Source organism: Condylostylus longicornis, unplaced genomic scaffold (assembly GCF_029603195.1).
Source record: "Condylostylus longicornis isolate FDR11 unplaced genomic scaffold, ASM2960319v2 ptg000239l, whole genome shotgun sequence".
NCBI classification, from domain to species: Eukaryota; Metazoa; Arthropoda; class Insecta; order Diptera; family Dolichopodidae; genus Condylostylus; species Condylostylus longicornis.
In genome coordinates, this window is record NW_026578206.1 from 237806 (window position 1) to 366851 (window position 129046).

At 31.6% G+C, this 129046-nt stretch overlaps 3 protein-coding genes across 3 annotated transcripts; all 3 read left to right on the forward strand.

Annotated features, from left to right (window-relative positions):
* Positions 1-80580: 80580 nt before the first annotated feature.
* LOC129616540 (uncharacterized) lies at positions 80581-81713 on the forward strand. The gene is made up of 2 exons (XM_055532195.1): positions 80581-80715; positions 81063-81713. The coding sequence occupies exon 2, from the start codon at positions 81066-81068 to the stop codon at positions 81642-81644; it is 579 nt and encodes a 192-aa protein (XP_055388170.1). The 5' UTR covers positions 80581-80715; positions 81063-81065; the 3' UTR covers positions 81645-81713.
* Positions 81714-83425: 1712 nt separating this feature from the next.
* On the forward strand, positions 83426-86084 carry LOC129616538 (uncharacterized protein K02A2.6-like). The gene is made up of 5 exons (XM_055532193.1): positions 83426-83591; positions 83725-84480; positions 84655-84789; positions 85941-85952; positions 86020-86084. Exons 1-5 carry the CDS (start codon positions 83426-83428, stop codon positions 86082-86084), a joined length of 1134 nt encoding a protein of 377 aa, XP_055388168.1.
* Positions 86085-92201: 6117 nt separating this feature from the next.
* On the forward strand, positions 92202-117877 carry LOC129616539 (uncharacterized). The gene is made up of 3 exons (XM_055532194.1): positions 92202-92225; positions 96348-97874; positions 117800-117877. The coding sequence occupies exons 2-3, from the start codon at positions 96441-96443 to the stop codon at positions 117875-117877; spliced, it is 1512 nt and encodes a 503-aa protein (XP_055388169.1). The 5' UTR covers positions 92202-92225; positions 96348-96440.
* The last annotated feature ends 11169 nt before the right edge of the window (positions 117878-129046 follow it).

Below are 129046 nucleotides of genomic sequence, written 5' to 3' on the forward strand. Positions count from 1 at the left end.
ATTCATGTCCCACCTAATGTGAATGTTTACCCTAGTTCCTGTAGAATTTTAATATAATCATCCTTTTTCAAGTGAGAAGGTATTCCCCTAGCTTTGGGTTTCGTTTTTTTGTTTTTATTTCAATTGACATTAGTTGGCATTTCATCTTTTCTATGCTATTTTGGAAATTGTAGTTTAAGTTATCTTTTATTATTGTACCACTACCACTCTTTGATGGATTATTTGGATTTCAACTTAGGTGAGTATTACATTTTTTTTACTTTCAGGTACATTTGAACTGTCAGGTGAGTTTCCGAAAGTCAACAAATATCTATGCTGTGTGTTATCAGAAATACTTCAATTTCATATCTTTTGTTTTTTTTTTTACCGTTGGCGTTCCAGATGACGATTCTTAATGTCCAGATGACATTTTCCTTTTTGGGCCCTTGTTCTCGAGTTATGGGGCCTCAAAGTTGGAACATCCAAAAACCGGCTTATTTTCACATTTTTATTTATAACTCGGGGAATGTGACAGGTAAATCCAATCTTGTACACTCGTTTTAAAGCTAATGAAATACTCATTCTAAAGGTTTACCAGCGGTTGCAAATACTTTTTTAGTTTCAGAGATATTCAAGTTCAAAGTCAAAATTTGTTAAAAAATTTTTTTTTAAATTTTCGTTTAACCGTCATTTACTCATAATTCCTCGTTATCAACCTATCATTTTTTTACAGGAAGACGAGCCCTATATTCTGACCTTTATTTTGATATGACATAATGTGGGAAAATTTTTAGAAATAACATGTCTATCAGGCGAAAACTGAGGCCAAAACCTTAGAAAATTAACTAAAACAACGTATTTTTCAAACAAAAACAAATTTTTTTAATCTTTATTACGCAGTATTATGCATTATTAACTTGTACTTTTTCTTTTCCAAAACGAAAGACATTTGCATTACCTTTTTTTCTCCACAAAATATTTCCAAAAGTTTCAGGAATATCGTGTCTACGAGGATCAAATTTATAAAAAACAACAAAAGCGAGATTTTTCACGATAAATTAGTTATAATTCAAGAAACGTTCACCCTTTAACCTTCTTTGTGTTTTATTATTATTCAAAAAATGTAATTAGTGATCTTCACCTGTAGGTAATATAGAAAATTTTAATTTTCTTGTTACTTACAAGAGTGTTTTTTATTAGGAAAGCCAAATTAAAGTGATCAAAATTAACTAAAATGCTATTTATACAAATTTTTCTATTTCATATCCTTAATAATAGTTTAAATAATATGAATCAAAATTAAAAGTACTTTTTTTAGGTGAAGTTCATTAGTGTTTTAAATCTTGATGAAACAGAAATTTTCCAATTTTTTTGATACTTAAGTTGATTTAAATAAAAGCGAAAAGTGGTTGGAGCAATAGGGTCCAATGTAGTTATGATAAAAAGTATTTAATTTTTTTTTCTGATTAAGAATACTAAAATACTTACTAACTCTACTTTCATGTGAATAAGAATATTAAAAGTACCAATTAAAAGTATTAGTAAAAGTATTATTATAAGGATATATGGATATAAAAAAAAAGAAGTTTACTTACAAAAAAACGTTCTTGTAAATAATATGAAAATTAAAATTTTCCACATTAACTATACCTGAAGATCAACAATTGGATTTTTAGAATATGTAATATCAAAATACGCAGATGATCAGAGGGTGAACATTACTTGGATTATAACTAATTTATCGATTATAACTAATTTTTTTATAAATTTGATCCTCGTAGACACGATATTCCTGAAACTTTTGGAAATATTTTGTGGAGAAAAAAAGGTAATGCAAATGTCTTTCGTTTTGGAAAAGAAAAAGTACAAGTTAATAATGCATAATACTGCGTAATAAAGATTAAAAAAATTTGTTTTTGTTTGAAAAATACGTTGTTTTAGTTAATTTTCTAAGGTTTTGGCCTCAGTTTTCGCCTGATAGACATGTTATTTCTAAAATTTTTCCTACATTATGTCATATCAAAATGAAGGTCAGAATATAGGGCTCGTCTTCCTGTAAAAAAAATGATAGGTTGATAACGAGGAATTATGAGTAAATGACGGTTAAACGAAAATTTAAAAAAAAATTTTTTAACAAATTTTGACTTTGAACTTGAATATCTCTGAAACTAAAAAAGTATTTGCAACCGCTGGTAAACCTTTAGAATGAGTATTTCATTAGCTTTAAAACGAGTGTACAAGATTGGATATACCTGTCACATTTCCCGAGTTATAAATAAAAATGTGAAAATAAGCCGGTTTTTGGATGTTCCAACTTTGAGGCCCCATAACTCGAGAACAAGGGCCCAAAAAGGAAAATGTCACTAGGTGTTTTTTGTTCGTCTGCATGTATTCTATCACCCTGCTTCGGGAATACCATTGAGTCCCGGACACCCGTATATTTCTTTTAATCATTTTTATATTGAAGTCTCGTTGTACCAGTTAGGTACTCGATGTTATCTAGTCTATGTGTTAGATTGCTGATGAACTTATAAATACTGTTTAGAACTTCATTAAAATCATTTTCTTTTGTGTTTTTATATTTGTTTTACTGCCTGTGCATATGTTAGCTCTTTAATGACTTTTTAACTTATGTTATTGCTGTGGTTGAGTGAAGTTTCACCCCCTGTACTCGTATACACTTTTATGTTCTTTTGCACGTTTCGTCTCTTTTGCAGATCTGTCGTTATTATACATTTTCTGTAGTTTGCTGGATGTGCCTTATTATAGTTAGCGTATTTCGCAGGCATATCTTCGCTTTAAGTTGTACTGTGTAGTGCATACCTGCACATTAAAAACAGCTTGGTTCCCTATTACAATGCTTATGTGTGTCCTTGTCTTTGGCATCTTTTTTGTTTAGTAAATCTGAAAAATCCACACTCTTCTGAGGCTGGTCTCGCGGATTCTCACGAACTTATTGCATCAAACTACTACTACCGACCCTTTTAAAAGAACACCTCGGGTCATACGAACACCACCATGTGGTAAATGCAAAGAAAACATGTCCAAAGGCGACAAACAGAAAAATACCAATATGGGTGTATTTAATGAAATAATAGATCAAAAAACTGATAACTGCCACTTATATATAAGAATAAGTGAGTTAGAAGCGCTTTGTAAAGAATTAAAAAATGAAATCCAGTATCTCAGAGACGAAAATAATAACCTAAAATTGGAATCAAGCAATGTAAATGCATTAAAAGAAAAAAATACGAAAAAAGTTGCGACAAACAAAGTGGAATACTGCACAGACGAGGCGGATCTGGCTTGGGGGCCGATTGGGTTCTCAAGAGAAAAAGGCTAAGAGCAGATATATCACCTGAGGACAAATTGAGCAAAATAGAAAAAACCTGTGCAGATAAATGCACTACAAGAAAAAATCAAACACTACAAGAAAGATCAAACCTCTCCTGTTATGTTCAGCAATGTGGAGGAGTATCAAAAAATAAAGATGATGCTCAAAGAAGCCAAAATAAACTTTAGGGTCAACATGATGAATAATAATCAACTTAAAAACAATGTTGATCAAGAACAAGATTACAGAGAATTAACAAAAAAAAAATAAATGAATCCAAAGTAGAGTGGCATACCTCAAATAAAATGACAAGACCCATCAAGGTGATGGTTAGAGATATTAAAAATGAGGTAAAAGAGAGGGTTTAAAGCTACTGAAGTTAGAAAGCAGAATAAAGAAAACAAGATCACTATGATCGGACTTACGTTTTTTTTTTAATCTTTGAAAATTCGGATGTCATAAATAAAATTTACAAAATTAAAGTACTTCAGCATATGAAGGTTCAAATTGAGTCACTAAGCAGAAATAATTTAGTCCCTGAGTGCATAAGGTGTCAGAGACATAGGCGCACACAGAGGTTTTGCCAGCGTCTAGCTCAATGTGTCAAGTATTTTGGTCCTCATTTAACGATAAGTTTTAGTAAGCGAAAAATCAAAGCTCCAAAGTGTGCAAATCGCTCTGAAGCACATCCTGCGAATTACAGGGGTTGTAGACGCAAAGGAATTACAAAAAAGGAAAAGTAACCTTACAAAACATAAACAAATAAAAATAATACCAAAAAATACTCCCAAAATTCCAAAAGCCCCAAAAACAACTACATTACAGTACAGAGAATACAATATACCAAAAAACGAAGAGATTTACCACCTCAAAAGCCTACTGATAGCCTACTAAAAACTATGAACGACATCTCTTTGAGATTGAACAGATTAGAAGACAAGCATGAAAATGTTTATGTATGTACGCCAAAAAGAATAAAAAATAATGGATGAAGATAAAATAAGAGTTGCGACGTGGAAGGCAAAGGGCGTTCTTAATAAATAATTAGAAATATTCCTAAGTACCCAAAATATTGATGTATGTTTAGTAACAGAAAAACATTTAAAACAGGAAACATATATAAAAATAAATGTTTACATAAAATATAAAGTGGCGCACCCTAATGATGAATCAAAAGATGGTTGCGCTATTTTGATAAGGAATAATATAAAACATAATGAAATAAGTATAATAGAAAGAGACGATACCCAATTTGTTGCTGTATGAATGGAGTCTTATAAAAAAAATTTCGATGTTGGTGTACTCTACTGTCCTCCGGAACGTATTATAAAGAGTGGTTCATTCAAAGATCGCCTTAAACTCCTTAAAGAAATGTTTATTCTGCTAGATGACTATAATGCTAAACATATTAATTGGGGTTCTAGATTAACCTCAACAAGAGGTAGAGAGCTAAAACAAGCTATTAAAGAGATTGGTTGTTACTACCAATCCACTGGTAGACCAACATATTGGGCAAGTGATAGAAATAAAATTCCAGATCTGCTAGACTTCTTTATTGTCAAGAGAATCTCGTCAAATTTCATTAGTTTAGAAGATAACTATGATTTGGATTCGGATCATTCTGCAGTTATATTAAATTTAACTGAGACAGCTACTAAGAAACAAAATAAGCCCATGTTGATTAATAAATCCACTGACTGGACTAGTTTTAAAGAAGAGATAGAGGAAAAACTAAACTTAAGAATTAAATTACGAATCATTACGAATCCAAGTTGATTTGAATTCTGAAGTAAATAATTTTAACAAAATCATACAAATTTTTAGGTCAAATAACATGCACTCAAACATAAATATTGCAATGGGAAATGTGAGAGCAGAGAACGTTATCGATCCATTTGCACAAAGGAAAATAGTGGAAGAAATGAAAAGTTTAAAGTCAAGTAAAGCACTGGGTTATAATTTGATTACCTCTGAGATATTGAAGCAATTACAAAAAAAGGGTATAACAATGTTGACTTTTTTAATGAATTCTACATTAAAGTATTATAAAATATGTGCCTAATGCTTGGGAGGTGGCAGAAGTTATAATGATACCAAAACCTGGTAAAGCTTTAAATGAGACCTAGTCTTATAGACCAATTTCTCTGCTACCAATTTTATCGAAACTTTTTGAAAAGTTATTACTAAAAAGAATGGGACCCACAATTGAGGAGAGGTCATTAATTCCGAACCACCAACTTGGGTATAGAGCAGGACATTCTAATACTGATCCAATTCATAGAATTACAAATATTATTGAGGAAAACCAAATTGTAACAATTTTCACGTGTCACACGCTTTTGACAAGGTTTGGCACGAAGGATTAATATACAAGTTAGAAAAAATATTACCAAAGCAATATGTAGATATTCTCTCTTCTTATTTAAGCGACAGATTATTTAGAGTCAAACAGGAGGAGAACTATTCCACACTTAGAGAAATAAGAGCAGGTGTGCCTCTTTTAGAAATAAGAGCAGGAAGTATTTTGGGGCCAATACCGTATCAACTCTTTACAAGAGATGTTCCTTAAACAGAAAACACAATTGTGGCTAAATATGCTTACATAACTAACTATGAGTTGCCAGGGAATGTTATGTTGGTAGCATTCATGCTTTCCTCCTTTCTTCGATAAAAAAAATCTCATTTGTTCGTCTTTGGCTTCCATTTCGTTTACTATAGGTACGTTGCTGTTTTTTTTTGTGATTATGCTTGTTGTAATTTTTTTTGTGATTGCTCTTGTTGCATTTGATGTTGTTCCTGCGCCATAATGAGTTTTTTCTGTTTTGGTGGAAGGTTGCGTTTCTTGTCATCAAACTTTTATTTTTTTTTCTACCAAAACTTCTTTTTGTTTTTTGGAAAAAATTTTCACTATAATTCCCGCAAAGTTTTTTATTTATTTAGTAATGTAAAAAAAAATTTATATATATTTTTTTTAGTCGGTTCGTTCATTGGATTGTATTATTATTTTTGTATTTTATTTTTACAATCCTACAATTTCTGAGCCACAAATGTACTTTCGATTTATTATTTAAAAAAAAAAAACACTTTTTAAAATTTAAACAATAGACAATTTTGGTTTTATTAAAATTTGATTCAAGTAAAACAACCTTTATTGATAAACCGTAAACTATGACTGAATTTACAATTAAGTACTTATAACTAAGTTTTATTATTTTAATGTAAAATTCCTGACACCGACAAAACGTGTCTACATTTGGATTGCACCGTTTTGTTGATATTAAACATAAAATTTTGTAATTGGAGTGTCAGCATTTATTTTATAATTTTATGAGAACCGTTATTGTATGAAAACGGTATTATAAGTAAATTACGCGCATTCACAAAAAAAGAAGGATCCACTCCCTGATATTTTTGATATGTCAAGGAGCAGGCCTTGGTATTTTGCTATTTTTTTGTCAAGATCAATATGCATACGCATTTTGTTTTTTATAAATTGTTTTATTTCTATGTCATTATCTAATACAACTGTTGTATTTATTGTACTAGGTAATTTACTGTATTTACTGTATGGCTTATTTTATATTTATAGAATGATTATTATATATTCTACTTATGGCTTCTTGCTATAAGCAAGAAAACCATTTGATGCTTTTATTTAAAAATTACAACAATTAATTTATTCGTGTTCTTTATTATTGTTATTATTATTTAAATTATTATTTAATGTAATTTATTAAGTAATAATACTTAATGTAATTACTTAAGGTAATAATTATTATTGTTACGTTTTTTAAATTTATTTTATATAATTGATTTCAACACTTATAATTATTTTTTTTAATTTAATTTATGAACACTTTTAAATTTAACTTCAACTTAGCTGCACTGGGACTACTTTCATAATAGAAAAATATGTATAGAATTTCAAATCATTTATTAATGTTACACAGAGGGAAAAATTAATTTTACAGTAAATTTATTTTTCGAGATTAAGTAAATTATTAATGTTAAATAATTAAGTGAATCATTATGTAGTTAATTTAAATATATATTATTAGGCCAAGTTTCAGAGCTTATGTCAATATTTAAGAAAATGTATAAAAGTATTTCCAATAATTTAAAAATTCAGTCAGGGGTGGAGAACCGTTTGTGAGAAAAATCTCAACACATTAGAGAGTGGTTCGTATAAGGTGGCAAATAACTGCAGTGATTATTCTTTGAACAATTTCCAGAAAAAGTTTTATATTAACAAGAACGATACTCAAAACTTTAAACTTATATCTATGGCGCTCATACATTCGAATGATTTTATCTAACTCTTATGAAAGAAAAAATAACATAATAATATAATAATAAATTTTATTTTTAATAAAACAAAAATAAACAGATTTTTACATCTTTTAGTTTAATTTTATTTTATTTCGCTATGTATATTTATGTTAGACCAAAGATTTTAAAAACAAAGATATACCAACAACATAAATTTCTGCTTAAAAAATCAATTCGGGGGTAGCAAACATTGGCAGAACATAAGTCAACGAATTAGAAATACTAAAGAAAGGGGCATCTTGAAAAAACAATGAAGTCAAATTTTTTCCAGTCTCTTTCTAGAAGTTGTCTCTTTCTTTGCTCCGAGCATTGTCAAAGTCGTAACAGGAGCGTATTTATGTTATTTTCTTATCTGGCCTCTATATTATTTCAATTTAAATATCTGTGAAAAAAAATTAAATTTAAACAAAGCTCATTATTTTTTTTTTCTTTGAATAAATTTATTTAATGAATTATACAATTGTAAATTTTGGTAAAATATTTGAAATGCAAACTTCTTTATTACATTCACTTCTTTTCATACAAAAAAAAACGATCATTTAAAATATGTGTTTGTATGCTACATTCTTTGAAACACAAACTCATTTTGCTTAAAAAAAAATCCGATCCTGGTAAAATAGTCTCATCCGGAATAATTTTAATTTAAAACAAAACAAAAACAAATGTTTTCTTTCTAAGATTAAAAGTCAATCTTAGGAAGAAAGATTAATCAAACCACTCTTGGATAAATATTTTTTTTAATTATTGAAATGAATAATATTTACATGTATATGTTGTAATAAAACTATTTGTTTTTACAAATGGGAATGACAATTTTCCTTAAACCTAATAACCTTTTTCTTTTCCAACAGATTTTTTTTTCACATAAAATAGTATTCTTTTTTTAACACTTATTAAATATTTTATAATTTTTTATTCACAAACTGCACTAATTTTATAAACAATATAACAAAATTTTCTTTGTTTACTTTTTATATGCGACGCGTAATTTCTGAGAAAAAAAAAATAATAATATTTGGCATTTGATGTTAATTTTGGGTTGACAATTCTGGGAGTAAAGAAGGAGACTTATAAGAAGTTTTTGGCTTCACTATATTTTTTTTCAAGGCACAATTTTTTAGGGAGATAGAAACAAAGATGTTCCTTTCTTTAGATTTCTAATTCGTTGACATAAGTATATTTTTAATCTTTAGTGTTTATTTTGTTATTCGCACTCTTTTTCTTTTTTAAACAATTTGCTCCTGTTTGTTTGTTTTTTTTCATTTTATTTTGGTATGTGTGTATGTATTAAAGTTTTCACATGTTTAGCACACGTAGAAGATATACATTATATTCACGCTAACTTTATAACTAAAATCTTAGTTATAAAGTTAGCGTCAAAAGTCAAAAAGCTTCAGGCAACATTGGTTATGATTTTAATGTATTTTTCTTATATTGATATTGTTTTTTAACGTAATATTTTAAGATTTTATCTTCAGTTGCTGACAGTTAAATATGAAAAAAAATAAAGTTTTTAAATCAAAAAACGAAAACTCAAATAAAAAATTTCTGTTTAATATATTAATGTTAATATTTAATATTTAATATATTAATATGTTACTTTATATAAATTAAAGAAAAAGTTTAAGCGTATTAAATAATAAAAAAAAAGAAATAAAAAGTAAGTAAATAAATAAATTTTAAAAAAGATTTGGCATTTCAATATATTAGAATTATTTTTGACATGACAAAAATAATAAAGACTGCAACCTAGAAAATTTCGCCAAAGAATCTGAAAAATCTGACAACATGTTAAAAAAATGGCATAAATTTTCAAAAAAAAAAAAACAGATTTTGTATTTAATTTAAGCACATTTTTATTGCTATGTAGCTTGGGCTTATCAAAAGCTATTTTTATTCGAGTTTCATTTTCAGAAAAACAAACAATAAACAAACACTAGAATTCCGTTTATTTGGTTGAAAAATTCTTTCTAAGTAATCAGCAAATAGTTTAGCTTTATCGCTATTGCTTTTTGTCCATGATACATCTATTTTTTCCAGTGGGGGATTACCTAGAACTGTTCGTTGCTTTCTTCTATGTATTATTAAATTAATTATAGTTTTAGGATAATTACTAGATACAAGTTTGAATTCAGAAAATCTTGTATTTTTCCGGTTGGCTTTCTGCATCAATTTAATAATCCCTTCATTTCGGAATCTAGTTGATCTCTAGAATGCAGTCTATTAAGATTTCATGTTTGAAACCTGTCCAATCTGTCTATTTCCTGTACTCTGCTGTAAGTATTACAGCAGCATTCAAATTAAAATTAAAAAAATTCCAAATTAAAAGAATTTGCCGAAAGCCTTTTTGATAAAAAAAGGGTATTAAGATTCGGGGCTTTTTTGGAATCAGCAGACCTATAAGTTGTACTGCCAGTAGAATAATAGGAAAATCCCAACTTCTGAATAGCTTTACTTAGTTTCAAACGTCTAGCTGAGGTCAATCTAGAGCCCTAATTTGCATGTTTGGTGTTATGGTCAACCCTCAATATAAATTTATTTTCCTCGCGTATAGGAGATTCTTAAAAATATCCATTTTTATGTTACATCTTGGTTGACAATATACTGAACCAACATTTGAGTTCTGCTTGATAGATTTAATTTTCATCATAAAAAGTTGAAACAGCGATATTTTTTGCTCTGAAAATGTCCATCAATTCGTGTTTTCTACTTAAAACGTCTTCTCCGAGGAGTTGTGGATAGAGATATCGACTAGGCTGCCTGATGGATGTGAGGTTTTCCAGGCAGAGATTTTGGCGGTGCTCAGGGCGGTGGAATTGGCGGTGGGGGAATGCGAGTTGGCAATTTCTGTGGATAGTAGATCGGCGATTGAGGTCCTCGCGTACTATTCATCTGGGTTTGCTTTGGTGGGACGATCCAGATGGCACTTGGGACCGGGGTCTTGTGGGCGGAGGCTCACACGTGTAGGGCGACCAAAATAATGTGGCCTATCAGGCACAAAAGGAGGACGAGGATGCTATAGAATTATGGTAGGGCTGATCTCAGCAAACTGATGGGGGTCCTGACGGAGCATTGCCTTTTGGGAAAAACGGGCAGCAGGCTCGGGGTCGCTACGACGGAACTATGTCGTGAATATTGAAATGTGGCGGAGGTGCAGGATGTAGAGCATGTCCTCTGTGCCTGTCCGTTTTTGATGAGGAAGAGAAGACGTGTCTTGGGGGCTTATTTTTATGATGGCCTGGGGGATCTATCCGGGTTGTCTCTTGTGCGGCTTTTGGGCTTTGCCAGGGAGGTTGGCTGGTTTGGATAGGGCGGATTGCATGGGGGTTGTTAGGTGTTGGTTTTTGGGGGTTGCTGATGGGCCTTTTCTGTGGGCATAGTGCATGGGCTTCGCGTGGGAGTACAGGTGGAGCTCCCCTCTCTTACCACTACTACTACTATCTCATTTGATGCAAAAGCATTAATCGTTCTTGGGTTGTTTTATGAAATTCCAGGATCCATTTAGACCGATTTGTTCTCGGCCTCCGTTTTTGTAGTTCGTTATCCATCAAACAACCTCAGTAACTAGCAGGATTTCATTGCCGTTTATACACCTGGCTTGAAAAATTTTTTTTGTTACATTTCGTAGTCATACGATTACCAGCAAATTTAACACATTTAGTACATCTGTGGCAAAATATTTATGTCGAATAAGGCTTCAGGATTAGATCTCATTCCTGCTGAAAATTGAAAGAATGGCTGGGAAAAGGTGTTGACATTTTTGAAGAAAATGATAAATGCAGCAGTGAATCTGAGGTATGTTCCTAGTGCTTGAAAGGTAGCGGAAGTTATTACGCTAGGAGAACCGGAGAAACCCTTGAATGAGGCAAAGCCATATAGACCGATTTTGTTGCTACCAATGATATCAAAACTTTTTGAAAAATTGTTATTAACAAGACTGATACTGATAATAGAAAATAAAAATTTCATTCCAAACCATCAGTTTGGTTTTAGAACAAAGCATGCAACAATTAACCAAGTGCAATAACAAATATTGTGGAAAAGGCGTTATAAGAAAGGTAAATATGTTTTCGAATCAAACAGAACGGAGAGTATTCGACGCTTAGAGAAATTGCCCCTATATTATACTTGCAGGATTTCATTGCCGTTTACACACCTGGCCTGAATGATGTAGCTAATTTGTAGGAGATATACTCGTTCTCTAGCTACAGCCTATTGAAGAAAAAAGCATGCAACATAGAGTAAACACCGGAATATTATTTTACAAGCTATTGATTATTCTTTATTGTCAGTCTTACAATAAAGTGCCATAGTTGTTCAGATAAAGCTCATCAAATTCAAAATTTTTGTTTTTTTTTTTAATTTTTTTTTTTTAAACTCATATATAATTGACATATATAACATTTTCCTCTATCTCATAGTATTGCCAGTAAATTGTATTAAATTTATCTAGAAATCATGGGATATATGCATATTTCATACACTAAAGAATCATTCCTGACAAAATATTACCTTATGTGAAATACCCTGTATAACCAAATGATAAAGCCTATTTGGACGTATGGCTTGCAGCAACAAGGTTATGCAAACTCACATCAAACAAATACAACTTTCCAGGGCAAGGTCTTTCGTTATATAGTGGGTGCCATCTGGTACGTGCACAATTTTGACGTTCAAAGGGATCTGGTTGTTCCCCAAGTGAGAAATACAAGAAATTGTTCCTTGAAACATAAGGTGCGTTTGAAACGGCATTTGAATGTCGATGCCTGTCGAAAATTAAGGGAGAGAGTGTAGGCAAAAAGACTAAAGCGAACGAGACCTCTTGACATATCCTAAAATGCAGTGGGAGCACTTTTGTACTTCCCTTCACGGAATGTAGACACAAAAACATAAAAGAGCAAAACTAATGGCTAGTCAATTTGACTAGTTTTGAGGGTTCATGACAATCATTTAGCGTTTTCAGTAGGGTTAAAGTCACTCACAATTTACAGGTCTAATGATAATTTGGTTTCGCCCATTTCGAAGTTAGATGATTTTTAATACCTGCATTAAAAAAACAAAAGAAAAATTTTTTCCAGAAATGCTCTTTCCCGGATTATTTCGGTGACAATTACCATAATTGGCACTGAGCCGTATAGAGTTTGGGTTTCCAGAGAGATTGAGGCATTAAAATCTGAGGTATAGGAAATCGAAAGTTTCATCTAAGGAACTTGGATTAAAGCTAATAAATTTTTCGCCAATGGTGGCAAGTTTTCAAGAAAATATTTAAACGCTGTTCTTTGGTTGAGCCATTTGATTTGCCGTAGCTTGACTCGACAACATATACACATTGTTTAGTTTACAGAGAAGAGCAGTTATTCTATTTTAAAAATTCTCTATTGTAGAATATCAAAATTTTATTTCGTCAGTTATATCAACTCTAGGGCACTTACCCATTATAGTAACACATTACATAGTTTTCAATTAATATATCCTATGTTTCTATGAAGCCTTGTCAAAAAGGACTTTTTTTAACTTCCTATACAATTCTGTCTTAGATATGTCCCAAAACAACGCTCTGTAAATCCACTTATAGTTCAAGTCCCATGGGCTTTAAGGTGTCCATTCGCACAATAAAATCCGATAACCGTATTTATCAACCTCGAAAGATGTTACCTATACCTCTGTTCTTTTTCTATTTTGTGTAATATTATAGAAAATAAATTTAAATAAATAAATTATTCTATTTTATTATAAATGAGTATTTAACTTAATATAATTAACGTATGATAAATAATAATTCATCACAATGATATTATGATTCTTCTAATTATGATATATAATTCTTCCTTGGAAATAAATGGAAGCAAATTTAATCTGGACGGTAAGCAACTGAATTTTAAAGCAATTGAAATAAATTTAACTTTGTTCATTTAAGTTTCGAGTTTAATTTTGTGTAATTTTCTGATTTATTTGAAATTTTTACGTCTTTACTTTTCTTACGAGGTTTATTTTTACTACGAACGTAATTAACAATTACCCTTTTATGAATATTCGTAATAAGACTTTAGTAATTCGGAAAAGAGGATATGAAGTTCGTAATTTTTCGAATTTCGGAGCTACGAACGAAATTCATGATAGGGCTGAATAAAAATGTTAGGAAACTTGTGTTAGCTCTTTAAGTTCCTGAAAAAAGTTATATAGACTTTTTATACAAAAGGAATACATATATGCAAAAATTTTTATGAATTATGAAGCATATTAATTGAGTTAATATAGCATACCTATGAAAAATATATAAATGTGATTATATTTAAAAACTAATTAATATCAAATTGCGCAATTTTGTTGTTGTTGTAGTATGGCGTTCATTGAAATCTTCAAAAAATGAACAGAGCCAGAAAGGCGTATTTTTCAAATTTGGGAAAATTTACATTCTCGCATGTTTTTAAGTACATTTAACACTTTTCACTGGCACAACTATGAAAGACAGAGGAAAATGTTATATGACTTAACTTTTAGATCTCATTATGGCGTATCGAAACAAAAAAACAAATAATAACTTAAAATTCGAGAAATCTAGATTTTTTTAAAATAAATTAAAAGAAAAAAAAATTAAAATTCTGACTTTGACGAGCTTTATCAAGAAAACTGTGGCACAGAACAAATAACCTGGCAAACTATTGCTCGTGAAATAAAAAATAACGGGCAATCAATTGCCTGAAGCATAACATAACAAGCCCCCGATGGTTGCTCTATGTCTCCAGGTTGTAAAGCTATAATAATTTATTTATATGCAGGAAAAATCTGGTACCTTTCTTTTTAACATGCTGTAGCCCGAAAACGAGTATAAATGTCATTTTAATATAAAAACTTTTAGGTTTTGGTCAACTTTTTTTTTTTACAGAAAACTCAAAATAAATATAAGCAAAAATCATAATTTTTTTTAAAGAAAAAAATATAACTTTAAAAAAGAAAAAAACAAGGTTTCAGAAGTGTCATTTTGCTATAAATGCATTCCCAGTTTTAACATGTGCATTTACAAAAAGAGAAGAATGCAACCTTCCCGTAATGCCAAATTTCATTTTTCGGATATTTCAAAGGTCTGCCAGATGACCAATATTTCTTACCCAAAATGCCAAAATTTTTTAATTTTTCCAGTTTTTTCACGTAGGAAAAACCTGGCAAACCACTCTAAATTTCTTGTTTTGTGAATTATTATTACTCAAATGGTAATACAGTATTTCAAAAATCAATATATAAAAAAATTTATTTTAAGCAAATTAACACCTAGGTTGCTCTGAAGCTAGATAAAAAATATATTTTGAACCCCGATCAACGATCAACGAATTAGAAACACTAAACAATGAAGCCAAATTTTTTCTAGTTGTCTCTTTCTTTGCTCCGATTATTGTCAAAGTCGTAACAGGAGCGTATTTATTTTATTATTTTGTTATCTGGCCTCCATTAAAAAATATGGATAATTTGTAAGAAGGATAAATTAAAATCTTTTTTTAAAGTAAGAACTAAAAAATATTTCAAAATATTTTTTCATTTTAAATATTTGTAAAAAAAGTCAAATTTAAACTAAACTCATTATTTTTTTTTTCTTTGAATAAATTTATTCTATGAATTATAAAATTATTAATCTTGGTAAAATATTTGAAATGCAAACTTGTTTATTAATAATTCCAATCCTTTTCTTTTCATTTCATTACTTCCAGAAAAACTGTAATATAAAAAAAAGATTAAATTAAAATGTAAAAAAAATCCTGTCCTGGTGAAATTATGTCATACGAAGTAATTTTAATTTAAAACAAAACAAAAACAGATGTTTTCTTTGCAAAATTAAAAACTTAATAAAATTAAACTTAATAGTCATATGAATTGATCAAAGCACAGTTGAAAAATATTTATTTATCTAGAAATCATGGCAAATATGCATATTTCATACATTAATGAATGATCCCTGACAAAATATTTCCTTATGTGAAATACCCCGTATAACCAAATGATAAAGCTTACTTGAACGTATGGCTTGCAGCAATGATGCAAAAAACACACATCAACCAAATACAAAATTTCCAAAACAAGTTCTTCGCATATAGCGGGTGCCCTCTGGTACGTGCGCAATTGTGACATTGAAAAGGATCTGGTTGTTCCCCAAGTGAGAAATATAAGGAATTGTGCCATGAAACATAGAGTGCGGCGTTTGAATGTCGAGGCCTGTCGAATTTTAAGGGAAACAGTATCGGAAAAAAGACTGAAGCGAACAAGACCTCTTGATATATCCTAAAATGCAGTGACAGCACTTTTATACCATCCTTCACGGAATGTAGACACAAAAACATACAAGAGCAAAACTTGTCAATTTGACTAGTTTTACGGGTTTATGACCATCGTTTTAGCGTTTTAAGTTCGGTTAAAGCCCCTAACAATTGTCAGGTCTGATGATAATTTGGGTTTGCCTTTTTTGAAGTTAGATGATTTTTAACGCCTGCATTAAAAAAGAAAAACAAAACAAAAATTTGTTCCAGAAATGCTCTTTCCCGGAATTTTTCGGCAATTACATTAATTGGCATTTAAATCTGAGGTATAGGAAATCGAAAGTTTCATCTAAGGAACTTGGATTAAAGCTAATAAATTTTTCGCCAATGGTGGCAAGTTTTGAAGAAAATAATCAAACGCTATTCTTTGGTTTAGCCATTTAATCTGCTGCAGCAGATTTAGTTTAAAGACAAGAGCAGTTATTCTATTTTAAAAATTTTTAATTGCAGAATAACAATATTTAATTTCCTCGGTTATATCAACAGTAGTGCACTCACCATAGTTTTCAATTAATGTATCCCTAAATTGTCCTCATGCTTCTTTGAAGCCTTGTATAGAAGAACTTTTTTTAACTTGCGTGATATATTTTTTTGTGATATATTTCCTGCACCATAAAATATTTTTCAACACTTAGTTATTAAAATTAAAGTTTGAGAAAGTGGCTAAAATTCTGTAAAAAAAAATTTCAAAGTTTCGAAAGATTTCGAACGAAATTACCTGCTTAGAAAAACTGCAAAATTGAAAAGGTTTGTTCGAATGATTGGTCTTCCCAAAGTACACAAAATACATAATCGAGTAAGGTATTTATTTTAAGCCCTTTACTAGACCTTTCAGAAACTGCTTGTTTGAAGCTCCTATCTTTTTCGGAACGGAAGTTATATTCAAAAAAGCTTAGATAATTAGAAATTTCGTGAAAATTCGTTAAAATCCCTGTATCCCGAAAATCCTTGAGATTTGGCACCTACTCCGGAACAAAAGTTTTACCCATTTTCAACCCTCTAACCAATGGTATATGTTGTTGTATACCTTTCCGAATCACCCTATATAAGTTTATTTCCACCATGGCACGGTTGGATCAACTTTTGGGATATATCAGACCTCGGGAGCTGCACTTTTAAGCGGGCCCTTTTTAAATTTTTGAGCATTTTGAAGAAAATATTCAACCAATTAGCTTGAAGTTTCATATATAAGCATAGCTCGACCGTCCGCGAAACCTCCTAAATTTTGGAAGAAATCAGGTGTCAGCAACTGGACGTTTACTACGGGTCGAATATATATTTTTGCGTATATAAAGAGAAATAATCAACCGATTTCATTGAAATTTAATATTTGAAGTCCTGGTATTAAAGCAATGAATATATAAATTTTTTGGAAAGATCAGGGCTCGAAAAGTGATCTGCGGGCTGATTTTACATTTTTCACCATATCTACGGAACGAATTGATAGAATTTCTTGAAATTTGAGTTCTGGTGTAGCGAAAAACTGTAAAATGCTAAATTTTAATACATCCATATGTACCTACATATATTTGAATAAAATTATTATTTTGTTTTTGCCTAAACCTTTTCTTTATTTGAAAAATTACATTCATATGTACATACATATATTTGAATACAATTATTATTTTATTTTAATCTAAACCTTTTCTTTATTTAAAAAATTTATTTCTATATGTTCATCCGCAGTTTTTAGAAAATAGGTATATACATTCATAATTATGTATATTTGTGCTTAAAATTTTATTTCTAATTTTTTGAATAAAGAAATTTTAAAATGTTCAATTCTAATACATTCATGTACATACATATATTTGAATAAAAATATTATTTTATTCATGCCTAAACCTTTTCTTTATTTGAAAATTTTATTTCTGTATGTTACCCCTAATTTAATAATTCTGTGTTTCTATATGCCAAACCACAGTTTTGAATATTAGTCAATTCATATAGAAAGCTTAAAAAAAATTAGTTAGGAAGCTTTAAAAAAAATATACATACATATTTATGTACTTAACTATTGTTTTTTGGAAATTTTCTTTAAATTTTTATAATAATATTTATCTGTTATATATTAAAAAAAAATAAAACAAAAATTTAAACAAAATAAAAAAATTTTTTTTTAAAATAATCCCAAAAAGAAAAATACGACAACATCCAGGCAAGCATTGATCCAATAACCTTCTGGCTGTCAGACTACCACGTTACTTCGTATTTCGTATAACTCTTAAAAAACCATCCTATTTTACATTATATATATAGCTACTTCTCAGGTGCCAAAAAGTACGGGTACTTCTAGAAGGGCTAGAGACATGGGACAAAAGGCATTAGATAGGGTTTCGCCTCTAGGGTCCCAGAAAAAGCAAGAATTCCAACCGCCCTCGCCCTCAACCCCTCCCAAGATGCTTTGTAACTGTTTTTTAACAAAATGGTACTACGTCCTGTATAAAATGTACTACTTTTAGTGGTATAAATATTGTATGTAAATTTATATTTGGAAGTGTGAGTTATAACAAAAAGTGATCCCTTTCTTAAGAAAATTGTAATGGTGTAATAAAATTTACATTGTTTTATAATAAGTATGTACATACGCATTTAGTTAGGTATTATTTTTGCGATTTGTTGCACTATGTATTAGAAAGCAAAACATAAGTTTACATTAAACTTCTTGACAATATATTTTTAGGGCAAAATTTTATAAGAAAATGTTACTCTATTGCATTAAACTTTCTACAAGTAGGGTCTTTTCAAAAAAACATTTCTAAAGGGAACTCGCTGATATTGATTTATAAGGGTGAAGCTTTTTTAATTTCATTTAAAAAAAAATCTGATGTGGTCAGCACATAACCGACCGCATTGTGTATTGTCTAGTTAAACGAAAGTGTTACAGAATATTATAAAAATGTCTGTTAAATACTCCTTTCCAATTTTTAGGACATTAGTAAGCTTATAGTTAACATACTTAGAAAAATGTAAATTTGGCTCTTAGTAGGGTTTCGCTTTGTGCTACCCGAATTCCCTGAAATGCTCGCCAGTTAGTTTCGGTAACAACCAGAACTAAAATATCAAATTTCAAGAAATTCCATCAATTTGTTCTGTGGATATGGTGAAAAATGTAAAATCGGCCCGCAAATCAGTTTTCGAGCCCTGATCTTTCCAAAAAAGTTATATGTTCATTGCTTTAATATGAGGAATTCATATATTAAATTTCAATGAAATCGGTTGATTATTTCTCTTTATATACACAAAAATATATATTTGGCCCGTAGTAAACGTCTAGTTGCCGATGTCTGATTTCTTCCAAAACATACGAATTTTTGCGGACGGTCGAGCTGAGCTTATATATAAAATTTCAAGTAAATCGGTTGAATATTTTCTTCAAAATGTTCAAAAATGTAAAACAGGCCCGCTAAAAAGTGCAGTTCCCTAGGCCTGATATATACCAAAAGTTGATCGATCCGTGCCATGGTGGAAACAAACTTACATATAAAATTTCATCAAAATCGGTTCCGCCGAACTTGAGATACACGCGTGCACACACAGACCGACAGACGGACAGACCGACAGTCCGACAGACCGACAGACCGACAGGTTGCTAAAAATAGTTTATTTACACTTCCGTACTATGGAGAAGTACGTTCCCACCGAAAACTTGATATGCAAAATTTGTTGTCATCAATATCCTACCTATTGTTTACACAATATGGTCGGTAAAAATAAAATTATCAATAAAAATAAATTCATCTGTTTTTGCATAAAAATCGTCTGCCCTATATACGTTAGTTTTGGTGTTAACTTATTCTACAGTCACGCGTTTTATTCGCATGTATTACATACGTGCATGAATTTAAGTAGCGAATTATTTTATGAGTATACGGTAATTTATCGCTTAAAGTGGTTATTGTAAAACGTATTTTACGATTTTATGCGGCATTACACAAACCGAGGTTCTAAATTAAATTACTCAAAAGGTATTTGATCTCAAAGGAACTTATTATTTACTATTCAAAATTTTTTTGTGTAGTCTGGTGTAGGACAAATAAAACAATGTTCTTTTAACTTTTCAGCAACTCTTCAATTTAATTTTAAATCTTGATCAGGGCTAAAATAATATTTTATATGATAATAATGCTTTTACAATATGTCATACATTTCTTATATGTATACTTACATTAAGTTATTGAACAAATTTTAATTTGATTTTAACATAATTTAATAACTCAATAGCGCACATAAATGAATTTAATAAAATTTTTAAAAATCGTCAGTTAATCTTTTTTAATAAATAACATATAAATAAATAAATAAAATAAATAAACACAAATTGTAAATGGAACAAAAAACTAGACTCTTACAAAACTTAAACTATAATGAAAATAAAAATATTACAAATCAGCTGTTTATTGTTTTCATCTATTGTTTGCTCTATTGGGGTTACCGCTTGATTTAATTTTTTGAAATTTCATAATTACAGATTTATAAAATGAATTTAAATTTTTTGAATCTGTTTTGTAATTTATGTTGTTTTTGTTTAATTCTATGTGTATCATTTTATTTATATTCCTCTTATACCAATTTTTCTCCTTGTCTACTATTTGTGTTTCATTGAAATCAAAAGTGTGATCATGGTTAAAATGATGTTGCGCTAATGCTGTTTTATCTGTTTTATTAATGTTTTGTATTTTACAATCATATTTATGTTGATTTAGTCTGTTTTTAAGATATTGTTCTGTTTGTCCTACATAGCACGCTTCACACTCTTGGCAATTTATTTTATATATTAAGTGTGATTGAGTCATTTTGTCCTCTTTATCTTTAAGTTTTGTGTAAAGTTTGCGTACTACGTTTTTGTTATAGAAAATGAATTTGTTATTTTGCATATATGGTTTAAAGAAATTTTTGATTCTATATTTTCAGGAATATGTTGAACTATTTAAGGAATATGATGAACTTTTAAAAATTTGGTGTTGTGTGAATTCGGGGAGAATATTTCTTGTATGTTGTTTTTATTGTCCCTGTTTTTGTATTCCCTAATTATTTGATGTATGAAAAATTTTGGGTAATTATTGTTTTTTAATATTTCTTTCATTTTTAGCACTTTTCCAAAAAATTTTTGAAAAAAAGTGCTTATTAGTTTCACTCTCTCCGTCCGTCCGTCCGTCAGTCCGTCCGTCTGTCCGAACGTCTGGGGACACTTTTTTTGTTTACAAAACTTCAACACCCTTGGAGATAGAAAGCTGAAATTTAATATGTACATAGATCTTTACTAGAAACTTATTTCCGTAGAACAAAATTTTTACCTATCTCTCGTTATCTAAAGTCCGTTTTTTCCAGATTTTTGATATTGATTTTTCTAGACCCCAACCTGTAGAAGGTTGAAATTTTAGAGGCTTTTAGACACTAATAAATGCTTCATTTCGTTAGAAGAAATTTTTTTCCATGTTCACCCCCTGAAATTTGTAAAATTTGAATTTTTGACACCTTACATTTCCCAAACCGCAAGATTTTTAAAATTTTTATAAGCGCATAAAGCTAACGGTAAATTGACCTGACCATTGGTGCAGTGGTTATGGCTCCGGCCCTTTAACCGAAGGTTCTCTATCCCGGTCAGGTCACTATAAAAATTATATTCAATATTATATAACTTAATATGCAATACTAATAAATATTACATCAGTAATTTTCAAATATTCATAATATTCGATACTAAAGACAAAGAAAAATAAACAGTAAATATTAATAAACTGAAATATTTAATATAAATAAAAACTACGGTAGACTAATCACCTACCTAGCTAACTCTCTATGACTATAGAAACTAAGGCATGATAGATATCATGCACTAGCCCTATACTCCTCCTAGGTGTGAAGAAGGAAAAAAAAAATTCCAAGACATTAAAAAATATAATTATTTTTCTTAACTCACACAATTAAACCTTAAAATCGAGCATTATGTTAGCCCCTCTTTATATTAATTTTCGCTTTAAGTAAAAGACTGCATCGTTCATCCTAAATATATGCAATCCTAGAAATAGTTTTGTTTATGAATGAAAATAATTACCGACCGTATTGTGTGAACAATAGGTAGGTTATGTGATGGCAACAAATTTTGCATATCGAGTTTTCGGTGGGAATGCAATTCTCCATAGTAGGGAAGTGTAAGTAAACTATTTTTAGCAACATGTCGATCCGTCGGTCTGCCGGTCTGTCGGTTTGTCGGTCTGTCAGTCTGTCGATCTGTCGGTCTGTCGGTCTGTGTGTGCACGCGTGTATCTCAAGTTCTGCTGATCCGATTTCGATGAAATTTTATATGTAAGTTTATTTCCACCATGGCACGGATTGATCAACTTTTGGGATATATCAGCCCTCGGGAACTGCAATTTTTAGCGGGCCTGTTTTACATTTTTGAACATTCTGAAGAAAATATTCAACCGCTTTACTTGAAATTTCATATATAAGCTTTTCACGACCGTCCGCAAAAATTGCTAACTTTTGAAAGAAATCAGGCATCAGCAACTGGACGTTTACTACGGGCCAAATATACATTTTTGTGTATATAAAGAGAAATAATCAACCGATTTCATTAAAATTTAATATTTGAATTCCTCGTATTAAAACAATGAACAAATAAATTTTCTGGAAAGATCAGGGCTCGAAAACTGATCTGAGGGCCGAATTTACATTTCTAACCATATCTACGGAACGAATTAAAGGAATTCCTTGAAATTTGATATTTGAGTTTTGGTTGTTACCCAAACTAACTGGCGAGCATTTCTGGGAATTCGGGTAGCACAAAGCGAAACTCTACTAAGAGCCAAGAGCTCTACTGCGTCTACCTTGTCTTTCGGTATTGCCATTAATAGATCATCTACATATATTTTCATTATAGGGATTTTGAATTTTAATTTTTTAACGGTTGCAATTATTAAGTAATTCACTATGAAATTAGCAAATGAAGGGCTAACTGGATTGCCCATCGCTGCTCCATCTAGCTGTTGATAAACTTTATTTGTATCCGGTTTGTAATTTATGTCGTTTTTGTTTCATTCTATGTGTATCATTGCACTTATATTCCTCTTATACCAATTTTTCATTGTCTACTGACAATGAAAACAATATACAAGAAACATTCTCCCCGAATTCACACAACACCAAATTTTTAAAATTTCAACATATTCCTGAAATAGCATACAGAATCAAAAATGTCTTTAAACCATATATGCAAAATAACAAATTCAGTTTCTATAACAAAAACGTAGTACGTAAACTTTACACAAAACTTAAGAAGACAAAATGACTCAATCACACTTAATATATAAAACAAATTGCCAAGAGTGTGTAGAGTGTTATGTAGGACAAACAAAACAATATCTTAAAAACAGACTAAAACAACATAAATATGATTGTAAAATACAAAACATTAATAAAACAGATAAAACAGCACTAGCGCAACATCATTTTAATCATGATCACACTTTTGATTTCAATGAAACACAAGTAGTAGACAAGGAGAAAAATTGGTATAAGAGGAATATAAATAAAATGATACACATAGAATTAAGCAAAAACAACATAAATTACAAAACAGATACAAAACATTTAAATTCATTTTATAAATCTGTAATTATGAAATTTCAAGAAATTAAATCAAGCGGTAACCCCAATAGAGCAAACAATAGATGAAAACAATAAACAGCTGATTTGTAATATTTTTATTTTCATTATAGTTTAAGTTTTGTAAGAGTCTAGTTTTTTGTTCCATTTACAATTTGTGTTTATTTATTTTATTTATTTATTTAGTTATATGTTATTTATTAAAAAAAAATATGTTATTTATTAAAAATTAACTGATGATTTTTAAAAATTTTATTAAATTTATTTATGAGAGCTATTGAGTTATTAAATTATGTTAAAATCAAATTAAAATTTGTTCAATAACTTAATGTAAATATACATATAAGAAATGTATGACATATTGCAAACGCATTATTATCATACAAAATATTTTTTTAGCCCTGATGAAGATTTAAAATTAAATCGAAACGTTGGTGAAAAGTTAAAAGAACATTGTTTTATTTGTCCTACATCAGACTACACAAAAAAATTTTAAATACTAAAAATAAAGAACGCTACAATTAGAAATTGAATACGAAATTATTATTTGTTTAATTATGTATTTTTTGGTAATTATTTTTCCGAATTTTTCTTATTTTAAGTTTTATCTTATTATTCATTAGGAAAAAAAACATATCTATATGTATATTACGGCTGTGTTTTTGGAGAAATAAAGTAAACTTAAAATATCTCAGCCACTGAATGGAACCCAATTTCAAAACTACAGGCATAATACTGGCAAGGCTTGCAATGCAAGTGCACACGACAAATTTAAGCATTAATATTCTGACGCCACAAAACATCTGATGTCTGATAAAAGCTGACATTTATTTACGTTAAGATTAATTCGATTATGCGAACCAAAAATATGTGAGATCATTATATTTTCAAATATTATTTATTTCCTGGTTTGTGTTTCTAATATGTTAATAACGTAAAACGTATAATTTATTTCTTGGTTTGTGTTTCTAATTATAAAAAGTATAAAAGAAAAACGTGCTTTTGTTATACAAAAATTTTTTCAGAAAATCTTAAAATAGAGCTATTTCGGGGCTAAAAAGTTCCAATGTCAGATTTTTCTGGGACCCTAGAGGCAAAACTCTACCTAATGCCTTTTGTCCCATGTCTCTAGCCCTTCTAGAAGTACCCATACTTTTTACCACCTGAGAAGTAGCTATATATATATAACTAGTCGTGTATGCTTGCATTGCAAGCCTTGCAAGAATTATGCCTGTAGTTTTGAAATTGTGTTCCATTCTGTGGCTGAGATATTTTAAGTTTACTTTATATCTTCAAAAACACACCCGTAGTATACATATAGATATGTTTTTTCCTAACAAATAATAAGATAAAACTTAAAATAAGAAAAGTTCTGAAAAATAATTACCCAGAAATACATAATTAAACAAATAATTAATTCCTTTGAGATCTTATACCTTTTGAGTAATTTATTTTAGAACCTCGCTTTGAGTTATGTCGCATAAAATCGTAAAATACGTTTTACAATAAGCACTTTAAGCGATAAATTGCTGTATACGCATAAAATAATTCGCTACTAAAATGCATGCATGTATGTATTTGGAGTTTATAATACATGCGAATAAAACGTGTGACTGCAGAATGAGTTAACACCAATGCTAACGTATATAGGGTAGTGCGTATAGAATGCGATTTCTATGCAAAAAGTCCCAGGTTCGAACCCTGAAAAATGCGATTTGCCAGATGAACTTTTTTTCATTGATAATTTTACTTTTTTTAAATGAAATTAAAAAAGCTTCTCCCTTACAAATAAATATCAGCGAGTTTCCGTTCTAAATATTTTTTTGAAAATACCCTATTTGTAAAAAGTTAAATGCAATACAATAACATTTTCTTATAAAATTTTGCCCAAAAAATATATTGTCAAGAAGTTTAATGTACACTTATGTTTTGCTTATTAATACATTTTGCAACAGATCGCGAAAAGGATACATAACTAAATGCGTACGTACATACTTATTATAAAACAATATAGATTTTATTAATACGTTACAATTTTCTTAAGAAAGTGATCACTTTTTGTTATAACTCACACTTCCAAATATGAATTTACGTACAATATTTATACCACCAAAAATAAATAAAAAATTACCCCTACATGATGCAGTACCATTTTGTAAAAAACGGTAACAAAGCATCTTGGGTGGGCGTGAAGGGGGAGGGCGGGTGGAATTCTTGCTTTTTCTGGACTCTAGAGGCAAAACCTTATCTAAATCCTTTTGTCCCATGTCTCTAGCCCTTCTAGAAGTACATGTACTTTTTGGTAAAATTTTAATTCAAAAATTGCGAAATCGTCAACATAGCAATTTTCGGTAGGAACTACCTTAAAATTTAGTTCACATAAAAATTCGTTGACGGTCACATTGCAGCTATAGCAATTTTACTGATATTACAAGTAGAGTGATCGTAAATAAAAATTAACATTTTATAAAAATTTATTCATTATTATTTGATAATTAGAAGCGAGAACCAATAAAATTTATTCGTTGTGAAATTATATTAAAAGATTGTTTTTTTTTACTAAATATCTAAAATAAAGTAATTTTTCCTAAAAAAATTATAAAAGAAGTGAAAATAAAAGACAGAACCCTGGTGGACGCCACAGAACTTTAATTGGCGCCCGAGCAGGGACCACCTAGGTTATGAGAAGTGTGAGTGAATAACACTGTGAAAAAAAAAATAAAAAACTTGTAAAACAATTTTGAAAAAAATAATAGATAATAAAGAAATTTTGAGATAAATGAAAAATGTTTAAGGAAATTTTATTTAAAACAAATTTTATTATTTAACAAAAAATTTTTGGAAAAAATCTAAAGTTTTTTCTTGAGAAGTATTGAAATAAATAACAAAAATTTTTAGAAGAGAATCTTAAGTTTAAAGATAAATTCAAAGAAGAAAATTAAAGAAGTTTTTTTTAACAAATTGAAATAATTAATAAACAAATTTTTTGATTAAAATTAATTTAAGAACAGTGAATACAATAACGATTTTTTTTAATAACAGTGTTAGAGGAATTCCCTTCTGCACAACGTGCAACAAGTAGGCGAAAGCTGAATTTGCTAAAACAATAGAGAGGAAAAAGGTGCCCCGAAGTATTCTAAAACTAGACAAAACGGAGTTGCTGCACGGAGTAGGCGAAGAATACTGTAAAAGACTACCAATACTTGAAGTTCACTTGAGTCTGGGTGAGCGGTATTTAGAACCTGCCCTTGCAAAGTGTTAGTAAACAGCGGCCCACTCGTTTTAACAAAAGACTGCAGGTGGAACCTAATATGATGGCGCTCCAACTGGTTTTTGTCATGTAAGTCATTCATTTTTCCATTATTAACAGCTACTTACTTGAAAAAGAAAAAAAGGAAATTATAAATTAAATAAAATAAAAAATTTTTTTGAAAAAAATATATTATAAAAGAATACAGAGTTAACGTCAATGGGTACCCTCAAATAAGAGGAGAAAAGCAGACCTGTATTTTAAAATATTTTGAAAAAAATTCAAAATTTTGAAAAATACTCATAAAGAGAAAAGTTTTGTTGCAAGAATTTTATAGTGTATCCTATTTTCGTCAACAAGTATCCCCATCAGTAGGGAGAAAAGAGAAAAAATAATTTAATAATAATTTTTGAATCACGTGAAATTGAAGATTTAAAATTAAACCAATCGCTGACCAGCCGCAGAAAATAGTAGAAATAACAATAGAAATAACAGTAGAATATAAAATTTTGATAACTAATACGATCTATCCTATTAATCGTAGTATAGAAATTTAGTTCTTAATCTAAGTAGTAATAGAATTTTACTATCTATCCTGTTAAGTTTAATATAGAAAATTTATTGCCTAATCTAAATAGTAATATTATCTTACGATTTATTTTATTAATCATAGTGCAGAAAATTTAGTGCTTAATCAAAAGAGTAATAGTAGAAAATTGATGTTAAAATTACTTAACTAACAAAAATTTATTAAATTTACTAATACAATTAATCCGAATTATATATATGTATATAGCTACTTCTCAGGTGGTAAAAAGTACGGGTACTTCTAGAAGGGCTAGAGACATGGGACAAAAGGCATTAGGTTGAGTTTTGCCTCTAGGGTCCCAAAAAAATCTGACATTGGAACTTTTTAGCCCCGAAATAGCTCTATTTTAAGATTTTCTGAAAAAATTTTTGTATAACAAAAGCACGTTTTTCTTATATACTTTTTATAATTAGAAACACAAACCAAGAAATAAATGATACATTTTACGTTTTACGTTATTAACATATTAGAAACACAAACCGGGAAATAATTAATATTTGAAAATATAATGATCTCACATATTTTTGGTTCGCATAATCGAATTAATCTTAACGTAAATAAATGTCAGCTTTTATCAGACATCAGATGTTTTGTAGCATCTGAATATCAATATTTCATTTGTTGTTGTTTTGAACATTACGTTTCGTCAGCAAGCTTTAAAAAAATATACATACAGAATATATGTACGTATGTAGTTAGAATTTTATTATTATTGTTCCAAACGAAAAACTGTAAAATGCTAAATTTTAATACATTCATATGTACATACATATATTTGAATAAAATTATTATTTTGTTTTTGCCTAAACCTTTTCTTTATTTGAAAAACTACATTCATATGTACATACATATATTTGAATACAATTATTATTTTATTTTAATCTAAACCTTTTCTTTATTTCAGAAACTTATTTCTATATGTTCACCCGCAGTTTTAAAAAAATAGGTCCACATTCATAATTATGTACGTTTTTGCTTAAAATTTTATTTCAAATTTTTTGAACAAAAAATTTTAAAATGTTCAATTCTAATACATTAATGTTTATACATATATTTGAATAAAAATATTATTTTATTTATGCCTAAACCTTTTCTTTATTTGAAAAATTTATTTCTTATGTTTCCCCCATGATTTAATAATTATGTGTTTCTATATGCCAAACCACAAATTTGAATATTATTCAATTCATATAGAAAGCTTAAAAAAATTAGTTAGGAAGCTTTAAAAAAATATATACATACATATTTATGTACTTAACTATTGTAACAATTTTTTTTTGGAAATTTTCTTTAAATTTTTATAATAATATTCATCTGTTATATATTAAAAAAAAATAAAACAAAAAATTTAAACAAAATAAAAAAAATTTTTAAAACAATCCAAAAAAAGAAAAATATGACACCATCCAGGCAAGCATTGATCCAATAACCTTCTGACTATCAGACTACCACGCTACCCACTAGGCTACGCAGTACCTTGAATTTCCCTTTATAATTCTATATTTTATTCATATTTCGTATAACTCTTCAAAAACCATCCTATTTTACATTATATATATATAGCTACTTCTCAGGTGGTAAAAAGTACGGGTACTTCTAGAAGGGCTAGAGACATGAGACAAAAGGCATTAAGTAGAGTTTTGCCTCTAGGGTCCCAGAAAAATCTGACATTGGAACTTTTTAGCCCCGAAATAGCTCTATTTTAAGATTTTCTGAAAAAATTTTTGTATAACAAAAGCACGTTTTTTTTTTATACTTTTTATAATTAGAAACACAAACCAAGAAATAAATGATACGTTTTACGTTTTACGTTATTAACATATTAGAAACACAAACCAGGAAATAAATAATATTTGAAAATATAATGATCTCACATATTTTTGGTTCGCATAATCGAATTAATCTTAACGTAAATAAATGTCAGCTTTTATCAGACATCAGATGTTTTGTGGCATCTGAATATCAATATTTCATTTGTTGTTGTTTTGAACATTACGTTTCGTCAGCAAGCTTTAAAAAAATATACATACAGAATATATGTACGTATGTAGTTAGAATTTTATTATTATTGTTCCAAACGAAAAACTGTAAAATGCTAAATTTTAATACATTCATATGTACATACATATATTTGAATAAAATTATTATTTTGTTTTTGCCTAAACCTTTTCTTTATTTGAAAAACTACATTCATATGTAGAAAAACACAAAATATAAACAAAATAAAAAAAAATTTTTAAAATAATCCAAAAAAAGAAAAATATGACACCATCCAGGCAAGCATTGATCCAATAACCTTCTGGCTATCAGACTACCGCGCTACCCACTAGGCTACGCAGTACCTTGAATTTCCCTTTATAATTCTATATTTTATTTATATTTCGTATAACTCTCCAAAAACCATCCTATTTTACATTATATATATATAGCTACTTCTCAGGTGGTAAAAAGTACCTGTACATCTAGAAGGGCTAGAGTCATGGGACAAAAGGCATTAGATAGAGTTTTGCTTCCAGGGTCCCAGAAAAAGCAAGAACCCCCCCCCCTTCAGCCCCTCCCAAGATGTTCTGTAACCGTTTTTAACAAAATGGTGCTACATCCTGTAGGGGTAATTTTTTACTTACTTTTGGAAGTATTAATATTGTATATAAATTCATTTTTGGAAGTGTGAGTTATAACAAAAAGTGAAAACTTTCTTAAGAAAATTGTAATGTTTTAATAAAATCTACATTGTTTTATAATAAGTAAGTACATATGCATTTAGTTATGCATTCTTTTCGCGATCTGTTGCAATATGTATTAGAACGCAAAACATAAGTTTACATTAAGCTCCTTGACAATATATTTTTAGGGTAAAATTTTATAAGAAAATGTTATTCTATTGCATTAAACTTTTAACAAGTAGGGTATATTCAAAAAAAATATTTAGAACGGAAACTCGCTGATATTGATTTGGTAAGGGTGAATGTTTTTTAATTTCATTTTAAAAAAGTTAAAATTATCAATAAAAAAAGTTCATCTGGCAAATCGCATTTTTCAGGGTTCGAACCTGAGACTTTTAATACCATGTATTAAAAACTAAAAATACATACGTGCATGAATTGTAGTAGCAAGTTAATTCATGCGTAAACAATAATTTATGGCTTAAAGTGTTTATTGTATAAGGTATTTTACGATTTTATGCGACATAACTCAAAGTGAAGTTTTAAAATAAATTACTCAAAAGGTATTAGATTTCAAAGGAACTAATTATTTGTTTAATTACGTATTTTTGGGTAATTATTTTTCAGAACTTTTTTATTTTAAGTTTCAAGTTTTATCTTATTATTTATCAGGAAAAAACATATCTATATGTATATTACGGGTGTGTTTTTGAAGAAATAAAGTAAACTTAAAATATCTCAGCCACAGAATGGAACACAATTTCAAAACTACAGGCATAATACTTGCAAGGCTTGCAATGCAAGCACGCACGACTAGTTTACTAATAGAACTAATAAAATTGATAACAGTTAGAAGCAGAAAAATGAGAGGAAAATCGTCCAAATTTGTAGTTGCGTAGATTTTGAACAAAAATATAAAATCTATAATTTATTACTGAATACAATATTCCCGATGCTTTGTAAAAATTAAAACTCATAGTAAGAATTAATTATATTGTAAAAGAATTATAAAAATATATGGAAATTTAAAATATTTTCTGTTGCATCGGACGAAAATTATAAAAGAATTTGATTTTGATTATAAAATAAATTTAACCCAATTCCATACAACATTTTTACATTTTATAAAAAAAATTAATTTTAAATTAAATAATAAATAAAATTATCAATAATTAAATGAGTAATTGTATTTGAAATAAGTGAAACAATTAAATAAAATTTTCAAATAAGTGAAACAATTATATAAAAGGGGAGAAAACAGAGCAGTTATTTTTAATTTTTTTTAATTAATATTTCATATTTAAATATTTACTATTTTATAGGAAAATAAAAAATTTTTGTTTTCTTTGAATTATTTTAAATATTTTGAATAAATTACAAAATTACAAAATCCTTAAACTCATTCTTATTTTTGTATCAGATAATTTTGTCAATATAATAAAAAATTTAATTAGCAATTTACAGAATCATTTGTAACTTTGAATAAATAATATTGAAAAACAATAAGCAAAAACTCTTACCTTTACACAGAAAATTATTACGACAATGGCTTAAAGTGTTTTAAACTGAAAATAGTTATTATATTAGAGTTATAATCCTTCTTTGAATTTCTAAACACCAATTTGCCGTTGAGTCTTTGATTATTTTATCTTTAATATTTAACACCTTTGGCCATCTTCTAACATAAAAATATCGAAATCTCTTCTATATTCCCTTGAAAATATCTAATATTGAATCAAGTCCGCCTTCAACTCCATTTGTAATGACATACACTCCTGAAAATTTAGCCTCAGAATTAAGCCGCATCATGTAGAATTTGGTAAAGAGCCCCAAATTGTGTACCAAAATGAACCGGAACATGTACTCGATGGGCAAGGCGTAAATATCTCTGAATTTATTAGAGGACTAATAAAACATGAAGCACGAAGAATTTACAGAGAAGAGTGTAATAATATTCTAGATGAAAAATTATAAGAGAAGGACGATTTCCTAATTGGTTTTAACAAAGAAAGAGGATTAGAGGAGTGAACACGACCCTAGACATAGTAAAGAGTTTGACGACCTTCTCTAGTGACGAAGGGGAGTACGGCTCGTGGAAAAAGCTTGCAGAAAGGATTTTAGCGATTTATGATCAAATGAGAGGGTCTGTCAAGTATTATGGGATTCTTACTGCTATCAGAAGCAAAATAATAGGGAACGCTCACAAGGCACTAGAGGCATATGATACCCCAGTAAATTGGCGGAAAATGGTTGAATGTTTAAATCTACACTATTCCAACAATAGGGATATTAGAACACTGGAGAATCAACTTACAGGTTTGAGCCATGGAACTAGTTCCATACAGAAATTCTACATGCTAGTATATCAACACCTTACGCTTATTCTCAAAAAGCTTGGCTGCAGGGATGTATCGCAGGAGGAATCACAGGATCTGTCCCAAGTACTTCAATTAAGTTTAAAGTTAGATAATATGACGAGCAGCAATAATAATTCAAAGCATCATAAAAATAACGAATTGACTCAGGAATGAATCTCTAATAATACGCATCTGCATAAAAATAGTTCAAACTTTCGCAAAAACAATTTTACACAACAAAGTCCGGCCAGACCACATTTAGATAATCGGCATAGCAACTTAAGGAACATTTTCAGTCACATAAAACAATTTGGATATAATAACTATCGACCAAATCAATATAGAAATAATTTTAGATACGACCAGCGGGAGAATTATCTTTTCTCTAAGTCCTGGAGACATCAAAGACCTCATGCACAATTATTCACAATTACAACAAAATACGATTAATCCATTTCAACTACAACTCAAAAACGAACCCGCCGGTTCTACACAATTTAGAACTCATCAAAATTCTCATGATCACCAAAACAGAAACTTTAGCGGTAACAGACCAGAGAGTTAACTACATTCAACCTTCTGGGAGCAGAGATCGAGAACAAATTCCTACCGGAAAATCTTGATAAATAAAATATCAAGCGGGAAATGTTGAGACTATAAAATTTCTTATATATGCTGGTTCAAACAAAAATTACGTACATCCAAATTTAATAAAAAATTCAATCCCAAATGACGAAATTTTCGAAGCGAGCTCAATAGGGGGTAGCACGAGAGTCACATACTGCAACAACACTGCAACAACATAAAACCCGTCATCTAATGCATCGTATACTTGATCAAGAGTTGCCGCTATTTTCTAAAAATCCATATTGATTTTTATCAAAACCAATGGTTTGCGTTATGAAATTGCGGATTCTATCATTTATTGGTTTTTCATATATTTTCGATATCGAGTTTAGTATTGAGATTGGTCTATTGCCGCATTCTTCCTTTGAATTTATGAATTGGAACAATAAACGCTTTTTCTTAGAAGTTCTGGGAATTGTTCTTCTGAGAAGCAGTTATTTATCATTTTTGAAAATGGTTCTTTAATGATATCTACCAATTCCTGGAGATCTTTTACAGTTATAATATTATCTAATCCCGGGGTTGCATTTTTGTTCAAGTTCATAATAATTTGATGAATTTCTTTTTCTGTAACTGGAGTAATAAACAGCGTTCTGTTGTTGTGTACTTTTTCTGAGATGCTATTTCTTACTCCAACCCTCGAAATTTTTGCTACTATATTTTCACCTATATCATTAAAGTATTTATTTATACAATCAGCTGTGTCATTTTCATTACTTGTTTTTTCACCATTTTCTCTGATGACGTAAGCAAAACTTTCAGTTTTTTCATCTTCACTAGTTTTGATTGTCTTATTTATAACTTCCCACATTTTTCTAGAATCATTTCCAGCCTTTTCAAAATTGTTTAAAATGCACTTATTTTTAGCTTCCTTTACTATCATTGAAACTTTTTTTTTATATTTAATATTTCACACTTGAACTTTTCACACAGCGTCGGTGTTACCCAGTTATTATTTCTTGTTCTAATATTTATTACTTTTGTGCAAACTTCTTTCGATTCTTGAATGATATTAATTAACGTACCAATTTCCATTACATTTATATTTTCAATTTTATTTTTAACCAAGTCATATAATTGAGCGTAATCAGTTTTACTTACTGCATAATTTCTCATAGGTTTTTTTTTAACATTAATTCTTTTTACAGAAACTATGGCTAATTGGTGATCCGATAGACAATTGTTTTCTATTGAATAATCAATATCAAATTTATCACTAACGTTAGTAATTATGTGGTCAATTAGAGTGTTTGATTGAGTTCCAATTCGTGTACTTTGAGCTTTATTAACTATGTAATACCCTGAAGTAGCAATCATATCTTCGTATTTTATTTATGAATTCGTATTATAAAATAAATTTAAATTAGTATCAGCAAAAAAAATGTGATCTGATTTATTTTTGAGTTTATCTTCTAAATATTCAATAAACAAGTTGCTGTCCTCAGATGGGGCCTTGTAAAATGTACCAATTTTTATTTTAGGCTATGAATTTATAATTTCGACAACCGTAAAGTTATTTTCACAATTTCACTGAACTGGATATGATTTCTAATAAAAATTGCAGTACCTCCCCCTCTTTTTTCAGTTCTACAATTGTAAACTGCTTTAAAATTAGGAATATTATACGTGAAAATTTCGTTGTCATATATCCATACTTCATTAAGCACAACAATACCAATGTCGCCCAACTCTGTAACCAATTCTTCTAACTCTAAGATTTTATTTCTAATGCTACATATATTTAAATATAAAACTTTAATGTTACCTATTTGAAGTATGTATATTATCTGAACAAATCATGATTCTTCTTGGGAAATTCCAATATTTTCGTGGTACTTATAGTATATCGCATGCAGTTCTAGATAAGTTGTTGGTAAATCCTCTTGGTCGATAAGAACTTTTATATTTGTTTTCGTCATACCATCATAGCAAACGTCATTATTATTGTAGAAGTAGGATAAAAATAATCTTACATTTTTGTATATTCTATGGTCTCTAAATCTTGATAGAACGTAGACATCATCCCCATTCTTTTAACGTCTTTAATTCTTTTAACTTCTTTAATTCTTTTAACGTCTTTAACCGCTATTTTATTATTTATCTGTTCATTTTTTACACTATCTACATTATTTTCATTAACATCATTTATCTTTTCGTTTATATTAGCATTATTGTCAACATCACAACTATTATTATTTTCCTTAAGATTTTTTATATCTTTATTTTCTATATCATTGCTTTCAACTTTTTAATATCTGTATTATCCTTATGTCTATAACTACAATTAGCAATAACCTTATTATTATTACCAAAAGCCATTTTTTCTTTATATATTTTAGTACTGATTTTAACCCTTTCAGAATACTTTAATTGCTAATAACCAATTTTTTGTTTTTTTTCATTTAATTTTTTTTGATACACTGGACATATTCTATCAAAAGTGTTATGATTTACATCTAGCCCTAATTTGAACTTTTCATTCGCTATAATACAGTTAATGCATTTATTAATGACTTCCTTTTTACTTTGTGTACTCTTATGTTTTTGATGACACTTAAGGCATTTTTCATCACTTTTACATTCCATAGACTTGTAGTTGAAACCCTTGCATTTGTAACATCTCTGTACATTAAGAGCGTCGAACACCTTACATCTCTCCTAACCCATACATAATTTTTCAGCTGCCAGTATTTTCGGAAAAGTTTCTGTATCTATCTCTATTATAGAGTTTTGCATAGTCCTATTATATTTTTTGATCGTACGTAATTGTACCAACTTCAGTTTGCTCGTTTCCATGAAACCATTTTGTTTTTTGAGCCTGTCAATCACTTCCTCTGCACTGAATTTATTGTTCATGTGTACAATTTGAAATCAAGGGTTGATCTCTTTCGGAATTGTTATATCATAACTTTCTTTCATTTGTTTTTCCCATACACTTTTGATATGTTCCCGGTTTTCTTTCGAGTCCATTTCAATTAATATAATTCCATTGTTTCTACTTTCCACATTTTTTATTTTCAAATTTTTTGGATCTACCTTAGTATTTAGATAATTTTTTGCTTGTTCACTTTTTTGCTTTCTTTTTGTTTTCACAATAATCGGTATTTTCATTACAGGAACTACATTTTTTTTCCATTGCTTTTTTTTAACACATCGGAATATGATATTGATTGACCTGTATTTGAATCATTTTTTTCAACAATATTTTTTAAATTAGTGCATTTCCATTTTAAAAGAATTTATAATGTCATATTTTTTTTCTATTTCCTTTTCTTGTTCGGTTTTTAGTTTACTTAGTCTTTCCATGTACCTGTCTTCAATTGCTTTATGCAACAATATAATTTCATTTTCATTGTTTTTTATAGCATTTTAAAATTCATTCTTGTACTCCTTTAAGTGATTAGTGTATTTATGCACAGCACTGTCAACTTTTTGGAGAACCATGTCTACATTATAAATGTATAAAATTCATCACACATAAATCTTAGCTTTCTATTACCTTCCGAGCTGAAAATACTGCTTGAGTATTTATCCAATCCGGCACATTTTAATAATGTGTGGTATATCTTACCACAAACTCCATCACAGAGAATACCGCTCTCTCCGCTTATTTTACCCTTACAGGTTTTGCAATCAGACGGCATCCCTATAGTTGACCGTTCTACCTATGAGGTTTTTTACGTAACTTACATTTTTAGTTTTAATATAATTTTGTAATTTATTTTCCGCACATAAAAAATTATTTTGAGTATTGACAAAAAATTATGGATCTTATGCACTAAGTTATTTAGAAATAAAGAGGCGTGGAATATTTACGCGTTATACAGATCAAATTAAATGCGCTATGTTGAATTTATACAGCAGATAAGGAACTATTTATAAAATGATGTAATTTTTGCGAAAATTTTTGTATAGTTGGTGATTTTGTATAGCTATAAGATGAAGAGTGCAGCGAACAGGCAATTGGATCAGCTTTTAATTGACTTTAATTTAAGTCAAAGTTAAAGATCATACCAAAATAACTACAACTAGTGCTACCACAATTGATTTTGTTTTATGTGACAGTTTCTCCAAGATTGAGGCTAAGGTGAATGAAAATTCAATTCTGTCTGACCATGAGCAAAAACTTGCGATAACTTTTACGATTAAAATAAAGCAGAATGGTTTAACCATGAATTAAAATTTATGAAGGTGAACAAAGTTAACTTGCAGAATCGTTACGCCATGTTAAGAATGAGGAAAATTGAGAACAATTTCTTTGACTGGAAGATTTAATAAAAAGAATGAAAAAGAAGAATGACTTAAATATATTAAATAAATTATTGACGAGGCCATTTTTTCTTAATATTTCAAAGAAACTGTGGTAATTCTTATGCAAAAATATAGGAACGCAAGAAATGCTGAGCATTCGCTTGCGGTTAATATGTTGCCACTTTTGGAAAAGATTATAGAAAAGGTAGTCTGCACTCACTTCGAGAAATTTTTGGAAAATAAGAAAATTCGATGTGATGAACAATCCGATTTTGAAAATCACATTCTACTGAATTTTCGATGAATTGGGTCTTGAATGAGTGGAAAAAAGAAAAAGATTTTCTCTCAAACAGAGTGCAGAAATTGAAACTGAAAACATCATATTCCGAAAAGAAAAATGTTAAGTTTGGGGTCAAACAAGGATTTAATTCAGATCCTTATCTACCTTAATGATAATAAAGATTTACTAAAATATTCTAAGGTTTACCTATTTGCTGACGATACGCTTTTCTCTATTGTAGAAAAAAAATAAAACCAGCCGAAAATAACATAAATATTAAAAAACCGTATGAATAGATGCTGTATGAAGTTGAAGTTAAATATACAAAGAACTTAAGTTATGTGCGTGAATACTGGGAATGCAAGAGTTAGTGTAAAGGTTGATAATTAAGAAATTGAGTGTATGAATAGCATTAAATCAAAGACTTTCAAAATACAAAGTTGTGCCAACAAGATAAATTTTTGTTAAAAAATTTAATTCAGGGATACCAAACATTGGCAGAACATAAGTACATTTTTAATCTTTTGTGTTTATTTTCTTATTCTTACTCTTTTTCTTTAATTTTTTTTGCTTCTGTTTGTTTGGCTTTTTTTCTTTTATTTTAATATGCCTTTGTGCATTAAATTATTCACACATTTAAGGCATGTAGAAGATAAACATATGTACGCACTAAATTATTTTCTAAATTTAAAATTTAATCAAATTTAAAACAATAACTAGCTTAGCGACCCTGGAACTTATTTTTATGAACTGCTACTGGATAACGAGAAACTCAAAAAGTAACACTTTTATCGCTCTATATTTTGAAATTTTAAAAAATTTGTTATTATCAATTTTTTCTATTTGAGTTTTTTTGATAAACATTTTTAAATACCATAAAAGATTAAAAACCATAAAACTTCCAAAATTTTTTTTACTTATTTCAGGCATGCAATAGCATGCACACATAGCAATTATATGTACATCCAGTTAAAAGCACACTATATATAATGAAATATCAATAAATACATACGACTGACATATCGTATATTTTTAGAAGTTAAATACATACATCATGTATATTTGTGTACATCGTTAACATTTTTTTTTTCTATTCGAAAAACTAAGTTTTCTTTCATAAGAAAAATTTACCTTCAAGATCAAAAGGAATTTTTCATACATATAAATTTTAATTTTACATAAATTGCTCTATTCTAGGTAGCAATAACGCAATAGAAAATTCCCATCCCTAATACTAATTTCAATAATACAACTTAAAATAGTGGTCAGATTTAATGCCTCTTTTCTTATATGAATTTTTTTTGCTTTAATAAAAAAATTTTATCTTCAATAATTATATTTGTTTCTCCTGGATCCACGATTCCAGAAGCTATATCAAGTCTATTATAAGACAAGAAGAAAGTGGTATTGGTGTTAGTAATTTATTAGGAGCAAATTCATTAGCAATTCTTTTATTACTGGGTGTACCATGGTTTATTCATAATTTATTACATTGAAATGATGATAATTATTATGGTATCGAAATTGGTTCACAAGGAATTCAATATACATTTGGAATTTTATTATTATCAACAGCCAGTCTTTTTATAATATTATCAATATCAGGATTTAGATTGCGAAGAACTGCTGGTTTTTCAATAATATCAGTTTATTTAGTTTTAATAGTAGTACAAATTTTAATTGAAATGAAAGTTATTCCAATATAATTATTAACAAGTGCAAAATTATTATAATAAATGCCAAGTAGTACTCGATCAAAATTAAGATTAATTTCTGGATATTTTGAGTTGTTAAAAATTCGCAATTTAAATTAATATACATATAAGAAATATTTCACTAATAATTCTGATAAACTCAGCTTGTTTTTTTAATTGTTTTTCATTAATAAATTTTTTTTTTCCTTCTTCACTCCTATAAGGAGTATAGGGCTAGTGCATGATATCTATCATGCCCTAGTTTCAATAGTCATAGAGAGTTAGATAGGTAGGTGACTATCCTACCGTAGTTTTACTTTTCTTAGTCTTTAGTATTGAATATTATGAATATATGAAAATTACTTGTATAATATTTATTAGTATTACATATTAAGTTATATAATATTGAATATAATTTTTATATTCAATATTCAATAGTGACCTGACCGGTGTTTGAATCCGAGACCCTTCGGTTAAAGGGCCGGTGCCATAACCACTGCACCAATGGTCAGATACATTAATAAAAATAGTTATAATTTTATTGTAACATTTTATATGAATTCAAAGTACATGAGATTGATCTCGAAAATATTAACATAAAATTTATGTATAGATGTTGAAAAGAAAAGGGATTAACTATATGGATTAACTAGGCAACCAAAATTTATTTAATATTGATTAAAATTAAAATACAGAAATTACAAACATTTTTATAATAGTTGGGAGTCTAAACAACATCGGAGACTCGTGGAAGGGTAGTGGTGATTCGTTACCCTGTTGACACAGTGATGGACCTTGTGGTGCAGTTCATAACAACATATAATACAAATATATATTTTATACTTAATGAATATTTGCCTACTCATTTATATAGTTTGTAACAACATTGCTTATCTATTTTTTGCTCAACAATTGTTTTTTATATTCTTAGTAAAAAGCAAAAAAAAAATAAAGATATTATTTACTATACTCCAGTACTCACGGAGAGTAATTTATTTTTGTTACTGTTTTTACATGTAATACTTTATGTTCTGCCAATGATTGCTCCCCGATTATAAAAATTGAAAAATCTTTTTTTGTTCGTGATGAACTATCTTGTAATTATAAAGTCTTTGATTAAATACTTAGGTGTAATCGCAGATAATACATTGAAATTTGACGTCCATGCAGACATTTGGAAAAATATTTCCAAAAAAAATTTCGTTTTTTATAAGAATTAGAAGTAAGCTATCAGAAAAATTTGCAATAATACTATTATCTATATATATAGATAATAGTATTATACTCCCTCATTTTGACTGCTGTTCTTCTGTATAATTTATATGCTGCGAAGGAATAAGAAACAGGCTAAAGTTACTGCAAAATAAAATAATGCATATTATTTTAACATGTGATAGGAGAGCAAATATCCCTAATATACATTACTGCATAAGTTAAAATAGATGAATATAAATCAAAGACTAAATTATAACCAATTAATTTTCGTATAAAAATTAAAAACTGATATGTTGCCTGAGTACCAGCGTATAAATTTAAATTATGTTAGGGGGTGCAATTTCTTAAGGAATACAGGAGATTTCCGATTGCCACTGTAAAGCTATTTAACTTGCTTCCAGCAAGAATATACCAGCCAACTAATTTAAAAATATTTAAAATAGAACTCAAGCAGTATTGTCAATTGATTATTGATTGTACTTTTTCAATTGATTTTTGGTTGGTTTGTTAATTTATTTTAATGAAATGTTGAATTGTCTAATAAAATATCCAATTAAAAAAAAAAGAAAAATAAACTATATGAATCGATACTTACTCAAATAAAATTAAAAGTAATAAAGATACTAATCTTGAAAGACCGCATAATGTAAATACACATTCACATACATCTTCTCCTTTTTCAAATTCAAATACATCTTCTCCTTTTTTAAGTTCTTACTGATGATAATTATAATTTTGGGCATTCCAAATATTGTCTAATTCTCTCTCGTATTGCGTCATTGTGAACGGTACTACCAATGGACGTGATCATATTTCTAACGCCAATATATGTGATAATATTACGGGCATTAATTATAATAATAATAGTAATAATAATAATAATCATAATCATAATAATAATACTAGTAATAATAATAATAGTAATAATAATAATAATAACAACAATGATGACAATAATAATAACATTAATAATAACAATAATAATAATAATAATAATATTGGTTACGGGCACGGTCGTACTGGCAACAGTAACAAAAATTTGTCACTAACTTTATTTGGCTCGCTACTGTTGCAGTACGCAATTACTCATCTGCTGAAACCGCCTCTCAAATGCATTTCAACCCACTTCTACCACCTATAGTCCGTATGACAAAAAAGTCCTGTGAAAAGGGCGATAGTGTTTATATGCTATCCCGTGTTAAGGAATCGCATCGTTTATGATAATGTAAAACTTTTCCATGCCTATTTGCACAATGCGGCTGACCATGTTCACCACGATGGCAAAACGAGACTTAGCTTAAAAACTTTAGAGTGAGGGTCTTCGTATGGATTACTCACAACTGATGGATATTTTTAAATATCATGGGACGATGAATATATCGTCCAAGGAGGTTGATAGGAATCTTGAGACATTTCGTGATCACATGAGGAGTAAGTGGATTGACTACCTGCAGCGGAAGAGGGAATTCAACTACAGGTTTTCTCGTCCCTCAACCTTCTCAAAATCCTGCTCAAAATGTTCGTAGACCTGTAAAATCTTTTCTAAATAATCTGATTTCGGTTCACCCGAATATCAAAATATTCGAGGCCTTAGGACTAAAACTGGGGCTGTGTTGCTGAATTGCTCTGACGGAAACTTGGTTGACTCCTTCTGTTAATAACCCAGATCTATTGGGTCCAGCTCAGGGCTGTCGTTTGGCTCCAAATTGAAAATTTATGTCCCTGGCTCCTCCTTTTGCGTTTTGGCTCCGATTTTGTTTTTTTCTCAGCCAGACCCAAAAACAATTTTGATAATCATTCTTGAAAAATTTTTTCAGCTGAAAAATAGAATTTCTAAATATAATAAAACTTTTTTTGCAATAGTCAACAATTCGTTGAGAATACCTTGACTAACGAAATTATGTATTAACAGGGTGATTCTGAAAGGTATACAACAACATATCATTGGTTAGAAGATGAAAAATGGGTAAAACTTTTGTTCCGGACTAGGTGCCAAATCTCAAACGTTACCGAGTCCCAGGGATTTCAACGAATTTTCATGAAGTTTTTACTTATCCAAGTTTTTGATTATAAATTCCGTTCCGAAAAAGATAGGAATTTAAACAAACAGTTTCTGAAAGGCCTAATAAAGGGCTTAAAATAGTCATGCTGTTTGATTTTGTATTTTATGTACCTTCAGAATAACAAGCATCCGAACTTTAGGGAATTTTTCACTATTTTTATTTCTCAGTTTTTTTTAGATATTTTCGTAAGAAATTTTTTGAAGCCTGAAATTTTTCATAGAATTTTGCCCAACTGCTCACGTTTTAATTAAGGTCCTCAAACATTAAAAATATTTTTATGGTGCAGAAAATATAACGCAAAAATCATTTCTATGTCAAGATTTTAAAGCCCCTATTGTCCACTATTTTTTATTTTTTTATTATTGATTTAAAACGCTATAACTAACAATTATTATTAATTTTTGATGACAAAAGTCACTCAAGAAAACAGTTGACATTTTTATGAGCCGTTATTTTGGTAAAAAATCTGAATTTTAATATTTTTATTGAAATGTAACAAGTAATAATATAATTGAAACGAAATTTTATACAAACTTTTAGTTTGAAAAACAAAAACCGATTTTAAAACATTTTAAATTTTAAAAAAAAAAAAACTATAATTTTCAAATAGAAATAAGGTTGGATCAAACCAATGGTTTGCATTGTAGCACTTTTCCCTTCAACAAGTGAAAATTCTGCTTTAAAATACAGTCTATGTATACCTATCACACTATTAAAATTGTTTTCAATCATATACGGAACTATTTCTAGGATTGCATATATTTAGGATAATTGATTTATGCAGTCTTTGAAATAAAGCAAAAAATAATAAAAAGTGGTGTTAACATAATGCTCGATTTTAAGGTTGAATTGTGTGAATTAAGAAAAATCATTATATTTTTTAATGTCATCGAATTTACAGTTAGCTTTAAGAGTTTATAGAAATTTGAAAAAGCTTGGGGTTTCGGAAACATAAGATGTCAGGTTTTACAAATTTCAAGGGGCGATAACTTGAGGGGGTGGAGACGGAAAAAAATTTTCTTCTAACGAAATGAACTAATTGTTAATGTCTAAAAGCTCCTAAAAATTCAAGCTTCTACAGACAGAGGTCTAGAAGAAAAACGACATCGAAAATTTGGAAAAAAAGGACTTTAGATAACGGTAAATTTGAACGGCCATTTTGCTTTTCCAAAGTTTAACTATAGTATACCGCGCTAGGGTCTTAAGTCTTCAAATCGTTTTAAAATTTCCTTACTTTGCAGTGAATTGGAAGGCTAAAAGTATTGGGATACAATTTCATAAACAATGTCATTTCTGTTCGAACGACTGATTATTTAAAAGTTTCTTATTAAATATTTATGCCAGTTTTCTCTTATTTTTTGCAGATACTCTCTATATCTATTATCAATATGCCGCCTATATGCCTTAAGATCTTTTGTTACTTCTTCTTGGGAAATTCCAATATTTTCGTGGTACTTATAGTATATCGCATACAGTTCTAGATAAGTTGTTGGTAAATCCTCTTGGTCGATAAGAACTTTTATATTTGTTTTCGTCATACCATCATAGCAAACGTCATTATTATTGTAGAAGTAGGATAAAAATAATCTTACATTTTTGTATATTCTATGGTCTCTAAATCTTGATAGAACGTAGACATCATCCCCATTCTTTTAACGTCTTTAATTCTTTTAACTTCTTTAATTCTTTTAACGTCTTTAACCGCTATTTTATTATTTATCTGTTCATTTTTTACACTATCTACATTATTTTCATTAACATCATTTATCTTTTCGTTTATATTAGCATTATTGTCAACATCACAACTATTATTATTTTCCTTAAGATTTTTTATATCTTTATTTTCTATATCATTGCTTTCAACTTTTTATTATCTGTATTATCCTTATGTCTATAACTACAATTAGCAATAACCTTATTATTATTACCAAAAGCCATTTTTTCTTTATATATTTTAGTACTGATTTTAACCCTTTCAGAATACTTTAATTGCTAATAACCAATTTTTTGTTTTTTTTCATTTAATTTTTTTTGATACACTGGACATATTCTATCAAAAGTGTTATGATTTACATCTAGCCCTAATTTGAACTTTTCATTCGCTATAATACAGTTAATGCATTTATTAATGACTTCCTTTTTACATTGTGTACTCTTATGTTTTTGATGACACTTAAGGCATTTTTCATCACTTTTACATTCCATAGACTTGTAGTTGAAACCCTTGCATTTGTAACATCTCTGTACATTAAGAGCGTCGAACACCTTACATCTCTCCTAACCCATACATAATTTTTCAGCTGCCAGTATTTTCGGAAAAGTTTCTGTATCTATCTCTATTATAGAGTTTTGCATAGTCCTATTATATTTTTTGATCGTACGTAATTGTACCAACTTCAGTTTGCTCGTTTCCATGAAACCATTTTGTTTTTTGAGCCTGTCAATCACTTCCTCTGCACTGAATTTATTGTTCATGTGTACAATTTGAAATCAAGGGTTGATCTCTTTCGGAATTGTTATATCATAACTTTCTTTCATTTGTTTTTCCCATACACTTTTGATATGTTCCCGGTTTTCTTTCGAGTCCATTTCAATTAATATAATTCCATTGTTTCTACTTTCCACATTTTTTATTTTCAAATTTTTTGGATCTACCTTAGTATTTAGATCATTTTTTGCTTGTTCACTTTTTATACCCGTACGAACGTATGTTCGAAGGGTATACTAAATTTGCCTTACCGTTTGTAACGCTAAGAAATAACGGTGTCAGATATAGACTCAAGTGTATGTTTTTGATCAGCGTCAAATTCTGAGTTGATTTAGCTTTGTCTGTCCGTCCGTCCGTCCGTCCGTCCGTCCGTCCGTCCGTCCGTCCGTCCGTCCGAACGATAACTCAAAAACTAATTGAGCTAAGTTCACCAAATTTTCACAAATGATTTATTGTAGTAAGTGCCAGAACCCTATTTAAATTGGACATGATCGGGGTACCGGTTCGGGTAGCTGCCATACAACTTCAAAATTTATTTGGCTATATCTCAGAAACTATAAAAGTTATGGTATTGAGATTTCACACAAGTGAATATATTAGTAGGGCCAATGTGTCTCGTAAAAGTCGTTGAAATTACTTGGCTCCTTCTGGTACCTGCCATACAACTTCAAAAGTTATTTGACTATATTTGAGAAACTATTAAAGCTATGGTATTGAAATTTCACACAAACGAATATATTAGTAGGGCCAATGTGTCACATAAAAGTCGTTGAAATTACTTGGCTCCTTCTGGTACCTGCCAAACAACTTGAAAAGTTATTTGGCTATATCTCAGAAACTATAAAAGCTGTGATATTGAGATTTCACACAAGTGAATATATTAGCAGGGCCAATGTGTCTCGTAAAAGTCGTTGAAATTATTTGGCTCCTTCTGGTACCTGCCATACAACTTCAAAAGTTATTTGACTATATTTGAGAAACTATTAAAGCTATGGTATTGAAATTTCACACAAGTGAATATATTAGTAGGGCCGATGTGCTTGATAAAAGTCGTTGAAATTACTTGGCTCTTTCTGGTAGCTGCCATACAACATCAATAGTAGTTTGGCACAACCAGTATTTTGAATAACACATAGTACTGAAATTTTGCATAAATTAATATGGTAATACGGCAACTTAAAGTCATAGTCTGCCCCATAGTTAGTTATGGCACATTAGTTATTCGCACATAGGATAACAAATTCGTACGGGTATCACAGAGTTGACAAAGTCAACTCTATTTTTTTTCTCGTTTGCTTTCTTTTTGTTTTCACAATAATCGGTATTTTCATTACAGGAACTACATTTTTTTTCCATTGCTTTTTTTTAACACATCGGAATATGATATTGATTGACCTGTATTTGAATCATTTTTTTCAACAATATTTTTTAAATTAGTGCATTTCCATTTTAAAAGAATTTATAATGTCATATTTTTTTTCTATTTCCTTTTCTTGTTCGGTTTTTAGTTTACTTAGTCTTTCTATGTACCTGTCTTCAATTGCTTTATGCAACAATATAATTTCATTTTCATTGTTTTTTATAGCATTTTAAAATTCATTCTTGTACTCCTTTAAGTGATTAGTGTATTTATGCACAGCACTGTCAACTTTTTGGAGAACCATGTCTACATTATAAATGTATAAAATTCATCACACATAAATCTTAGCTTTCTATTACCTTCCGAGCTGAAAATACTGCTTGAGTATTTATCCAATCCGGCACATTTTAATAATGTGTGGTATATCTTACCACAAACTCCATCACAGAGAATACCGCTCTCTCCGCTTATTTTACCCTTACAGGTTTTGCAATCAGACGGCATCCCTATAGTTGACCGTTCTACCTATGAGGTTTTTTACGTAACTTACATTTTTAGTTTTAATATAATTTTGTAATTTATTTTCCGCACATAAAAAATTATTTTGAGTATTGACAAAAAATTATGGATCTTATGCACTAAGTTATTTAGAAATAAAGAGGCGTGGAATATTTACGCGTTATACAGATCAAATTAAATGCGCTATGTTGAATTTATACAGCAGATAAGGAACTATTTATAAAATGATGTAATTTTTGCGAAAATTTTTGTATAGTTGGTGATTTTGTATAGCTATAAGATGAAGAGTGCAGCGAACAGGCAATTGGATCAGCTCTTAATTGACTTTAATTTAAGTCAAAGTTAAAGATCATACCAAAATAACTACAACTAGTGCTACCACAATTGATTTTGTTTTATGTGACAGTTTCTCCAAGATTGAGGCTAAGGTGAATGAAAATTCAATTCTGTCTGACCATGAGCAAAAACTTGCGATAACTTTTACGATTAAAATAAAGCAGAATGGTTTAACCATGAATTAAAATTTATGAAGGTGAACAAAGTTAACTTGCAGAATCGTTACGCCATGTTAAGAATGAGGAAAATTGAGAACAATTTCTTTAAACTGGAAGATTTAATAAAAAGAATGAAAAAGAAGAATGACTTAAATATATTAAATAAATTATTGACGAGGCCATTTTTTCTGAATATTTCAAAGAAACTGTGGTAATTCTTATGCAAAAATATAGGAACGCAAGAAATGCTGAGCATTCGCTTGCGGTTAATATGTTGCCACTTTTGGAAAAGATTATAGAAAAGGTAGTCTGCACTCACTTCGAGAAATTTTTGGAAAATAAGAAAATTCGATGTGATGAACAATCCGATTTTGAAAATCACATTCTACTGAATTTTCGATGAATTGGGTCTTGAATGAGTGGAAAAAAGAAACAGATTTTCTCTCAAACAGAGTGCAGAAATTGAAACTGAAAACATCATATTCCGAAAAGAAAAATGTTAAGTTTGGGGTCAAACAAGGATTTAATTCAGATCCTTATCTACCTTAATGATAATAAAGATTTACTAAAATATTCTAAGGTTTACCTATTTGCTGACGATACGCTTTTCTATATTGTAGAAAAAAAATAAAACCAGCCGAAAATAACATAAATATTAAAAAACCGTATGAATAGATGCTGTATGAAGTTGAAGTTAAATATACAAAGAACTTAAGTTATGTGCGTGAATGCTGGGAATGCAAGAGTTAGTGTAAAGGTTGATAATTAAGAAATTGAGTGTATGAATAGCATTAAATCAAAGACTTTCAAAATACAAAGTTGTGCCAACAAGATAAATTTTTGTTAAAAAATTTAATTCAGGGATACCAAACATTGGCAGAACATAAGTACATTTTTAATCTTTTGTGTTTATTTTCTTATTCTTACTCTTTTTCTTTAATTTTTTTTGCTTCTGTTTGTTTGGCTTTTTTTCTTTTATTTTAATATGCCTTTGTGCATTAAATTATTCACACATTTAAGGCATGTAGAAGATAAACATATGTACGCACTAAATTATTTTCTAAATTTAAAATTTAATCAAATTTAAAACAATAACTAGCTTAGCGACCCTGGAACTTATTTTTATGAACTGCTACTGGATAACGAGAAACTCAAAAAGTAACACTTTTATCGCTCTATATTTTGAAATTTTAAAAAATTTGTTATTATCAATTTTTTCTATTTGAGTTTTTTTGATAAACATTTTTAAATACCATAAAAGATTAAAAACCATAAAACTTCCAAAATTTTTTTTACTTATTTCAGGCATGCAATAGCATGCACACATAGCAATTATATGTACATCCAGTTAAAAGCACACTATATATAATGAAATATCAATAAATACATACGACTGACATATCGTATATTTTTAGAAGTTAAATACATACATCATGTATATTTGTGTACATCGTTAACATTTTTTTTTTCTATTCGAAAAACTAAGTTTTCTTTCATAAGAAAAATTTACCTTCAAGATCAAAAGGAATTTTTCATACATATAAATTTTAATTTTACATAAATTGCTCTATTCTAGGTAGCAATAACGCAATAGAAAATTCCCATCCCTAATACTAATTTCAATAATACAACTTAAAATAGTGGTCAGATTTAATGCCTCTTTTCTTATATGAATTTTTTTTGCTTTAATAAAAAAATTTTATCTTCAATAATTATATTTGTTTCTCCTGGATCCACGATTCCAGAAGCTATATCAAGTCTATTATAAGACAAGAAGAAAGTGGTATTGGTGTTAGTAATTTATTAGGAGCAAATTCATTAGCAATTCTTTTATTACTGGGTGTACCATGGTTTATTCATAATTTATTACATTGAAATGATGATAATTATTATGGTATCGAAATTGGTTCACAAGGAATTCAATATACATTTGGAATTTTATTATTATCAACAGCCAGTCTTTTTATAATATTATCAATATCAGGATTTAGATTGCGAAGAACTGCTGGTTTTTCAATAATATCAGTTTATTTAGTTTTAATAGTAGTACAAATTTTAATTGAAATGAAAGTTATTCCAATATAATTATTAACAAGTGCAAAATTATTATAATAAATGCCAAGTAGTACTCGATCAAAATTAAGATTAATTTCTGGATATTTTGAGTTGTTAAAAATTCGCAATTTAAATTAATATACATATAAGAAATATTTCACTAATAATTCTGATAAACTCAGCTTGTTTTTTTAATTGTTTTTCATTAATAAATTTTTTTTTTCCTTCTTCACTCCTATAAGGAGTATAGGGCTAGTGCATGATATCTATCATGCCCTAGTTTCAATAGTCATAGAGAGTTAGATAGGTAGGTGACTATCCTACCGTAGTTTTACTTTTCTTAGTCTTTAGTATTGAATATTATGAATATATGAAAATTACTTGTATAATATTTATTAGTATTACATATTAAGTTATATAATATTGAATATAATTTTTATATTCAATATTCAATAGTGACCTGACCGGTGTTTGAACCCGAGACCCTTCGGTTAAAGGGACGGTGCCATAACCACTGCACCAATGGTCAGATACATTAATAAAAATAGTTATAATTTTATTGTAACATTTTATATGAATTCAAAGTACATGAGATTGATCTCGAAAATATTAACATAAAATTTATGTATAGATGTTGAAAAGAAAAGGGATTAACTATATGGATTAACTAGGCAACCAAAATTTATTTAATATTGATTAAAATTAAAATACAGAAATTACAAACATTTTTATAATAGTTGGGAGTCTCAACAACATCGGAGACTCGTGGAAGGGTAGTGGTGATTCGTTACCCTGTTGACACAGTGATGGACCTTGTGGTGCAGTTCATAACAACATATAATACAAATATATATTTTATACTTAATGAATATTTGCCTACTCATTTATATAGTTTGTAACAACATTGCTTATCTATTTTTTGCTCAACAATTGTTTTTTATATTCTTAGTAAAAAGCAAAAAAAAAATAAAGATATTATTTACTATACTCCAGTACTCACGGAGAGTAATTTATTTTTGTTACTGTTTTTACATGTAATACTTTATGTTCTGCCAATGATTGCTCCCCGATTATAAAAATTGAAAAATCTTTTTTTGTTCGTGATGAACTATCTTGTAATTATAAAGTCTTTGATTAAATACTTAGGTGTAATCGCAGATAATACATTGAAATTTGACGTCCATGCAGACATTTGGAAAAATATTTCCAAAAAAAATTTCGTTTTTTATAAGAATTAGAAGTAAGCTATCAGAAAAATTTGCAATAATACTATTATCTATATATATAGATAATAGTATTATACTCCCTCATTTTGACTGCTGTTCTTCTGTATTATTTATATGCTGCGAAGGAATAAGAAACAGGCTAAAGTTACTGCAAAATAAAATAATGCATATTATTTTAACATGTGATAGGAGAGCAAATATCCCTAATATACATTACTGCATAAGTTAAAATAGATGAATATAAATCAAAGACTAAATTATAACCAATTAATTTTCGTATAAAAATTAAAAACTGATATGTTGCCTGAGTACCAGCGTATAAATTTAAATTATGTTAGGGGGTGCAATTTCTTAAGGAATACAGGAGATTTCCGATTGCCACTGTAAAGCTATTTAACTTGCTTCCAGCAAGAATATACCAGCCAACTAATTTAAAAATATTTAAAATAGAACTCAAGCAGTATTGTCAATTGATTATTGATTGTACTTTTTCAATTGATTTTTGGTTGGTTTGTTAATTTATTTTAATGAAATGTTGAATTGTCTAATAAAATATCCAATTAAAAAAAAAAGAAAAATAAACTACATGAATCGATACTTACTCAAATAAAATTAAAAGTAATAAAGATACTAAGCTTGAAAGACCGCATAATATAAATACACATTCACATACATCTTCTCCTTTTTCAAATTCAAATACATCTTCTCCTTTTTTAAGTTCTTACTGATGATAATTATAATTTTGGGCATTCCAATATTGTCTAATTTTATCTCGTATTGCGTCATTGTGAACGGTACTACCAATGGACGTGATTATATTTCTAACGCCAATATATGTGATAATATTACGGGCATTAATTATAATAATAATAGTAATAATAATAATAATCATAATCATAATAATAATACTAGTAATAATAATAATAGTAATAATAATAATAATAACAACAATGATGACAATAATAATAACTTTAATAATAACAATAATAATAATAATATTGGTTACGGGCACGGTTGTACTGGCAACAGTAACAAAAATTTGTTACTAAATTTGTTTGGCTCGCTACTGTTGCAGTACGCAATTACTCATCTGCTGAAACCGCCTCTCAAATGCATTTCAACCCACTTGCACCACCTATAGTCCGTATGACAAAAAAGTCCTATGAATCGCATCGTTTATGATAATGTAAAAGTTTTCCATGCCTATTTACACAATGCGGCTGACCATGTTCACCACGATGGCAAAACGAGACTTAGCTTAAAAACTTTTATAGAGAGTGAGGGTCTTCGTATGGATTACTCACAACTGATGGATATTTTTAAATATCATGGGACGATGAATATATCGTCCAAGGAGGTTGATAGGAATCTTGACATTTCGTGATCGCATGAGGAGTAAATGGATTGACTACCTGCAGCGGAAGAGGGAATTCAACTACAGGTTTTCTCGTCCCTCAACCTTCTCAAAATCCTGCTCAAAATGTTCGTAGACCTGTAAAATCTTTTCTAAATAATCTGATTTCGGTTCACCCGAATATCAAAATATTCGAGGCCTTAGGACTAAAACTGGGGCTGTGTTGCTGAATTGCTCTGACGGAAACTTGGTTGACTCCTTCTGTTAATAACCCAGATCTATTGGGTCCAGCTCAGGGCTGTCGTTTGGTTCCAAATTGAAAATTTATGTCACCGGCTCCTCCTTTTGCGTTTTGGCTCCGATTTTGTTTTTTTTCTCAGCCAGACCCAAAAACAATTTTGATAATCATTCTTGAAAAATTTTTCAGTTGAAAAATAGAATTTCTAAATATAAAAAAGCTTTTTTTGCAATAGTCAACAATTCGTTGAGAATACCTTGACTAACGAAATTATGTATTTACAGGGTGATTTTGAAAGGTATACAACAACATATCATTGGTTAGAAGATGAAAAATGGGTAAAACTTTTGTTGCGAACTAGGTGCCAAATCTCAAAGGTTACCGAGTCCTAGGGATTTCAACGAATTTTCACGAAGTTTTTACTTATCCAAGTTTTTGATTATAAATTCCGTTCCGAAAAAGATAGGAATTTAAACAAACAGTTTCTGAAAGGCCTAATAAAGGGCTTAAAATAGTCATGCTGTTTGATTTTGTATTTTATGTACCTTCAGAATAACAAGCATCCGAACTTTAGGGAATTTTTCAGTTTTTTTTTAGATATTTTCGTAAGAAATTTTTTGAAACCTTGAAATTTTTCATAGAATTTTGCCCAATCGCTCACGTTTTAATTAAGGTCCTCAAACATTAAAAATATTTTTATGGTGCAGAAAATATAACGCAAAAATCATTTCTATGTCAAGATTTTAAAGCCCCTATTGTCCACTATTTTTTATTTTTATTGATTTAAAACGCTATAACTAACAACTATTATTAATTTTTGATGACAAAAGTCACTCAAGAAAACAGTTGACATTTTTATGAGCCGTTATTTTGGTAAAAAATCTGAATTTTAATATTTTTATTGAAATGTAACAAGTAATAATATAATTGAAACGAAATTTTATACAAACTTTCAGTTTGAAAAACAAAAACTGATTTTAAAAAATTTTAAATTTTGAGAAAAAAAACTATAATTTTCAAATAGAAACAAGGTTGGATCAAACCAATGGTTTGCATTGTAGCACTTTTAACCCTTCAACAAGTGAAAATTCTGCTTTAAAATACAGTCTATGTATACCTATCACACTATTAAAATTGTTTTCAATCATATACGGAACTATTTCTAGGATTCTAGGATGAATGATTTATGCAGTCTTTGGAACAAAGCAAAAATTAATATAAAGTGGTGTTAACATAATGCTCGATTTTAAGGTTTAATTGTGTGAATTAAGAAAAATAATTATATTTTTTAAATTTCATGGAATTTACCGTTAGCTTTCAGAGTTTATAGAAATTTGAAAAAGCTTGGGGTTTCGGAAACATAAGATGTCGGGTTTTACAAATTTCAAGGGGCGATAACTTGAGGGGGTGGAGATGGAAAAAAATCGTCTTCTAACGAAATGAACTAATTGTTAATGTCTAAAAGCTCCTAAAATTTCAAGCTTCTACAGACTGGGGTCTAGAAGAAAAACGACATCGAAAATTTGGAAAAAAAGGACTTTAGATAACGATAAATTTGAACGGCCATTTTGCTTTTCCAAAGTTTAGCTATAGTATACCGCGCTAGGGTCTTAAGTCTTCAAATCGTTTTAAAACTTCCCTACTTTGCAGTGAATTGGAAAGCTAAACAATTTCATAAACAATGTCATTTCAGTTATTTTTAAACGATTGATTATTTTTAAAGTTTCAGAATTTGTACACTGCGTAAACAAAAATTTAGCTAAAGTTTTTGCATGTTGTTGAACGCTGCAACTTAAATATTTTAGTTCTAAAGTGGAACTTTCAGCGCAGGGTGCATAAACGAAAACCACAGCTTTACGAATATTCAGCTTTATGAATCAGCTTATAATGATGACTTTTCAATTTTTGATTTGACCTTTGGCTGACCTTGATTGTTTAAGAAATATAAACTTTTAAAAATTTCTACTTTTAAACATTGACGGTCCATTATCGGTTATTATTCTTCAAGGGCATATTGGCAGGAAGTTTGAAACCATCTAATCGATGTAAAAGCGAAAAAGCCTTGAAGATTTCTGAAAGCTTCCTTCGAGAATTTGTCTTGAAATCGATTCTTTTGCGAAAAATAAGGATATTTTTCGTTTCGCAATATATTAAATATGAACAAAAATATCAACACGACTGTGACGTAAATACAAGTCGATACGACTAGCTTATTTATATTATTAAAATAAAGTACCTTGCAAAACATTCGTAAGGTTTTTCTCCAGTGTGAATCCTGTTGTGTTTTTTCAAACTACGACTAAACTACGTTGGAGAATCCACCCTCTTCGGAGGCCGGTTCTAGGATTCTGGGGAGGTAACCAGGATGAAAGTTAGGATAGAGGCACCTCGAAAGAATACGACCATTCCCCAGTGTAAAAGGTTTCAAAGGTATGGGCATGTGCAGGCACGTACTTAGCCAGAGATTATAATAAGCCAAAGAGTACTGCAGGGAAGTGTTCCAATTATTTGGAGGCCCACCCAGCAAGCTATAGGGGATGCCTTGTAACTAAAGAACTGCAAAAACGTAGAAATAACAACAGCAACAACAACTTGAAGCAGAATTCTGATTTGCTACCGATGCAATTCGCCTCGAGAATAGTCTCAAAAGATGTATCATACGAGGATGTTCTCCAAACGAAAACCGATGACAGTAGCACGAGCAATTAAGCAAGGGCTAATGACGTGAATGTTTTATATAAAATACAAAATATGATGCAAAACATGCTAGATATGATGGACAAAATCTCTCAGAGGTTGAGCATTTTAGAGAGCGAAGGAAAAAAATCGAATACCAAAAGACCTGGTAAATTATGGCACGAGGTAGTTTTAAAATAGCAACATGGAATTGCAAATAAAAAGGACATGCTTGAAGTTTCTTTACATACACAGAATATAGAATATAGTTTTTCTACATATAACAGAATAATAGAATTCAGTTTCCAGGTTATAGGTTTTACAACTCTAACCACCCTGGAAAAGTGGTTAGCAAAAGGCGGAACGGTGGTAATAATAAAAGAAAATATAGAGCATTCTTATAACAAAAGAAAATATAGATGCAAACCGACGGAATGCAAATGACGGCGGTTCAGATCACTTCGACTAAACAAAAATTTAGAATGGCTGTATTATATTGTCACCCCAGATTTAAAATAATGGCAGAAATGTTTCAAAACGTTCTGGCCGACCTAGGCGAAAGATATTGGGAGGTGACTTTAACGCCAAACACACTGATTGGAGTTCAAGACATACTTCAACTAAAGGAAGACAACTTAAGACAGCAATTGGCGGTGCAGGTTGCCTTTTTCACTCTACTGCGAAGCCAACGTATTGGCTAACCGATGTTAATAAGTGTCCAGATTTAACAGATTTCTTCATAACAAAACGGATTGCAAAAAATTTCATTGATGCATATAATAATTGTGATCTTGATTCCTATCATTCAGTGGGTATCTTAAACTTAAGAAAAATATTGTAATGAAAAGAGCGAAACCTGAGCTGACAAATAGAATTACAGATTGGTCAAGATTTTGCTTAGAGATTGAACAACAAATAGATCTAAGGAAAAGAATAAGAACGACCCAGCACATAGATGAGGAAGCCAAAAATTTTACCAAAATTATTCAAAATTCGTCATGGAGTAGTTCGAAAATTAATGCTATTAGAAGGGAAGGTATTAACTATCCCCCACATACACTAGCAAAAGTAAGACAAAGCAGGCTGGTGAGAAAGAGGTGGCAGCAAACGCGTGATCCTACTGACAAAACCAGATATAATCGTGAATCACTTTGCCAATTATGTTCAAAATTTGACGGCGTGTGAGAAAACCAAATACACGCTGTGCAAGTGAGTATTCACAACAAAGAAAATGAAGCAACCTATCAAAGATCCCGCTCCTATTACAAACAAATATGGAACGTGGGCAAAAACTGACAAGGACCAGGCAAATGTGTTTGCATATCATTTGGCTGATATATTCTGTCCACATGACAGTTAGGGCGTGTATGATAATGATAAATCTGCTTTCGTTGAAGATTCCAATTGTCAAGGAAAGAGATGTTATAGAGGAAATCAGGACTTTTAAACCTAACAAGGCCCCAGGATTTGTCCTAATAACGCCCGATATTTTGAAAAAATTACACAAAAGGGGTACAACGATGCTTACACGCCTAATAAATGCATGTATAAGGTTTAATTACGTGCCTGACATTTGAAAAGTTGCAGAGATAATCATGCTGCACAAACCTGGCAAACCTATAGAAAGGACGACTTCTTATAGATCAATCTCATTGCTGCCGATGATTTCAAAACTGCTAGAGAAACTTTTGTTGAAAAGACTTCAGCCTATAATTGAAAGTAAAAGGTTAATCCCGAATCATCAATTTGGTTTTCCCCGGAACCATTCAAGCATAGATCAGATTCATGGAATAACTGACCTAATAGAAAATTCACTGAAAGAAAAAACAATATGTTCTATCATATTTTTGGACGTAGCCCAGGCCTTTGATAAGTTTTGGCATTGTGGATTAATAAAAAAACTTGTCAATTACTACCAAGACAGTATGTTAACCTGCTCGAATCTTACCTGACTAGTAGGGTATTTCGAGTTAAACATGAAGAGGAGTACTCTTCGCTTAGGGATATTAGGTCGGAGGTACCACAGGAGAGTATATTGGGCCCGATATTATACTTGCTATACACGCGTGATATTCCTAAATCGGAAGAAGTGAAAACGGCCACATTTGCTAATGATGCAGCAGTTATAGCAATAGGACGAAATTAAAATGAATCTACACAAACATTACAAAAGACCAGTGACGAGTTCTCAAAATGGACTAGAAAATGGAATATAAAACTTAACGAGGTCAAATCAGTACACGTGAATTTTACTAATAGAAAAATTGACAATTCATTTTCGGTTCGGATAAATGGCGTCTTGATTCCGTCCACAATTACGGTCAAGTATTTGGGAATGACGTTGCACGCAAAGCTCAGATGGAAGGAGCACATAAAGAAAAAGGGATCTGAACTCGAAGAGGAATACAGAAAGTTTGAATGGCTTTTGGGAAGGTGTTCTAAGTTGACAATATACAACAAAGTTTTAATATATAATCAAATATTTAAGCCTTTCTGAGCTTACGGTATTCAGTTATGGGGCTGCGCTGCTCAGACTCATATCCAATCTATTCAAAGATTTCAAAATAGAGTATTACGGGACATTGTAAACGCCCCTTGGTATGTCCGTAATCCCGATATACACAGAGATCTCATAATCCTAAGTGTCACAGACGAAATTAAAAAGCAAGCAGCCAACCATAAAATGCATTTATCCAGTCATGTCAACACCGAGGCGGCTCGATAGGTTGACAATGAAAACTTTGTTAGGAGACTTAAATGTACCTCGAGTTAGTTTAATGTTTGTTAACTCGAGACCTCTCGAGTTAGTTTAATGTTTTTTATCTGGAACAATGAGTACTTAGTACGCTATTGTGCCAGATAGAAAGCTTGTGAACAATAAAAAAGGTTGGAGCAAAATTAATGGTTAGTCGTTTCCGACTAATTTTATAATTTATTTTGAGGAGGGCATTTTTTAATGGATTAAAGTTTCACACTACTGCTTTTCGTCTGGCAGTGTCTTTCGAGATTTTTCACCCTTCCTCTTGGTAAAAAAAAAAAATATTTTTGTTTTTCTATATCTTTATTTTGTTTTATGCATTTTGAGAGCCAGCCTAAAGCTTCTTGTTTATTTTTAAATAACTTATTCATCATATTTGTAAACAAAACATCTGTATGCTTAGCCTTATCATTATTACAGTTTGGTATTCCCAAAATTCATAAATTTTCGAAAATTTATAACCTTTTTCAATACCTTTAAGAACTTCGTCAACTATCCATGTTCCTATTAAAGCTGTTTTCTCATCTGAATGTGGGCAATATTCTTCAACAAATTTTTCTTCGCTAGAAGTTCTACTGAATGAAAACATTAACTTATTGTTTTGTTTTACTGGAAGAATGAAAAGCAATAAATACGTTCGCGGTAAAATTTTTGACAAATAAATGATTGCGTCCATTTGATCCAATTTTAAGGTAGAGCATAAACTTTTTCCAACATATATTTTCGGATGACTTATGGAAAGTTTTCCATACTTGTAAACCGAAGGGTATTAAGAACAGAAGTCTCTATATCTTATTTTTTCTACTTCTAACATTTATAATAATTGTAGATGTTGCCTATTCGCCCGCGATAAAAAGCATATCGGGGATTTAATTGTGATTCGAAAATTAAAATCACATTCTCACATTTCAATTACCTCGTAACCCAATTTCATAATCGTTCAACTTTTTCAATGGTTCTTTCATATCTGGCGTTCAATGTGTCGTTTTTATCGTTATGCAGACTATTATTTAGATTATGTGGTAGACAGGTGGGGTGTCCATGATAATGGCACTCATAACCGTTAAACTGGTTCTCTCTGCTTTGCTGCATGTCTGATATTGGTTTTTCCTTCCAGATTAACCATTTAATAGTCACTTTTAATTTGTTTTCCGAGTTCCTGTACCCGTGTTGTGAAATATCAATAAACTGATCACATCTTTGCTCAATAAGAAATAAAATTGTTTTATGTTGTTTAGTAGCTATCTCTGTTTTATTTATAAGTTTTTCTTGAAATTTTTTTTTTTGTTTTGTTTCTAAGTCATAAAATATAAACAAAAAATCTTTTAAATTTGGGTTATTTTTAATTGGGTTATTATATGTGACATAAATGGTTAATTTTCATGTGCTTATTGCATATTTTACAAAAATATTCATTGAAAATGTGTTGCATTTCACTTTTGCATACCGTTAAAGCAATTGACACATTTCTGTATTTGATCGCAAATACTTATTGTAATTGAATGAGAGCTTTTGTCAAAACATTTTTGGCCTTTTAAATTTACATATTTATAAATATTTCATCAAAATATTTTCAAATATTTTATCAGATGGTGATGATTTGACAACACGGACGTGATCCAGTACACCTATGTCCTTTTCTGATATTATAGGCTACATGACAAACTCCACAATAATATATACAGAATAATAATATATATGCAGAATTATTCACATTGGTTATTGTGAAATAAAAGACTAAATTTTTTTTATTTCCTGTTCTTTAAAATATAAAATTTTTCCTTTTGTACCATACTTTTATGCTGTTATTTTGTAATTAGATAGACGTTTTTGAAATTTGTTTAGTTCGATGACCCCACAGCCATAGTTAGGAATCGTTAGACCCACATTTGTAATACGTTCTTTTGCTTTTTTAGATTGCAAATTTAAATTCGTTTTGATTATTTGTTTATGAAACGCAGATTTTTCGACATTATTAACTGCCACAACTAAAGCTCCGGTGCTTTTGCATTAATCTTCGAACTGTGTGTACTTCAAAGCTTAACCGATTCTGCGTGGTAATTTGACACATGTAGCTGTTATGTAAAATTTATCAGAGCTAAAACTTTCAGAGTTACTTTGAAAAATATTCGCTATTATATTCTACACGTCTTTAAATGTTAATTCTCCTGCATCCTGAAATTTTATATCAAGAATATATTTCAAAACTTGTTTAATAGCGTTTTTTAACTAATCAATTGGCTCTAAATGTGGTGGCGCTGCTTTAAATTTTGTTATACGACCTCGCGTAATTATATTAAATTGGTTTATGACGGAAATGATTTCACTTTCAATTATATACGCGTCTGGATTTTTCTGAAAAGAATGCATAATTTTCTCTAAGTTAATTTTCCGCACCATGTTTTCACCTAGCTTTATCAAGTAACACTAAACACGATAATTCAACATTTTGCTTTATAAAAGAAAGTTACAATGTAACAAAATCATATTTCAAGAATTTAAACTGTAGTTTTCAATTTATAAATAGAATTTTTGAGATATGATTGTGGGTTAATGGTTTGAAATAAATGACAACAACAACGACAACAACAGCTACAACAATTGTTGTGAAATAAAGTTTCACTATTCTATCAAGCAATCTATTGAATTCAATAGATTGTTTTTCGATTGGGGTTGACGAATGCCACACCATAAAAGAAAAATAAGAACCAGACATAGAGTTTATGAACATCTTTAGCAACATTTGGATTGATAAAAAATACATTTCGGTCCAATAAATGGTTATAACATAACCGAAATAAAGTGGGGTTATTAATTGAAAATTCATGGAATTTGGATAACGGTAAATTTGAACGGCCATTTTGCTTTTCTAAAGTTTAACTATAGTATACCGCGCTAGGGGAAGCAAGCCACTGCCTTCCTGCGTTTGCAAAATTTCAAAAATGCTTATGGTTTCATTGCAACAAATAGTTGAAAAAGGACATTTTTAGAGTTTTGGGGGCGTATAACTTCTAGAGGGGGGAGATAGGTAAAAATTTTGTTCTACAAAAATAAGTTTCTAGTAAAGAACTATATACGTATAAAATTTCAGCTTTTTATCTTCAAGGGTGTAGAAGTTTTGTAAACAAAAAAGTGTCCACGGACGGACGGACGACGGACAGATTGAAACTAATAAGCACTTTTTTTCAAAAAATTTTTGGAAAAGTGCTAAAGACAAAGAAAATCTAGTAAGATTTTTTTTTCCAAACTTTTCTCGGTAAAAAAAATTATAGGTTTTTATGAGAAATGGTACTTATATGATTTGAAAATTTTAAATGCATTTTTCTCACATTGGGTGCAATTTAAAAATTTGAAAAAAATCTAGAAGTTATTAATTTTAACCAGCTGGAGCGAATTTTTAAACACATGAAATACAAATTTTGACATTTATTCTAATAGAAAAAAAGTTTTTTTTTTCAATATTAAGTTATTTTTATTCGTCCAAAATGAAGTTTGTAAATGATATGGTGCTAACATTATGAGGTTACTTAACCATTAATAAATAATTTAATGGGATTAATAAATTTTAAACAAATGTTTAGAAAAACTAAAATTGTTGTATGGTTGATGCAACTAAAAAGGTAAAGCAATTATGTAATTTAAAATATCCGATTGAATAGAAATAGATTTAAAGGAAGAAAAACATGAAATTTTGTCGAATTAGGTGAATTTCATAAGAAAATTTGGTGTTTGCTTTGAAAAATTTGTAAAATTTTTGGATAAAGAATTCGTATTTTTCCAAATTTTTTGATAAAGGATTATTAAATTGAATTTAATTTTAGTTTTATCAACATCTTATAAATAATTCAAAATTCTATAAAAAAAGTTTCAAGATTTCAAAAAATTTCTTACGAAATTATACAGTTAGATAAAACTGAAAAAATAAAACAAGGGAAAAATTTGATTTAAGTTCAAATGCTTGTTATTCTGAAGGAACATAGAATACAAAATCAAACAGCATGGCTATTTTAAGCCCTTTACTCGCCCTTTCAAAAACTGTTTGCTTAAACTTCCTTTCTTTTTTGGAACGAAAGTTATAATGAAAAAAACTTGGATAAGTAAAAATTTCATGAAAAATCGTTAAAATCCCTGGAACTCGAAATCCTTGAGATTTGGCAACCAGTCCGGAACAAAAGTTTTATTCATTTTCGATCCTCTAATCATTGATATATGTTGTTATATATACCTTTCTTAATCACCCTATATACCTTTTTCTGCTAATTCAAAAGCCGTCACATATCTTTTTGTAGTCAAGCTAATCAATTATTCAGTTAAAGTGTCAAATAACCAAACATAGGAAAATTCATCGACGTCAGCAGTAGAAATATTTTTATATAGAATTTTTTCAATAAACAATAATACTGCAATTTCAACATTTTAATTGAATTCGATCAAGTATATTGTTGAAAACTTCAAAAATATATTCAAAGCTACCACAGTTTAGCACTTTGTAGTGCGGCACCTGAAAAGACATTTTTTTCTGTTAATTTGATTAAAACGAAATTGAGAAACTCCTTTTATGTTAAAATGGTAAGCAACATTTTAAATTCAAAAGAATTATTTAAAAATATTGAACAGTTACGAACCAAGTGTGATTTTATTTAAACCTTTACTTCAAGTATATGTTTTTTATTTAAATCACATTTTTAGTCAACACCATTAAGGAAAGGAATAAGTCAGTAAACATATGACCATAAAAGCAACGTTATAATAATTTTTATGGGTTTTCTTTAGTATTTTAAAGTATTTTCTGATTCATAACTAGAGCCCAAGTTTCATGTAAAAAATATTATTTTAAGTTTATTTATTAGTTATTTATTAATTTAAGTTTTTATTGTGACATTTTTTAATTCGAATTGTTTATAATTTTTATTAAAAGTTTTTGTTTTGAAATATAGAAATTGGTTCCACTTTTCCGAAAATGGTTCCCTTTTTTGAATATTTCTGCTCCTTGTCCAAAAAATCATATGACAGCCCTGAGATTTTTCAATATTAAGAAGGGACCGTTATGGGAATGTTTCTTCAAAAAGTGCCCCTTAGGGAGCTGATGTACTTGTTGCAGATAAAAACTCGATATTTACGGCTGCGACAATTCGGAGGTGATTGCGGTTAAAATTGAATCAACTTCTAAAAAAGTTGTGTACCACCGAATTCTAGTTCTGACCTATACTTTAAGTTATGTACAATAGTTACATGGAACACGGTTATAATGGTACAATGGTTTTTTTGTTTAAAAACATATACAATTCTATTATTGCATATGACGAGGTTTTCTATTAATTATTTTCCCAAAATAACGTGCTCGACACATGACGGGAAACCATTTTTGGTTCTAATAGATTGTGATGGCGAGCTGGAATTATCTTTTGTGGATTCCTTTCACTTGAATAACCTACCGCAAGTTTCGTCAATTATAAACCGCCAATAGAAGCAATTGGATTTGGTTTTTACTTCTGATTGGTATAATTGCGTATCTATCGTTCTGCCAAATCAATTGAATTAAGTTGACTACTTTGATACTCTGATTTATTTACGGCCAACCACGTACGGGCAAGGTCCCTTCCTACCGGTTTGATTTTAAAAGGGCTAATTGCACAATATAAAATTTCTTTTCTGCTTACGAGTTTCCTTCAGTATTTCATATTACTGATATCGAGTCGATGACGAGTAAGTTTTATGAAATCATATTTGGTGCGTTTCAATTTTTAATTCCAACTATAAGGAATTGGGATTCTGGTCCTCCATGATTTTTTAAGGAACTGAGAAGGTTGCGTAACAAAAAAACCAAATTTTGGAAGCTGAAATTTTGCAAGCTGAAACTTTCCTTAGCGCTAGGCATTACGGAAAGCTTCAGCTTGCGTATGATACTTTCAGCTCAGAAGCTATGGTATGTGATATGTATATTTTATGAATTTCTGACGACATTATACATAATCTTAAAAGTTTTTGGAAATTAATTAATCATAAGAGGAAACGTGATAGCTATTATATAATCATAAAAGGAAACGCGATAGCCAACATTTTTTAATTTTAACGGTTCTTGAAGTAATAATTCTGAGGTGATTTTTGTACTTTTTCGTGACTTTTTCGCCGAATCATCCTCTTAATTCAATTTACAGTGAATTTGGATGATTTTCGACATATAAATAACTTTAAGCACCACTTTTTCCAAATTTGCCAAAAACTCGACTACAGTTGAAAAATACCTACTCAACTTAGGTTCTAGCCGGGGCCTGATGGTATTCCTGAAGTAATTTCGAGTAAGTGTTGTTCTTCTTTAGCAGATTCATTATCTTTTGTTTTCAATAAGTCTTACTCCTCAGGAATTTTCCCTTCCTTTGGGACGGAACCCTTCATTAGACTGATTCATAAGAAAACAGTGATGTGGTAAACTATCGTCCTATTGCTAAACTTTCGGCCGTTCCAAAAGTTTTTGACCTAATGATATATGATGGCATTTACTCCCACAGCAATCCATTTATTAGTAGTTGCCAGTACCGTTTTCTGATAAAGAAATCAACGGCGACTAATCTGATGGAAGCTGCTTATGTTTTTTTAAATAATATGGAAGACGGGTGTCAAATGTTTTATCGCACGACGTAATTCTTATGGATTTAAAATATTAGGTGTTCCCAATAATTTTGAAAGTTTGGTTGGCTCTTTTTCATTCATCGGTACCGTCTCTGCTTGTGCCTAGTTCTGGAGTTCCCCAGGGCAGCCAACTGGGTCTGTTGCTCTTCATTATTGCTGTTATTGCTGTTAATGCGTTCATTTTAAATTGTAGTGGAGTATTAATTTACGCTAATGGCATGAAAATTTTTAAGAGGATTCGTTCTGTAAATGGCTTAGTTCTCTACAGAGTGATCTGGATAGCTTTTGCAGATGGTGCACTAGTAACAACTTAAAAATGATCACTAACAAATGTGCGCTAATGTGTTATTCCAGGCAGAGACAGCCAATAGTATAAGATTATACTTTAAATTATCAAGTTCTTAGTAGGGTTGATTTAATTATGGACTTGGGGGTTTGCTTTGATAATGAGCTATCACTACAACTATGTGGTTGCCAAGGCAAGCTCTATATTGGGATTTATTAAACGCTGGTTACGGGAGTTTGATGATCCCTATATTTTGAAGTCCCTATATTTGTCTCTGTCAAATGATCAAGAGTCAATTCGAAGAATTTTTAACCTTCTTTGGGGGATCCTGTTTTTCTTCCTCCTTATAAGGACAGACTCAAATTGATTGACTTACCTACTTTAAGTAAAAGACGTGATGTCGCAGGACGTGATCGCATTTTTCAACTTATGAAATTTGTAACAACTTCAAGAACATACTTGATTTCTGTTCAACAAAGGACACTGTAACAGGATTCTAACTTAATTAATAATAATACATGTATTGTAATTTTAAAATATCTATAACATTTTGTATTGTTTTGTTTTTCTGTTTTGGATTTAATATAGATTTTAGTTTTCTGTAAGTCACAATAAGTAGATTGATATGTATATTATTTTGTAATATGTTTGACGTAGGCACGTAAAATAAAAAAAACAATAATAAAAATAAAATAATAGCAATACAAAAAAATATAAATGAAAAATTTGCATGATTCAAATTACAAACCAAAAAACTTTTAATAATTTCATATGATCCAAGTTGTAAATTAAACGTTTTGGAGAGACAAAAGTGTTTATGGAGCAAATAAATTTTTTATGTTTGCACTTTTCATTACTTTAAAATTATTTTATTTGTTGTTTGAGAATATAAAGAGTTATGTACTAAATTTCTAAAAAAATGTATTTCATTACTCTTAAAATTTCTCTGTAAATATATTCAATGTTTAAGGTAAAATAAATAGTTTTAATTTCAATTAAAATAAAAAGTTTTGATTTCAGTTGATGAAATTAATTTTTTATTTTAATGTAGATTTGCAAATACAAATTTAAGCAATACATAAATTTTCCAATGAATCTCGTTTTCTTATTGCTTCCTCTTTTTTAACTTGTGCTGTTTGTTGATTGTTTCCAAAATTGATTTCGGACTTACTTGATTTGTTGGGAAAAAAATAGCTCTTCTAATTAAATAAATGCTTCTATAGTTAAGTATAAAATATTTCAAATTTTAAAGAACACAACAGTCAAAAATTAATTATGTGACAATTATTGGTAAAGCCTAATAAAAATTTAAAATTATGATCTAAAACGCATTACAACGCAAACGCAAATAATGAATGCCTTACAACATTCATTATTTTTGTAAAACAACAAGACTGTTTTATATTTTACAGAATTGAAAGTAAGAAAAACGCATATTCAAATACATAAAAAAATAAAATATTGTAAAGCCAATGATCGCAATTACGTGGCACGCGTGCCAAGATTGGCACGCTTCGAAACTTTGCTGGCACGCGTGATAAGTTGGTATTGAAGAATATATCTGATATTTTTGTTTTTATTTTTGTTTATTGAATATATTTCAGTTTTTTTTTATATAAATTTATATTTAAATATAAATAAAAATAAAATAATAAATGAAATAAATAAAAATTAATATAAAAACGAATATAAGTATTCTGATTTTCAATACTACTTAATTTTATGGAATAGATTCGACACGCCGAAATATTGGTTTGAAAAAACACATCTTTTTTGGCACGATACATAAAATCTTATTGCAATCACTGAACGGTTCTTTCAGAAATATAACCGTTGATTCACAAGTTAAATATTAATTTTTTCATGGTAAACTTTTCCAATCAAAAAGCAATTTCTATGCTACTGAAAGAGAACTTTAAAATTTTAGCATGTTCACAGAAAGCTTGGAAAAATGTCAATCTGTTTTGGGGAAAATTTTATAAAGCTGCAATATTACATCACGCTAAAAAATACAGTTATTTAGAATTATAGAAAAACTTACAAAAATTCATTTTTTAAACTGATGTTGCATTTAAACTAAAAGTAATACAGGATCGTTGTATGCTTGGTAGATAAACTATTGTATCTGATTTCCAGAAAAATGTCTAAATGTACCGTTTTGCTTCACAAAGATAGAGCTATAGCCTTTTGTTTTAGACAGAGTTGTTAAGCGTTCGGGAATTGATGTTCAATTCCTTTGGGGATATCCTCATCTTTGTGTTTGGGACGGTGATATTATTGGGGAGCGTGGGGGTAATACAATAAATCAGGGATGGTTTCGGTGGCTCGGGGGGTTCCCCTACCCCACTTGGCTCCCCAAAAATCTACGATCTACAATCTACTATTTTTCATCACGCTAAAAAATACAGTTATTTAGAATTATAGAAAAACTTACAAAAATTCATTTTTTAAACTGATGTTGCATTTAAACTAAAAGTAATACAGGATCGTTGTATGCTTGGTAGATAAACTATTGTATCTGATTTCCAGAAAAATGTCTAAATGTACCGTTTTGCTTCACAAAGATAGAGCTATAGCCTTTTGTTTTAGACAGAGTTGTTAAGCGTTCGGGAATTGATGTTCAATTCCTTTGGGGATATCCTCATCTTTGTGTTTGGGACGGTGATATTATTGGGGAGCGTGGGGGTAATACAATAAATCAGGGATGGTTTCGGTGGCTCGGGGGGTTCCCCTACCCCACTTGGCTCCGCAAAAATCTACGATCTACAATCTACTATTTTATTAGAACATCCTTCGTTTAGAAGATCCCATAGGTTTTCCGATAGATCTGACAGAGAGAGAGAAATAAAGAGAGATGAAGAAAGATGAAGATCACAGGTAGAAAAAGATAGAGTGAGAGGTAAACAGCGCTGCCAAATAGATTAGCGCGAATATCTTAATTTTTTAAAAATAAATGATTTTGGAAATTTGGTAAAAAAAACCTTCACAAACCCTTCGAAACCTTTAATTGAAGTTTAATTAGAAAAACGTTGGAAGCCAAAAGATTGCAATTTCATTTCGAACCAAACAAGACACCAAAAATAAAAACTAATTATGTCATAGGCCGTATGCATATTTAGTTAATGCAGCAAGTTGGTTAATAATTAATTGGACAGGAGAATATAAAAAATTTTCTGTCACGGAAGAAGTACCACTGTGCGTTGCTTATTAAATTGACTTTTTATTAATAATTATATTTCTTATTCTAAAATTTTCTAATTGTACAAGTACACATTGGGTAGACAGAGCAACATGTGTAATCTAATATTATTTTAGATACCTTATTTTTTTAAAATTCTTTATAACTATATTTAAAATATTTTTTTACTATAATGTTTTTAAAAATTTCGATACCTTTCTTATTATTAATTCTTGAAAAGTGCATATTAATAACGAACTTTGATATTTGTAAACTAGAAGGATTTATTTTACCATAAATGTTAGACAAAATCAAACTCATTTATTTCATTTATAGTAAATTCTTGTAAATCATCTGCATCGATAAGGAGTTTTAACAATTCGCAAAAAGATTTTATACGGAAAAGAGAGGTACAAAAAACTAGAATTTAGTCGGGATCCATGTCGCCCTGTATATCTATTACAGACTTACAATGAATAGATATTAACTTAATGTAATTCCTATCGTAAATAACACAGTAACATCACATGAACAATTCGTGAAATGTCTATTAAGATTCTGCACGACATTCAATTATAAAAAAAATTAGTCTATTTATTCTATTTAAAAGCCTAAATTCTCGCAAATATCTTTTCCCCACCCTGTTCATCGTTCTCCTTACACAAACAAGTAAGAAAAGAAAATTAAAAAATTTTTTTGTTTTTAATTTTGGGGCAATTCCTCAACCTGTAACTCTTTCCAATAAAAAGAGATTAGTGAGGAAAATTTATTTAAAGCACTGAAAGTTCTAGATCTTTATAACCAAATGGCAACAACCATTTCTTATACAATTTTAAAAATTTATTTAAATTACTCCCTAACATTCTGAGGTATACTATTGTAATAACTAGGAGCAAGAAAATTAAAAAATTTTTGAAAACGTGTTACCCTGCTTAAGGAAACGCGAACCAAATTTTGACTATTTATCCTTAGCCCATAAGAACTATAAAATTTAATTGAGCATATCACTTCTATAAAATTTAATTAAACACTTATACGCATAAGGATGTTTTAAAGACAAAATGACTTTTGCATGAAATAGTGGCCAGCAATGAAAAAGTCTAAATTTTCCATGAATAATTCTCAGTATACATTGTTCCGAATAACTGAAGTATACAAATAACATGCAGAATTGTGAATAATTGCAGTATACATTGCCCTCAATTTATTTTATATATGTAATAAATTTTTAAAAGCAGTTCAACTGAACAATAGTTCCTTAAACAGTAGAAAACACGACTACAATATAACATATAGCCAAGTGTTTTTCAATTTAATGACTCCCAAATATTTTCGGCTTTCTACAGTTTCAATTTTAAAACAATTTTATGAAAAGTTATCAAGAAATTGAGCCCTAGATGGAATACAATTTTCTCTTTACATATAAAGATAGAGCATTTATTCGCATGAAATATGAAATTATTATGCCGAGGTACGATGGCCCGGAGATCATTTAATTTTAAGAACATTAGTTTCGTTTTACTGCTGATATTAAGATTATGAATCATAAGCCCATTTCTGAGAAGATTTAAGTCAGCTTCCATATTACTTTGAAGTTTAAAAGCGAAACGAATGAAAATGTTCCTCAGGGCTCTAAAATAGAACCCTGAGGAACGCCTGAAGTGATATCTGTTAAATTACTGAAAAAAAAATTTATTTTTTGTAATCTATTCGACACGTAAGATTAAAAAAATCCAACATAAAACCCCTGATATCAATATTTCAAGTTTTTTAACAATCCAATGTTTTCAAGTTTTTTAACAAGAATTCCGTAATCTATTGTGTCAAAAGTTTTTTTTTATATCAATGCAGCCGTATGTAACTTATTATTCAGACCAGAGTATAATTCCGAACATAATTTTAATATAACATCATCAGCACATATAATATCTTCTAAGAAAACAAACTGGTTTCTATAAAAAAAATCAACACTATAGAGAGAGCTGAGCATTTTTATACCATGCACTTCGTGAAGGGTATATTCACTTTGGTATGGAGTTTGTAACCACTTGAAGGAGTCGTCTCCGGTAGGCACATATACATAAATTCTTACTCAGCGTAAAATAGCAGCGGCGGCTGCTATTGCAATTGGGCCAATTCGGACAATGGGTTCGGGTAGCTGCCATATAACTCAAAGAGGTTTTTTTTAAATATTTCAAAAACTAATAAAGATATCAAAATCGAATTTTGCAAAGATGTGTCCAATTATGTTCTACATATATTCTAAAAAGTTTAATGGAATGGCTGTACTGGTTCGGGTAGCTACCCTACAACTCCAAAAAATAATTTTAAATATATGGAAAAATAATAAGGTTAGATTCATGAAACTTGGCAGTCGTGTGCCCAATATCAGCCCACACATATCCCTGAAGTTTTGATGGAATGGCCTAACAGGTGTGAGTAGCTGCAATGGAACTTCCAAAGCTAATTTAAAATATTCCAAAAAAAAATAAAGGAGTTAGATTCATGAAACTTCGCAGTAGTGTGTCCAATTATAGGTCAGACATATCCATGCAGTTTCTGTAGAGTGGTTTGTCAGGTTCGAATACTTGGTATATAACAATGAAAACTAATTCTAGATATTTCAAAAACAAATTTTAAACTCAGATTGCTAACGGTTTATACCTACTGAAACGTTTTTACTTGTTTTTATTAATTTTTCAAACAATTTTTTGAACAACAAAGATAGGCCTATAGTTTGTAATATCTAGTTTAGAACTCCTTCTAGGAAAAGGGATTACTTCCGCAATTTTGAGTGGAAGCGTGAGCGTAATGTACAACCAAGTTGACATGTAAAACAATACCGGATTTACAACCCGACTAATTTATTTTCAAAATAAATTATTAATGCAATTATATTCAAAAGTATAAAAATGCATATTCGTACCTGGCGTATTAAACAGATTCATTGTGCAATAACAATTTTTTTGACCTATAATATTTGAACTTTAGCTGAATGAAATTTTAGCTGAATTTCCAAAAACAATATGAAATTCATTTGCAAGATTGTTTTTTTTAGTAACTCTTTTGTCTCTAATTATAATTTCGTTGATTATAATTAGAGACAAAAGAGTCCACTCCAATTTGGAGTTACCGACATGTTTTGAAAGTTCAGAACTATAGTATAGATTTCGCGATCTTTTATATTAATACTCGATTCCTTGCAAAGATCTTTAAAAGAATTTCTCAATTCAACATTATTATTCAACTGGTTTATGATTTTTAAACAAACTTTATTCCTATATTTTATTTTAGTTAGAAGAAAATGTGTCATCCATGCCTTAAGGTTCTTCTCATTTTTAAGCTCCTTAGAACTATTTGATATGTCTGAATTTAAAATTTCAATAAAAGCAGTATAGACCATTGAAACAACTTTAACAACTTAAAATTAATTCAACTTTATCCCCCCTTTCCGAATCTAGAAATCTGTTTAAAGGACCATAGTTTATAATTTAATAATAACATATTCAAAATAATCTTATTATAGTCAGTAATACCTAATTTCAAGTTACCTCTTCCAAATTTGCTATGGTTTGGCCATAACTCATGTGACGACATCATAAGTAAATAATTTTCTTTCAATCGCGTTTCCGTTACTAAGTCAATGTTCATGTCTTCAATTACAATAACACTTTTGTTTATTTAGAATATCGCCACTTCATCGTGTCATTAAACTTGAAAACTGAAGAAATTGTGAATTTAATGCACTCGAATATGTCAATTTTACTATATCCGCGGTACTTATAGATATCGAATTACAATTAGAAGACAAATGTACTCTAGTATATACAGAAATGCCACCTTAACTATAATTGTTAACTATATATAAATTATAACTCTCTATATTATTATTTCATTCTTCTTCGCCGTAAATCCGAATTTCAGAAAGAATGATAATAAAAGGAGAATTTTCGAAAGATTTAAGGTGTAACAGAAAGGTATCAAAATTTTTCTCTTAAACTACGGATGTTTTGATGTATAATTGATGTATTTTTAATTTATAAATTTTGTTTGAATTTTAAATATAAATTTATTTTAAAAAAAAAAATTATACATATGTTATCCAAAACGCTTTTCCTCATCAAAATTTTGAAGTTCTTTACACACACAAAACTAACTTTATTAATTTTTTCAATTTAATGGCAGCTTTATATAAATATCTTTTCCTACTAGTTAAACTTTGATTAATAAATATTTTCTTACCTTATTATTCCTTTTCAATTCTCTAAAAAATATTGCTTTTCAATTTTCTTTTCTTGCTCAAAACCTGTTGCCTCACGTCATAGTGTTAAAATCTACTCACATAATGCTCGTTGATGCCTCATAATGCTCGTTGAGCTTTTACAGTAATGTTAAGGTTTGAACTAAAGACTCTCGCTGCTGTTTCTCTGCCATTCGAATTTTCGATCTCCGGCAGGCCAACTATGTCGAAAGATGAGGTTAATGATGCTTGTCCAAAGTCAACTAACTTATTTTCCAACACGCTCACTTTATTTTTAAACACAGTGTTCTGTTGCTCGAGTAGAAGTAATTTCTTCACATATGATTCGTGGGTACACTAAATATTGTCTAGCACAGCTCAGTTATGAAATTAAGAAATTAAAAAATGAAAAAATAAGTGCAGTTCTTTAAAATCTTACTAGAGACTCTAACTATATTCATTATAGAAAGCTACTAAAAGTTCGAAAAAACCAATCATGCAGACCCTCCTATCGGAAATATAGATAACAGCTGAGCAAGAAATAACGAACAAGAAACGAGAAGATTTTCCGATTATCTTGAGAAAATATTTCAGCCAATCTCATCAGACAATATCGAAACACTCTACGATGTGAAAGAACAGGAAAATGGTAATATTGCTTTTGAAGCTGCAAGAGAGGTCAAAAACAAAATAGTACAAAATATTAACCCAAAAAAGGCTCCACCACAATTATGAAAGATAACTAAAGTAATCATGATCCCAAAACCTGGAAAACCACCACATGAATTAACATCATACCGCCCTGTTATCTCTAAATTATTTGAAAAACTTTTGTTAAGAAGGTAAGTACTATTACAGATGAGAAAAAACTTATTCCAGATCATATTTCAGTTTGGTTCGAATAACAAACGTAATAGAAGATACTTTGAAAAAAAAAAGGATTTTGTTCTGAAATATTTTAAGACGTAGCTCAAGCTTTCGATAAGGTATGGCATGAAGGGTTGAATTATAAAGTCAAGTTCTGTATTCACGAATATCAGAAAGATATTTCAGGATCATTATTACGAAAAGAAGATCATTATTCTGAAATTAAAAAAATCCATACAGGTGTACCAAGATGTATAAGGACCAATCCTTTATCTACTGTACACTAGCGACTTGCTTATACCATAACTGTTGTTAAATTCGCTAACGACACGGAAATTCTGGCGACTGGTAAGAACACTATTGAAACAACAACAAGATTACAAAACTGATTAAACAAAGTACAAAATTGGACTGAGAAATGGCGAATTAAATTCAAAAAATTTAGATCAATACATATTGACCTCAGGAAACACACGCAGCCAGTGTATATTAATGAAAAAATAGTACTACATGAAATACAGCCAAATAGCTGGGTTGGCACTTGACGCAAAACTCAAGTGCAAACTTCATGTTAAGAACAAACTTGATGCATTGAATAGAAACATCCGTTTCCGTTTCTTTCCGTTCCGTTTGAACAAGTTATGAAATCAGAGTGGAATTAGGGTATTCAGCTGTGGGGCTTCATCAAAAGTATTATACAGAGATTTCTTCAAAATAAGCCATATAAATAATTTCTTCAAAATAAGCCATAATTGATGCCCCGTGGTATATTCGGAATATCAAACTACATAAGGATTTAAGTGTAGAAATAATAGACAACTTACTTAAAAAATATTCTGAAGGTTATCAAAAACGACTACAAAATCATGTTGATACCAAGACTCTTCAACTCTTGGATAATGATGGCAAAATTAGAAGATTGCAGCGAACAAAACCGTTTATCTGGTATCAAAATTGGAAAAAAATAATTTTCCCCTTTAAAGTCCTTAGCTTCTAAATCTGTTCCTTTTCAACCAATTTGTTCAAAAAAATTTTGAACGTCGTTTGCAAGTACGTGCACATATTCAATTAAATAAATAATAGCTGCCCGGAAAAAGAAAAATTCTTCTAGTCTAATAGAACCGGATTTCCGTGTTCGCCGTTTCTGAGTTACTGTCGTTTTTTATAAGCGAGTGGAAAAGTTGAATTCATTTTCTCTATTGAAGTGACGAATGCAAATAAAATTTAACAGTGACATAAAGTAAGGGTGCATGAAAAAGTATTTTTATATTTTTTGAGTAGATAGCTTGTACCTTCAATCATTAAAATGTATGAATCAACAAAATGAGATGTTATTTTCAATTATGTCGAAATCCAAAAATAAATTTTACATGACATAAATATGTAACAAAAAATTTATATGCATATGTTAATGATATAAAAAATTAAAATAATTATTCATTCTCAATATTTATTTTAATTCTTGTATTTAAATATTTCTTGGAATTTAATTTTGTTAGAGGTATTTTATGCAACTCACGCAAAAGATGTTTTCTAACACTATCAATCCTGTGCACTTTAATTTACATATTTTATAATTTTATTTTGCACTTAAGGTATTTTATTGTTTTAAGTAACAAAGAAAGCTGCAATGGTGGTTCGATGAGTGAAATGCTGTTCGGAAAAAATGCAGAAGTCAGTTCAACAGAGCAAAGTTCAGCAGGGCATCATCTGATTAGAACGCATACAAGGATGACCTCTGAAAATACAAGTGTCAGCTGAGAAGGGCGCAGCGATCCTTCTGGAGTGAGTTTTGTGGAAGGACTGGCGGGGTTGCGGAGGCATCTAGACTAAGGAAGTTCCTGGCAAGTTACCCAGTCGTGCCGAGTTATGCTGATAAATAACTCCTGGACCAGCTCCTGGACCAGCTCCGCTTCGTAGTTGTTGGGGCTGCTTGTGGATGCGCACTTCCCAGAATCTTTGGGAGTCTACTTTGAATGTATACGACAGTGAATCTTGCTCCTTAGAAGTGGTCACAGAAAGAGGAATTCTTTGGGCTATCCGCAGCTTTCAGCCTTTCAAATCGGCAGGCCCGGACGAAATAGTGCCTGTGGAACCACAAAATGCGGTGAAGGTCATCCTGCCCTGGCTGAAAATTATCTATGAATGCTGTATAGACCTAGTAAAAATATAAATTCTACTAAAAATATTGGAAAAATTAATAGAAGCATACATAAGGAGCAACCTTACCCCGAGGTGGGTGTCTCAGACATAACATCCATATCGGAAGGGTAGTTCAACAGAAACGGCCCTACAATCCTTGATACACTACATTGAAGTGTCCCTTAAGTGCGGGGCATCACACTGGCTGCCTTCCTAAATATTGAAGGCGCTTTCAACAATCTCGAGTCGTGATCGATCTCTCAAGCTCTGTCGGAGCTCTCAATTCATGGCTCCCTGACTGCCCTGATAGCTCAATGCATGGCTCCCTGACAGCTTTGGCGGGTCATGCAGTGAGCGCTCTATTGGAAGGGCACTCCGCAGGTGGGTGTGCTTTCTCTTTTCTCTGGAACCTGGTAATCAATTGGTTACTGGTACTCCTGGAGGGGGAGGGCTATAATGTGGTCGCCTATGCAGATGACGTGGCAGTGGCCGTACATCCTCCACGCATTAAATGGGCTGATACAGAAGGCTCTTACCTTCGTTCCGAACTGAGTGACCGGCTGTGAGCTATCTATTAACCCTCAAAAGACGGAGCTAGTCATTTTCAGTACGAATTATAAGATTCCGGGCGTGACTTCTTCGAAACTTGTCGGAATCCGCCTATCATTTAGCAGGGAGGCTGGATTGAGCTGGAGGCCTAACATCATGGAGAGAGTAAAGAAAGGAACTATTGCCCTTTACTCGTGGAAGAGGGCTATTGGGAAGGGGTGGGGCCTGAAACTTAGCATGGTTTATTGGTTGTATACCGCGGTGGTGAGACAGATCCTGATATACACAGTTCCAGAACGGTCCTAGATTTAGGCCGTTTCTTAACGAGATGGCGGGGTAGTTCGAGTTAGACTTAGTTTGGGTTCCAGTGCGATCTCGGGGAATCGCAACGCGGATGAGCCTGCGAGACATAGAACGACCCTCGGAATTTTACCTGGAAAGGAGAACCTGTGCATGCCTCTAAGCACTCACAGGTTCTCGCGGTGGAACGTACCACTCTCAGATGGGCTAATGGAACTACGTGTAACGCGGCAAGGAAGTTGTGGCCAAAGCTAGACTTGCGCCGCACGAGGGATCTAATAACTCTTCGACAGGAGGATATTGGCGCGATGATAGTGGTTTTAACTCGACATTGTTTGATTGGCGAACATGCCAGGAGGATGGACCAACCCGCAAATTACCTCTGTACAAGCTGCTGTGACGAGGAGGAGGAGGAGACGGTGACAAACCTGTTTCCGGTGACTGCTCATTTCCGGCGTTGGCGAACTCCAGGCGGAGGTTTCTTGGGTCCTACTTTTTTGGGCAGGTTACTGACCTACCGAATGTAAATGCCAGATCCTCCCACTCTCATAGCCCCTGTGATGCAGACGCATGCAAGTCTCTGCACTCATTCCAGGTTCTTTCTAGCCGTACCAAGAGCCACCCTTCTGACCCATGCCACTGCTCTATAAGTTAGGAGCGGTACGACCATTATGGCAAACATCTACATCATGACAGATGGAGCCAGCCCCACAACCTGCCCGTGATGGCCCTGCAAACCATAAGTGCCCGGGTTGCCCGTGTACACACAGCCCCTCGTGACTTCGCCAAAGAAGCTTGGAATCAAGCACCACTCCTAAGTATTTGACCTCCGCTCCGCACACGTATATTGTGCGCAGATGCTCCAGCTTCCTTCTCCTAGTGAAAGGCACCAGGGCCGTCTTGTTAGGGTTAAGCCTGAGGCCCACAGTATCGCACCAGACCCGGGCCGCCCGTAATCCCTTTGGGCTATATCACAAAGAGTTCCCTCAAACTTACCTTTAGCGATGATGACTATATCATCGGCATAAGCCTGGAAACCCATTCCCTGACGAAGCAGCCCATCAAGGAGTTCATCCACCACCAAACTCCACATTAGCGGGGACAGAACTCCACCCTCTGGGCATCCCCTGGTCAAGCGCATCCTTAGAGTGCTCTGCCTCACAGCAGTCTCGGCAACTCTCGTAGCCAACATATTGGACATCCATAGAAAGGTGACATCAGCCACGTCCCTACGCCTGAGGGCGCCCGCAATCGCCTCATGAGAAGTGTTGTCGAAGGCCCCCTCGATATCCAGGAACGCGCATGGCGCCACCTCTCGCTGTTCTATTGTGCTTTCTAGGGTACTGGCAAGGCGAAACAGAGCGGTCTCTGTCGACCTCCCTGCCCGATACGCATGCTGGCAATCGCTCAGCGGGCTGCTCGCCAGCACCCCCACCCCGACGTGGTTATCAACTATTTTCTCCATCGTCTTGAATAAGAGCGAAGTGAGGTTAATCGGTCTGAGTAAGTTGAACACTATGTCCCTTCTTCCCACTTTGGCAATAAAGACAACCCTAGCCGGCCGCCAGGACTCGGGAATGTATCCGAGAGCCGAAATAATTTTATTAAGAAAGGCGTAATTGGCTCCAGTCTTCTTGCAAAAGTGCTGGTGAAATGCCATCCACTCCCGACGCCTTGAGCGGCTGGAAAGTGCCAACAACCAACCTTATCCTTTAATCCGTAACTATGCGCGCAGCTCTCCGCCAATCCACAGGACGTAGTGTCCTGCATTCCCACGCCATGGATCCGACATACGGAGTATTGCCGGGGAAATGCGCTTCCACTAGGAGAAGAGCCCTTTGCTCCTCGTTCTTCGTGTAGCCGCCATCCGGCCTCCCTAAAGAAGCAGTCAGTGGCACCCTGTCTCTAGCCAGGGCCCTATGCAGCCTCGCAGCTGCCGGCGTCTCCGCTTTGTTCCCGCAGAATGATCTAAAGCTTCTGCGCATAGCCCTGCGGATCTACTTGCTGAAGGATGTCAAGTTCATCTTGTACTCTTCCCAAGTACCTTCTCGCTTAGCTTTATTGAAAAGCCTGCTAACCCCGACCCTCAGATTTTCCAATCGCGGGGTCCACCAAGGTGCATCTGTGAAATCCCTTGGCACACTAATGGGGCAGTTCGATTCAAAAGCCTCGACCATAATTCCCCCGAGCTCCTCCACAGCCCCTCCAACACCAGGGGATGCCTGGCCACAGTTCTAACCGAGGCTCGCGACAGTTTTGTCTCCAGGTCCCTCTGTATCCCTCCCAGTTTGTCCGTCTCGGATTTCTGAAGGAAAATTTCTCCTTCATCAACCCAGCCAGACAAAACTGAATGATTCTATGATCTGACATAGAAACTTCCTCCGATACCTTCCAGTCGCGTACCAGAAACCCCACATTCGGACTGCCGAATATAATATCCAGTACCTCCTCTATAACCCTAGTTACAAAAGTTGGGGCATTTCCTACATTAAATATTTCTAGGTTTTCTTTAACTACAAATTCTAATAAGGGCTCACCTCTAGTATTGGTGTCGTTGCTCCCCCATGCAACGTGATGCGTATTCGCATCACAGCCCATGATGGGTGGCCACCTCTTCCTATTGCACTGCTCCACAAGCCTCCGTACCTCCAGTTGCGGAGGGGATGCTCCATCCCCCGGAAATTACGCTGATGTGGACACTATCTCCAACTCCTTGCCCCCAACATTAATGCGGGCTCTGACAGGTGTGGGACCCCTTGTAATGTACTCTGAAAGTAAAATAAAGTTAATATTTTTTCTAATTAGAATGCAGGCCCTGGGTCGGTCCTGCCCATAATCCCATACTACCTGCGCATCCCTGATTGACAGTCGTTTGATGTGCCCTCTGTATACCCAGGGCTCCTGTATCATGGCTATGGCCGGATGTTCCTTGGTGAACATCCTTGCCAGAACAGCCGAAGCTGCTCTGGCGGGGTGGCCATTCACCTGGGCGACCCTGGCGGTCTCGTCCCTCATTTGTTGAGTGGACTGGCAGGGGAAGAAGGGGACGAAAACGGTTATTACATAAGGCTTAGGGATGTCATCTCCCTTCCTTGCCGTCAATTTCAAAGGGTATACTAAATTTGCCTTACCGTTTGTAACGCTAAGAAATAACGGTGTTAGATATAGACTCAAGTGTATGTTTTTGATCAGCGTCAAATTCTGAGTTGATTTAGCTTTGTCTGTCCGTCCGTCCGTCCGTCCCAACGATAACTCAAAAACTAATTGAGCAAAGTTCACCAAATTTTCACAAATGATTCATTGTAGTAAGATTGAACATGATCGGGGTACCGGTTCGGGTAGCTGCCATACAACTTCAAAATTTATTTGGCTATATCTCAGAAACTATTAAAGCTATGGTATTAAAATTTCACACAAACGAATATATTTGTAGGGCCAATGTGTCTCATAAAAGTCGTTGAAATTATTTGGCTCCTTCTGGTACCTGCCATACAACTTCAAAAGTTATTTGGCTATATCTCAGAAACTATAAAAGCTATAGTATTGAAATTTCACACAAACGAATATATTAGTAGGGCCAATGTGTCTGATAAAAGTCGTTGAAATTACTTGGCTCCTTCTGGTACCTGCCATACAACTTCAAAAGTTATTTGGTTATATCTCAGAAACTATAAAAGCTGTGATATTGAGATTTCACACAAGTGAATATATTAGTAGGGCCGATGTGCTTGATAAAATTCGTTAAAATTTCTTGGTTCTTTCTGGTAGCTGCCGTACAACTTCAATAGTGGTTTGGCACAACCAGTATTTTGAAAAACACATAGTACTGAAATTTTGCATAAATTAATATAGTAATACGGCAACTTAAAGTCATAGTCTGCCCCATAGTCAGTTGTGGCATCTTTATTCACACAAAGGATAACAAATTCGTACGGGTATCACAGAGTTGACAAGGTCAACTCTATTTTTTTTCTCGTTTTATAATATATTCTTATAATAAAAAAGATTTTCCTTAAAAAGTTAATGCTTTATCTTTTTTTAAATAATGTGTTATTTTGTGCTTGCAATACTAATACATATTATTTTAAAGCTATAAAAAAATTACCTCATTTTATTATTTATTACCTGACATTCCTGGTACTTGTATTTGTTTTTTTTGCAAGAAATATAGAAAACTGTTGAAAAAACCGTAAAAAGGATTCTAATAAAAAACTTGTTTTTTATTAGAATCCTTTTTACGTTGTTGGTCCGCTCCATCTACCCAGAACTGGCACACGCTTGATCAGCTATTCAGCTGTCTCCTCATCTGCACAATCGACGAGTCCCATCCCGGGCTTGAAGTGTATTCCTTCAAGTTGGATGATGTTATCCCAGCCCTTGGCTACCTCATCGATGTTATGATGATTTCCATTTATCATACACGCTTCTGTACTACAGATCATAAACATTATAATTACCTATGTACTTATATATATATACATAGCATAAACAGGTACCTCTATATAGATTATAAGAACAGTAGATAATAAGACTTTGTATGATAAACATCTAATTAGTAATTAATAATAAGAAATGAAATAAAATATAAAAAGCATTTTTAATAATTCAACATGGTGTCAGAAGTAAAGCGAAGTATAATAATGTCGAAACAAAAAAAAAAATTTTTTTTAAATTAAAGTCGAATTTTGGAATTATCGTCTAATTAAAAAAAAAAAAAATTAAAATTTATAATTTTAAAATTACTAAAATTGTTAAAAGCTTTTTAGACACGCTTAGAAAAATTTTAAAACTAAAGCACGTGTTTTATATTAAATCAAAAAAAATATAACTTAGCAGAAGACAAATATTGAATAAAAATTTAATAGTTAATATACATCAAAATACTTACTAATTTTGCATTAAAAAAAATTTTAAAATTAACAAAAAAAATATATAAATATATTAAATAATGAAAAAATCAGAATCCGAAAGTGAAATAAGGTCTGTCCTGTCTCCATCATATACTTCTTCGCCACAGTTCATGATGCCACCTCTAAATTTCGAGTCGACAAATTTACCAATGGCATGGAAAGATTGGTACACCCAATTTAAAATTTATTGTCGAGCAACTGGGGTAGAAAGTTATTCTAATGAAAGGTCGCAATTTTACTGCACTGTATGGGTCACGGTGCTCTTAAAATATTTAGTTCTTTTAATGAAGATGTAGACAAAATTAAATATGAAGATCTAATTAAAAAATTTGAAAAATATTTTCTTCCAAAAATAAATCTAGCTATTGAAAGGCATAAATTCTTCACATGTGCGCAAAAACCAACGGAATCTATTGAGGATTTTATTACGGGATTAAAAAATTTAAGTCTTAACTGTGAATTTGGCACCTTACGTGAAAGTTTAGTTCGAGATATATTTGTATGTGGCCTTAGTCAACAAAATATTCAAATAAAGGAAAAATTATTAAGCGAAGGAAATATTAGTTTAGACAAAGCCGTCGAAATTGCTAAAAGCACCGTACTAACTAGAGTTCACTCAAGGCAAATCCAAAGCAATTCATCAGACTCTCTTTTTGTGGGTGCAGTACAAAATATGAAATTTAAAAATTCTACTCAAACCAATAAGTCATACAATAAAAAACCAGTCAACAATTTTTTTAGTCAGTCAACCAAACAAATTAAAGGTAAACAGAAAATATTTGTTCGAAGTGTGGTCAACTTCACCGATTTCGATGTCCAGCTATAGGTATGGTATGCCATAAATGCAAGAAAAAAAATCATCTTGCTTCAATGTGCAAATCAAGTCAAATAAGAACATTACAACCGCAGTCTTCTAATGAGATCCAGTCGTTATATTCAGGTGTTATACAATCAACTTCTAATGGTTCAAATAGTAATAGTACTTGTAATTGGTATGTAAAAATTTTTGTCAAAAATATTGAAATAAATTGCTTATTAGATTCAGGTGCGCAAGGAAACATTATTAGTCTTTCTAACTTTGAAAAATTAAATCTAAATCATAAAAAAATAAAACAAACAAATAAAAAAATTTTTACTTTTGGTAAACAATCTTTGCCAATAATAGGCACATATGAAATCAAATGTGTGTACAAAGAATACTTAATATTATTTTATATCATGAATATAGAATGTCAAACAATTTTAGGTTTAGCAACTTGTATTGAAATGAATTTAATTAAAAGGATAGTCACATAACCAATAGATATAAATAATTTAACAATTCCAAATGAAAAATTTAACTTTTTAAAAAATTATAAAGATTTATTTGAAGGTATAGGATGTTTACAAACAAAGTGTCACTTCAAAGTCAAACAGGATGCTCAGCCTGTTGTTGTCGCACCTAGAACTCCCTTTCAAATTGGTGGAACCATTAAAATATGAATTAAAAAGACTTGAAGACTTAAGCATAATCAAAAAGACAGATGAACTTACCGAATGGGTAAGCTCTATTGTTACAGTAAAAAAACGTTCAGGAGATATTCGAATCTGTTTAGACCCTCGTAATTTAAATAATGTGCTAGTGCGTTCTTTTTACCAATTTCCAAAAATTGACGATATTATTTCTAAATTAAATAATTCGCGAATTTTCACAAGTCTGGATGCAACATCGGGCTTTTGGGCAATTCCATTAGATGATTATTCGTCTAAACTGTGTACATTCATAACGCCTATGGGTAAATTTCATTTTTTGCGTCTACCATTCGGAGTTAAAGTAGCTCCTGAAATTTTTCATGCTACAATGATTAATCTTTTTGGGGATATACCTAATTTAATAATTTACATAGATGATTTTTTGATATATGGGTCAAATGAAAATGAACATAATGTGACATTAATAAAAGTGTTAAACAGAGCAAGGCAAGTAGGGCTAAAATTTAATAAATCAAAGTCAAAATTTGGTGTTCAAGAAATTACATATATGGGACATATTTTTAATGGCAAAGGAATGAGACCAGACCCCTCGAAAATAGAAGCTATTTGCAAAATGTGTATACCAAAAATTTTGGCAGATTTGCAACGATTTCTTGATATGGTAACATACTTGGGGTCGTTTATTGAAAATTTATCTTCTGTTACAAGTAATTTAAGATCTCTACTAAAATAGCAAACAGTTTGGAATTGGTCTAAGGCTCACGAAAAAGAATTTAAGAATTTAAAAAATATTTTAACAAATGCACCAACTCTTTCATATTATGATTCAAATCAACCAATTGTTCTTAGTACGGATGCATCTAAGGTTGCAGGCGGTGCAGTTTTACTACAAAATTGTAGACCAATTGCATATGCTTCTGCAAGTCTTACAGAAACCCAACAACGTTATGCCCAAATTCAAAAAGAACTTTTTGCTATTCTATTTGGGTGTGTCAAATTTCACCAATTTGTTTATGGTCACTCGGTTAAAGTTGAGACCGATCATAAACCTTTGGTACCTATTTTTTCAAAACCTTTTTATAAGGTTCCGGCAATTTTATTAATCATAAGCAGCTAATTTTAACATAACGAATTATGTTAAAATTAGCTGCTTTTGATTTAGAAGTAACATATAAGTCCGGAAAAAAAATGTTCATAGCCTATATACTTTCACGTGCAGCATTATCAACTTTTGTTGATGAACAAATTGAAGAAGAAATCAATTTGTGTTGCAATTTATTAATTGCATCATTGTCGGTCAGTGAGTCAAAATTTTGCCAAATTCGAGAAGCTACAAAAAATGATTCCGTCTTATCAAAAATAAAAACATATATTTTTCGGAGATAAAATCAGGAATTTGCCATATGAAATTCGCCCATATTTTAAATTTAAAGATGAATTAACAATAGTTGATAATTTAATATATAAATGCAACAGTCTTGTGATTCCTACAAGTCTGAGAAAGGATATTTTGTCACGTGTTCATGAAGGTCATTTAGGCATTGCAAGGTGCAAAAATTTAGCTAGGAATAGTGTTTTTTGGCCGAGCATGAACAATGATATTCAAAACGTTGTGTCTAATTGTGAAATTTGTATACGATACAGAAAGTCAAATCAAAGGCAACCAATAATACCACATGAAATAGAAGCTATTCCGTGGTATAAGGTTGGAATTGATATTTTCGATTATAATAAACAAAAGTACCTATTAGTTGTAGATTATTATTCTACATATATTGAAATTGCTTTACTAAATACGGGCTTTACAGCCAAAAGAATTATTCACCATCTTAAATCTATTTTCGCCAGACATGGCATTCCCAAAGTTATGATATCAGATAATGGCCCGCCTTTCAATTCAAAAGAATTCAAAGAATTTTCAATTTCTTGGGATATAGATCATAATACTTCGAGTCCTTACTATCCTCGATCTAACGGCCTAGCTGAAAGATCAATTGGAACAATTAAGACACTTTTACAAAAAAGTAATGACAGTAAAACTGATCCTTATATCGCATTATTACAACACCGCACTACCGCAAAAAATGGATGTCTTTCCCCAGCGGAACTTTTAATGTCAAGAAAACTACGAACAAAGTTGCCAACTCTTCGGGATGCCCTGAAGCCTAATACGATTGACGCTAAGATTTGTGAAAATTTGATAAACAACAAACAAAGAAAAATGAAATATTATTACGATCGTAATGTAAAATCGTTGAGTAATTTGAAGTCAGGACAAAACATTTTTTATAAAAAACATCCAATATCTGTTTGGTATCCTGGAAGAGTTATTGAACAATGTAAGGAACCTCGTTCATATATAGTTAAAGATAATGAGGGCAATACATATAGGAGAAATAGGGAACATCTGTTAGAAACACCTTGTAGTGGTATTCCAAAGAACTTTGATAATGATAAAAATAATGAAGAGGTATTTTCTTCTCCTGAAAGGGAAGAAGGTAAGTGCATTACGCAATATGGACGTACTATTAAAGAACCGATAAGATTTTAAACTTCAATATTGAAAACAATAAAAAAAATAAAGTTTAAAAAGTTTAAACACAATAATAAAATAACAGACTTTGAGGTGACATTTAAAATAAAAATACAAATACTAATGTTAATAGAAATAAAAATAAAAACAAAGTTATGCATATTTATGTAATTAAAAATGAATTAATACTTTGATTTTATATTTGTATAATTAAATACTTATACAGATATTGTAAAATACTTTTGTAAAATATTAAAAAAAAATAAATAAATCAATTATTTAAAAGGGGAACATGTTATGATGATTTCCATTTATCATACACGCTTCTGTACTACAGATCATAAACATTATAATTACCTATATATATACATAGCATAAACAGGTACCTCTATATAGATTATAAGAACAGTACATAATAAGACTTTGTATGATAAACATCTAATTAGTAATTAATAATAAGAAATGAAATAAAATATAAAAAGCATTTTTAATAATTCAACAATCGATTATCGCCTCCTCCAGCTGGGTGAGCTCCTGCTGGGTCAGCATTATGGAGGGATATTCCCTTGACAGAACTGCCACTTTCACAATTTTGGCGGTAGTGCCCAGTTTCATTTTCAAGGTTCTTTCAGCCGTCTTCCTTCTTTTGGCCTGCTCTTCTTGGGGTGTCAAGGACTCACGGAAGACTTGCCCTCCACATCGATAGCCTGCGAGGATGTGGAGCGACTTTCCTCCATGCCATCCCTCCCTTTTTCGTTGCAAGGGGTATCACGGAGGTTAGTCTCCATTTCCCTTGCAACCTTCTTCTTTTTTGTTCGTTGTATCGATTTTTCTATTTTTGTTTTTTGTGTGCCATTCATGTTTTTGTCCCACGAGTAGCTAGGGAAAGAATAGTCCGCTACGCCAGAGCCCCGCATGACGTAGTAAGGTCGAAGGAGGGATACTACGAATGTGAAATACTGAATATGATAAGCGAAATGAGAAGAGCTAGACGCAGACGGCAAAACTCACGAGATCCGGCAGATAAAACTTCACTCAATCGAATCACTCAGAATCAAAAAAGAAAAATAAGAGAGATCAACGATTCATTTGATAATTACATTAAAAATTTTTTAGCCGAACTAGAAAGTAATTATTTCTTATGGAGGGCTGCAAAAAATATTAAAAAGCAAATCTTACATATCCCCTCTATTAGAGGAATGGATGGAAAAATGCGCAACAGAAAATAAGGATAAAGCTGAAATATTTGCAGATCATTGAACAAATTTTTAGGCCTAATGACATATACTCAAACATAAATATTGCAATAGGAAATGTGAGAGCAGAAAACGTTATCGCTCTATTTGCACAAAGAGAAATATTGCAGGAAATAAAAAGTTTAAAGTCAAGGAAAGCACCAGGTTATGATTTAATTACCTCTGAGATACTGAAGCAATTACCAAAAAAGGGTATAGCAAAGCTAACTTTTTTAATAAATTCTGCATTAAGGTTATAATATGTGCCTAATGCTTGGAAGGTGGTAGAAATTATAACCATACCAAAACCTGATAACCCTTTAAATGAGACCAAATCTTATAGACCAATTTCTCTTCTACCAATTTTGCCGAAACTTTTTTAAAAATTTTTACCGAACGGAATGGGACCTATAATGAGGAAAGGTCATTAATTCCGAATCACAAATTTGGGTTTTGAGGAGGGCATTCAACTACTGATCAAATTCATAGAATTACAAATATTACTGAGGAAGCCCTAGAGGAAAGTTTGTGTAACAATTTTTGTAAACGTATCACAGGCTTTTGACAAGGTTTAACACGAAGAATTAATATATAAGTTAGAAAATATATTACCAAAGCAATATGTAGATATTCTTTCTTCTTATTTAACCAATAGATTATTTAGAGTCAAACAGGAAGTGGACTATTCCACACTTAGAGAAATAAGAGCAGGTGTACCTAAGGGCAGTATTTTGGGTTCAATACTATATCTAGTCCTTACGGGAGATGTGCCTTAAATAGAAAACACAATTGTGGCTACATATGCCTACGATACTGCAATTATGGCAGTAGCATCAAATATTGACGAGGCCACAAGAAAGTTGCAGCAAGCAAGCAAGAGTCTTGAGGCTTGGAGCAGGAAATGGAAAATAAAAGTAAATGAAACTAAGTCTGCACGAGTAAATTTTACAAATAAAGTTCCCGTAAACCTCCCACGTGTTAATTTAAATGGGTTAAATGTTGCGCAGGAAAATGCGGAAAGATATCAAGGAATGACACAGGATGTTAAGCTAAAATGGAAAGAGCATGTTAAGTAGAAAAAGGCAGAATTACAATTAAAATATAAAGAAATGTGTTGGCTCCTAGGTCGCAAGTCAAGGTTGCTGATACAGAATAACATCCTGCTCTATAACTAAATTATATACCGGTTTATTTGTATGGTATCCAGTTGTGGAGATGTGTCAAAGAAATACATGTCCAGCGAATACAAACGTTCCAGAATAGCTGGATGCCCCTTGGTATGTTCGAAATGGAGATTTGCTCAGAGATCTAAAGATTACATGTGTAGTTGACGAAATTAACGAAAGGGCGGTGAGACATAGAGCTTGTAGGGAGCAACATGTCAACGTGGAGGCCTCTCGGCACATTGTAATCCGGGATTCTCCCAGGAGGCTAAAGATGATTTGATGGTTGATCTAATGGAACTAGTATCAGAGTATAAGGAGGAGGTTTTTGTTACTGAGTTGTTTGAATTGCGAATTGTAACATTTAAAATCAATATTTAGATGCTTAAAGTTTCAAGTTTAAAGTATAAATTTTATATCGCATAGTTGAAATATAAAATTTAAAAAGTAAACTTTTGTCGGTTTAACGATATTTGAAACTGAAAAATACTTGTCTTATAATCAAATTTAAATTAAACGAAAACATTTTTCGTGTTGAATTTAAAGTTTTTACTTTTCTCTTTTGCAATTCTTCTTTTACACCGGCCTTTAAGTAGGGAAAGAGCACATTTTTAGCACTTTTTCAAAAAAAAATTTAAAATAGCTGCTTATTAGTTTCAGGCTGTCCGTTCGTCCGTCCATGGACATGTTAAAAAAGCTTCTACACAAATAAAGATAGAAAGCATAAATTTTATATATATACACAGATCTTTACTGAAAACTTATCTCCTCAGAACCTCTCAAAGTCATAAAAATGCCATTTTTTAAGTAATTATTATAGTAAAATCAGAATTATTTTTTAAATTTTGCAAACACAAAAAAGGGGCTGGCTTCTTCTAATACGGCATACCATACCTAAACTTTACAAAAACAAAATACCCGTTACAATTTACCGTTATCTGAATCCGCTCTTTACAAATTTTTGACATCGTTTTTCTTCTAGACCTCAGTTTTTAGAAGTCTGAAATTTTAGCAGCTTTTAGATATTTACAAATAGTTCATTTTTGCCATTTCATATTTCCAAAACGGTAAGCTTTTTCATAAAGTAAAAAATATAATTATTTTTCATAAATCATGCAATTAGCCTTTAAATTCGACCATTGCGATAACGCGTCTTTATTTTTTTTTTGTTTTTTTTTCAAAGATTGGATGCATTGTCCATAATCTTTGATGCAATCTTTGAAACATATGTTTATATGCATTCAACTAGTTTTAATAATGTAGTACAGAGATTATTTTTAAAAGTAGTTTCATTTGTTGAAGGGAAAAGTGCTATATTACAAATGAACATAATTCACATTCCGTAAGAAGTTATAAATATGCAAATGGTGAGAAATTAGTTGTCTAACCACAAAAATAATATTAAATAAAAGAATTTAAATAGCCATATCCGGCTTTCTATTGGACTGAGTTTAACAACAGAGTTAAAGCAGTTTTGTCGTTCCTACGTTATTGATTTCAAGAGGTAGGTAAGACATAAATAAATTATACACTGTGATGAAGAATGTGCAAATTTATTTCCTTTGATGTACACAAACTTGAAAATTGAAAAAAAACAAAACATATAATGAAAATCACCGGAATATTTTGGCCTTAACTGTCAACTCGATCGATTAAAAATGGCAAGGCATATAGAAGAAATTAAAAAAAATAGGGTTTTTAGAATTATTTTTCTTACATATACGTATATTTTCAGTTTGGCAATGTTAACAAGACTATAAACGCACTAACAAGAAAATATAAATTTATGTAATGATAATGAAATACTGAAAATAAAAACTTAAACGGCTGTTTTGAAGTATGTAGTTCTTGTAATATTGGTAAATTCGTTGTTAAAAAGAAAGATATAAAAAACCTATGTAAGATATAAATGTCGAAATGATAAAGGAAGTTTAAGTTGAAAGCGAAAAGATATCAACTAGCTCAGGACAAAAAATAAAAACTATTCTAATAAATTTTTAATAACCTAAAAGAAAAACTAATAAAGTTGGGTCAAACCAATAGTTTGTATTGTAGCACTTTTCCCTTCAACAAGTGAATATTCTGCTTTTAACTACATTCAAAAATATAAGTATTTTTCTTAATTCACACAATTCAACCTTAAAATCGAGCATTATGTTAACACCACTTTTTATTAATTTTTGCTTTATTTCAAAGACTGCATAAATCAATTATCCTAAATATATGCAATCCTAGAAATAGTTCCGTATATGATTGAAAATAATTTTAATAGTGTGATAGGTATACATAGACTGTATTTTAAAGCAGAATTTTCACTTGTTGAAGGGAAAAGTGCTACAATACAAACCATTGGTATGACCCCACTTTATTTAAGTTTAACTATAGTATGCCACGATAGGAGAAGCAAGCCACTGCCTTTCTGCATTTGCAAAATTTGAAAAATGCTTACGGTTTCATCGCATCTAATAGTTAAAAAAGGCCATTTTTAGGGTTTTGAGGGGGGGGTTATAACTTTTAGTAGGGGTGAGATGGGTAAAAATTTTGTTTAACGGAAATAAGTTTCTAGTAAAGATCTATGCACATATAAAATTTCAGCTTTCTATCTTCAAGGGGTGTAAAAGGTTTTTAAATATGTCCACGGACGAAAAATTTTCTGGAAAAGTGCTAAAAATAATTAATATCCGTAATTTTACTTCTAATTAAAATGCATTATGCAAAGTTTAGATTTAAAAAATTTCAATATATGAATTTCTGCTTTGAAAGGTTAGAAAAGAACATGAGCAACCTACTCTAACATTTCAAAAATAAGATAATCGTAAAACTATTTTAATTTTGATAAAAATCTGATGTGGTCAGCACATAACCGACTGCATTGTGTATTGTCTAGTTAATTGAAAGGGTTACAGAATATTATAAAAATGTCTGTTAAATACTTCTTTCCAATTTTTAGACATTAGTAAGCTTATAGTTAACATATCTAGCTCTTAGTACAGTTTCGTTTTGTGCTATCCGAATTCCCTGAATTCCCTGAACCACCATTTAGTTTTGGTATTGCTTAGAACTCAAATATCAAATTTCATGAAATTCCATCAATTCGTTCCGTAGATATGGTGAAAAATGTAAAATCGGCCCGCAAATCATTTTTCGAGCCCAGATCTTTCAAAAAATTTATATGTTCATTGTTTTAATTCGAGGAATTCATATATTACATTTGAATGAAATAGGTTGATTATTTCTCTTTATATACACAAAAATGTATATTTGGCCCGTAGTTAACGTCCAGTTGCTGATGCCTGATTTCTTCCAAAAGTTAGGAATTTTCGCGGACGGTCGAGCAAAGCTAATATATGAAATTTCAAGTAAATCGGTGAAATATTTTCTTCGAAATGGTGGAAAATGTGAAATCGGCCCGGAAATCAGTTTTCGAGCCCTGATCTTTCCAAAAAATTTATATGTTCATTGTTTTGATACGAGGAATTCATATATTAAATTTCAATGAAATCGGTTGGTTACTTCTCTTTTTATACACAAAAATGAGTATTTGGCCCGTAGTAAACGCCTAGTTGCCGATGCCTGATTTCTTCCAAAACATAGGAATTTTCGCGGACGATCGAACAAAGCTTATATATGAAATTTTAAGTAAATCGGTCGAATACTTTCTTCAAAACGTAAAACAGGCCCGCTAAAAAGTGCAGTTCCCGAGGCCTGATATATCCCAAAAGTTGATCAATCCGTGCCATGGTGGAAATAAACTTACATATAAAATTTCATCAAAATCGGTTCAGCAGAACTTGAGATACACGCGTGCATACACAGACCGACAGACCGACAGACCGACAGGTTGCTAAAAATAGTTTATTTACACTTCCCTACTATGGAGAAGTGCATTCCCACCGAAAACTCGATATGCAAAATTTGTTGCCATCACATAACCTACCTATTGTTTACACAATACGATCGGTAAAAAAGGACCGATATAAAATTAAAGAAAAGCAAAAAAACTACTTGTTGAGAAAATCAGAATTATATTTTATGATATAAAAATATTTTGGGGATACCTACATATGTTCAAGTCGATTAAATTTCATTGATTTTTTCTAAAGGTTTAATTCAATTCGCAAATGGTTTAATTCAATTCGTAAAAAGTTTAATTTATTTCACAAAAGGATTAATTTCTTTCGTAAAAAGTTTAATTCCATTAGCAAAAGGCTTAATTTAATTCACAAAATCGTTAATTTAATCTAAAAATTCTGTATAATTGAAAATTTCAAAAATTTAACTATTTTGTACATAAAAATCGCAAGTGAAGTATAGAGTAAAATAAAATTCTTTAGTTGTTTTGTATTTAAGTTGATCAATTAAACATGGAGACATTGGTTATCACTTTCATTGTAAATAATGTTCTTCTTATACATGGCTCCATATCTACATATAGGTATATGAATTAATCAGGTGAATACTTTATAAAATAAAAAACAAATTATTTTTTTGTTCTTGGAAGCATAGCATTTAAACTCTTCATAAAAAAAAATATGTATAAGTAAATAAACATTTCTAAAACATGTCAATACACTTTGTTATATATATATTATGATCTATATTTATGTCACCTTACTTAAGTCAAATTTTATTCTAAAATTCACAAAGTTACTTTTTTGTAAAATATTGATAACAGGTAAATAAAAAATTGTTTTATCTAAATACATAATTATATATATGACATTACTTCACCTTACAATCATGTGAATATCCACATAATATTTTCAGTATTGCAAAATATATGTGCTATATGTACATACGTACTCAAACTAATACATATTTTTTTTAAACTTATACATACTATTTAAATGAGAGACATTATAAAATATGACGGCGAGTAAATAAATTGTTTCTTTCTGATCGCTTCGTCATGTTTAAGGTTCAACTTAAAAGAGAATTTTTCTATTCGTTTGTTTTTTGAAATAGTTTGTAGGATTCATGTTTTTATAAATTTTTTTTGTTGCGTAAGTAAAGTAGTAACAAATTATGTTATGTACTTGTATTTAAATCAACAATTCTTTTATAATTGTTTTTAACTCTATATTTTTACATCTTTGTATGTAATTTTAAAAAATAAAACTTTTAATTTTACACCTACAGACACATGTATATAATATGTATTCTAAAATTTTTTGTACCGAAAACAGTAAAAGATTTAAAAAATTTTTTTTAACATTTAATCTTTTGTTTTATCGCCGAATTTATGCGTTCTCTTTAAAGATAAAACTAAAAAAGTCCAAAATAATTTGAATTGAAGCGCGATAAAAATTTTGTGTCTGTAGAATTAATTTTAAATTAAAATTAAATTGTTAATTTACATCATAAAAAAACTCTTCACAAATTATTTTATAAAAATATAATAATTTGCAAAGTGTTTTGTGTAACAAAAATAATAAGAAATATTAAAAGTGAAATTTAAAGTGATACATTATACGTTATATATGTATATAAGTAGATTCATACACATATATCTAAAACTTTACTCGACGTAATAATTAATTTTTTGTGTTTATTCCTAGTATAGCAAATATACATCATGTACATATTAATGATTCGTATGTGTATTTCGCATATCATACAAACAAGTATTCTTTTTTATTATTAATGTAGAATTTATACAGTAAAATCAGGTGAAATAATTTGTACAAAATGTGGGTGATAATGTGAATCGAAGTAACATTGAAATATAAAATACTCAAATTGAATCTTGTGGATTGCCAAAGTTGATATATTTTTTAAAATACAAATACATAATATTAGATTTTAATTTTTTTTTGTATTTTTTACATTGGTATGTTCTAAACGTAATCTATTCTTTTTTTGTTTATCAGTAATGAAAATGTTGATATAGAAAAAAAACTAAATTTTCACCATAAATTTAGCTTACTTTATACAACTCTACAAGCTACTAATTTTTAAAGTTTTTTTATTAATAATGTCATTTAAAACAAGTGGTTTTTAAAATAAAAATTACAGATTGTTTCGCATAACGGATAAGGTATAATTTTTTTATCAATTTCCAGCATAAAATGGTATGTTTGGGGTGGTGTGCAGATATACTTTTTGAGCTACAGCTTGTTGGAAAAAAAAGGTACTGAACTTCTACATATAAATAAATGTTTTATACATATAAACTTCGGAACGATACAACATAAAGTTATAACTGGGAGCTAGTGTTACGGGCGATTGATTGTTCTTTATTTCTGGCTTGACAATTAATTTGATTTGAGCCATAGTTTTTGAGATACAGCTCGTCAAAGTAACGATAGACCATAGGAGGTTTTGCGGACAGTCGAGCTTATATAGAGTTAAAATAAGAGTGTTTATGGTTTCGAAGTTATAAGCATTTATTTATGTGCAAGAGGAGTCCTTTACATTTTTTTTCAACAGGCTGTAGCTGGAAAACGCCCATACTAGCATTGTTGGAAATTGAGCAAAGAATCATCATTGAAATTTGCTACCTTATGCAAAACATTGCGTATAATATATGTAATTACATGATTTTACCCAGTCAAGATTATATTTTGTAATTTGTAAAAGATAAATTTTAGTTTTTTGTGCTGTAGGCTTATTAATTAATGTTGTTATAAAAATTAAAATAATCAATGGATCATCAGAATTGGTTGACTACATTCTTCAGATATTTATTTATTTCTGCTATATATTTAAGAAATTTGTTTTTTTTTATCTTGATTTAAGTATAATATTAAGTTGCTATTTCAAATTTATAAATTTTTATTTCATTTTAATTTTTTGAGACATAAGTTTCAACTAATGCCATATATGTATATTTATCAGGCCACCAAGCTGCATTATTTTCCGAAATTTGGAATCGGAAAAAAATACAAAACAATGTTTTATATTAATGTTTTATGTTTTCGAAGTTTTTCGATTGAAATATTTTTTTTTTATTTTTTTTGTGAAATTTTTGAGGTTTTTTTATGATTCTCATTTTATTTAGTATAATTTTAAAAGCCATTTAGATTATAATAATTATTTTTTTGCTTTTTTCTTCCATTTCATTGTAAATTCTATTTCTTATTCAAAAATTTTTCTCTGTAATCCAGTACCTCTTCCATTTGGAAAACAAGAAAGGTTGTCTACGCTAAAACTTGCAATTTTTTTTTCTAAATGTATTTTTCAGATGGAATTTACCAACCGATTTTTGTGAAATTTTAATTTTAAATTTCAAAAAATATGTAATTATTCTTTGAAATTTAAAATCTGTAGAGCCAATAATATTGATCAATTTCCTTCACACAAATAAATTCCGACACATCTTCCATTGAAACTCCATATAGTTGCATTATAGTTTCAACAAAGTGAAAATATAGCTTATATATGTACCATATGTATGTACCTTCATACAGTATGTAAATAAATATATTATATAAAAAATATATTTAAAAATTCAAATAAAAAAGTCTTCTTTTATGCATTATATTATTTAAAAGAAAGCTGTGCACTTTTTAGCTTTAACAATTTTTTCTATATTTTGGTATATAATACGAAATTTACAATTTTTTTATATTAAATATATAATTAAAATGTATAACAATATTTTAACTGATTTACGTTTTGGAGAAGTAAATAGTTTTAAAATACTATAATTTTTTATTATTTTATAATCATTATAATTTATAAAGAATTTCAATATCAACGGCAATAATTCTAATCGACTGAAATATTTCTTTTCTTTAAAAAGTACATGAGTATTTATATATTTATATATATGTACGCATATTTTTAATAATTTGTATCACATAATATATAAATATTATGTCACATAAAACAGTAATATAAACTTGAACTTATTTACCTTTCTTAAGCTCTAAATGGTACACATTTTCAAATTATATATGTATATATATATTTTCGCTTATATTGTCTATTCAAATACAAAATACGTGTTCTACCTGTAAATATGTAATGTAATATACATAGGTACATAATTACTTTCTTATATTTTCGCTAATATATGCATACTCGTACATACAAATGATGTTGACGTCTATCAAAACTTGTTTAAAATCCGAATTTATGATTTTTTTCATATTGAGTAAACAAAATAAATTTTTTTTTTAATTATTTGATATTTTTCACATATGTACATACATTTTTACCGACCGTATTGTGTATACAATAGGTAGGTCATGTGATGGCAACAAATTTTGCATATCGAGTTTTCGGTGTTAATGCACTTCTCCATAGTGGGGAAGTGTAAATAAACTATTTTCAGCAACCTGTCGGTTTGTCGGTCTGTGTGTGCACGCGTGTATCTCAAGTTCGGCTGAACTGATTTTGATGAAATTTTATATATAGGTTTATTTCGACCATGACACGGATTGATCAAGTTTTGGGATATATCAGGCCTCGGGAACTGCACTTTTTACCGGGCCTGTTTTACATTTTTAACCATTTTGAAGAAAATCTTCAACCGATTTACATTGAAATTTCATATATAAGCTCGATTGTCCGCAAAACCTCCTAACTTTTGGAAGAAATCAGGTGTTAGCAACTGGACGTTTACTACGGGCCAAACATATATTTTTGTGTATATAAAGAGAAATAATCAACCGATTTCATTGAAATTTTATATTTAAATTCTTCGTACTAAAGCAATCAACATATAAATTTTTTGGAAAGATCAAGGCTCGAAAACTGATCTGCGGGCTGTTTTTACATTTTTCATGGAATTTCTTGAAATTTGATATTTGAGTTCTGGTTGTCCGAAACTATCTGGCGAGCATTTCAGGGAATTCGGATAGCACAAAGCAAAACTCTTCTAAGAGCCAAATTTACATTTTTCTAGGTATGTTAACTATAAGCTTACTAATGTCCTGAAAATTGGAAAGAAGTATTTAACAGACATTTTTATAATATTCTGTAACACTTTCACTTAACTAGCCAATACACATTGCGGTCGGGTATGTGCTGATCACATCAGATTTTTTTTATATTCTTTAAGAAAGCGAAAAAATTTCTAATATATCAACTTTGCCAAATATATTTAATTTAGATTTTTTTCTTCGCATTATAATAACGTTTTATAAATCTAAGTATGACATAATGTTTTTAATCTACAGTTATATATATATACATATACGTATGTAAAAATTTAACAGTTTGCAAATACAGAATGTTACATATATTCAACCTCGTGTTAAAAATTTTTGAAAATGAGTAATTATAGTAAAATCAATAAAAGTTGTAAAAATCAAAAAACTTACAAACAAAAGAAACTTTTGAATGAAAATGTAAAGAAACTAAAAAAACAGAAATCATGTGAAAATTTAGAAAAGGCATCTACAACAGATAACAATTGCACGAAGGATATTAAAATAAACCAAAGAAAACCTTACAGTCATAAATCCCTTACGCTCGTAAATAAGAAACTTAGTGAAGTCACAAAAAATGAAAGAAATTTCAATCAACAAATACCCTTATCAGATCGTGATTATGATATCCCTAAAATGGAAAGGTCGAAAAGTTTTTTTTTAACAAGGAAAATTTCAGAAATGTTAAATCATTTATCTAGCAGTAAAGAAAATCTTTCAACAGCTCCATCACTCTCCCCAAAAGAAAAATCCGTTAATTCAAATAATGCGCCATACCAATTTATTAGAAGCAAAAGTATGATTTTGTTGAGAACTTCCAAACGTAAAAATTATGGACCACAATTAGAAAAATTATCTGAAGAATCCGAACGACCGAATTCCCCAGTACAGATTTTTAGAGAGCAGCTAATAACTGAAGAATCACTAAAGGAAGCAACAACTGTTACGACAGCCCCAATGGCTATCGTGTCGGATAATGCTGCGGTACTTTCATTCAAAAGTGTACCAAATAATAGTACTTCAGCCCTTAAAACAAATACGTTTCCATTAATTAAGGAATCTAATGTTGAATTTCGTAGAACATCTTGGGATTCAGGCATGAGGCCAGCGTCTGCTACAGTTTCAGTAGATTTTGCTATAAGTGACCGTCGCAAATCTAGCGGAGTATTTAAAGACACATTAAAACGTATTGTTACTACAGAACGACGAAAATCTGTTAATGCAAGATGGAGTGCATCTTTGCAAAGCTTACAAGAAATTGATAATATGGTTAGCTACGAAAATTTAAGTTTTATTGATTACGATAAGTTTAACGAATATGAAAAACAATTGAATCGTTTATTAGTACCTACAGGTGATTATAGTTTGACCAAGACACCTGAGCATTCTCCTATAAGTCCACGACATTTTGTCGCGAATATAGCAGATAATGTACGTTTTCGTAAGAAAAAAGGCCGTTCAAGTTTAAATAAAGAATACATTCCTAAAAGTTTTGCAACCGTAGAAAATAATAAATGTGGAGTCCCACTCATAGCTGATGCATATAATAATTGGCAAACGTACAGTTTAGACGATCAAAAACTTATTGAAATTGGTGAAAATTTTCACAGTGATTTCCGAAAATTAGAAAATTACACAAATAATTATATGTCCAATAGTGCGTACTCATCAAGTGATATAATAGATTTTAGTTCCATATTAAGAAAAAAAGTGCCAAACATACAAAAATCCGTTAAGGAAAATTGCCACGTCCCTTCTGGAATAGATTTTAATTTGGTAAGTTTGTTGTTCATTTTAATTTTTATTTTTGATAAAAAAGTGTTTTACCTTACAATGTGTAGATATTTTTACTTCATGAGTAGGTAAAACCTTTTTATGGAGGCAAAGTTTACACTCAAAAATTTTTGAATTTCAAAGCGTTGAAGCAATCTTTACTATTTTTCACTCTTAGAAGTGTTAATTATAACTTCGCCCCTAGGTTGAGAGGCTTTGTTTATAAACGATTGTTGAAATCAAAACGAGTTATGACCTCGATTTATAAAAGATGTTATTTACGAAAGATCTTAACTTCATTTGTACGGAAATCAGATATAATTTGAATTTTAAACTCTGAAAGCTCAGCTCTTATATGATCTATCGAGCTGGAGAAGAACTTATTGGAAATTTTCGATGATACCTCCTTTCTGCTAAAACAAACTAAAGGCTTCTAAATGTAGTGAAGAAGGGTACTCTTGAAAAGGTCTCAGCATGTAAAATTTTACAAATTTTACTACAAATTTTGTTCGAGGACCCCCGAAAAATCGATTCTGCTAGGGTATAGGCAATAAAATAAGTCTTAATATAACAAAAATCTAATTATAATTTTGGCCATGCTGAATACTGTAGAAAAGTTCTTGAAAACTCTCCACGTTTTCTTTTTGAAAATTCTCTATACAAAATTGAAGCCGAGTTTACTTAAAATATAGTAGGCTGATATTTTTTATTTCGTACTTAGAATTAATACCTAATTTGTTATACAATTCAAGGCGAAGTGGAATAAAATTCAAACTTCAGTTTTCATCAATTTTTACCGACCATATTGTGTAAACAATAGGTAGGTAATGTGATGGCAACAAATTTTGCATATCGAGATTTCGGTGGGAACGTACTTCTCCATAGTAGGGAAGTGTAAATAAACTATTTTTAGCAACCTGTCGGTCTGTCGGTCTGTGTGTGCACGCGTGTATCTCAAGTTCGGCTGAATCGATTTTGATGAAATTTTATATGTAAGTTTATTTCCACCATGGCACGGATTGATCAACTTTTGGTATACATCAGGCCTCGGGAACTGCACTTTTTAGCAGGCGTGTTTCACATTTTTGAACATTTTGAAGAAAATATTCAACCGATTTACTTGAAATTTTATATATAAGCTCAGCTCGACCGTCCGCCAAAAATTCCTATATTTTGGAAGAAATCAGGCATCGGCAACTAGACGTTTACTACGGGCCAAATATACATTTTTGTATATATAAAGAGAAATAATCAACCGATTTTATTGAAATTTAATATATGAATTCCTCGTATTAAAACAATAAACATATAAATTTTTTGGAACGATCAGGGTTCGAAAAGTGATATGCGGGCCGATTTTACATTTTTCACCATTTTGAAGAAAATATTCAACCGATTTACTTGAAATTTCATATATGAGCTTTGCTCGACCGTTCGTGAAAATTTCTAGCTTTTGGAACAAATCAGGCATCGGCAACTGGACGTTTACTATGGACCAAATATACATTTTTGTGTGTATAAAGAGAAATAATTGACCGATTTCATTGAAATTTAATATTTGAATTCCTCGTATTAAAAAAATGATCATGTAAATTTTCTGGAAAGATAAGGCATTAGCAACTGGGTGTTTACTACGGCCCAAATATACATTTTTGTGTATATAAAGAGACATAATCAACCGATTTCATTGAAATTTAATATTTGAATTCCTCGTATTAAAACAATGAACATGTAAATTTTTTGGAGAGATCAGGGCTCGAAAACTGATCTACGGGCCGATTTTACATTTTTCACCATATCTACGGAACGAATTGATGGAATTTCTTGAAATTTGATATTTAAGTTCTGGTTGTTACCGAAACGAACTGGCGAGCATTTCAGGGAATTCGGGTAGCACAAAGCAAAACTCTACTAAGAGCCAAATTTACATTTTTCTGGATATGTTAACTATAAGCTTACTAATGTCCTAAAACTGGAAAAGTAATGTACTAAAACTGGAAAAAAGTATTTAACAGACATTTTCATAATATTCTGAAACACTTTCATTTAACTAGACAATACACAATGCGGTCGGTTATGTGCTGATCACATCAGATTTTTTGAAAATGGAAAAATATTTAAGCATCGCCAACATTAATTATCCTAGTCATTTAAATAGAGTAGTTAAAGAAAACTGTTTTGCTGAACTTTTCAAAGAAATGCAAGACGTGAAAAATGACATCATTATACCGGATTTAAAAAAGAAAATAAATGCATTGAATACAAAAAAAAATTTTTCTCTTAATTATTGTGAAATAAATAATAGTTCGTTATAGATATCTATATGTTTACGAGTAATAATTTTCTAGTTTTTAAATTACTTTTATTTATTTAGTTTAGATTTAGATTAAATAAAGTAACTGTCTTTCTAGTTGGTTCGACATTTTAATAAAGTATTCAACGAAATTTTTTCTTATTTCGTTGGCAACATAAGAGTGATTTTTCATTCTTTCAGTTTTAACTCCAACGTCTAAATTTTCTGCAGAGATTCTAGAATGCTGAGCAGTTTCTAAATTGCTATGAAATAGAAATAATTTAGGTATTTTAATATTGTACTATTGTATTTAGTGGCTAAAATTTGGCGTCGTGTTCTGCAGTTTCAAAAGGCGGAAAAGTTTCATTCAAAACAGTTACAATTCTTTTTTGAGTCAAATAAGAAATTTTATCGTTAAGCAATCTTTCCCTCATGTAAGTCCAGAGATATCTTAGCTAATTGTTTAAGAAAATCCATTCTATTCATTTTTATAGCTTTTATTGGACTACGAGTATGTAGGCATTTAATGCGCTTACAGCTAAAATTTGAAGAACACAGTCATACCCTAACGCTTTGTTCTTTAATAGAACAATAAAGTGAGTATTTATGGTGGACGGAATTTACAACAACTTTTATGATGTTATAAGTTAATATAACTTCTACCTTACTTGTGACAGAATTAACTTTTTAGTCACAAATATCCATCTCCAAAATGTCTAACATTGTTTTCATTTTGGGCTTCTACAAAATTACTTTCGTTGTCTTTTACTAGGCAATTGTTGGTAATATCGATACAATCACTATTAACCACGTTTACCATACTTGGTCCTGCCATTGTATAATCTGCCATTGTAAGTAAATGTTTCGCTTGAAAAATAAAACCTAAAAAAAAATTACTTACGTAATAATATTGGTTTTTTAGTTAAGTGAAAAACTTACATTTCTAGCTTTCCAAATGACACCCGCTTTATACTAGTTTTAGTATTACAATATAAGACCACATTTGAGATTCCATTTCTTTAGAATTCTAGCCCTTCTAGAAGTACCCGTACTTTTGGCCTGAGAAGTAGCTAGATATATAAAACTAGTCATGTATGCTTGCATTGCAAGGCTTGCAAGTATTATGTCTGTAGTTTTAAAATTGTGTTTCATTCTGTGTGAGATATTTTAAGCTTACTTTTTCTCTTCAAAAACACACCCGCAATATGTATATAGATATGTTTTTTCCTAATATTATATAAGAAAACTAAAAATTATTTAAAATGTTTGATTAATTTTAAGTTTTATATGATAAAACTTAAAATTAATTAGCTTTAAAATAAATGCATAAAGTTGTATTTATCTGTTATATTTCCCGCGTTATAAATAAAAATGTGAAAATCAGACGGTTTTTGGATGTTTCAACTTTGAGGCCCCATAACTCGAGAACAAGGGTTAAAGGGAAAATGCTGCTTTTAAAAATAATTTATGGATACTTACTCCACTATATTCATATACGAAATTATTTCAAGGATTCTACATTCAGGATGAACGACTTATGGTGCCTTTATGATATTAAAAAAAATTTAAAGATGGGTTTACATTATGCTTGATTTTAAGAGTAAATTATGTTTTTTTTTTTCTACTAGGTGAAGAAATCTCGAAAGACGAAGAAAGGCGGCTCTATCTGCCTTTTTCCTCGGACAATGGGGGAGCGTGACTCCTACCCTAAAAAATCACCTAAATTCTGAACTGATAAAACTGGTCCTACAGATCAACTATTACCTCCGCGCTTACTTGGTTTTTCCGTGCAGGAATTAAATACCTTCCATAAGGAAATTGGTATTTCGTGTTAAATCGAATGGTCTTGTTCGTTTAAGTCTTTGTGTCATAACGCCATTGTCTAGCAGCCGAACTGGTTCCATATTTACATGCTGTTTTAGACGAACCCTATGCTTTGTAGCACAACTCCTAATTTCATCCACAACCAAAGGAATTTCTAAGTCCCTGTGGATATCACTGTTAACCATATACCATGGCGCATTTACCATGCCCCGTAGAACTTTATTCTGGAAGGTCTTTTAATTTCACATTTTGTTAATGTGAGTCTTTGTGGCACAACTCAACAGTTGAGTGCCATATCGCCATATTGGTTAAATGATTTGGCTATAAATTAATATCTTATTATCAATTGCCAAATTGAACTTACGACCTAGGAGCCAATAACTTCCTCTATATTTATTTTCTAATTCTATGTGTTTCTTCTTTATATGCTCTTTCCACCTTAGCTTAAAATCTAAAGTCATTCCTAGGTATTTTGCTGAGTTATAGATCGCAACGTTTGTTCCATTTACATTAATTTGTGGTGGATTTACTATTTTCCGATAGGTGAAGTTTATGTGAACCGATTTTGCTTCATTCAACTTCACCCTCCAATCTCTATCGTCAGCAAAAGTGGTTATCGTAGCATTTTCTATTTGTGCCAAATCACTCGTGTAAATCAGGTACAACGTTTGGCCCAATATACTGCCTTGAAGCACACCTGCCTTTATTTCTCTTAGCGTGGAGTATTCAGCATCTTGTTTAATTCTAAATAATCTATCAGCTATGTAAAATTTCTAAATTTCTACAAATGACGATGGTAACATTTGCCGCAAATTAAGTTTAAGGACTTTGTGCCATACCCTGTCAAATGCCTGTGCTACGTCTAGAAACATAGAAGACCAGATTTCCTTATTTTCCAAGCTTTTTTCTATAATATTAGTTACTCTATGGACCTGGTCTATTGTAGAATGGTTTCTTCTAAAACCAAATCGATGGTGCGGTATTAGGCCCCTATTTTCTATTTTTGGCTTCAATCTTCTTAATAACAGCTTTTCAAAAAGCTTAGACATCATTGGTAACAGTGAAATGGGCTTGTAAAACTTTGTTTTCCTTAAGGATTTCCCCGGTTTGGGCACCATAATTACCTCCGTGACTTTCCAAGCACAAGGAACTTGTGATTAAACTTTCCTAAATAATGTTTTAGTTATTTTTTCACATAGTTTTAATATCACAGCAAAGTGATCCGAATTAAAATCATAGTTATCTTCAAGGCTTAGAAAGTTTTCTGATATTTTTTTGGTTATGAAAAAGTCAATAACATCAGGAATCTTGTTAGTGTCACTAGGCCAATAAGTAGGAGTGCTAGTGGAGTAACAACCTAGCTTTTTAATAGCTTTTCTTAGCTCTTTTCCTCTAGTTGAGGTGATTCTAGAACCCCAATCTGTATGTTTGGCATTATAGTCACCTCCTATTAGATATCTGTGTCCATGCTTATACAGGAGATTTTTAAAAGTATTTTTCTCAATGCTTCAATTTGGTGGACAGTATACAGCACCAACACTAAAGTCCTGTTTAGTCGATTTAATTTTTATCGAAATAAGCTGAATATCAGCCGTTTCTATCTTGAATTCTTCATTATGTTCTATACTTTTTTTCATTAGTATTGCACTGCCTCCTCTTGGCTGATTGCTGAGATTGTATGATGCTTTACAGCAATCATAGCCTTTTATTTTAAGGCTCGTATAATATGTCAAATGAGCCCCCGACAGCAAACAAATATCTATATTTATCGTTTTGAGAAAGACCTCCAATTCTTGTTTCTTATTAAGAACACCATTAGCATTCCCAGTTACTATACGTACCTCATTTACGTACATCTTTTCTTAATTTCTTTGGTGTCCCTCTATAAACCTCAGTGTATGCCTTTTCTATTTTTAATAATCTTTTAGAGATCTCGTCAATTCTTATCAACATACTATACATCATTTGCATAATGTCTGCGTCAGTTCTTTTTATTTGTGGGGTTTTGTTCTCAGGTTCCTTCATTTTCCTGTTTTGTGGGGTTTTGCTTTGAAGCGCTTGTGAATAAGATACTCCCTTTAACACCTTGCTAGGTACCATTATTCTGTCTGTCGAGATCAAAAATTATGAAAAAATGGATTTTTGATAAAGGTAAATTTTAACGGACATTTTGTTCTTTTAAAGTTCAAATATGTTATGCCGCGATTTCCAAAATTTGAAAAATGTTATGGTTTTGCTTCTATACATTTTTGAAAAGTGGCATTTTTATGGTTTTGGATGGTATAACTTTTAGAGCGGATAGATGGGTACATAGGATGTACGTATAAAGTTCCAGCTTTTTATCTTCAAGGGTGTAAAAGTTTTGTAAACATGTGCACGGACGGACGGACGGACGGACGGACGGACGGACGGACGGATAGAGGGAAACTATTAAGTACTTTTTTTTCAAAATATTTTTGGAAAAGTGCTAAAAAGCAAAGTTCACTTTTTTAGTTGTTTCGTATATAACTTTTTCCAGCCTTTCCTTCAATTTCTTAGTGGGAAAAAAAAATTGTAAGACGGAAAAAAAAATTCAATTGACATTTTGAATTTCAAAATATAAAAATTATATTTTTACCTACAGAGCTTGGAAAGGGCTTGTATCTCGATAACAGCTTCAGCTCTATAGGTTCTAAATAGCTTTTCGGTCCCCAAATAGTCCATCTAGCTCCTTTTCCGGTAAAACAAACTAAGTGTTCGTAAATGTAGTCAAGCGGGCGTTGTTGAAAAGGTTTTGAGATGCACTACTAATTTTGTTTGAGGAGCGCCCTGAAAGTCACAAAATAGTTCCTAATTGTAGGTCCCAAATATGGTCAAGTGTGATGCCATTAGAGAGTTCTTTGTGTAATCTTCACTTTTGCGTGAAAATAATACATCGCAAGGCTAATGCTACAACTAGATAGCAATTATTGGTTTAGACATATTGACTTTCAAAGATTTAGCAATAACAAATAATTTATCATGAAGATATCTAGTTTTGGTATTATAATTTTCAGATATTTAAGAACACTTTTAAGCTTAGATATTGGTCGCAAATGAAAGAGCATTCGATTTTGTGACGCCTAGTTTAATTATTTAAAAATATAAAATTTTCGAGTTATCTAGTTGTAGTATTAACCTCGCGATATAGTTATGCGACTTATTGTCGAAAAATTCTTGAAAAGCTCTACAAGTTTTGTTGGAGATTTTTAAAAAATGTTCGCTAAAGACTTTCAAAGTTTTAAAATATTTAAAGGGTGGGAAGATTTTATTTTAAATTGAATTTGGCAAATTAATTCCAAATTATAGCCTTATGCTCTTTGCGAAATTGAAATTATTCTTTACAATTCTAGGTTATTCACTGGTAATTTTTCAGACAATTTTTCCCGAACTTTTATTATATAATTTTAAAATGCCGAACATTTCTCCCAATATTTTTACATGTTTTGCGTTGTATCTTTAAAATTAACTTTCAAAACTTTAGGAGAATTATGTAAAGTATTGAAAGATTTGCTTTTACTATTGGTTCACTTTTTCCTGCTTTTCTTATCAAAATTTTTCTCATTATGTTTATGTTAAACAAAATGTATTAGAATTTAAATTCGGGTATCAACCACACAAATGTGCAAAAATATGTAAAAAAGGTTTCTATGAAATTCCAATAACACTAATAGCAAGTTTATATGAAAATGAGTTAGGGCTGCAATTTTTTGAACTTTTAATAATCTTTTGGAGATCTCGTCAATTCTTATCAACATACTATACATCATTTGCATAATGTCTGCGTCAGTTCTTTTTATTTGTGGGGTTTTGTTCTCAGGTTCCTTCATTTTCCTGTTTTGTGGGGTTTTGCTTTGAAGCGCTTGTGAATAAGATACTCCCTTTAACACCTTGCTAGGTACCGTTATTCTGTCTATTTTTTGAGTTTCTTGTTCATTATATTTAACTTGGTTTTGTTTGGTTTTATTCTTTTTCAATCTTCTTTTTTGCAATTCTTTTGCAACCAAACAACCTCGATAACTAGAAGGGTGTGCCTCATTGCAGTTCGCACATTTGGGCTGAAAATTATCCTTCTTGTTGTATTCTGCTGTCATATGATTACCAGCACATTTTACACATCTAGCCTCTCTTTGGCAAATTTTTTGTGTGTGTCCAAATCTCTGGCATCTCTTGCATTGCGGAATTTATTTGCTGCTTCAAAGAGCTTCAATTTTTACTGTCATGTGCTGTAAGTATTTTACTTTATAGATCTTGATTACCTCTGCCGAATGGTCAAAAGATAACATAAAGAGCAGAAGTTTCGCTGAAATATATTTTCGATTTTCTTTCTTCCTTTTGATTTTATTTACAACATCTAGACATTTAAAACCTTTGTTAATAAGCCCCTTTTTTATATCCTCTGGCTCACACGATGGATGGAGATTTCTAGCCATAACTTTAACTGGCCTCATCAGCTTATTTTTACACGTGTGCCACTCCCGTCTAGCCTTATTTATAGCTTTTGTTAGTAATCTGTATTCATTTTCATTTTCCACATTTATTTTTAATTGGTCATTATTCATCATGTTGACCCTAACGTTTATTCTTTTTTATTTTAATATCTTAACTATGTGGGAGTAGTCTTTAATGTTGCTCAATATAAGAGGCTTGTCCTTTTTTGGATTTTCAGCCTTCATTTTAGGGCTGGTTTTATTATTTTTTTTAACTGTCCTCTCTGAATTTATTTCGGGAGACTTTTCCATTTTTCGCTTCTTTTCATTATTCTGTTTTAGGATCCAGTCAGTTTCTCTAGCCAGTTCTTCCTCGTCGGTTTCATATACAATAACTTCCGCATCTTTATTTTTCTTTTCTGTTGATACAGATTTTATTTGATTTTTTAAATCTACATTCTCTGCCTGTAATTTGCAGATCTCGTTTTGCAGCACCTTACAAAGATTCGTAGATTCGTAGATTCTAAGGGGAACCGAGTGGGACAGGAGCATCCCCCCAAGCCACCGCAGCCATTTTTGACTTATTGTAGCCACCCCACTCCCCCGTCTATAACATCCCCGTCCCAATCACAAAGCCGGAGATATCCCTAAGGGAGTTGGACAATAGTTCCCGAACACTTAGGGACCCATGTCCAAAACAATTGCGGCGCCGAACAGCCAGTGCCGGACAGTCGCAGAGAATGTGCACGGCGGTCTCATCGCCACCCCCACAAAATCTGCACAGGGGGGAGCCCGACTTCCCCAGCCTGTGCAGGTGGTATTTCACCGGGCAGTGCCCCGTGAAGAAATTCGCAATAGTGCGAACCCGGCTCCTGCTCATCCCCAGCAACTCCGCAGCGAATCCGCCGGAGCACGCCGGAACAAACACCTTCGCATGACGGCACCCTTTCGTGTCCCGCCAGTGACGACTGCATTCCGCCGCGAGTAGGCAGGCAAGCCTGGCCCCCACGGCGGAAGAAGGCAGACCACAGAAAGGCAGCGGCTGCACAAAGGCAGCCCCAGATCCCCTCCGCGCCAACTCATCGGCAACTTTGTTGCCCGCATGGCCACTATGGCCCGGCACCCAAATGAGCATCACTCTGTTTTCCGATGCCAATTCCATAAGTGCAGCAAGGCAGCTCCAGACCAGCTTGGATGTAACCTGAGCTGAACGGAGCGCCAGCAGTGCAGCCCTGCTGTCTGAGAACACATAGATGGTGCGGTTTCTATACCCCCTTTCCAAATTGATTCTCAGACAGATTTCTATTGCATGTATTTCGGGCTGGAACACTGTGCAATACGGGTCAAGGGTTGCATATACACGCGTGTCCGGGCGGACACCGTATACGCCCGAGCCCACACCCGACTCCGTTTTGGACCCGTCCGCATACCACACGCTCGAACCCGACCTAAGTACCGGACCACCCCGATCTCACGTCCATCGATCAGGAAACAGAACCCTGTACTTGTGGTCGAAGTTGTACCGCGGCAGACAGGTATCTGACATGGTTATCCTTAGAATCGGATCGCCCTCAATGAAGTTTCTGTGAGTTCTGTGGGCCAACTTTAGCCCTGCCCCGTCCTCGCCAGAGAGAAGTCGGTAAGTCACCAGCCGAGCTTCCTTCAATATATGGAGGTGCAGTGGCGGCAATCCGATTATCACCTCCAATGCAGCGGTGGGAGCCGTCCGCATCGCCCCGGTCACTCCCAGGCAGGCCAGCCTCTGTAGCTTTTCCAGCTTGGCCCGCACACCCGCCTGCTGAGCCTTACGGCACCATACAATCGACGCATAGGTAACGATGGGTCTAGCAAGGGCCGTATATAGCCACAGTGCTATTTTGGGACTAATTCCCCAGGTCCCCCCTATGAAGCTCCTACACGTCCACAAGGCCGCCGTAGCTCTCCCGATAACTCTATCGATATGGGTATTCCAAGAGAGACGATCATCCAGGGTTACCCCCAGATACTTCACCTCCCTCGAGTAACTAATACGTTCACCAAACAGAATTGGGCTCGTTAATCTGTCCCTGCTTCTGCGTCTGGTGAAGGCGATCAAAGTGCTCTTCCTTGGATTTATATTTAACTCAACGCCTTTGCACCACCTTTCCACAACACGTAAATTTTGCTGTAGAAGATCAGAAATAGTGCTCTCAAATTTTCGCCGCACGACGAAGGCCACATCGTCAGCGTATCACCAGACACGCGCCCCGAAGCCCCTGAGAGCAGCTATTAGATCATCCACTACAATGGACCACAGGAGGGGCGAAAGAACCCCGCCCTGCGGACATCCTTTTGCAGCGGAGATGAAGAGTATATCGTCAGCTATGGTGGACTTAATAATCCTATCCTGTAGCATCCGATTGACCCATCTGCTAGTCGTCGCATCAATCCCTCGTTTGTGCAACGACTCACAGATGACATGATATGGGGTGTTGTCAAAAGCTCCCTCTATATCAAGGAAGCAGCCAACTGCTACCTCCCGCACTTCCAGTGAGTTTTCAAGGACCCCCACCAGACTCTGCAGAGCGAGTACAGTAGACCTTCCCGACTGATAGGCGTATTGAGATTCATGCAAGGGATTGCTTCCCAGTACACCGTCCCGTATAAATCTATCAATCACTTTTTCCATTGCTTTCAATAGAAAAGAAGTAAGGCTGATTGGACGGAAAGACCTTGGGTGGTTGCTTGGTCGCTTACCCACCTTCGGAATATACGTCACTTTAGCCACCCTCCATGTTGGAAACCCCTTTGCAAAAATGCAGGATATATCCCGTCATCACCTGGAGATTTGAAGGGCCTGAAAGAGAAAACAGCCCATCTAATCCTGCCCATCGTGAAGACTAGACGGGATCGGTGCCAGTCATCCCTCCTGGGCCAGGGTGCCCCCGGTTCGATGACTGCATTTGAGTGATTCCGAAGAATCTCCGTTCTCAGTCATGGAGCCATCAGGACGTTCCATTAGGCCCAACCTGCTAGCATACTTTTTGGAAAGCACCCTGTGAAGACGCGCACTGCAGGGGAGTTCATCAATGCCCTTGCAGAACGCCCTCCACGAGATTCTCTTCGCTTTCCTAATTTCTTTATTGTATTTTGTGAGTGAGTCCTTATACTCTTCCCATGAACCTGACGCTTTGGCCTTATTGAATAGCTTCCTGGTCTTTACTCTAAGCCTTGAAAGCTCCACATTCCACCACGGGCACTTCCTATTGCTCCGCCTCGGCTTAGCACGGCAGCTCCCGTGATAGGCATTAGTAATAGCTGCCGTCAGGGCCTCGCTGGCCAGTTCGATATCCATCACCGTTCTGACAGAAGCAGGAACGGATCTAATCCCATCCATGAGGAGCGTTTCGAATTGACTCCAATCTGTGGATTGGGGCACCCGATAAATTTCTTCTGCCAGGCCCCCGGAGACCATGATATCAAACCTAATCTGCCTATGATCGGACATGGATGTCTCATTTGAGACATGCCATCCACCAACCCTACTGCCGATAAATTCAGTGCAAAGGGTGATGTCAAGGACCTCTTCCCTAATTGCATTTATGAATGTCGGCCTATTGCCTTCATTCATAATCATTAATTTATTGCTATATATAAATTCAAGTAGGCACACACCTCTTTTGTTTATATTGCTGCTTCCCCAGACGGTGTGGTGGGCATTGGCATCACTTCCTATTATAAGTTGGAAGTTCCTCCTTCCACAAAAGTCCACTAGATCCTTCAGTTGCTCGTCCGGGTGGGCACAGTCCCCCGGGAGGTAGGATGAGCACACAATGAACTCTGTCCAGCCCCCTCAGGACTTCACCTTCACCAACGCAGCTACCTGATCCTTAGAACAGTAATCTGGAATGGGAAAATACGTTAGCTTTTTACTAAACAAGATGCAAGCCCTAGGCCTGCCCCCAATTGTATTATCATACAATAGCTCACCTGTTAGGCCCTTAACCTGATCCTTCACTATGTAAGGCTATGTTGGATAAGGGCGATATCGAGGTGATCCTTCATAAATCTATGAGCCAGAACATCAGTAGATGCCCTAGCATGCTGTAGATTTATTTGGATGCACCTCACAGCCATATTATTTCCTCCGGCTCTTGTCTATGGGCTTTGGCCCTTTAGACAAAGGCTTTACATGAGCCTTACCTCCCATTGTCGCCTTTTTACACATCTTGGTGGGCGCCTGCCCTGCCACAGCCTCTTTTGCCGCCGTCCTTCCGTTTCCCTTGCCGCCATTTTCGGAGCGACTTCAGACTTTCCAATGAGTTTTGGCTCTTTTGGTTGGCCTGAAGTGCTCGTCGTTGTCGCGGTGGGCACTGGTTTTTTATTTTGTCCTGCCCTGCCGCCAGCACCTTGAGAGGATTTTCTTCCTTTAACCCGAACGGTAACACGGAAGAAATTCAGGAAAAGTCGGAACTCCGCTTTCCGTAGATCTTCCAATCCGGAATCATCCACGGAAAAGGTGAAGGAGCAGCCCCTGTCCTTTTCCTTATCCATCCTCAGCACCCTCCAAGAACTTATCTTGAGGCTGGGATTTTGCTTCCCTATCCTACTTAGAAATTTGTCCCTGGAGAGACTGACGGTTGTCTCGTCCTTTGGTACGTAGGTGACGCAGACATGCTGTTTGGGCATGCTGTCGCCATCCAGTACCACGACATCGCAACCGTCCCAAGGCTTTATCTGGTTATCCTTATTACACTGGTTATCCACTCCCTGGTATTTTGATTGTTGCATGTTACGGATATCCATCCGTCCCTTTGCAACGCTGCAGTGAATTGTGGATGAGAGTCCACAACCCTATCCACTTCATCCATGATAGCTACTTTGATTTTCCCCATCTGGACTTCGGATAGCCTTTCCTCTGGATGCAGTCTATGAGTGATGGCCACCTTGACCTGTGCTACTGCATCCCGATAAGAAGTCATTTTCGGGTTTTGTTGAGGAATGTTCCCAGGGACCTTTTCCTCAACATTGCCCTTCATCGACCTCTTCTTTGAGGGCCCTGCATCAGGGGTGTTGCTTTCCGACCTTTCCCTCTTTTGGGGATGGTCGGCCACAACAACCGATCCGCAGGCCTTCAGCTTTTCCAGCCTTTCCTTCTCGTATCTGCGAGCTTCCTCTGGGGACGTGCCATTCCTGATATAAGCCGCGATACGCCGCTTGGATGCACCAGAGAAATATTGTTTTTTTCCCCTGATGTCCAACCTTTTCAGGTCCTCCTCAGTTTTTTGGATAATAGGTCCAAGAGGATCCTGATTATCCGTCTCCATCGGAGGCGCCGCCTTTTCCTCCACTGGCGTGAGAAGGAGTTCCTCCTCTGCGTCAGTTAAGAGAAGCTCTGGTTCCGAAGACCCTTGAGCACTAAGTGGTTGCATGTTGTCCTTAGTGTCGTTGTTGTTGTTGTCACTGTTGTTATTTGTCTTGTTGTTGTTGTTGTTATTTTCCATTTCTGGTCCCACGAGTAGCGCGGGAAAGTAAAGTCACCCATGGCAGAGCCCGGCATACCATGGGAAGGCTCATTTAAACTGGAGGGCGCCTGGTATCCAGAGTCCGCATACTAACGACTAAGCTCCCCCTTAGCCACGCAGTCATCGGCATATGCTGTTCCACCTTGACTTGGGACGCCTGTCGTCAGCTGACGTATAGATATAGGGCTGAAACTCACAAAGCAAGAGGCTCGCCGCGAGACATGACCACGACACGACTTTGATCGTTTCAATCACCCCTTTATCCTCCGCCATTACCGGGGCCCACCACTAGGAGGTGACAGTGCGGTTTTGGGCCCCCACCTCACAAAGACTCTCTAACTAGATTATTCTCGAGTCCGGAGTATCCAATTTACTCTCCTATATAAGATGCCTTTTCATATTACCCTCTTGGGTTTTCAATTTTTTGTCTTCCGTAAACTTATTAGGCTTTTTCTCAGAGTTATAATTCTTAACTCTGTCCTTTTTCTCTGCAATCACCAATGGGGGTGATCGCATGACCCCCGATCTCCTTCTAAATGGGTTCATCAACGCCTATCTACTATACATTAAGTTGTCTCCTCCAGAATCCATGTGACCAGTCTTCGAAGAGTGTGGATTTTCCAGCATTACTGGACTACCACCTGGGGTATTCAATCCTTGTGTTTTGTTCATTGAATTTGTTTGTTTTATTTCGGAGTTTTCTTCTCCTAGCCCTTGAGAATAATTTCCTCGTGCAAGGCAGAACATATAATTTCTGCCGCCCTCAGGGATCAGTCGCAGACCAGAGATCCGTTCATTGTGTGTCCGTCGCGTTGGGATTTCCTTTTGGATTTTAGTGGACTCTTACCACAAGCATGCCTTACTGCGGATATTTCGTGGTCCAATCCGCCGGGTGGAGTAAATTATGTGCGTTAAGAAAAATAATTATATTTTTTAATGGTATGGAATTTACCGTTAGTTTTCTGCATTCATAGAAAATTTCCAAATATTCGCATTTTACAAATATCGAGAGGCGATAAGTTGAGAGGGAATGGAGATAGGGAAAAAATTTTCTTTTACCGTAATGAGCTATTTGTTAGTGTGTAAAAGTTGTTAAATCTTCAGATTTTTAAGACAAAACCTGGCATCTAGAAGAAAAACGAGATCAAAAATTATGAAAAAATGGATTTTTGATAAAGGTAAATTTTAACGGACATTTTGTTCTTTTAAAGTTCAAATATGTTATGCCGCGATTTATGTGTTTCCAAAATTTGAAAAATGTTATGGTTTTGCTGGTATACATATTTGAAAAGTGGCATTTTTATGGTTTTGGATGATATAACTTTTAGAGCGGATAGATGGGTACATAGGATGTACGTATAAAGTTCCACCTTTTTATCTTCAAGGGTGTAAAAGTTTTGTAAACATGTGCACGGACGGACGGACGGACGGACGGACGGATAGAGTGAAACTATTAAGTACTTTTTTATCAAAATATTTTTGGAAAAGTGCTAAAAAGCAAAGTTCACTTTTTTAGTTGTTTCGTATATAACTTTTTCCAGCCTTTCCTTCAATTTCTTAGTGAGAAAAAAAAATTGTAAGACGGAAAAAAAAATTCAATTGACATTTTGAATTTCAAAATATAAAAATTATATTTTTACCTACAGAGCTTGGAAAGGGCTTGTATCTCGATAACAGCTTCAGCTCTATAGGTTCTAAATAGCTTTTCGGTCCCCAAGTAGTCCATCTAGCTCCTTTTCCGGTAAAATAAACTAAGTGTTCGTAAATGTAGTCAAGCGGGCGTTGTTGAAAAGGTTTTGGGATGCACTACTAATTTTGTTCGAGGAGCGCCCTGAAAGTCACAAAATAGTTCCTAATTGTAGGTCCCAAATATGGTCAAGTGTGATGCCATTAGAGAGTTCTTTGTGTAATCTTAACTTTTGCGTGAAAATAATACATCGCAAGGCTAATGCTACAACTAGATAGCAATTATTGGTTTAGACATATTGACTTTCAAAGATTTAGCAATAACAAATAATTTATCATGAAGATATCTAGTTTTGGTATTATAATTTTCAGATATTTAAGAACACTTTTAAGCTTAGATATTGGTCGCAAATGAAAGAGCATTCGATTTTGTGACGCCTAGTTTAATTATTTAAAAATATAAAATTTTCGAGTTATCTAGTTGTAGTATTAACCTCGCGATATAGTTATGCGACCTATTGTCGAAAAATTCTTGAAAAGCTCTACAAGTTTTGTTGGAGATTTTTAAAAAATGTTCGCTAAAGACTTTCAGTTTTAAAATATTTAAAGGGTGGGAAGATTTTATTTTAAATTGAATTTGGCAAATTAATTCCAAATTATAGCCTTATGCTCTTTGCGAAATTGAAATTATTCTTTACAATTCTAGGTTATTCACTGGTAATTTTTCAGACAATTTTTCCCGAACTTTTATTATATAATTTTAAAATGCCGAACATTTCTCCCAATATTTTTACATGTTTTGCGTTGTATCTTTAAAATTAACTTTCAAAACTTTAGGAGAATTATGTAAAGTATTGAAAGATTTGCTTTTACTATTGGTTCACTTTTTCCTGCTTTTCTTATCAAAATTTTTCTCATTATGTTTATGTTAAACAAAATGTATTACAATTTAAATTCGGGTATCAACCACACAAATGTGCAAAAATATGTAAAAAAGCTTTCTATGAAATTCCAATAACACTAATAGCAAGTTTATATGAAAATGAGTTAGGTCTGCAATTTTTTGAACTTCTCGAGGCGCTAAAAAAACAAGTTAAGGCTGTCTAGAAGTATTTTTTGAAGGTTAAAAAAATAAAGTTCAAAAAACTTTATCTAACAAATATACAAGAACTTCGAAAATGTTAAAAGCTAGAGTATTACTCGCAACTTTTTCCTAGGTTAATTTAGCTATATAACGCTAATGTAGATATTTAATGTACGTAATTTTTATGGTTTAATGTATATAGCTGTAATGTATATTGCATATGCAATGCCAGTCTTACTATTTTCGAGAAATTATTGCTTAAAAATGAAACTTTAAGTTAAAAACACTACAAAGTTATAAAGTTAATTCTCTCAAAAACCATCACTCTACAACTTAATCATACAAGTTTCACGTTACATTTATCAGATAAAGTGCTAATATGGGTTTATAATTTATGCTGATGTGTAATAGCCCGGTCAACCAAGAATTGTAAACTTCACAGACTCACGTTTAAACAAGTTTTTCAATCAGAAACAATCTTTTTCCTGAAATCACCCCAAGTAATAAAATGTTGTCTATGTATTTACATTACAATCATCGTACGATACAAGATATTTCTGATAGCTTTACTATTTAAGGTTTTCCAAAATTTGAAAAATGCTATGGTTTTGCTGGTATATATAGTCTACAACTTAATTGAAAAAAAAATTTTTTGTTGAATATACGAGTATATATCATAATGCTGATATAAACCGATAGCGATACGTTAAAGCTATCGCAAGTTTTGTATGAAAAAATAATGTAGCTTCAACTCTCATACTTTATAAATAAATTTTAATAAACCTCGTTTTAGAAGAATATCTGTACAATAATGCTGTACGTAATGGCGTTAATTTTTTTTTATTTTATATTATTTTTCTAAACTTGTTGTTGCCTCTTGTTTTCCTTTTTGCTTTATTAGTGTTTCTATGTTTTGGTAGATATATATACAAAGTAATGCCGCGGTAAAAAGATACAGTGTATGTATTTTTTTTTATCTAAATAATAAACTACTTTTTCCTATGCCAGTCCCTGGCAACCTATAGTTAGTTGTGTGTTTTACCACAAAAACCTCCTCCTTATTTTACTTTGATACTAGTCCCCTTAGATCAACTATTGAATTTTCTTTAATATAGACTGAAAGAGATTCGAACCTCCCCGATTTGGTGAAGAGGATTTTGCGTTAAATCAGAAGGCAAAGTCCTCTTCAGCGTTCTAGGAAAATCCCAGATAACAAGGAGCCGAGAGGCGTCCACGTTGATATGTTGTTCCAGACGAGCCCTATGACTCACCGCCCTTTGGTTAATTTTGTCAACTACACATGGAATTTTTAGATCTCTGTGCAAATCTCCATTTCGCACATACCAAGGGCATTCACCATATTCCGCAAAACCCTATTCTGGAATGTTTGTATTCGCTGGACATGTATTTGTGTGGCACATCCACACAACTGGATACCATACAACCAAACTGGTTTAATAATTTGGTTATACAGTAGGATCTTATTCTGTATCAGCAACCTTGACTTGCGACCTAGGACTCAATATATTTCTTTATATTTTAATTCTAATTATGTCTTTTTCTTCTTAGCATGTTCCTTCCATTTTACCTTAACATCCAGTGTCATTCCCAGATATTTTGCCGTATTTTCCTGCGCAACATTTACCCCAATTAAATTAACACGTGGGGGGTTTACAAGAACTTTATTTGTAAAACTTACTTGTGCAGACTTAGTTTCATTTACTTTTATTTCCATTTCTTGGCCCAAGCATCAAAGCTATTCGTTGTCTGCTATAACTTCCTTGTGGTCTCGTCAATATTTGATGCTACTGCTATAATTGCAGTATCGACAGCATATTTAACCACAATTGTGTTTTCTATTTAAGGCACATCTCTCGTAAAGACTAGATATAGTATTAAAACCAAAATACTGCCTTGAGGCACACCTGCTTTTATTTCTCTTAGTGTGGAATGGTCCCCCCCCTGTTTGACTCTAAATAATCTGTCGCTTAAATAAGAAGAGAGAATATCTACATATTGCTTTGGTAATATTTTTTCTAACTTGTATATTAATCCTTCGTGCCCAACCTTGTCAAAAGTCTGTGCCACGTCTGCAAAAATTGTTTCATAAATTTGCTTTTCCTCTAGAGCTAAGGCAAATATAAAGCGTCAAAATTGTTGTCTTTTCTATTTAACTTGCTTTTTTATTCAAGTTAAATGAGTTTAAAAATCAGTGACACACTATCAAAAAAGTTATCATAAACTATTTTACATTAAGAAATAAAAATTCAGTATTTTGATTTTGTATTATCCAAATGTTAATTTCAATACGTTCTGATTACAATTTACCTTTATTTTTAAGTTAGTACAACGTAATATATATACTTAAAGATTTTAGAACAGTGTGTATACTAATATTATTTTATAATAAGGGATTTGAGTTTTCAACAATAGATTCTAATTTTTGAAAAATCTATTTTAGAAAAATGTATCATGTGGTATGTTCTATATTGTTGAAATATTATTTTCACTACGTAATAAAATGAAAAGAGTGCTTTAATTCGTAAAAAAAAAGGTAAAAATCGAAAATCTGCCTAGGATTAAATTAAATTAACAAAAATAAAAAAAACTAACAATGCACCGCGACTCAAAGGTGGATCTATCATGTCGCTACCTATCACGCCTAAAACACTCCCTTGGAACCTTCCCTGAAGAATACGAGTATCTTGTGGAAATCGATTTTTCTTGCTGCGAAGACACAACCACCTGAAGACTCCTTTCTGCTATGGATCAACACTCTACACTCACCAAGAAGTTTAATTCAGGAAGGACTCTCCATCACTCCGATCTGGCCCCTTTTGCCTTTACCCTGAGCTCCTTCCGGATTTCCTGCAGCCTAATTCCAAAGAATGGATGTGGTCTATAAACGGTGTGTTGCCAGCCTTCTCGCTAGCACGCCAGTACTTTTAACCCAAAAAAAACTTAACCAGTAAAAAACGTCAGCTGTTAGAAATGTAGCAAAGAATTAGTTAAATTTTTAATTTCCAAATGCTAAGTTCTATGTTGACAAGTTTCATTCTAATTATTCTTATTTTTTCTATACATAACAGGAAAACGGCACATTAAATAGCCTAATATGCGTGATCCAAGAGCAATCTTCTTACTTTGTAACTCTGTTAAAATTTTAACAGAGTTCTGAAGTTTGGCAATATTCAGAACAAAACATTCGCAAAAGAATTAATGGTATTAGCCTTTTTTAACTATTATTTTTTTTGGAAAAAATTTAAATTGTTATTTAGAATAAAGTTGTAACTAATTTTATAGTAATATTTGTAACTAATCTTTTTAATAAAATTACTTGTTTAACATCATACGAATATTTTTTATGTAATTTTAAAACTTTGTTAATACGTAAACAATAAAACCATTTTGAGGTTTCTAGCAATACTGGAGGTAACGATTCTGGCAATACTGTGATGATGCTTTTAAAACAGTATCCTTGTTCACAAATTTTATGTTGCGCCTCATGCAATATATACAACAATGTAGAATTCCTCATAAATTGTGTATACATATATATGAATGTATGTATGCACAATACCTATGCCAATTTATTCAAAGAAGTAATGTTTTGTACATATATACGTTATATACTGAAATATATATTGTTCCTTGCAACTTCTCATTCTTCTTCAAATATTTTGTATTTTTTTTTTTTCAATACTTTTAGTTCGAGGTGATTTATAGGCAAGTGCAGATGTCTCTACCAATGTCGGACTCAATGAAATTCGTCCTGTGGTAAACGCCACATATAATTCAGTTCTATTATTATATTGATTTACGTTCAGTATGAATTCACATAAATATAATGATATTGGTTAAAGTCTTTATAATGTAATACATATTAATAATTTTCATTACGTAAGATATTATTTTGTGTTAGAACTTATTTCTACATATGTAATGCTTAAATACCAAATGAAATTTGTAATGTTATGAGAGAATCAAAAAAATAAAAATAACTTATTGAGTAAAATGTGTAAAGTTGTTGTGAAAAAGTGTAATTTAAAAATTGTTCAATTGATACAGAATTCCAGTAAATAATAGGTACGCAAAACAAGCGAATAATGAAATTTTTATGAATTAATCACAATTATATAAATTTTGTCCTTTTGATCAATAACAATTATAACATATTTTTTATGTTAATAATAATAATAATAAAAGTTATAATAATTTTAATTATTATAATAATAATAATAGTAATAATAATAATAATAATAATAATAATAATAATAATAATAATAATAATAATAATAATAATAATAATAATAATAATAATAATGATAAAAATATTACTAACAACAACAACAACAATAATAACAATAATAATAATTATAATAATAAAAATGATAATAATAATAATTATAATAATAATAAAAATAATAATAATAGTATGTTAATCATATTAATAGTAATTATAATTATTATTATTACTATTATTAATTATTATTACTGTAATAATAATGAGAATTTTTTTAATGAGAAAAGGTGTTAAAAATCATCAATAGTGGGAAACTTTAACCTAACCTAAAACGGACCGGATGCTCATAAACTCCCAAAACTAGTCAAGCTGCCTAATCATTAGTATTCCTCTATCCTATTATTGCGTCTATATTCCGTAAAAGAAGGCACGTAGGTGCTGCCACATCATTTTCGGCTAAATCGAAAGTTCTCGTTCGCTCTCCCATATAAGTGGGGAGGACTCCACATTTACATGCTGTTCATTCTATGTTTCATGGCACAGTGCTTGAATTCCTCCATTACTTGGAGGACACCCAGAGCACTATAAATTTCACTATTGCTCATATACTACCAGCGACTATCCTCTATATCGCAAGTGACCTTGTTGTGGAAAGTTTGTATTTCTTGGATGTGTGCTTACTCTGCCAACCCAAAAGCCTTACGTTCGTATAGGCAATTTATCGTTTGGTTATATATCAACATCTCGTTGTATTATGTCAATCTAGACCTACAACCTGAGAGGAAATAATTTTCTCAATATTTGTTTTCTAGTTCTATTCTTTTCTTTCTTACATGTTATTCCCATTTGAGTTTGACATCCAAAATCTTACTTAGATATATCGCTTTGGTTTGAACTTTGACACCATTGAAATTCAAATATATTCTATTATAAATAGGCTATTGCTGCCTGCAATTTTGTGATCCATTCTTCAACATGGGATCCTACTGCCAAAGCTGCTATATCGTCGGCAAATTTTGTCACAGTAACACTCTCTAAATTTGGCAAATTCCTTGTATAAAGCACATATAACATAGCACCTAGAATACTGTCTTGAGGCAAACCAGCCCCAACCCCCCTACGCGGGATTACTCCTCGTTCTGCTTGATTCGAAAGAACCTGTCAGGTAAATATGATTTTCTTAAGTTTAAATAATAAACCGCCATGCCAAACCTTGTCAAACGCCTGACCTCTGTCCAGAAATATTGTTAAACATTTTTGTCATTCTTCTAACACCTCTTTTACAATATTTGTTATTCTGTGTACTTGATCAATTGTTGCATGTGTGTACTTGCAATTATTGAAGCCAATCTTAAACCAAATTGACGATTTGGAAACAATTTTTCATTAATTTTTTATCATCGGCATCAGCTTCGTTAACAAGAATTTTTTAAAAATTTTTCATATCATTGGTAGCAGCAAAAGTCCATGTGACTTTGCCTAGCAACATATCTCAGATTCACTGCTGCATTTATCACTTTTTAAAACTTTTAAACAACTTTCTGTGTAACTAAATAGAGCTACAGTGCTTTCATCCATAACAAAATCTTCTACTAATCAAACACTAAAATTTAGTTCATTTGTTTGAAAAATTCCTCCCAAGGGATCAGCAAATAGTTCAGCTTTGTTCCTATTGCTCTTTGCCCATGATGCATCTGTTCTTTTCTGTTGGGGTACTCAATTTATCGGTTTCTTAGTACTTTTCATTGCTTTCCATAACAACTAATTCGTTTCTTTAGTTGTCGATTAGCCATTTGTATAATTCTCGTGTTATCCTAAAATTCTTTATTTTCCTTTTCAGTGTTTGAGATAGTCTATTCACAGCTATCTTATCGCAGCTTTTGTTATTAACGCGTAACCCTTCTTTTTTATACTATTGAGCTTTATACTTTATGCAGTTTCGAATTCAGAGAATCTTGTATTTTTCTAGGCAGTTTTCCGTAACAATTTAATAAAACCCTGCACTTCAGAATTTAGTTGATCTCTAGTTTAGTTGATTTCTAGTCGTACGAGGTCCTTGTTGTTTCAAAAAAAAAACATTAAACTAACTCGAGAGGTCTTGTACGTTTAAGTTTCCTAACAAAGTTTTGATCGTCAAGCAGACTAGCCGCCTCGACGTTGACATGTTCGGATCAACGAATTTTATGATTGGCTGCTTGCTTTTTAATTTCATCTTTGACAATAGGGACATCTCTGTGTCTGTCATCATTACGGACATACCAGGGCGCGTTGACAATGTAGCGTAATATCTTATTTTCAAATATTTGAATACATTAAATTTGAATCCACGCAGCGCAACCCCACATTTGAATACCATAAGACTGGCTTAAATATCTAAATGTATATCAAAACTTTGTTATATTATAGCTTGGCATCTAACGTCATACTCTGATATTATGCTGAATTTACATGTATCTGGAAATCGAATCCTGTTTATGTTTCTGGAGACTACGTTTAAGTTGTTGAAATGCTTGGTTGTACTTTGATTCTTAAATTTATTTTCGTCTTTATTTCTGCCGAAAGTTTTACAACAGTTTCTTATAACTTTAATATAACTGAAGAATCTCATGAAGATCCTTAAAGACGTCAATGAAGTTTTCTGCAAATTTCTTGGTAAAAAAGAAGTCTGGTAGATCTGAACATTTATTCGGATCGGTGGACCAATATGCAGGCCTGAAAGTGGAGTGAAAAATGCATCCCACCTCTCAATATTAATAATAATAATAATAATAATATTATTATTATTTTTATTATTATTATTATAATGAAAATAGTACAAATAATGGCAATAATAATAACAGCCAAAAAAATAATAATAATTATACTAATAATAATAATAATAATAATAATTATAACGAGAAAAAATAGAGTTGGCCGTGTCAACTCTGTGATACCCGTACGAATTTGTTATCCTATTGGCGAACAAATATGCCATAGCTGACTATGAGACAGACTATGACTTTAAGTTGCCATATTTATAACTGTACGAACGTATGTTCGAAGGAACTCTAAGAAATAGTGGTCTGAGATATAGAGTCAAGTGTATGTTTTTCCGTCCGTCAGTTCGTCCTAGCGATAAGTCAAAAACTAACTGAGTTAAGTTCGTCAAATTTTCACAAATGATTTGTTATAGTAATAGCCAGAATCCTATTTATATTGGATATGATCAATCCGATCATATCCAATATAAATAGGATTCAGAATTGGATTGGATACTGGTTCGGGTACCTGCCACACAGCTTTAAAATTTATTTGACTATATCTTAGAAACTATAAAAGCTTTAGTATTTAAACTTCTCATGAATAAATATATTAGTAGGGCCGATGTATTTAATAAAAGATTTCTTGGCTCCTTCTGGTAGCTGCCATACAAATTCAGTAGTTTGGCCATATCTTAGAAAATATTGAAAACACAGTGCTGAAATTTTGCATCTCTAAAAGGCAAGATTCTATAGTTTTTTATGTTTATTGTTTTGAGATCCTTTTTAACTGCATCTAGACATCGTTTTCTTGGGCGTCCTCTCCTTCTATTACCTTCTGGTATGCGGCTAAATATTTTTGTGGTGCTCGATCCTCTGGCATTCATACAACATGACCAACCCACTAGATTCTTTGCGATTTTCGAGTTCGTGATTCTATCTGACTCTGTAGCTACCGTCATCATTTTGAGTTGGACCAAAAATTTTACTTAAGATTCTCCTTTCAAATGAAGCTAGCATGTTAATGTCTTCTGCTTTTAATGACCAGAACTTGCAGCCATATGTTAATACCGGCCTAACCACGGATTTGTAAATTTTTAATAATAAAAGAAATATCCATTTCTTTCGCCAGCCGTTCTAATTTTTTGAAGGTCTCTTTTAAGTCATCGACTCTCTTACTTATGATTAATATATCATCAGCGTATACACAAATTTGTATACTTTTGATGAATATAGAGCCTCCGGAATCAACTTCTTTGATTGTGTTATTTAGAACCAGATGAAATATCAACGAAGAAAGAGCACCACCTTGTTTTACGTCTGACATTTCAGCAAAATGTTGAGATATGTTTTCTTGTATAAGTACTTTTGCGTTTGTGTCACTAAGTGTTAATTTGACTAAATTAGTTAATTTTTTTGGTATATTGCTCTTCTGCAAAATATGATATATTTTAGACCTGTTTAAGCTGTCGAAGGCTTATTTAAAGTTGATAAATAAGCAATGAATGCCTATATTGTACTCATAAAATTTTTCAAAAATTTCACTGACTATAAAACATTGATCAGTTGTCGACCGGTTTTTTCTAAAGCCACATTGATTATGTCCCAAATTTCTTCAGTTATAATGTTAATTCTTTCACGTAGCACATTTGTGTATCAAACATTAGGTAAAGAAACACCGCGATAGTTAGTGCTTTATCTCCATTCTTATGAATGGGCACTATTAGACTTGTCAATTATTTCGTGGGGAATGATTCCGTTTGCGAGACTTTTGGTATGAGGGGATGTAATATTTTTCGGATCTCACATTCCCTATATTAAAGTAAATCAGCTGTTATTGAGTTCTCTCCCGCACTTTTATTATTTCGTAATTTGTTTACAGCTTCACTAATTTTTTCAATAGTTGGCTCTGGGATAAAATTTTTTGCTATTGGTACTTCTTATATCGTCACTAACTCTACTGTTATGATGAATGCTTAATAGTTTATTAAAATGCTTTTGCAATCGCTCGGTAATTTTTCTCTATCATTTATCGTATTACCATTTCTGCCTTTACATATATTTACCCTAGCTTTGAAACTTTTTATCTCCTTATTTATGTTCTTATACCTACGTATTTCTTGATTTGTGGAATGAATGATCTTTTTCTATTTGGTCTATTTTGTTTTTAAGGTGCTCTTTCTTCCTTTTTCTTATTATTTTCTTGGCTACTTTCTACTTTTCTTCATATTCAGCAAGATTATTTCTTGTGGATGTTTCTAAGTATTTCATCTACCATTGCTCTTGGCCTCATTCGCATTTCTACAATCCCGGTCGTACCATTCGTTATAGCTCAGTCTTCCTTTCCCTATCGTTTCCGTTGCGGTAACCCTGACTGAGTCTGCGATATCATTCACGTACTGCGAGACATTTGTGTTATCCTCAAATTGTACTGTTCGAAATTTCTCAATTTAGAATACATTGATGCTTTTTTTCTTTTTTCCAAATCATCAATTATTTTTTCTGTCTTCCAGGTATTTCTCCTATAAATATTTTTATCATTTATGTTAGAAATATGCTGCCTTACTTTAGAAACGACTAAATATTGTTCTTAGTCACAATATGCACCCTTGAAAGATCTTCAATGATAACATGGTCTATCTGGTTCGCCCTTGTAGAGCCTGGGATTTTTCATGTTTGTTTGTGTGTTTCCTTATATGCAAAAGATGTACTGGAGATCCACATTCCCTGTACCGCTGCGAATGTTTACTCGCAACGTCATTGATAAAAATCTTCTTTACCTACCTTTGCATATAAACTTGCATGTAATATTAATACATCGTGTTTATTTATTTTACTGCATATACTTGTTAGGCGATCATAAAATTCATCTTTTGTCTGGTAATCACTATCCATGTGTGGCATGACATTAACTATAGAAATGTTTTGAAATTTGCCTTTTAAACGAAGATAACATATCCTATCATTTATAGGTTCAAAAGCCAAGACACTACTTCTTGTTAATTTGTTTGCATAGAAACCGGTGCCTCCAAGACACGGCTTGGCTGCAGCACTGTAGAAGATTAAATAGTTTTTTTTCTTAATTTCACTATATCCGCTAAATTTTATTTCTTGTAGTCCGGCTACACTAATTTCGTATTTGTTGAGCCCTTCCGCAATTTTATTCATTTTACCTGCTTGTAGTATGGCAAAGATATTCCAAGTAGCAATCATTAAATCACAGTCCTTTAGTTTATGCATGAGTCTGTAATTTAAAATCCGATTTCCAATTTTCCGAGGTGGATGTTGCATTGTCGCAAAAAGTTTTTTTTTACAGGATGGGGTTAATAACCCTATGCCTAACTACCAGATCTTTGATCTGGTTGAGCCATTGTAATGATCAACTAGGTATTTAGTCCCGGAGATTTACATCTATGGTTATGCCAATAATCGGTCGCCAGAGCTTAATTTTGTTTTAAACATACTTCACAACGAGAAAGCTGAAGTTGGTATTTGGTTCGGTAATCCATAATTATAATAGTAATAACAATAATAGTAATAATATAATAATAAAAATAATAATAATAATAATAATAATAATAATAATAATTATAATAATAATAACATTAATAATAATAATAATAATAATAGTAGAAATAATAATAATTATAATAATAATAATAATAATTATAATAATAATAATAATAATAATAATATAATAATAATAATAATAATAATAATAATAATAATAATAGAAATAATAATAATAATTTTAAAACTTGGAATCAAAAATAATTGAACGCAAATGATTTTTATTATTGTATTATTTATTTTAATTTTTACACAACTCGAATAAAGATATTCGCATATTCGATGTTTAGGCCCATTTAAAGCCTTTATTAAAAAATCAGCTTTCATACTTTTTGTCGGTAAATACTTTAGTTGAATAATTCCATTTTCAATATATCTACGAATGAAATGGAAATTTATATCTCTATGTTTTGATCTCGCGTGATGGACTGGACTTCTTGTTCATTTTTGTTCACCTTGATTATCATTAAAAAGTTTTTTACCAATAATGTTCTTAAAACCAACTTCAGTTATAAAACCATATAACTATATAACTATAACTATATAATACTTATGCATTCAGCCTCTTTTGATGATAAAGCCACAGATGATTGCTTTTTTGATACCCAATTTAAAGCCGTGCCAAATAATGTAAATATAAACCCAGTGCAGATTAACGATCAACTGTACATCCACCCTAATGTATTGAATTAGTTTTTTCAAAATTGATATTCATTAAACTGGCTTAGCATACTGACTCTATAAGCTATATCTGGTCGGATGTTAACAGCAAGGTACATTAAATACCCAATTAATTCGCGGTAAGGATTTTCATCTAGGGAACAAAATGAATGTCGATGATATTATCATTGCCTGATTACATGCAATGATAATATCATCGACGTTTGTCAATATTAGCAATATATTCTCCCCTCGTCCAGCATAAAAAACACAATTATCATATTTTGATGAGGCAGCACCAAATTTTACTATTTCGTTGGTAAGACATTTGTGCCATTGGCGGCAGGATTGTTTTAACCCATATAAAGCTCGTTTGAGATGACATACTTTATTACCATTTGTTATATTTTTATACATTTTCTTAGTTTTCCATAAAAATTCACTGTCTTGGTTTTCATTTTCAATTAAAAATTCCAATCCTTTATTAATTAGTGCTGGCAACTCGATGTAAACATTTTCATTTAAATCACTATAGTTGACGAATATTCATATCATATTATTTTTATTGGGGACAATATAGCATTAAAATCAACATCCGGTATTTCGCTATAACCTTTTCGCAACAAGTTTGGTTTTTTTGTTATAGGATTACCATCCGAATCAAATTTACTACAGAGTACAAAACGAATTCCAATTAAGTTTGCGTCGCGAGGACATTCTATTAAATCCTACGTGTTTCTTTTAATAATAGCTTTCAATAGCCGTATGATTAAGAACTTCTTCATAACATACTTCAGCAGAATGTATAATGACCAAAATTATCTATGCATGCAATATCGTTAGTGCATATATTAATTTCTTTATTTGCAATAGAACTGGTACTCTCGTTATGTATATTTAGGAATTTACGAGTTTTTTGTGGTCTTCCACGTTTTCCGGTTCGAAATAATTTTGGTTTTCCACTTTTAAAATTATAAAACTTTTTAAATTATAATCTTTAAATTTTAAATAATTTATAAATTATAATCTGTACACCTTTTCGATTACTATCACTCTGGCAACCATCCTTATTCTTTCTTATATCAACCTCACTAGACTCAATAAAATTATTTGAAGAAACAGCTGTTTCGTTATCGCTCTTTCTATCATCGTCCAAATTTACTTTTTGTTTTTCAATTACATTCCGAAAAGATGTTGAAATTAGTAAATTGTAATTAGCAAACTTACTCGAATTTTCTGAATATAAATAGTGATTTTCTCTGAACTCTGGACATGTGTTTTTTGAAAACTTAACATCTCGTACAATCTTAACAATTCTTTCATTAGGTATATATACACGGTATCCCTTTGTTCATCAGAATAACCAACTAAAATACAATTTTAATCAACCAGGATTCTTTTTCACGGAAGTGAGACAAATCAGGAACTTTATTATAATTTTTCATAAGGTATGTCCGTTTAAACTAGCTTAAGGAAAACGATTTCTGATATAATTTGATGTAAGTATTGCTTCTGCCCAAAATTATGGTGGCAAATTAGATTGAGTTAATAGACAACGAGCCATTTACATTAGTGTACGATTTTTTCGTTCTGCAGTTCCGTTGTCTGAAGGCAATAAACTGTGTTTAATCTGCTTTTAATACGATATTAATATATTCGGTTCCATTGTCTGATTGTAATTTCAATCATAGCAGCAAATTCTTTAAATTTATTTAATACATCAGACTTTCTATTTATAAAATATATCTCACACCATTTAGTACAATCATCGATAAAAATAACGAAATATTTAGATCTTCCTAGAGATTCAATACGCGTTGGTTCACATACGTCACTGCGAATTATTCCCAAAACACTTGATTTTCTTCTTGATATTTTAGGATACGGTAGAGATGCCATTTTCCCTTGTATACAGGCATCGCACTCGAAATTTTTATGAATTTTAATACTATCCAAAAACCAAGATTTTGAATTAATGTTCATCCCACCAAGATATGGACTATTTGCTTAACCAAACATTGAAAATTTTTTATCACTAAGATTTTGAAGAGTTTGACATGGATTTCTTTTTTATTTTACACTCTGTTGCTATATGACCCATTTTATGACACCTAAAACATTTTTTTTGTTTTGCCTTCCTTTCTGTTGAATTTTGAGTTCCCAAATTTTTTGTATGTAGCAGCAAATGCTCTTGGTATTTTAAAATTAATATTTAGATCTTTTAAAATTAAAGTATTAGAAGAATGTACTTTCTTCTAATACTTTAATTTTAAAAATTTCAGGACTTAATAAATCATCTCGTGACTTGATTGCACACTTAAAAAATATAATAACTCGAAGGCAATGAATTTAAAAATATTATAGATAATAAATCTTTGTTTATGTTTAGTTCCCTAGTTTCCAAGTTGTCAACAACATCGAAACACTTTCTCATATGGTCATGCATGTCTTCACCATCCCTTATCTTATATGTAATTAACGATTCCATAAGATTACCTTTCTTACAGGAAATTGCAGTTGATAAATCTGGTTCAATTTCACCTATATTTCACGAGCCGTTTCACAATACTTAACTGGTTTCAATTTTGATGGTGCAATAGACAAAATAAGATCCGCTTTAGCTTTTTTATTGTTCTCCACTCAAGCTATTTCTTCAGTAGATATACCAGCTTTGCTTTCGGGCTTACTTGATGTTCCATACACAAATTTCCACACTCTATTTTTCACAAAAACCGATTTCATGTATAGTGACCATGTCTCATAATTATCTTTAGACAATTGTTCAAGCCTCGTCATGCCAAGTGAATCCATTATGTTTTATTGATGAATACAATTTTATGAATACAATTTATGAAACCTTTGTTCGGGCGCACTAAGCCCATAATCTTTAAAAATTTGAAATCAAAAATAATTGAATGCAAATGATTTTTATTATTGTATTATGTATTTTAATTTATTTATAACTCGAATAAAGATATTCGCATTATTTGTAATAAAAAATATTGGAAAAACAGGTTTTATTCTTTAGATGAAAACAGACAACAAATATCTAACGTGCGTATTCATGAAGTGATGAAATGAGAAGAATCCACTTGTAGAACAGGAAATTGAAAATGATAAAAAGA

What these genes read in the sequence shown, in the direction of transcription:
- LOC129616539 (XM_055532194.1), top strand. Translation starts at nt 96,441, where the DNA reads ATGAGTAATTATAGTAAAATCAATAAAAGTTGTAAAAATCAAAAAACT. An exon ending in CTGGAATAGATTTTAATTTG is followed by an intron (nt 97,875 to 117,799) that starts GTAAGTTTGTTG and finishes TATACATAACAG; the next exon opens with GAAAACGGCACATTAAATAG.
- LOC129616540 (XM_055532195.1), top strand. Translation starts at nt 81,066, where the DNA reads ATGGGTCACGGTGCTCTTAAAATATTTAGTTCTTTTAATGAAGATGTA.
- LOC129616538 (XM_055532193.1), top strand. Translation starts at nt 83,426, where the DNA reads ATGTTAAAATTAGCTGCTTTTGATTTAGAAGTAACATATAAGTCCGGA. An exon ending in AATTGCATCATTGTCGGTCA is followed by an intron (nt 83,592 to 83,724) that starts GTGAGTCAAAAT and finishes TTAAATTTAAAG; the next exon opens with ATGAATTAACAATAGTTGAT. An exon ending in TACGATTGACGCTAAGATTT is followed by an intron (nt 84,481 to 84,654) that starts GTGAAAATTTGA and finishes GTTCATATATAG; the next exon opens with TTAAAGATAATGAGGGCAAT.